The 144,179-nt window shown below is 34.7% G+C and overlaps 9 protein-coding genes and 2 non-coding genes across 19 annotated transcripts; 8 read left to right on the top strand and 3 right to left on the bottom strand.

Annotated features, from left to right (window-relative positions):
- The first annotated feature begins 7,618 nt into the window (after positions 1 to 7,618).
- LOC132163054 (G-type lectin S-receptor-like serine/threonine-protein kinase At1g11410) lies at positions 7,619 to 20,776 on the top strand. 8 transcript variants are annotated; one of them, XM_088518922.1, is made up of 8 exons: positions 7,619 to 7,649; positions 15,504 to 16,754; positions 17,566 to 17,713; positions 17,949 to 18,144; positions 19,482 to 19,692; positions 19,827 to 20,064; positions 20,160 to 20,310; positions 20,392 to 20,776. In XM_088518922.1, the coding sequence occupies exons 1-8, from the start codon at positions 7,619 to 7,621 to the stop codon at positions 20,695 to 20,697; spliced, it is 2,532 nt and encodes an 843-aa protein (XP_088375048.1). In that variant the 3' UTR covers positions 20,698 to 20,776. The 8 variants fall into 8 exon arrangements, with proteins under 8 accessions (XP_088375048.1, XP_088375046.1, XP_088375042.1 ...); XM_088518920.1 differs by lacking the exon at positions 7,619 to 7,649 and having other exon boundaries at positions 15,449 to 16,754; positions 17,581 to 17,703; positions 17,945 to 18,144; XM_088518916.1 differs by lacking the exon at positions 7,619 to 7,649 and having other exon boundaries at positions 15,449 to 16,754; positions 17,581 to 17,709; positions 17,894 to 18,144.
- Positions 20,777 to 23,406: 2,630 nt separating this feature from the next.
- On the bottom strand, positions 23,407 to 23,802 carry LOC148584230 (uncharacterized). The gene has a single exon (XM_088518810.1). It carries the CDS (start codon positions 23,800 to 23,802, stop codon positions 23,407 to 23,409), a length of 396 nt encoding a protein of 131 aa, XP_088374936.1.
- A 331-nt stretch (positions 23,803 to 24,133) lies between these two features.
- On the bottom strand, positions 24,134 to 24,207 carry TRNAR-UCG (transfer RNA arginine (anticodon UCG)). Its single transcript has one exon. It is a non-coding gene; the product is annotated as a tRNA-Arg (tRNA).
- A 23,672-nt stretch (positions 24,208 to 47,879) lies between these two features.
- Positions 47,880 to 49,974, top strand: EXO70H6 (exocyst subunit exo70 family protein H6). The gene has a single exon (XM_059574207.2). It carries the CDS (start codon positions 47,929 to 47,931, stop codon positions 49,804 to 49,806), a length of 1,878 nt encoding a protein of 625 aa, XP_059430190.1. The 5' UTR covers positions 47,880 to 47,928; the 3' UTR covers positions 49,807 to 49,974.
- An 18,165-nt stretch (positions 49,975 to 68,139) lies between these two features.
- On the top strand, positions 68,140 to 69,894 carry LOC132163897 (3-ketoacyl-CoA synthase 12-like). The gene has a single exon (XM_059574274.2). It carries the CDS (start codon positions 68,300 to 68,302, stop codon positions 69,689 to 69,691), a length of 1,392 nt encoding a protein of 463 aa, XP_059430257.2. The 5' UTR covers positions 68,140 to 68,299; the 3' UTR covers positions 69,692 to 69,894.
- An 8,636-nt stretch (positions 69,895 to 78,530) lies between these two features.
- On the top strand, positions 78,531 to 79,394 carry LOC132163053 (uncharacterized). The gene has a single exon (XM_059573253.2). The coding sequence runs from the start codon at positions 78,531 to 78,533 to the stop codon at positions 79,392 to 79,394; it is 864 nt and encodes a 287-aa protein (XP_059429236.2).
- A 5,691-nt stretch (positions 79,395 to 85,085) lies between these two features.
- NUDT9 (nudix hydrolase homolog 9) lies at positions 85,086 to 91,631 on the top strand. The gene is made up of 9 exons (XM_059574405.2): positions 85,086 to 85,328; positions 85,445 to 85,519; positions 85,890 to 85,946; positions 86,512 to 86,576; positions 88,202 to 88,260; positions 89,791 to 89,939; positions 90,338 to 90,481; positions 90,658 to 90,816; positions 91,282 to 91,631. The coding sequence occupies exons 1-9, from the start codon at positions 85,230 to 85,232 to the stop codon at positions 91,375 to 91,377; spliced, it is 903 nt and encodes a 300-aa protein (XP_059430388.2). The 5' UTR covers positions 85,086 to 85,229; the 3' UTR covers positions 91,378 to 91,631.
- Positions 91,632 to 102,978: 11,347 nt separating this feature from the next.
- LOC132164274 (ankyrin repeat-containing protein At5g02620) lies at positions 102,979 to 106,297 on the top strand. Its single transcript, XM_059574758.2, has 4 exons — positions 102,979 to 103,377; positions 103,525 to 104,101; positions 104,178 to 104,587; positions 105,066 to 106,297. The coding sequence occupies exons 2-4, from the start codon at positions 103,750 to 103,752 to the stop codon at positions 105,948 to 105,950; spliced, it is 1,647 nt and encodes a 548-aa protein (XP_059430741.1). The 5' UTR covers positions 102,979 to 103,377; positions 103,525 to 103,749; the 3' UTR covers positions 105,951 to 106,297.
- Positions 106,298 to 108,175: 1,878 nt separating this feature from the next.
- On the top strand, positions 108,176 to 118,207 carry LOC132163523 (E3 UFM1-protein ligase-like protein). The gene is made up of 20 exons (XM_059573839.2): positions 108,176 to 108,391; positions 108,808 to 109,119; positions 109,201 to 109,467; positions 110,354 to 110,401; positions 110,778 to 110,843; positions 110,969 to 111,072; positions 111,678 to 111,771; positions 111,859 to 111,915; positions 112,424 to 112,871; positions 113,013 to 113,167; positions 113,391 to 113,456; positions 113,543 to 113,611; positions 113,729 to 113,821; positions 113,967 to 114,032; positions 114,391 to 114,437; positions 114,545 to 114,608; positions 115,067 to 115,144; positions 115,216 to 115,278; positions 116,932 to 117,024; positions 117,375 to 118,207. Exons 1-20 carry the CDS (start codon positions 108,218 to 108,220, stop codon positions 117,474 to 117,476), a joined length of 2,466 nt encoding a protein of 821 aa, XP_059429822.2. The 5' UTR covers positions 108,176 to 108,217; the 3' UTR covers positions 117,477 to 118,207.
- An 838-nt stretch (positions 118,208 to 119,045) lies between these two features.
- On the bottom strand, positions 119,046 to 129,327 carry LOC132163646 (putative NOT transcription complex subunit VIP2). Of its 2 annotated transcripts, none has more exons than XM_059574013.2 (14): positions 129,198 to 129,327; positions 127,925 to 128,068; positions 125,227 to 125,335; positions 124,973 to 125,151; positions 124,441 to 124,813; positions 123,861 to 124,067; positions 123,677 to 123,775; positions 121,578 to 121,666; positions 121,288 to 121,473; positions 120,579 to 120,998; positions 120,437 to 120,489; positions 120,307 to 120,348; positions 119,373 to 119,517; positions 119,046 to 119,263 (listed from the first exon to the last, which is right to left on the bottom strand). In XM_059574013.2, the coding sequence occupies exons 2-14, from the start codon at positions 127,940 to 127,942 to the stop codon at positions 119,204 to 119,206; spliced, it is 1,980 nt and encodes a 659-aa protein (XP_059429996.1). In that variant the 5' UTR covers positions 127,943 to 128,068; positions 129,198 to 129,327; the 3' UTR covers positions 119,046 to 119,203. The 2 variants fall into 2 exon arrangements, with proteins under 2 accessions (XP_059429996.1, XP_059429997.1); XM_059574014.2 differs by having other exon boundaries at positions 125,266 to 125,335.
- Positions 125,227 to 125,307, top strand: LOC132164838 (small nucleolar RNA snoR35). The gene has a single exon (XR_009438440.2). It is a non-coding gene; the product is annotated as a small nucleolar RNA snoR35 (small nucleolar RNA).
- Positions 129,328 to 144,179: the final 14,852 nt, after the last annotated feature.

The raw sequence follows: 144,179 nt of genomic DNA, 5'->3' as shown, positions 1-144,179 counted from the left end.
TTCTCCCCTTGTCTCTGTGATAGAGAGACAGAGAGAAGGGGAGAAAGAGATAGGAGGAACGAAAGGAAAGAAAGAAGGGGGAGATAGGAGATAGAAGGGCTTAGCCTATGTGCATTTTTAAAACAAAAGAGATAAGATATCTCCAATAGCCAATGACAACCTGACACGTGGCATGGGATATGTAACATCCCCAGCCCGTTAAGGCTGAGTTTGCCACTTTTCTTCTTTTTCAACAATAGTTCTTGCAAAGATCTATAAGGTCTATCAGAGTACTTGATTTTAAAGGATACAAAAAACGTATAAAACATTATTCAAGAGATTTTATTACAAGCGAAATTAGAAAACATTAAACTTTAGTTGCGGAATATCATATTATTATAATCACTGATATGAAAAGACTTTGAAAATTAATAATTATTCCCGTCCCCATTCCGGCCTCCTATTCCAGCATCCTTTCTACCTAAAAACAAGAAATAAAACTGAATGAGCCCAAAGGGGGCCCAGCAAGTAAAATCCACAACCATAAATAGTTTTACTCCTTGTTCTCAGTTTTGAAAATCGTTTTCGCAAATAAATATAATTCTAGCCATAATAATATCTGTACGTACGGTTGCATCTCCCGTAACATATACATACTATTACATCTAGTAATAGATCATCGTTGTAAATCATCTTTATAAATCATCATCATAATGCATCATTATAAATAATCTTTGTAAATCATCATAGCATATCATCGTTGAAAATATAGTATCATTTTCTCATAATAGGGCCCATGTACACTATTACCCCTGTGCACGAGGGTTGCGGGTCCTTGTGACCATGGCACTGAACTGTGGCCACAGCCAAGCCCGACCGTCAATTAACTCTTTCTTGGTGCACTCAACGGTCTAGTTGATGGAATACCACCTTCTGGCATAGCCTCCTTCAGTGGTTTCGCCTCCATCCGAGTATCGGTACCGAACTCTCATCTTTACTTATCTTGGGGCCAAAAATACTCTCCTCCATACATGTGCCCTCATTTCATAAACATTTATCTCATCTCTTGTACTTTTCTTTGTACTTCTTTTGATGCATCTTAGGGCAACATGTAGGAGGGTTTATCATCATTTTTCTTTCTTATAATCATCATCATTTCTCAACTTTCTTTTCTCAAATTGAAAACCTTTTCAAATATAAACTTGTTGTACTTAGAAAGCGTTTAAATAAATAGAAACTTTCTAGATAATTCTTTTAGAAATCCTTCATGCATGCAACATAACTTCATAATACATAAATAAAATAATCATTTACAATTTACTAAAGAATGAATAAATAGCATGACATGAAGTAATTTTAGAAGGGGTAGTGAATTTACTTACCTCTAGACTGAAGCTATGAGCAGTCTTTAAACTGCTAATTAATCATCTTGAAAAATATCTTGTTATTCCACTCTGTTTATTCACAACTAAATTAATAACAATTCATGAAAATCAATTAACTCCAGTCTACTCATTTAGGGAAGTTAACCCATTAAAATAGAGAATCAACTCCCAACACTAATTCAAAATTCTCAAGAGTGAAACCACCCAATATCATCATGATTAAATCAAAAGGTTCTCATCTAAGGCCTATTACTCAACTTAAAATCAAATACCCATAGCTAAAGGACGAAGAAATTTACCTTTGAAGAACCCATTTTTATTATTCTGCAAATTTCTCTTTTGGCCATCCTCTAAATGTCTGTTTCTCCCCCTCAGCATCTCACCCGCTTTCTCTTTCTCATGCTTCTCTGTCCATCTCTCACTCTATTGCAACATTCTCTCTCCCTCTGTCTTCTCTTTCTTACATCCGTAAAGCTCCCTCTCTCTATCTTCTTGTTTCTTCCTCTCCGTTAAGTAATAAAGCAATGAGAGTAGGTGAAGTCAAAGAAAAATTAAAAGAAAAGTTCAAAAGCCGTGTGGTAAAAGAAGGAAGGAAGAAAAAATGGAAGGAGTAATGAGTGGTAGTAAGTGGCATTGTGGAAAGTGGGGGAAGAGAGGGGTTGGTGTGCTGGTAGTAAAATAAGAAAGGAAGAAAGAAGGAAGAAAAGAAAGTGGGTAGGGCCTCATGAAAAGAGAGAGAAAGTATAGTACACAATAATTCAAAGTGGAGAATGAGTGGGTGTGGGGCTGCTGTGAAGAAAAATGGGGAAATGAGAAGAATAAAAAAACAAGAATTAGGTGGGTTGGTCGGCAAAGACGTGGGGAAAAATAGTAAACAAATAATAATAAAAGAAAAGAGAAAGATAAGGTGGTTATGAGCAATTATTGCAGGTTAACTCGCATTTTAAAAATAATTAGTCTATTGTCCTCATTTAATCAATCACCAACTATTAAAATCATACTCCAAATTCTATAAATCGATCATCAATTATCATTTCTCTTAAATCACCCAATAAAATAATAGATATAATCTCGAATCAATATCATATAATCTAATAAATTCCTCAAGAATAAATGTCATTACCTAATCATCATCAAATAAATATATCTAAAATAAGACTTTTAAAATCTGGGGCACTACAGGATAAGATTCCCTATTAAATAAAACCCTATCTATTTAGAATTGCAAGATTACCCCCACCTCATATTAATTCATTCTTTCTTAATTTCATATTTCACCACTACTATTTATTTCAACTACAACTTACCCTTACATATAATTATTTACTACACTAGGACTTATTATTACACTTTGTTATTCTAATGCTATTAACCTATTTTATTTATTAACCAATTGCCATTCTAACGTTATTATTAGTTAATCTCCTTATCGCTTCAAACTTATATTACATAAATATATCATCATTAAATGATATTGTTATTATATTATTATCACACAAATATTATCATTATTATTAACCAATCTTGTTTATATATCAATTATGAAAAAGTCATTATTATTATTATTAATATATCTATTATTCTAAATCAGTCAAAGCATAATTTGTTTCATTAATTAATTCATATTACTATGAGGTTACTAATAATAAACTTAATTATTTTCTCTATTTTTACAGTTAAAGGGTGTGAGATCAGAACCTAAATCTTTATTTTTCGCTTGATTAAAGCTGAATTGGTGAAAGCAAATAAAGCACACAAGAAACCACAAAATTGCTTAACGGTGTGAAGTGAGAAAACTAAAAGATATCTCAAGAGATCTTTAAAAGAAGCTACAAAATAAGAAAGAGCATGGCTTGATTGGTTTCCTAGTTAAAAATGGGATGAGATTTCCTTAAGCTAAGCTTTCTATTTATAGAAAAATGAATCCATGTATGCAAGAAGGGTGGATAGTCCAAAGAATTGTAGTTTTTTTTTAAAAAATGAATCAATCTATTATTCAATATCTATAAGTGCCCTTTGAATATGATTCTTTGTTGCAACTGACAAGGACATATTCATGCAATTAACAATGACATGTTGTTGGAGTAGCCAACCCTATCTACCATTTTACAAAATTTTAGTATTTTTTGACAGTTGGAAAACTTAAGACACCGCTTTTTAGACCAAAAACTGCAAAAGCTCCAATTTAATTTCTGACTTTACTGATAACTAGTATTAGTCTCTTATTTACCGAATTGAGTTTACTTATGCTCAAAAACATACTGTGAAGATCACATTTAGAAATAAAGTGATATACTAAAAACATTATTTTTGTGCTAAATAGTGATTTTTGTATAGATTAGGAATTTTTTTTCGGAAATGAAATTCATTGAAATTTAAACAATCAGTAAAAGACACCGAGAAAAACAAAATGGGCTATTGTTTGACTCGATTCAAGTCCGTATAACCCAGTTCTCATATGGTCAAAGTTTAAATGTCAAAGAATCAACATAAGCTAACATTTATTTAAATTTTGTAATAAAATACTTCTATCTCTTTCTCCCCTTCTCTCTGTCACGTATGCAGTGTGTGTGCGTGTGTGACAGAGAAAAGGGGAGAACAAGATATGAGGAAAGAAAGAAGGGGGGAAGAGGGGGCATGCATGGGAGAGTAGAATAGAAGAGCTTAGCCTATGTGCATTTTTAAAACCAAAGAGATAAGATATCTCCAATGGCCAATGACAACCTGACACGTGGCATGGGATAAGCTTCCCTTTTAAATAAAACAACTATCTACTTAGAATTGCAAGATTACCCCCACCTCATATTAATTTATTCTTTCTTAATTTCATATTATACCCCTACTATTTATTTCAACTACAACATACTCATACATATAATTATTTATTACACTAGGACTTATTATTATACTTTGTTATTCTAATGCCATTAAGCTATTTGATTTATTAAAAAATTGTCATATTAACATTATTATTAGTTAATCTCTTTATCACTAAAAACTTATATTACATAAATATATCATCATTAAATGATATTGTTATTATATTATTATCACACAAATATTATTATTATTATTAACCAATCTTGTTTATATATCAATTATGATAAAGTCATTATTATTATTATTATATCTATTATTCTAAATCATTCCATGCATAATTTTTTTCATTAATTAATCCATATTACTATGAGGTTACTAATAATAAATTTAATTATTTTCTTCGGTTTTACAGTTAGAGGGTGTGAGATCAAAACCTAAATCTTCATTTTTCACTTGATTAAGGCTAATTTGGTGAAAGGAAACAAAGCACAAAAGAACCTCCAAAATTGCTTAATGGTGTGATGTGAGAAAACTAAAAGATATCTTAAGAGAACTTTGAAAGAAACTACAAAATAAGAAAGAACATTGCTTGATTGGTTTCCTAGTTAAAAATGGGATGAGATTTCCTTAAGCTAAGCCTTCTATTTACAGAAAAATGAATCCATGTATGCAGGGACGGAGCTAGGAAATTTTGTGGGAGGGGGCCAACCAAAATTTTTTTCGGTTCTTTAGAATTTTTTTTATTAAAAAAAATTATTTTGGTTGTTTTTTATGAACTAAAGACTACTGTAAGGGCAAAAAAATGGACATTTGAAAGTAAGGACAAAAAATTAAAAAAAAAAACTAAAAAAAAAAAAAAAAAAAAAACTTAATGGGCATGGCCCAAAAAAATTAAGAATAGAGCCAAAAGTTTTTATTGGATATGGCCAAAAAATCTAAAAAACAGGGCCAAATTTTTTTTGAGAGGAGGACCAAATGACTAAAATTAAAACATTACTTTACCTTTCTTTTTTTCTCATTATTTTGTAGGGGGGGGGAGGGGGGGGAGACTATGGCCTACCCCGATCCCCCCCTCCCTCTGTCTCTGCAAGTATGCAAGAAGGGTGGATAGGCCAAAGAATTGTAGTTTTTTAAAAAATAAATCAATCTATTATTCAATATCTATAAGTACCCTTTGAATATGATTCTTTGCTGCAACTGACAAGGACATATTTATGCAATTAACAATGACATGTTGCTAGAGTAGCCAACCCTTTCTACCATTTTACAAAATTTTAGTTTTTTTTGACAGTTGGAAAGGTTAAGACACCGCTTTTTAGACCAAAAACTGCAAAAGCTCCAAATTAATTTATGACTTTACTGATAACTAGTATTTGTCTCTTATTTACCAAATTGAGTTTACTTATGCTAAAAAACATACTGTGAAGAGTACATTTAGAAATAAAGTGATATACTAAAAACGGTATTTTTGTGCTAAATAGTGATTTTCGTATAGGTTAGGAATTTTTTTTCGGAAACGACATTTCTTGAAATTTTAATAGTCAGTAAAAGACATCGAGAAAAACAAAATGGGCTTTCCTTTGACTCGATTCAAGTCCGTATAACCCAGTTTTCATACGGTCAAAGTTTAAATGTCAAAAAATCAACATAAGCTAACATTTATTTAAACTTTGTAATAAAATACTCCTAATTCTTTCTCCCCTTCTCTCTGTCACGTACGCAGTGTGTGTGTGTGTGTGACAGAGAAAAGGGGAGAACAAGATAGGAGGAAAGAAAGATGGGGGGGAAGAGGGGGCATGCGTGGGAGAGGGGGATAGAAGAGCTTAGCCTATGTGCATTTTTAAAACCAAGGAGATAAGATATCTCCAATGGCCAATGACAACCTGACACGTGGCATGGGATAAGATTCCCTTTTAAATAAAACTCCTATCTATTTAGAATTGCAAGATTACCCCCACCTTATATTAATTAATTCTTTCTTAATTTCATATTATACCCCTACTATTTATTTCAACTACAACGTACTCATGTCAATTATATGGGGTTTTCTATATAGGGTTTTCTTACTTTCTCTCTAGCGCCGCAGCCTCAGGTATGCCCCCACCCCCATGGTGAGGGGAGGAGGGATGGCCGTTTGTTGCCTCTCTCCTCCCCCTCGCCTGCCCTTGCACCGGGTGCCAGAAGTTTACTTGATGTCTCTGGCCCAGGTTGCCTCCTGCCTACCCTTTCTCTGCCGCCCCTTCCTCTTTGTTCCGCTTTTGTCCTTGGCGGGGCTCTCTGGTTGTTTTCTTCTCCTTTCCTTTCTGTTTTTTTGCTGTGTTTTTGGCGTGATGTTCTTGTAGCCTTGCTTGTGTGCCACTCGGTGTGGGTGTTGATTTTGGGGGTTTCTTTCAAACTCCCCCCAGTTTTGTTTTGTGTTCGCCGCCGATCTCCTCCGCCCGCTCTGCTACCCACCTTCCGATGCTGCGTCTTTCCTCGTGCCCCTCCAACAATGAGCTTCAACGTCCCCTGCTACGATGGTTTTTTGGCCAGCTGGCAATCGGTTTCGCCACCCTCCGTCAACTGTTTTGGGCTTTTCTGCGTCCCCACCGCGTCGAGCTTCCATCGTTCCCTTCTGGTGTCGGTTTCCGGCAAGTGCACAATCGGCATCCACCCTGCGTGTGCCTGTTCCCGTTTGTTTTATTTTCCTCGTATTGTCTTTGTTTATGTTTTTTCCCTGTATGCATTTCATTATCGCTATTTGCTTGTAATAAGGCCCTGCCTCTTTGGTTTGCCCACGTTTTATTTAGGTTTTCTTGCTTCTGTTTTGTAATAAGGCCTGGCCACTCGATCTGCCTGCTTTGATGTAAACTGAACTTTGGGCCAGATCTTTTAGGTCGTGGATGTGAATTTTAGTCCAAACCTTCGAGTTGTGGACATGAACTTCATCCTGGCTTTTGGGTCGAGGAGGAATTTGCGCTACTTATGCATTGGATTGCGTCTGTCTTATGCAGATCTGTTATTTCAACTAAAAACTAGTCATAGTTTAGCGGAGGTTTTAGGTGATGTTGTATCCTTATAGCTTCGGCTATAATTTGCATTTTCAGAGTTTTGTGCTCCTGCGATGTAAAAGCTTTATGCTCGTGATTATTATTAATGAAATTGGAATGTATTTCTTTTTTTAAAAAAAAAAAAAAAAAAAAAAAAAAAAACTACAACGTACTCATACATATAATTATTTATTACACTAGGACTTATTATTACACTTTGTTATTCTAATGCCATTAAACTATTTGATTTATTAAAAAATTGTCATATTAACATTATTATTAGTTAATCTCTTTATCACTAAAAACTATATTACATAAATATATCATCATTAAATGATATTATTATTATATTATTATCACACAAATATTATCATTATTATTAACCAATCTTGTTATATATCAATTATGATAAAGTCATTATTATTATTATTATTATTATATCTATTATTATAAATCATTTCATGCATAATTTTTTCATTAATTAATCCATATTACTATGAGGTTACTAATAACAAATTTAATTATTTTCTTGGGTCTTACAGTTAAAGGGTGTGAGATCAAAACCTAAATCTTCATTTTTCACTTGATTAAGGCTGATTTGGTGAAAGGAAACAAAGCACAGAAGAACCCCCAAAATTGCTTAATGGTGTGATGAAAACTAAAAGATATCTTAAGAGAACTTTGAAAGAAACTACAAAATAAGAAAGAACATTCCTTGATTGGTTTCCTAGGTTGAAAATGGGATGAATCCATGTATGCAAGCAGGGTGGATTGGCCAAAAAATTGCAGTTTAATAAAAAAGGAATCAATCTATTAGTCAATACCTATAAGTGCCATTTGAATATGATTATTTGTTGCAACTAACAAGGACATACTGATGCAATTAACAATGACATGTTGCTGGAGCAGCCAACCCTATCTACCATTTTACAAAATTTTAGTCTTTTTCGACAGTTGGAAAAGTTAAGACACCGCTTTTTAGACCAAAAACTGCAAAAGCTCCAAATTAATTTTTGACTTTTCTGAACACTAGTATTAATCACTTATTTTCTAAATTGAGTTTACTTATGCTCAAAAACATATTGTGAAGATCACATTTAGAAATAAAGTGATATACTAAAAACGTCATTTTTGTGCTAAATAGTGATTTTCGTATAGGTTAGGATTTTTTTAGGAAATGAAACTCTTTGAAATTTTAACAGTCAGTAAAAGACACCGAGAAAAACAAAATGGGCTTTCATTTGACTCGATTCAAGTCCGTATGATTATGCCCTTTTTACCATTAGTTAAGCATGATTACCATGGAAGTAATAATTTTGCCCCATGCCAACTCTCATCTGTAAAACCTACAGATTGGCGTCAAATCATGACATGGCTATACGTGCGCACGTTTTCGTCATCTTATCTGAACGCATCATTTATCATATACTTTCTTACCGATTGTATATTAGGGATGACTTCATTTCGCTATCTCTCAAACGAACGGCATCAATTCTCCATGGTTGGGAGTATAGTCCACACCTATTCCATAATTAACGACTTCAGTCGTACACAAAACCATGTGTCGACCTACGCTAAATTTTTGATCAAGTACTTCCTTTAAAGCCATTATTCCTATGGTTTTTCTTGATACACCTTATTAGCGTCTTTTTACACCTTCTGAGCATAGATACTACTGAATCTCAACATAATACCTTTCAGTGGACTTGACATTTATGTGAGATGTAATATCTGTACCTCATTAGTGTCATCTGCCCTTAACTGACCAATTATTTCCCCATTAGGTAGAAGTGCATAAATCGTTCTTCTAGGCGTCCCCGGATCCTTCCGACCATGCATCAACCCATGTAGCTCTCACCTAGGTGTATTTCAATCCCATTGTTGCTACATGCCCTCTGAATTCATCCAGAGGCAACCCCTTGGCCATAGGATCGGCTACCATCTCTATTGATGAAATAAATTCAACATTTATTTGACATTTCTCCACTATATCTTGAATATAGTGATAACTTCTATAAATGTTTTTGTCATTGGAGCTATGTGCTCCACTTTTTATTAAAGAGATATCAAACTTATTATAACAAAACACATTTATTGGTCTATTAGGTATACCTAAATTAAACTGTCGACAAAAAATTAAATCCAGACCAAATTACTTACCTTTATGCTGCACGCAGTATACTAAGCTCCATTGTAAACTCCGCAACATAACCTTGTTTCTTTCTCAAACCAAGAAACAACCATTCCACCAAACAGAAATATGCATTCACTTGTAAATTTGTATCATCTAGATAACTTGCAAAACCTGCATCGCTAATACTTGTCATAACATACACGAGAATGCCCATAGCCTGGGCATATGGGACATTTTCTGTAACATCCGCAGCCCGTTAAGGCTGAGTTTGCCACTTTTCTTCTTTTACAACAAAAATTCTTGCAAAGATCTATAAGGTCTATCAGAGTACTTGATTTTAAAGGATACGATAAATGTATAAAACATTATTCAAGAGATTTTATTACAAGCGAAATTAGAAAACATTAAACTTTAGTTGCAGAATATCATATTATTACAATAACTTATATGAAAAGACTTTGAAAATTAATAATTATTCCCGTCCCCATTCCGGCCTCCTATTCCAGCATCCTTTCTACCTGAAAACAAGAAATAAAACTGAATGAGCCCAAAGGGGGCCCAGCAAGTAAAATCCACAACCATAAATAGTTTTACTCCTTGTTCTCAGTTTTGAAAATCATTTTCGCAAATAAATATAATTCTAGCCATAATAATATCTGTATGTACGGTTGCATCTCCCGTAACATATACATACTATTACATCTAGTAATAGATCATCGTTGTAAATCATCTTTATAAATCATCATCATAATGCATCATTATAAATAATCTCTGTAAATCATCATAGCATATCATCGTTGAAAATATAGTATCATTTTCTCATAATAAGGCCCATGTACACTATTACCCCTGTGCACGAGGGTTGCGGGTCCTGTGACCATGGCACTGAACTGTGGCCACAGCCATGCCCGACCGTCAATTAACTCTTTCTTGGTGCACTCAACGGTCTAGTTGATGGAATACCACCTTCTGGCATAGCCTCCTTCAGTGGTTTCGCCTCCATCCGAGTATCGGTACCGAACTCTCATCTTTACTTATCTTGGGGCCAAAAATACTCTCCTCCATACATGTGCCCTTGTTTCATAAACATTTATCTCATCTCTTGTACTTTTCTTTGTACTTCTTTTGATGCATCTTAGGGCAACATGTAGGAGGGTTTATCATCATTTTTCTTTCTTATAATCATCATCATTTCTCAACTTTCTTTTCTCAAAATGGAAACCTTTTCAAATATAAACTTGTTGTACTTAGAAAGCGTTTAAAGAAATAGAAACTTTCTAGATAATTCATTTAGAAATCCTTCATGCATGCAACATAACTTCATAATACGTAAATAAAATAATCATTTACAATTTACTAAAGAATGAATAAATAGCATGACATGAAGTAACTTTAGAAGGGGTAGTGAATTTACTTACCTCTAGACTGAAGCTAGAAGTGGTATGAAGGAATCTAGTTGCTCCAATATGACTAACACCACTAGTATAACTTTTGAAACTAATTTCTAAAGTCCGCTATCTCTTGTGTTCTTTCTTTCTTGTAGCGCTTGGTCTCGCCCTTTCTCTCTCTGTTCTGAGTAAACACTCTTAGAAAGAAGAAAGACCGAGTAAAAAGCGGAAGAAGGAAGAATATATGCAAGAGATGGGAGAGGAGATGAGTGGTGAAAATTGTGAAGGAGAAGAGCTCTATTTATAGGAGAAAATCAAATACTATTCTACCTTCAATTTACAATTATACCCTCCTTTTACTATTTCACCTACCACTTACTATTTCACTTACCACTTACTATTCTACCTACCCTATACTATTCTACCTACTAATCTCCAAATACCATTCATACAATATCATAAATCCCTCAAGAATTAACATCATTGCCTAATATGAATATTAATATAATCATAGCATCAAATTAATATCTCTAAAATAAGACTTTCAAAATCTGAGGTGCTACATATTTACTATCCTATTATTTCACCAATTACCATTCTCTAATTACCACTCTCATAAATTTCCCAAGAATTAAAATCCTTAGCTACAATGGATATTAAAATAACATCATTATCAGAATAATCTATTTAAATAGCTTTGAAAATTCTGGGGCACTACATTTTCATTTCGTTGTTATTTACTCCTCATTTCTAGAGCACATAGTCTCTTTGCCCTTCGCAGACAAGTGTGCTCAAAACTTTACAATTCTCCAAATTGTACATTTTGAACACTTTATCCAGATAATCTTCGATCCAAAAACAATAATCCAGAATTTCTATATCCATAAATTCTTGTACCAAGAACATGAGTGTTATTACCCATGTCTTTCATTACAAATTCGGATCTTCAGAATGCCTTTTATTTCATTCATCATATCTGGACAATTATCAGCTAACAATATACCATTAACATATAATGGCTATGTTGTTAACTTATCTTGGCACCCATATGTGTAAACACAGTGATTTAACGAACTCATCTCATATCCTATTTCCAGTATAACTTGGTGGAACTTCAAATACCACTGTGTCATTATCACTCAAAACATAATGATCTCTGAGTATACTTGACGGTTGCCTTTATCTCTTACTTCCACTGTTTTGAACATATGTGTCTTGTTCATCTTGTAATGGAGTATTTTGTAGTTCTTGACATTGAGGATTTTCTATCAATCTTCTCTCAGAATAGTACATTTTGTACCCGCTACATAAACTAGTAGAGCTGGAGCCCTTCGAATCAGCTTTCCAACGGTTTTTGAACGGATCAAATCGGAGTTAAAACGAGCCCGAACGAGCAAAATTACCAAAACACTCTTGAATCGGCCGATTTAGGTGAACCGGGCGGTTTTCTGGTGCTGGACCGGGTCTGATGAATCTGGATCTCTTGAACTGCGGGTTGAATCCTGGGCCAATAATCAGATACAGACAAAATTGCGGGTCGAGCTTCAACAGTTCAGATTGTGGTGCTACGGGTCAGACTTCATCATTGACTTCAGTCTGGGCTTTTTTTTTTTTTTTTTTTTTTTTAATTTTAATTTTATCTAGGGTTGGGCTTTCAGGGTTGACTTACGGGCTGTTTGCTTCCACTTTGGACCCGATTGGAAGAGTTGTTGGGCCGGTTTGTAGCGGGGCTCCTGGATCCATAGACCGGTATCGCTTCGCACCAAAACGGTGTCGTTTGGATCAAGCTTGGACTGGACCCGCTTCAGCATTGAAACGACGTCGTCTCCTTTGACTGGGACAGCATCGTTTCCAGCAGTGCTGGAACGTTCTTTGGCAGTTGCGCTTGAAACGGTGTTGTTTGGGTATGTTAGGGATTTTTCTCCAAAAATCTCTTCCTGCAGTCTGTCATCTTTCTCCGGATCTTCTTCTTCATTTGACATCATTTAATAATGGTGCAAGTGACAATATCTCAAGAATATTTCATGGGCTATTGGTTCAGGCACTGCCTCCTTAACCCGGAGGGTACAAGTTCGAGCTGTGCCGTTGCTTTTTCATCAACAAAATTTTTGTTAAGAAAATCACATGACAACTGACGCTGTAAGGGATCGAACCCATGCCTCCATCTTCTAAATTCTACTCTGCAAAGCCTACCATCAGGCCAGGCGCTTTCATTGATTGATTTTTAACGAAATCAATTAATAAACCATTATCCTATTTGCGCTGTAAAGCGCCTATCTAGTGCCGCCTTCCTCGCAATCCACATCTTCCTCTAGCCCAGTTAGATCCTGGGGCAGGAGCGCCGCCATCCCTCGCAATCGCTAGAATTTTCCAGCCCATACTTTTCCCAGAATCCAAACAAGAAACAAGGACAAAAACACACAATAAATTGAAGAATATAGAGGGTTTCAGTTATCTCCGCTGAAATCCACAGATCTCTTCGCCGATTCCTTCATTCGCAAAAACCAAAACGCAAAACAATGAGAGAACGAGAGAGAGAGAGAACAACGCACTCAAAACCCTTTCTCTTACAGTCGTTTTCAGCGATTCTTTTCCCCTCCTTTCCTCTCCCTCTTTGGAATCCAAAACCTTGTGCGCTTCTTCGCGATCTTTCCTCTGCCATTTCCTTCCACACAATATCTTCCTTTTCCCAAACCGGTGCCTTCTCCAGTTCTCCTTCGCAGAATCTTAACCATTAGACCAGACGCATCTAATGTTTGATTTTAACCAAATCAAATTTTAAACCGTGATTGAATCTGTTCGAATCTGTTTGCACAGATTACTTGCGATGGCATCCATTGATTTTAACCAAATCAAATTATAAAACCATATTCAAATATGTTCGAATCTGTTTCTTATCACCGGTGATGGAGCCAGATAATTCATATTAGGGTGCCGCTAAAGTTTTTTTTGGGTAACTAAAATTTTTCTCTACTCTAAAAATTTAAAAATTCACACAATATATGTATCACAAAAAAATATCTATAAAAGTTCATAAATATGTAGTTAAATTGATATATTAGAAATATAACATGTGCGCTAAATCGAAACTCCCAAACAATTTCTCTTTCAATATTTAATAACCATAATATCAAAATTACAATACCACTTTGATTACAAATTAAACTTAGAAAACTAACCTCAAAAGTGCAACTTGCCTTAAGCGATTTTGCACTGCTTCTAAATGGTTCTCTGTCAACGAGCTGTTGTTCTGTGTTAAGAAATATAAAAACAAATTAAATTGTAGTTGACATGATTTTGAGCTAGTAAATATAATCAACTATTCAACCAAATTTCAATAATTAATGTAGTTACAAAACTTAGAGCACTTTTATGAAAAAATCAAAAAATAAATAAAAAATCACCCACGGCCACAGGGCACTTGTCACTCACCTCCATAGTCCCACTGCCCACCTAACTTTTTTCCCATGGCCCCCCATGTGCTCACTTTCCTGTATTACATAAAAAAAAAATAAAAAAAAAAATAAAAATCCTGATCCCTCTTTGGAGTCTTTTCCTCAGTTTCTCTTTGTTTCTTTTTTAGTTTCTCTCTCCGTCTCTCGACGGTGCCTCTCTTGCCTCTTTTTTTGTTTTTTTTTTTTTTCATTTTCAGTTATTCTATCTAAGTGAGTCAGTGACGGCGGAGGAGGAGCCTTTTTTTCCAAGATATGGGGGTGCGGTGGGTTAGGGTGGATAGGAAAAAAGAAAGAATTTTTTTTTAAATTGCGACACCCCAAAGGCCAACATGGCTCTGCCACTGCTAGCGAGTCACCGCTTGTTTCTTTATTTTGCAAGTACCCTAGACCAAGTCGAGGGCCAGATAGCAATCACTGTATCAACTGCGGCTAAATTTAACATCAAAATCTCCTTGAAAGAAAATTTAAGGTATCCCACAAGAATCAAAAAGCCATTTTCTTGGCTACAACAAATTGCATTAATAGAAGTCCCAATCACCTATAGTTATGATAGTGATGGGAGCTGTTCAAATAATGTGGCCAATATTAGAAAGTCAAGAAAACACTCTTTTGCAGCAAGAAATTGATACATCAATACATCATATCATATACAGAGCAATTAATATCCAGCTCGATCCAATTTGTGGCTAAAGCTGCTCCTGCGTCACCAATCAATCAATTCTAGACAACCAATAAGCAACTTTCTAGTTTTCCCATGATCATATTCCTTGCCAGTGTAATAAAATAAAGTACTTCCCTTTCTTTTCTTTTTTTTCTTTTCTTTTACATGCCGGCTAATAGAAAGAAACAAAAAATGAGATTCGAATCAATAACCTTCACTTGATGAAACATGGTTCCCAGCCGACTAAGCTACCCCTTTAAGGACTTCTTAGTTTCATTTACACACGTCACTTGCTTTGTGGTCATTTGTCACATTTCCTCTTTTAGGAGATTTGGGCCACCAATATTTAGTTGCCACCACCTAGATTTCAATGCTTTCCGCAATCTCATATGATTAGCCAGGACCTATATATCTAATCTTCATTAGGAAAACCATGTTTCTTGCTAAAGGGGTATTGATTATTGAATTAAAGGATCTTACAAGTAATCGGGGTAGGGCAATGTTCATTAATTGGTTCACGACGAAACCTAGTGCATATATAGATATATAGTAGTAGATATGACTCAAAATATCATACACTTGCATCCATCACTCCACATGATCATGTACTTTGCAAAGAGGTTTCTCTTTTTACAAACGTTACTTCATTTCCTCCTCCGGTTTGGCACATCACTGGACGCCATTACTACCAGCCAAAACATCAGAGATGGTGGTGATCACCAGCCAAAACTTCGTGAGGTTCTAGTCTCTACCGGAAAAACCTTCGCGTTTGGTTTCTTTACTCCCGGTGAGTCCACCTACCGCTATATTGGGATTTGGTATTACAGCGCTCCAGGAAATACGGTGGTGTGGGTTGCAAACAGAGACACTCCTCTTAAAGAAAGGACTGGAGTTCTCTCAATTGATGTTCATGGAAACCTCGTACTCCACGCCAACAATCGGAGCACCACACCCATCTGGTCCACAAATCATGTTTCGAAACCAAGCCTCAACAACGACAATACTCTCGCTCAGCTCAAGGATTCAGGAAATCTTGTCTTGATCAGTGACAATGGAACAGGGGAGGTACTATGGGAGAGCTTTGACTATCCAACACACATCCAACTTCCAAAAATGAAAATTGGGATTGACCGAAAGACGGGCCTGAACCGGTTCCTAACATCTTGGAAGTCCAAAGATGACCCGGCAACCGGGAATTGGTCGTACAAGATCCACACCAATGGCTCCCCTCAGTTGTTCTTGTACAACGGCGACGTTCTGCGGTGGCGCTCCGGTCACTGGACTGGCGTTGGATGGAGCGGCGTTCCCAACTTGCAAAGTTCTGGACTCTTCAATTCTAGTTTGGTGGACAACCAGAACGAGACTACCACAACCTGGACTTTCAATGCGCGCTATCAAGTTGTGTTAACAACGTTAGTCTTAAACGAGTCTGGGCCGATCCAGCGGTATGTGTTTGTGCAGGGAGAGAATAAATGGACTATTCTTGGCTCAGTACCTTATGCGGATGGGTGCGACACATACGGCGAGTGCGGTACGTTTGGCAATTGTGATATCAACGCTGCTAATGATTCCAAGTGCTCATGTCTACCGGGGTTCCTAAGAAATGCGTCAGGCGGGTGCGCGAGGAAGCAGGGAGAGGCATCTCTTTGCCGGAGCGGTGAAGGTTTCAAGAAGGTGGTCGGGGTGAAGGTTCCAGATACTTCAGTGGCAAGAGTAAACGCGAGTGTAAGTTTTGGAGAGTGTGGAGAATTGTGCTTGCAAAATTGTTCTTGCTTGGCTTATGCAAGCATGGATGTGAAAGAGGACGGCGGGTGCATTACGTGGCACAGTGATTTGGTAGATACACACACATTTAAGGATGGAGGCCAAGACTTGTATGTTCGTGTGGCTGCGCTCGAGTTAGGTACAAGAGCAATAATTTTCTTAATATTTTTTTTAGGGGTAACTTCGCTTTACATCCCTGAATTATCACGCAATTTGACAAACTCCAAAACTTCAAAACATCTCAATTTGAACTCTTAAACATTCAATTGCAGTCAATTTACCCCATCCGTCAATTTTTGCCGTTCAAACCCTAAAAAGACAAAATTACCCTTTAATTTTCTTTTTATTAAAAAAAATTGAAAAAATTGAAGAAAAAAAAAAAAAAAAAGGTCACAAGGTGGCCCAACCGTGGGTCATCACCTTGTGATTTTTTTTTTTTTTTTTAAATAATAATAATTTGAAAATAAAGGTAAATTTGTAATTTTATTAAAAAAAAAAAAAAGGGTTCAAATTTAGAGGTTTTGAAGTTTGAGGACTTATCAAATCGCGTGGTAATTCAGGGGTTTAAAGTGAAGTTAACTTTTTTTTTATTATATAGTAAAATATGTCTTATAATATAACTTATAAAATCAATCCAATTATAGAATAAAATAAACCAAAAAGATTAAGAGTCTGTTTGAGATTGTATTTGAAAAATAGAGCTTTTTAGCAAAAGCTTCATTTTTCAGCTTTTGGCAAAAGTACTTTTTAACTATTTTTAGGCTTTTTGGACCATTAAAAGCGCTTTTAATATTTTTACCAAATAAGTATTTTTTTTAAACGGAATTTTTTAGTGTTAAAAATACTTTTAAGCCATTCAAACACAATTCCAAGCAGGACCTAAGTAATATTGCATGATTATTTGTATAGTTTACGTGCGTCTATATATTGTTGCATGACAGGGGAAGTAGTTTCCGCCTCTAAAGTAAAGAAATCAGAGAGGTTCTTTGCAAATAAGAGGAGGCTGGCAGGTGTGGTGGTGGCCATACTTTTTACTTCATTTCTTCTTCTCCTATTTGCAAGCTGGTTGATAAAGAGGAAGAGAAAAGGTAAGCAAATTTTTATAATTATTTTTCTTTTATTTTTTATTTATTTAAGAGAAGGAATATCTTCCTTATCCTTCTCCTATAGCCTATAGGTGGTGGCAGCCATACTTATAGATAACTTTTAAAATTACCACATAAAAATTACAAATTAAATGATAATTTTAAAAGTCATTACTCTTGTATTTAATTACTTAAAATTTTGTACAACGATCATTTGTAACGATGTGCTTGCATGATTGGACAGGGAGCAGAAGACAAGTCGCATTGTTTAATGACGGTACAAATGGTGCACAATCCTTTCTTCGAGATTCTGCGAAGCTTGATGAAATTAGAAGAAAACGGCCAGATGTGCAATTTTTCGATATGAGCACCATAGTTGCTGCCACAGACAATTTCTCCCCGTCTAAAAGGCTTGGACAAGGTGGTTTTGGTCCGGTCTATAAGGTTAGTTTCTTGCACGTACACATTAAATGTAAATATTAACCAATATTACTATTCCTATTTCAGTACAAGTTGAGAAGTGGTAGAGCGTCTATCCCATCCTTCTTTTATTTTATTTTTTTTCATACATTTAAAAAAAAAAAATCAATCATTAGATTTGTAAGATATATGAGATATTTATGGGTACACATAGAATTACAAAGGGATTAAGGCTTACACGTTTACGTGGCAAGAGCTATGTCAATTAAAAAGAATTCACGCTCATATTCGATTAAGAAATAATAAAAATTTATTCTTTCGATCATCTTCATATAGTAAATTGATGAATTTACAATTTAATTTGTGTGAGACCCACATAATAAGTTCACAAATCCAGTTATTAATTTATTGGATTTGCAAAAAGAAATGGTTGAAAGATGATTGTGTAGCATGCCTCTATTAAACTCGTCCTTGTAATGTCTGCGGAACGTGACAAGCACCCGTTTGAAGAAAGTGATTGACGGGTGCTTGAACGTCTAAAAAATTTATAAGAAAAATGATTTTCCCCTCTTTTGAATTCGAGAATTAAAAAGCAAAACTGATCAGAGACGATTTCAAAGAGCCAAGAGAAGAACCCGAAGAAAACAGAGTCAAAGAGGGACGAAGCTCCAAGGAGGAACAAAGAAAATTGAGCCAAAGAGACAAATGCTCAATGACAATGACTTTTCTACAAAAATGATTTCTTGTTCAGACCCACGAAGGATGGATATCTGTGTTGACAATGAATCCTAAAGTTTTAATGACAATTTTTTTGTTCAGACCCACAAATTTCAATGCTTGAACCACAATTAAAGCAGACATTTTTTTAAAGAAATTTGTCGAATCATCATTTCAAGTAGGGCGGTTTTCAATCAAACCAGCCTTATAAAAAAATCATATCTGAGTTTCTAACATGGGATGCAGGCATGCTTGGTAGTGTTAAAAAGCTAATTCAAATGATGATTATTGGGTCAAAACGAGATCTAAAGAGAAGATTAAAACTCTGGAGAGTGTTTCTCATTTGAAGTTAGGTTTGAACGAGTTACTTGTTTGGAAGCCGGTTCGAACAAGTGTTTGGTAGGTTTGAACAAGGATTTTATAGAAGTACTCCGTTGAAGTCTCGTCTGAAGTTAGGTTCGAATGAGCCACTACTTGAATTTAAATAATACTTTAACATGCACGTAGAGCAATATTTGATGGAGGGATTCACATGGTGGTTTACATGCATGGCTACATCATACGTGCATGCTATATATAATGTAAAAAAAAAAAACAGATAATATATGTTAATTAATTGGTGTAAGTCCCTATTATAATTGCAGGGTCAACTAGCCAATGGACAAGAAATAGCGGTGAAAACACTCTCAAAAAGTTCAAAACAGGGCATTGAAGAATTTAAGAACGAAGTTAAGCTGATAGCAAAACTCCAACATAGGAATCTTGTGAGGCTTTTTGGTTGTTGCATTCACAATGGAGAGAAGATGTTGATCTATGAATACATGCCAAACAAAAGTCTTGACTTTTTCATCTTCGGTATGCATTCTCTTCAATCACCACTCATTTTCAATTATATAAATGTGAGAGTAAAATTTTATATTTTTTGGGCATGTAAGTATTGTTTTCACTATGTATTATTGGTGGAATCTTAATTTCATGTTTTGTGTCAGACGAAATAAGAAGGAAATTGTTAGATTGGAGAAAGCGATTTGACATTATTTCCGGAATTGCTCGAGGAGTCTTATATCTTCATCAAGATTCAAGGCTAAAAATCATTCACAGAGACCTAAAAGCAAGTAACGTTCTACTGGATGCGGCAATGAATCCAAAAATTTCAGATTTTGGGTTAGCTAGAATGTTTGGTGATGATCAAGATGAAGCAAATACAAGAAAAGTTGTTGGCACATAGTATGTCTCTCTCTCTCTCACACACATGCACCTACAATGCTACTAAAAGCAAAACTTAGACGACCATCATTTTTTGTTTTTTGGTGCAATTGCAGTGGATACATGTCTCCAGAGTATGCAATGGAAGGGTTATATTCTATAAAATCAGATGTCTTTAGCTATGGTGTCTTGACACTAGAGATAATCAGTGGCAAGAGAAACAATTATTATCACATCGGAAATCCTTCCCTAAATTTGATTGGATATGTAAGCAAAAGCCTAAATTTGATTGAATTTCACCCTAAGTGACAATTACTCTAAAGATAAAAACTCTTAAATTTATTGCAGGTATGGGACCTATGGATGGATGGCAAAGCCTTGGATGTAGTCGATCCATCATTGGGTCAGGAATATCCCACTCATGAAGTTCTGAGAAGCATTCAAATTGGGCTCTTATGTGTGCAAGAACAAGCCACAGATCGGCCAACCATGCTTGAAATTGTCTTCATGCTTGGAAATGAAGGAACTGTTCCATCTCCTAACAAGCCAGCATTTATCAACAGAACCATAAATTCTGGTCTGGATTCCTCAGGCTCTAAAGGACCACCTACTTCCTTAAATGAGCTGACCATCACCATGCCTGAAGGTCGTTAAACTTCTGTACAACTATTTGATCTCTACATTTGTAAAAGTTGGTCTGTAAAACTATGAATGTTGAGTAACAAGATGCTTCTGAGTTTTATCCTTCTAGTCAAACTTATTTATTTTGTTGGTTTAATGACCGACATGGGCAGTCGATAACGAGTCAACTATTCAGTTTCCTTAATAGCTCATAATTTATTTTCAGATAGTTTTATATTCAGTAAATGTAGAAACAATAAAAATGATTCACACTCATTAATACCATCGATCCCATGTACTTAAATAGCTTTATCCCTTGTACAAAAGGAGGATACAAATGCATCGTCATGAAAGGATATAGCGGATATTTTTTCAGGAAGAAAATTAAAGGATACGGAAATTGGGTGGTGATGTAGACTGGGAGAGAACTACAACCCTACTGACCCCATAATTATAAAAATCTCTACAAAAATTTTAGGGGAAACTTTACTTTAGTCCCCTGAACTTCCACTCGATTTTACAAACCCCCTGAACTTTCAAATCTCTCATTTTGGACCTCTAAACTTTCAATTATTCTCAATGTAGACCCCTCCGTCAGATTTTAAACGTTACATGACGTTTATACCCCTGACTTTTGTATAAAATTCCAACTTCCAAAATGTTTTTTTATTTTTTAAAAAATAAAAATCAAGGACATTTTGGTCTCTTTTTTTTGTATTTTTAACGGCTAAAATTAATGGAAGGGTTCTAATTAAAAGTTCAAGGGTCCAAAATGAGAGATTTGAAAGTTCAGAGGGGATTTATAAAATCATGTAGAAGCTCAGGGGGCCAAAGTGAAGTTTTCCCAAAATTTTAAGTTCTTATCAAATAAATCCTCTAATTTTTTATTTTTAACCCTTAAAAAAAGTTTTTGCGTTAGTTTTGCCCACCTAATTATTAATATTCAATTTTCACTCCTAAATGTAGACGAAATTGCCCACAGCTTTATAGACGGCATGGCCTCCCAATAAGAATGGACCTCCCAATAGGTGTTATTTATCAATTTTATCAATAAGAAACATTCTTGAGAGAATTTATTCCCCATAATTCTTTAAAAAAAAAATTAGGATTTAGAGAAAAGTAAGTTATTTGCAAGTTTTTGTTCTCACCACACCACATTTTAGCAAATGGGATTTATTTTTTTTTTTTGTTAATGTAAATTAGTCCAAATTGACCTGCACCCTTAAATCACTATGATCAAGTCCAAAGAAACTCATACTTTTAGCATCAGCAATGATGGGTAATACATCGACTTTCTAAAAGTGACGGTCACGGGCAGATCCAAGGGTGGTCGAGGGTGGGCATCAACTCCTAAAAATCCACCTTTACCATGGTAAAAAAATTTTTATGTCATTATTATGCCCTCCCTCAGCCATGATTTTGCCTTCCATCTTCATGCTTCAACACCATGGATGCTGATTATTAAGTTGAAATTTAAAAAAGTTTAGAAACTTGCATGTTTCAGAAGAATGAAAGGTAGAAGATGATGAATAGTTCAAAACCATTTGTGTCGTGCAGCCTCGAGTATTTGGAGATGGACAGCCTTCAACTGAATCAACTCTATAAGACAAAATAGAAAAAGAAATAATAATAATAATAATAATAATAAAAGGCTTTGAAAACAAAGAAAGAAAGGGACCAGCCGACCAACGTGCATAGGTAGAAGAGAAATAGAAAAAAAAAATTAAAAAAAAAAAAAAAAAAGGCTTCGAACAAATAAAAGGGGACCAGCCGTGCAAATGGTGCAATGAACTGTACAAGACAAATAGAAAAAAATAATAAGAAGAAAAAGTTTTTTTTTTAAAAAAAAAAAAAAAAAAAAGACCAGCCAAGCAAGTGTGCAACTGTACAAGACACAATATAATTGTTTTTATATTTAATTAAATTTATATAGTTTTTGTTTCATATTTTAATTGTAAATTTGTATAAATATATAATTGTATTTATTTGAGATTGTGGAGAAAAACATCGATTTTATTGAGCTTCAATCAAGTTCTAAACAACCTCGTAGATCTTTGCTTAAGAAATAAAAAGTGCAATTATCATCCTAGTGATAGAGACCAAATCTGAAAAGCATATCTACAAATAGGAGCTTGTCATTTTTTATATTTAATTATTTTTTTAATATTTTTAATTAATTTTATTTTTTTATTCATAAAAAAATGCCCCCCATGGGAGAAAATCCTGAATCTGCCACTGGTCAGGGTTGATCGTTTGAGAAAGTGAAAGAAGAAAAAGGCAAAGAATGGGAGAAACTCATCAAGGTTTTTGTAGTGTTATTATTGTGTTGGAAGATTATGTTTGGTGTTGGATTTATTTTTGATAAGGTTGAGTTTGCTTGAAATGGTTTTTTGTAGCAAAGAAGTGTATTCTTGAGTTTTGTTAATTTGATTTTTGTATTTTTACTATTGTTGTGGAAGATTATGTTTGGTATTGGGTTTATTTTTGATAAGGTTTAATTTGTTTAAGATAGTTTTTGGTTGCTAAAAAGAAGTGTATGCTTGATTTTTCTTAATTTTGATTTTGGTTGAGTATTTCGACTATGTTTTTGGTATTTCTTGTTTTGATTAGATTTTAGTAGTGGCATTATTGCTGTGGAAGATTATGTTTGGTGTTGGTTTTACTTTTGATAAGGTTAAAGTTTACTTTTGATAAGGTTAAACATATGGTTTTACCCTAAACCCATATGTTTCTTTTTCCACTTTAAAGCCCCACTCTACAACTGTCAAGCTTCCCCTTTAAGTCCATCCACTTGTCTCCATAGTGGTATTTCCTGCGCCAAACTTGCTTTACTACCTCCATACAATTTTCTTCCACAGCCCACTGGTTCTCATACTTAAACATCCACTTCCGGCGCCCACCATATGTACGGCCCTTCAAGTTCATCAGTATTGGATTATAGTCCGAGCTCAGTGAAGCCTCCGTATAAATACTCACATCAGGATACAAAGCACACCACTCCGGGTATGCTACAACACAGTCGAGTCTCTCTTGAATAAAATCATTTCCCTCTTGTCCATTATGCCAAGTATACTTGGGTCCACATGAACCTACGTCTGATAATGCACAATAAGACAGCGTTGTTTGGAAAGCTTCCATCTGTCCACTTGGACGTGTATTACCCCCTTCAGGTATTATTAGAGTATATAATGATGTTGTCTTCAGGTCTCAAGTTGACTAAAAGATAAAAAAAAAATTCTGGATTAAATGTGAAACGGTTCGACTTGCTAACAATCAAATTGCGATGAACTGTTTTTGCATTAATGGCCCAAAAAAAAAGGGGACAAAAACAAACAAAATGTTGGGCTTTCTTCGGGCTGTGGAGGAACCATGTACATGGGCTAGGCCGTAGTTTATTAACCGAAAAAGAGTTTCTTTTGTTCGAAATGGAATTTACCAAAAAACCTAATTGACTGATTTTGAAAACAAACGACCACAGTGGGAGTCGAACCCACGACCTTTTGATCCGAAGTCAAACGCGCTAATCCACTGCGCTATGCGGTCTGCTGATGAATACAGTTGATCACTCTCATTTATTTAACCTAATATATTTTCATTCAGGTTCTTGAGGTTTCTCTTCTCTTCTTTGCCTTTGTTTTTATAAATTTTTCTCAAAACTCCCAACAGCAGGATTTGATACCACGATATACCTCGGACTAACAAATATTTAGTGAGGCTTTTTAAATTTCACGTACCACACTTATTTATATATATTTTCTAAATGATATAAACATTTTTATTCCTACATTTTTTCCTTCACAAACCATAGGGTTATTTGTAATATCTCCTTAAAAATTTAAAAAAAGGGTTAAATACTAAATTAGTCCCTAGGGTTTCACAACTTTATTTTTTTCCCCCTAGGGTTTCATTTTTATCACAGGAGGTCCCTGTGGTTTTGATAAGTGACCAAATTAGTCCATCCGTTAGTTGACCGTTAGTTGACTGTACGGACTGACACGTGGACCAATCAGACGTCGACACGTGGCACATATATTAATTTTTTTTTAATTAAAAAAATGTTTTTTTAAAAAAAATATATTAAAAAATATATATTAAAAAAAAAAAAAAATCGGAAGAAACTGGGGGTGGCCGAGCCACCCCCTTGGCAATTTGGGGGTGGCTCGGCCACCCCCTTTGGCCATGGGGGTGGCCAGGCCACCCCCATCTGGCCGGATGGGGGTGGCCGAGCCACCCCCTGGGCACCAGGGGGTGGCTCGGCCACCCCCATCCGGCCAAGCCACCCCCATCCGGCCAAATGGGGGTGGCTCGGCCACCCCCATCCGGCCAAATGGGGGTGGCCTGGCCACCCCCATGGCCAAAGGGGGTCTTGGGACCATGGGGGTGGTTTCGGCCACCCCCAGTGGGTACTGGGGGTGGTTTCGGCCACCCCCTTGGGGCCCAAGGGGGTGGCCGAGCCACCCCCAAATTGCCAAGGGGGTGGCTCGGCCACCCCCAGTTTCTTCCGATTTTTCTTTCTTTTTTTTTTTTTTAATATATTTTTTTTAATTTTTTTTTGAAAAAAAAACATTTTTTTTAATTAAAAAAAAATTAAAAAAAATTAATATATATGCCACGTGTCGACGTCTGATTGGTCCACGTGTCAGTTTAACGGTCAACTAACGGATGGACTAATTTGGTCACTTATCAAAACCACAGGGACCTCCTGTGATAAAAATGAAACCCCAGGGGGGAAAAAATAAAGTTGTGAAACCCTAGGGACTAATTTAGTATTTAACCCTTAAAAAAATTTATTTCTTTAGTTGCAATGTCCCTTCATTTGCTAAATGTTTTCTCAAATTTCGACATATTTAATTTTCATTCCACATACATGGGCTAAAGGTATAAAAGAAAAATAAACCCATGATCATGAGATAATAGGACAAGTACGAGAATTTTAATGTTAAGTATCATGAAAATTAGACAAAAAAAAGTGACCCCTTGTTTAAGGTGTGATTGTTTATTAGGGGGTGTTGCAATCGACCTCATGGTTGGGGGTGAGATTTTCTAATCTTTATATACTTATGACGTGATTATTAAGAAAATAAAAATAAAAATAAATATGTAAATATATGATAATGTGAAAAACTCGTAAATTTTAAGATTATAAATTAGAGAAACTTGAACCACATTGCAAGTTGCAACTAATCTCTCAGTTTAAGAGTTAATTGTTCAAATTCAAAATTTAGGATATATATATATATATATATATATAAACCTAAAAAAATTTTCAAATAGAAAAATTTTCAAACTGACGTGGTAAGAGTTTTTAAATTAAAAAAATGTAATTCTCTCTTCTTTTTCTGCTACTCACGGTCTGTCACGTCAGTTTGAAAAAAAAAAAAAAAAAATTCATTAATAGTTTAATTTTTTTTAAAAAAAATAATAATGGATGAACGTTGCCATATGAATCATGATAATATGAAAGTACGTAGAATTTTGCAGCCCTAGGACTCCTGTACGTACGTGAATTTTTGAAGTGAAGTCAAACTACTTTTGACTTTAAGCCCAATGTGAATCTTTAAAGTGAAATCGACTCTTTTTTTTTTCTTAATTGACATATTTGAAAGAGACGTAGAAAGATTTCCACCACCCATCCTCCTTTTCTTCTCTTCTAATGGGAAAAGGGCAGGCAAGGGCCTCAAATATCAACTAAAAATGAATTTTTCATTTTTTCGTAAGAGAAAAAAAAAAAATTGTTTGTTGATTTGAAGAAATGAAGTTAAATTTAGAGGGCCATGACTTGTGTTGTACGCTAGCTATACTGCTGTTGTTGATTTATATTTACTTCTTGTAAGTAATGAACCTCTAAGTTTGATGTTTAACATAATAATTCAATAATGTTGTGGATTTCAAAACTTGGGTCCCGTCCCATGGTGTGAATCTTTGATGTGAAGTCAACCTAGTTTTGACAATATTGGATCCGTGAGCATATTGTACTAGACAGAAAGATTATAACCACCCATTTCACTCTCAGGGATCATCCTCTTTTTCGTCTCTTTCAATAGAAAAATACACAACGTGAAAGAGGGAATCAGAAGGGGCTCAAAATGTGTTAAATTTTTTAACTTATAGTTGAGAACATGTACACACCACTTGCGAGAATAGGTTTCCTTCGTAGATAAATTTATTACAAACCAGTTAAATAAAATGACAGAAACGGGAAACGTTGTTTTTTAGCATGTGAGAAGAATCAATGTTAGCAGCGCACCCTATTAGTAGATTAAAATAATGTGTCCATCGACTGTGATTTTTAATACCAACTGCAGGCAGAACTTACTTTTAAAAATCCACTCACAAGAGAATCAAGAGTGTTCAAAAACTTATATGCGCATACTTAAAATTGCACTTAAGTCATATGAAAGTGGAACACTTGAATCGTAACAAATATCTAAAATTTTCTAATCCGAATCCTTTACGAGCAAAGAGTGAGAGAAGCCGCTAGAAAGGATCATAATTCCCGAAACGCGCAGACATGTGAGCTCCCCATTTGTGTTACTTGGAGAGTCTTCTCTCTCTCTTTCTCCGACCGAATTTCTTATAAAAAATCATACGAAATTCAGTCTTGTGTCCATACTCACCATAATTCCATTGTGTTTATTTCCTGAGTAATACAAAGAAAATGGGAATTGAAGTTGGAGGATTCTTTCCAGTCCTAGTGGGAAAGGAAGAGATGAAGGAGTGGAGTGGGATTCTTGTTCTATTTCTTTCCAATAATTAATTGATTTGATTAATTGACACTTGGCGTACGTAGCCCTACACATGACTTCATTTTCCACAGTTTGAAACCATGAAAACACTTGACAGAACAGTGAATGGCCCCCCAGTACGTTAATGAACTCAGAATCTGCACATTCAGTTGAAATGGTTGGCTGTTTAATTCTTTCTTTGTTTTTTTTTTTTTTTTTTTTTTCCTTCACTTTTTCAGTTGAAATGCCTGTTGTTTCTTTTTTCCAGAACATGAGTTCACATTCAAATCTTACGCGGTTATAATAACCGGTGGTCCTTCGTCAGCATACACGCACACAATAAAAATCTATTTGGGATTTTGTCGGTTAAAGCTAGAAAAGATCGAGCATGTTATAAATGGATAATTGCTTTTTCATTTTTTATTTTTTTATCTAAGTTTTAAATAGTTAGGATGCTGCTTGACTTTTGAGAAAAGAACACCTTAGTACGTAGGTCACATTCCGCCACCCAAACTAAAGGAATTTTATGTGTCGTCACATACAAATGCAACATGTCTTCAAACAAACAAAAATAATTTTTTTTAAAAAAAAAACTAAACCCTAAAAAAAGGGAATTATTTTAAATTTAATATAAAATTGTAGAGGGTACTTTTTATTTAAACTTTTTTGCTAATGCTTATTGGCATGGAAAATCAAAACATGAATGAAAGGTTTAATTAAATCCAATTTTAATAGGAATATATACTAACAAAATAGTTTAAAAATCAAGCACCGACCTCTCCTACTCTGTAATTGGGCACTGTATTAAGAGAAATGCTAAGTTTCTCAAGATTTTTTTTCAAAAATCTGATTTCAAATTGACGTGTCACAATCCCATAGGATAACACATAAATTTAGAGAAAAAAAATTATGAGATGGTTTTTAAAGTTTCAAATCCACCGGAATTAGGACAACAAAAATAAAACATTTCTACTGTAGTACTAATGTCAAAAACAACAGCAATTCTATTAAAAGTCAAAGATTACATGTGAAACATCACGGTCCAATGGTCGGTCGTTGCAGTTGTCCGACCACTATTTCCATGGGTTTGATTTGCCACATTACGATCTGACAAAAATTGAAACATGTTTGGCCAATCAGAAGACGCCATTATGGATTTCCATGGGCTTCTAGAGTTTATACCTTCAGAATATCACAACTACGTACGTACTCTGGTGTTTCTAAAAATGTGATCTTTTTCTTTCACTTTTCAATTTCCTTCGAGAAGGTCAATTTGTCTGTGCTTCGTATTTAAAACAATTATCTCATGCGTATATACAAGAGGAGAGAGGAGGAATTTTAAACGCCAGCACAATCGATTAGAGATTATACCTTATGAAATAAAGGTTATAAGTTAAAAAAATCAAAAAAACAAAAAAGATGAGGGATAGGAATTTGAACTAGTAGTGACATTTGCTTCATAAAGCGTGATTTTCAACCAATTAAACTACTACTTGGGAACAAATTTTAATTTTTTTAAAAGAATATATATATATATATATATATATATATATATATATAATCTTCTCCCATCCCCACTCCCCTTATTCTTTATTTTAGATTAAATCGGATTGATTACTAGTTGAGTCTTCAAAATCTATGTCTATATTTGATATTTTGCTTCCACTCTTACCTATTTAGTATTGAAATATTTTAAAAGTAATACTAGATACAATATTTTTATATTTAAAGAGATTGTGTTTCTCATATATTCAATATAGATACATAATAATTTTATAAACTGTGCATAAAAGAAGTTTATTCGATTCTGTTTGAAGGAAACCTAATTGATGGGACGATATGAATAGGATTAATATAAGATGTATAAAAAAAAAAAAAAAAAAATGTATACCTCATATTTACCAAAACAAAAATAAAAATAACATAAATCTCTTTTACGCTCGTTTTAAAAATTTTCTCAAACATAATCTATAAATCGGCTGATGGGATTGTAGATCCCAACAATTTCAATCCGCTTGGAATCAACAAATAAATAATGTGCTTTGAAGTATTTTTCATACAATGATCCACCCATTTTCTTTAGACCAAATGATGAAGTAGGGGTGCAAAGGCGGGCGGTTTTTCGCTAACCGCTATAACCGCCAACCGCTTAACCGCCTAACCGCCTAACCGCATTAACCGCTAACCGCCTAACCGCAATAACCGCCTAGCGGTTAACGGTTAGCGGTTATTGGGTCTACTAACCGTAACCGCTAACCGCTAACCGCCTTTTTATATAATATATTTTTATAATTATAATTATAAAAATATTTATACATATAACATAATCACTTGATCATTAAATCACAATTTTTTTAAAAAATAATTAAATCACAATTTGAATATTAATATATTATCACTATAATTTATATGATTATATCATATAATCACTTGATCATTAAATTACAAATTTTTTTTAAAAAAATAATTAAATCACAATTTGAGTATTAATATATTATCACTATAATCTATATGATTATATCACATGAGATTGATCATTAAATTATTTGATTATATAATAACAAATTATACATATATAATATGACATAACTCATAAGTATATCAATTCATACTAATACAACAATTAAATATTTAGAGACTTATTTCCAATGTATGTTATAAACTTATAAGTCTATATATGTTATAAGTCTATATAAGTCTACATATGTATATGAATAATATAAATGTATAATATCAATACTTAATCATATGATTCAATGACAATTCAAATATTTTATTCAAGACTTCAAGTGAATCATATTATTAATGTACAATGATGATATGATTCGTATAATATCAAATTAAGTAATTGACATTGAATTAAACAATGACCAATGTGTTACTTATAAACACAATTTAAGTATTAATGTATTATCATTATAATTTTAGTAATTTATATATTATCACTATAATTGATATGATTATATCACATGATGACTTGATCATTAAATCATATGATTATATAATAATAAATAATGCATATATAATATGACATAACTCATAAGTCATAAGTCTACAAGTTAATCATATGATTCATGTACAATGATAATCACAATTGATTCAATTGAATTAAACAATATATTATTTATAACTACAAGTCTACAATTTAATTAAAGCATTATTAGATACTTTAGGAATTTAGGATTTAGAAGATATTAAAAATACAAGAAAAAAAAATGAGGGTAAAAAAAAGCCCAAAAAGCCTAAAAAAAAAGCCTAATTTTAAAAAAGCGGTTAGCGGGCGGTTATCTATTTCGCTAACCGCTAACCGGCGGTTAACCGCTAACCGCTAACCGTTAGGCGGTTAGCGGTTGCGGTTAGTGAAATCTACTAACCGCTAAGGCGGTTACGGTTAGCGGTTATTGCCACTAACCGCTAACCGTATCCGCCTTTGCACCCCTACATCACATCACAACGTAAACTTTTATTAAAAGAAAAAGGTAATAATAAATTATTAATGCTTTAAGTCAACATAAAAATTAGATCCTGAATTACGGTCCTTACGGATGGTTGAAAAGTTGTATTGCCATTTCCCGAAGCAATTTACATTGACGCGTGGACGCGTTAAAAAACGAGCGCCTACGATAATGACCTATGAGGATTGGTCGGTTCTTTTTCCTAGGGAGTTAATTTACTCTCTGTTATTGGTCAAAATTGAAAATTGAAATCTGGGTATTAGGTTTTTTAATTTTGAAAAATTGGAACCCATTATATAATAACCGGTCGGTTCTGATTGGTATTCGGTTATCCTAATCGGTTAAAACAAAAAAAAAATTGAGCTTATTTGAGGTATTGAATCTAATTTTAGTGCTTAATTTAACAATTTTTTACCATTTTTTAAAAACACAATTAGCATTTTTGTTCCAATAAGTTAGGCTTTGTTATAGCAAAGCTTAAGGAAGTGCCGCACAGTTGAGGGAGAGGGGTTTCTCCCCCTCCCCCCCTCCTCTCTTTCTTTGATCTGTTCCCCACTCCCTTCCCCATTTTCCTTCCCCTCTCTCTTCCCCGATCTGTGTTTCTTTTCTTTTTTGTGTTTGTTTTTAGATTTTGTTTTCTTTTCCCTGTTATTCTTTGTTTGCTTATTTATTTTTTCTTGCTAAGTGTTTATTTGGGCACACTTTGTGGGTGCCGCTCACGGGGGATTCACTCAAACTTCCCCCCAATTTCTTTGAGTGCACCACCGATCTCCTTCGTGCCAGCTTTACCGTTTACTGTCTTCTGCTTGGTCTTTTCACGCATCCCCACCGCGATGTGCTTCCAAAGCCATCTATGCATTGGTTTCCGGCAAGCACGCGATCGGCTTTTCTTCCGACTGCTATCATTCGCCTAGTGTGCTCCTATTTTTAAATTTTTGATTGTATTGCTTTGATTTTCCCTGTATTTTTCTTGTTTTTCTTACTGCTTGTAATAAGGCCATGTCTTCTTTCTTGATTTCCTCGCTTGTTATTTTGGTCCAGACCCTTGGGGTTGTGGATGTGAACGATATCCTGACTTTCGGGTTCAAGAGGATGTGTGTTGGCATAGGGTCCTTTTGATCCCAGGGTCGAGGAATAAGAGCTATCTATGTATTAGTTTGTGTCTACTTAGCGCAGATCTGTTTTTCCAACTGAAGATTAGTTATAGGTTAGTGGATGTTTGGCATCTTTGATGTGTAATCTTTTAGTTATGACTTTGATCTTTTAGCTTCGGCTAGGATCTTTCAGAACGTTATGTTCTGTGATTGTAAGAGTTTTAATGCTCTTGATTCCTCTATTAATGAGATAATAATGATTTTTCTTAAAAAAAAAAGTTAGGCTTTGTTATGATTGTTCCAAAAACAAAAAAAAAAAAAACAAAACAAACAAACAAACCTAAAAAATCCCAAAAAAATCCTTAAAAAATCATTGTTTTTACCTTTTTGGGCCTAAAAAACTAAAAATCCAATGTTTAAAAATGTCCTAAAACTTTCTTGTTTAATAATGCCCTTAAAATCCAATGTTTACAAATGTCATAAAAATTCACTATTTAAAAATGCCCTAAAATTTTTTAAAATTAAAATAAATATATATATATATACATTATTTTATATATATACTTGGTTACCCAGTTATAATTAAGTGCCAAAAATCAGAATTGGAACCAAGTACCCAATTACCAGTTTTTCTAACCGATCTTCCAATTACTGTTGATACCAGATTTTTTTTTACAACCCTACTTTTTCCCGCTCATGCATGCCCCTTATCGGAAGAAAGATATTTAGGCTTCGTTTGGCAACAGCCTTGTCCTAAATACTGTTCATCTTTTGACTAGTTGACCATCAATATTTTACACATTATCCCCATATTGCCCTTAACTTTCTCTGCAAATTTTTTGAGTTTTTTTCCCCTGAAAATCCCCAAAGCACATATCAGGCATCCCCCACCTCCCCTACGTGAGATCCTCAACTTTTTTGATTTTTTTTTCCTTGAAAATTCCCAAAGCACCGAAACAGTGTCCCTCCCCTGCGTGAGTTTCTTCACTTTTTGATATTTTTTGTGTGACTAAGAAGTGAGGGATTGGTGTGTTGTTGGGCTCTGCCTCTGTGGCTTTAGGCTTTAGCTTCAACAACCAGTCAATATCGTCGGTGGGGATCTGTAGCTCCTTGAGGACAATATCGTCTTCGGTCTCGCCCAGCACCTTGACGGATAAAAGGAAGCCCTTGAGGCCGAGGGCGCAGAAGTGGCGGGAGTCGAAGGGGTCGCGGCGGAGGCAGGAGAGGAACTCGGGCGCGGCGTCGTATTGGAGGAGGCGCTGTAGAGGGAGAGAGTGGAGGGACCGTTGATGGCTGCGAGGAGACAGGATTCGGGCTGGGCCTGGACCCAGCAGAGATCCTGGATGCCGGGTTTCGATGCGGAGTCGGTCTCGAACCAGTGAAGCGGGGATTGGGCGCGAAAATCGAGGATGCAGATGCGTCCCTAGCGGTTGGTGGCGGCGAGGAGGAGATGGGACGATGAGGGCTCCATGGAGAGGAGGTCGTGGCGGAGGGGGAGAGGAGTCCAGCGAACAGAGGTGACGAATGGTGAGAGGGAATTGGAGTTGGAGCTGGAGGGTGAAACAAGAGGTTTTATTTTCGCAAGAGAGAGAAGCTCGCTCACGAAGGAGAAGACAGGAAGAGGAAAAGAGAAGCTGCAGAGATTTTGGGACAAACATATGAAGGGCAAAAGTGTTATTTCACATTAGGAAAAGGACAAAAACAGTGTATAGGCCAGGGTCATCCCTTTTGCCAAACACCCCCTTATAGCTAAAGAAAAAAAGTAATAATAATAAATGGGTACAATTTTTGAGGTGAAGTCAAACTACTTTTGACTTTAAGCCCAATGTGAATCTTTAAAGTGAAATCGACTCTTTTTTTTTCTTAATTGACATATTTGAAAGAGACGTAGAAAGATTTCCACCACCCATCCTCCTTTTCTTCTCTTCTAATGTGAAAAGGGCAGGCAAGGGCCTCAAATATCAACTAAAATTTTTTCATTTTTTCGTAAGAGAAAAAAACCAAAAAAAAAAATTGTTTGTTGATTTGAAGAAATGAAGTTAAATTTAGAGGGCCATGATTTGTGTTGTACGCTAGCTATACTGCTCTTGTTGATTTATATTTACTTCTTGTAAGTAATGAACCTCTAAGTTTGATGTTTAACATAATAATTCAATAATGTTGTGGATTTCAAAACTTGGGTCCCATCCCATGGTGTGAATCTTTGAAGTGAAGTCAACCTAGTTTTGACAATATTGGATCCGTGAGCATATTGTTGTAATAGACAGAAAGATTTTAACCACCGATTTCACTCTCAGGGTCAGGGATCATCCTCTTTTTCGTCTCTTTCAATAGAAAAATACACAACGTGAAAGAGGGAATCAGAAGGGGCTCAAAATGTGTTAAATTTTATAACTTATAGTTGAGAACATGTACACGCCACTTGCGAGAATAGGTTTCCTTCGTACATAAATTTATTATAAACTAGTTAAATAAAATGACAAAAAGGGTAAACGTTGTCTTTTAGCATGTGAGAAGAATCAATGTTAACGGCGCACCCTATTAGTAGATTAAAATAATGTGTCCATCGACTGTGATTTTTAATACCAACTGTAGGCAGAACTTACGTTTAAAAATCCGCTCACAAGAGAATCGAGAGTGTTCAAAAACTTATATGCGCATATTTAAAATTGCACTTAAGTCATATGAAAGTGGAACACTTAGATCAAAATTTCCTAATCCGAATACTTTACGGGCAAAGAATGAGAAAAGCCGCCAGAAGGGATCCTAATTTCCGAAGCACGCAAACAGGTGAGCTCCGCACTTGAGTTACTTGGAGAGTCTTCTCTTTCTTTCTCTGCCCGAATTTCTTATAAAAATTCATACGAAATTTAGTCTAGTGTCCATACTCACCATAATTCCATTGTGTTTATTTCCTGAGTAATACAAAGAAAATGGGAATTGAAGTTGGAGGATTCTTTCCAGTCCTAGTGGGAAAGGAAGAGATGAAGGAGTGGAGGGGAATTCTTGTTCTATTTCTTTCCAATAATTAATTGATGTGATTGGTTGACACTTGGCAGCCTACACGTGACTTCATTTTCCACAGTTTGAAACCATGTAAATACTTGACAGAACAGTGAAATGCCCCCCCCCCCCCCCCCCCCCGGTACGTTAATGAATTCAGAATCTGCACATTCAGTTGAAATGGTTGGCTGTTTAATTCTTTCGTTGTTTTTTTTTTTTTTTTTTCCTTCACTTTTTCAGTTGAAATGCCTGCTGTTTATTTTTTCCAGAACATGAGTTCACATTCAAATCTTACGCGGTTATAATAACCGGTGGTCCTTCGTCAGCATACACGCACACAATAAAAATCTATTTGGGATTTTGTTGGTTAAAGCTAGAAAAGATCGAGCATGTTATAAATGGATAATTGCTTTTTTATTTTTTATTTTTTTATCTAAGTTTTAAATAGTTAGGATGCTACTTGACTTTTGAGAAAAGAACACCTTAGTACGTAGGTCACATTCCGCCCGTCCAAACTAAAGGAATTTCATGTGTCGTTATATATAAATGCAACATGTCTTCAAACAAACAAAAATGATTTTTTAAAAAAAAAACTAAACCCTAAAAAAAGGGAATTATTTTAAATTTAATAAAAAATTGTAGAGGGTACTTTTTTTTTTAACTTTTTTGCTAATGCTTATTGGCATGGAAAATCAAAACATGAATGCAAGGTTTAATTAAATCCAATTTTAATAGGAATATATACTAACAAAATAGTTTAAAAATCAAGCACCGACCTCTCCTACTCTGTAATTGGGCACTGCATTAAGAGAAATGCTAGTTTCTCAAGATTTTTTTTCAAAAATCTGATTTCAAATTGACGTGTCACAATCCCATAGGATAACACATAAATTTAGAGAAAAAAAATTATGAGATGGTTTTTAAAGTTTCAAATCCACCGGAATTAGGACAACAAAAATAAAACATTTCTACTGTAGTACTAATGTCAAAAACAACAGCAATTCTATTAAAAGTCAAAGATTACATGTGAAACATCACGGTCCAATGGTCGGTCGTTGCAGTTGTCCGACCACTATTTCCATGGGTTTGATTTGCCACATTACGATCTGACAAAAATTGAAACATGTTTGGCCAATCAGAAGACGCCATTATGGATTTCCATGGGCTTCTAGAGTTTATACCTTCAGAATATCACAACTACGTACGTACTCTGGTGTTTCTAAAAATGTGATCTTTTTCTTTCACTTTTCAATTTCCTTCGAGAAGGTCAATTTGTCTGTGCTTCGTATTTAAAACAATTATCTCATGTGTATATACAAGAGGAGAGAGGAGGAATTTTAAACGTCAGCCCAATCGATTAGAGATTATACCTTATGAAATAAAGGTTATAAGTTAAAAAAACCAAAAAAACAAAAAAGATGAGGGATAGGGATTTGAACTAGTAGTGACATTTGCTTCATAAAGCGTGATTTTCAACCAATTAAACTACCACTTGCAAATTTTAATTTTTTTTAAAAGAATATATATATATATATAATCTTCTCCCATCCCCACTCCCCTTATTCTTTATTTTAGATTAAATCGGATTGATTACTAGTTGAGTCTTCAAAATCTATGTCTATATTTGATATTTTGCTTCCACTCTTACGTATTTAGTATTGAAATATTTTAAAAGTAATACTAGATACAATATTTTTATATTTAAAGAGATTGTGTTTCTCATATATTCAAAATAGACACATAATAATTTTATAAACTGTGCATAAAAGAAGTTTATTCGATTCTGTTTGAAGGAAACCTAATTGATGGGACGATATGAATAGGATTAATATAAGATGTATAAAAAAAAAAAAAAAATGTATACCTCATATTTACCAAAACAAAAATAAAAATAACATAAATCTCTTTTACGCTCGTTTTAAAAATTTCCTCTAACATAATCTATAAATCGGGTGATGGGATTGTAGATCCCAACAATTTCAATCCGCTTGGAATCAACAAATAAATAATGTGCTTTGAAGTATTTTTCATACAATGATCCACCCATTTTCTTTAGACCAAATGCTATTCATCACATCACAACGTAAACTTTTATTAAAAGAAAAAGGTAATAATAAATTATTAATGCTTTAAGTCAACATAAAAATTAGATCCTGAATTACGGTCGTTACGGATGGTTGAAAAGTTGTATTGCCATTTCCCGAAGCAATTTACATTGACGCGTGGACGCGTTAAAAAACGAGCGCCTACGATAATGACGTATGAGGATTGGTCGGTTCTTTTTCCTAGGGAGTTAATTTACTCTCTGTTACTGGTCAAAATTGAAAATTGAAATCTGGGTACGAGGTTTTTTAATTTTGAAAAATTGGAACCAATTATATAATAACAAGTCGGTTCTTATTGGTATTCGGTTATCCGATCTAGATAATCGGTTAAAAAAAAAAAAATTGAGCTTATTTGAGGTATTGAGTCTAATTTTAGTGCTTAATTTAACAATTTTTACCATTTTTTTAAAAACACAATTAGCATTTTTGTTCCAATAAGTTAAGCTTTGTTGTAATTGTTCCAAAAACAAACGAACCTAAAAAAATCCCAAAAAATCCTTAAAAAATCATTGTTTTGACCTTTTTGGGCCTAAAAAACTAAAAATCCAATGTTTAAAAATGTCCAAAAACTTTTTTGTTTAAAAATGCCCTTAAAATTCAATGTTTACAAATGTCATAAAAATTCAATATTTAAAAATGCCCTAAAAATTTTTAAAATAAAAATAAAAAATATATATTATTTTATATAAATACTCGGTTACCCAGTTATAATCAGGTGCCAAAAATAAGAATTGGAACCGAGTACCTGGTTACTAGTTTTTCTAACCGATCTTCCGATTACTGTTGATACCAGATATTTTTTTCCAACCCTACTTTTTCCCGCTCATGCATGCCCCTTATCGGAAGAAAGATATTTATAGCTAAAGAAAAAAAGTAATAATAATAAATGGGTACAATTTGCGAAGAGAGAGAGAGAACCCATCATGTCATTCATGATGTCACAATTTTATTATTGACGGTCCATTGATACCCACTAAAAGTATGTACACATGAACCTCACGTACGTACCCATGATGGGTGGTGGTCATATTCTAGAACTTGAGCAATTGCAATCACTTGAGAATTTTGGCAATGGCTAGGAAAACCACCATTTCCAAACTCAAAATTTCATATAATCTATGGGTCCACGGGTTCACATTTTAATTTTGAATTGAACTTTAAAATCAGAATGAGCGCGCTTTTTTTTTTTTTTTTTAATATATATAGAAAAGCTTCATTTTTATGTTTTTCACGTGTGGATTTTGACTATTTTATAGTAAAAAAGTAAAAATACTACTTTCAAAAGTTTTTTACCGAACATACTATGTGCCATGCTTTTTTAGGTATTAAGAATACTTTTGAAGCTTCCTAATGCAATCCTAAACAAGCTTTGAGTCGATTACGATGATGTGGTTGATTAAGCTGAATGCCTCACCAAGAAATTTGACTAGTGTAATTGAAATTGGATCGGTTGAAATTGAGACATTTTATAACATGATAAAATGAAGGTATTTCAATCTTAATGAATTCAATTCTGAAACTGAATCCAAGCCGAATCCACCTTCTAAAATGCCATTGCCTCATGGCATTGCAACAACAAATGACTTGTTTGACAACATTTTTTAAGATAACTTAACAAACAACTACAAATATGAAACACTAAAAATTATTTTTACTTTTATATTATATATTACAATTAAAAACAAAAGGCACATTTTAAAAAGCATTACCAAACAAGCCTAATTTATCAAAAGGCAATGAAGTGGCAGCTCTTAAAAAGTGTCACTATTGTTTGACAAATTGACATGTAAAGTCAAGTTGCATGCATCATTATTATAAACATACGAGAAGATAAAGGAATCTCTCCGAAACTTGCTGATTGATGAAATATATGTAGGGAAAGTTATGTTAGGTACCATTTTTTTATTTTCCTAAAATCTTCATAAAACTGATATAGCTTTTAAAATTATCATTAAATTTTAGATGAGTCATACTTGAATTTTGATCCAATTGTGATTTTGAAAGACACATAAGCTTTAAGAGAATTTTAGGAAGATAAAAAGATGGTACCTAACATTACTCATGTAAGGGTGCTATGCTAAGGTCTTTCATTAGCTTGAAAAAAGCCACCTTTTTCAAGGCCAAGTTATAAAGGGAGAGGAAGAGAAGAGAAGGGGGAAAGAAGAAAAATTTTGGTTCATAATTTCTACGTTTTATTTGCGTTTAGGGAAAAGTCAGCTAGACACTAGACACTAGACAGGTTGAAGCCATGGCTTATCAGGATAATTAGAGGGGCAAGGAGAGAGCCATTGAATCTACCATTCAATTCGTGAATTTATGTGAGTCTCACAAAAATTTAATAGTAGAGTTATATATTGCACTTAAGCTATGTGAGACACTTAGAATAGTTATGAACAACCACACTCTATAACCGGCATCTACGTTAACCCACTTTATTGACACTGACCCGATAATAGTTTTTTCTCCTTTAGTAGCTAGCTCCACTCACTTATTAATAGTCAATGATTAACGGTCCCATACTCGACGTGAAATATATCTGATACTAAATAATACAAACTTTAGGTATAACTCAACATTGAAAGCTGGTTTACAAGGTGTTAAAATATAAATTAAATGATTAAATTCATCCATTCCTATGAGTATATTATTTTTGGATAAGTGGTCATTTCACATGTCTAAATACACAAGAAACTGCTGTTGGCTTCATTACAGTGGCGGATCTTGAAATTAATGTAAAAGGTTTATTACATTCTAGGCAACAAATTAAAACGATATGACACAAACAATCCCTTTTTGGAAGATGTCTTCAACTGTGTATTTGCCCTACAAACATAACTTTCTCAAGTCAAAGATGATACACAATTACACATCAAAGATTAGGGAATGTTTGGCAGATAGAAGCCATGACGTATATATCAGGATCAAAACTACATGGCCAAGAAGCAATGTTCAAATGTTGGTTATGCATAATTAAGGCACGTCCTTTTCAACTTATTAGACGCCATAATGGATTTCCTTTAGGCGTCTTAGTGGCCACATGCCACTAAGCCATGACGTATATATCAGGATCAAAACTACATGGCCAAGAAGCAATGTTCAAATGTTGGTTATGCATATTAATGCATGTCCTTTTCAACTTATTAGACGCCATAATGGATTTCCTTTAGGCGTCTTAGTGGCCACATGCAGACTTTGAATTCTCTGATTTCTTGGAAAATGACTGATTAGGTTCCATCTTTGCTTTCTAATTACAAGGTTAAATTTTATGGCTTGTTTGATAATGTCTGACTTTTAAAGGGTGTTTTTTACTTTTTGGATTGGGATGTAATATTATAAAGATTTTTTTTTTTTTTTTTTTTTTTAACTTTGATTGTTTTGCGATTGGAGTAGTTTAATTGATAATGCTTTTGTTTTTTTTGGCTATTGAACTATAGACATTTTACAATTATATCTCCAAACTTTAAAAAGTGACATTCATACTTCACATATTACCATTGCGTATCAAATTAGATTTTTTATTTTTCATTTTTCATTTTTCATTTTTCTTCCCAAATACCCTTAAAATTTATTAAAAAATAACCATTTGAAAAAATTAAAATTACTAAAAAAAAAAAAAAAAAACTCCAAAAAGGGGTGGCTGGCCCTTTTCGTATTAACCTCCTTAATTTTGGGGATAAAAATGCAAAAGCGTCTAATTTGACACGTAGTGATAATATGGGAAGCACTAATGTTACTTTTCATTTGGAGGTGTAAATGCAAAATGTGTGATAGTTATCAAACATTTTTTTTTTTGAGATAGTTATCAAACGTTCAAGGAGCTAAAATGTATTTTCTTCAAAGAAAAACACAAATCTAAAAAACATTATCAAACAATCTCTTGATGAGGGTTTAACACGACTCTCACTAAATTCCTCTTTTATTAAAGGACAAAGCTTTTTTTTTTTTTTTTTTAACTATTTCTATAATGAATTGATGAATCAATACAAGTATACAAAATTTAAAGAAATTTAAAGATTGATTCATTATATATATATATATATAATTTACTGCGTAACATATATACGGCCTCCTTGCGTAATCTATTAAAAATGTTCTTTTAGGGTCCACCACGCACGGAGTCCACTACATGATTAGAGAAACATATATAAGACCGTCACTCATGACATGAATTGGTATGCTTTTGACATAATCAACTCATATGATTATGTTCAACCAATCTATTTAGACGGCAAATCATTTGGAAAAAATAAAAAGAAAGCGACAAAACTTCTGATTGAGATATGTTAATTAACACGACATCACCCATGATCTCTATAATATGCTTCTGACACAATCAACTCATAATTATGTTCATCCTATTTATTTGGACTGCAAATCATTTCAAATAAAAAAAAGAGGGGACAAAACTTTTGATCGATTGACTAAATGTTACTAACAAACGAAGTCAATTAATTAATCATTGATTGCTCTTGAGCTGACTGTTTACTTTTTCCATTACAGTAAATATCACTCAATTAATTTAAACTTCACTTTAACTTAAACAGCTAAGATGACAATAAAACAACTCTCCCTAGCCATAGGCATTAATGGAGACCGACTCTAAAGCTAAATGAAGGTTTACGTTTGTTAATACTTTTTGAAGGGTGTGGCTTTTTTTTTAAAAGTGTTTTAATATGACATAAAGGTAAAAATAGTTTTTAGTATTTTGTGTTTTAGATTGTAAGTTAACGTCTTTGTTTTGAAAAGAAAAGAAAAAATTATCGAAAATAATGATTTAAGAAACAGAGCCCTTATTCCAGGTCATGGCGGCCTTATGGACCAAAAATAACTGTTAGAAGATTATCCTCTTCACTTAAAATTGAGATGAATTATTTTATGATTCAAAATAGATTTTATAGATTTAATGATGTGTACGTTGTCACGTTATTTGAAATTTTCAAATAAAATAACACTATGTATATATGATTATATGCAACAAAATAAAATTTAGACCATAAAATAATTATTTTTCATTTCATTTAAAAATAGAGATCATCATACTATTCTCAAAGGAAATAAATGTGTACCATTTAACTTATAGTCTTTTTCTTTCTTTAAGGGATGGAGATCTTTATTGCTTTTCCCATTTGGGGGTGGAAAAAACAAAAGAATATGATGCATGAAAGATTTTCAATCTCCAGAAAGTTTCTTTATATATTGTTTAAATTATCGAAATTCATTTATCTCCACAACATAATGCAAAAGTGTATATATATATACATATATATAAAATATAATATAACTTTCTGACGTATTTCTTACTGAGGATATTTTCAATGAAATAAAACAATCTTTTGGGCGTGCATTAATCAACAAAACAACAAAATTAAATTGCTAGTAATCAATATTTTGAGCTCAAACAGGATGAAATATAAAATAATGTGATATTATATGGTTTTGAGGGAACATTCCCATGACGTCTACGCTACTCCAAAATATCTTCTTCTTTTTTAATTATTTTTGTAGGTACATTACTCCAAGATATCAGTCGTTATAATAAATGTCTCTTTAAACAGCAAGTTGCTTGAGAAGGGGAAGGGCTATGGAGCCAAGAAAACTTCAAAATGTAGACTGGCAGGGGGCCACCACTTCAGTGGGGGAAACATATAAGAACATAAATAAATAAAATAAAATAAAATTGAGAGATTAGCCTAAGATGTCACGCACTTATGATCTGATATTAAATGATTTCTCACATAATCAATTAACATATATTTATACAATTAAATGGCCGTGGTTCAATAGCCTTAATACAATTCTCATACATGCGATTACGAGCATGTTTGAGATTGTGTTTGAGAACTGAAGTTTTTAAGTCAAAAATCGTTTTTTTGGCAAAAACTTTATTTTTAGGCTTTTGCCAAAATTACGTTTTGGCAATTTTTGGGCTTTTTGAACCCTTAAAAGCACTTTCAATTTTTTTTTTTTTTTTTATCAAACGAGTACTTTTTTTTTTTTTTTAAATTGACTTTTTTAGTGTTAAACGTAACGCACTTTTAGGTCTCTCAAATGCACACCCAAACAGACCTTAAGTAAGGACATAATGAGTCGTTTGACTCTCGTTATGAAAATTCTTAACGCTGCATATATTTATGACCATTTATTTTGGTCTTCAAACCTTTTTAAACGGAATAGGATCCTCTCTCCATTTATTTGAAATGAAATGGAGAAAAAAAAAAAAATTTCTTCCTAACAAATAAATGTTAACAAATTATTATGATTGGTCAAGAGACGACCTTCTCCACTGCGCGCAGTTGATGACTTGAATAGTTTAATAAATCTCATTAAATCTGGAACTAGATATAACTCTAAGCCAAATAGTATAGGGTATAGACGTATAGTCGATAAGACAACCTCAACAAACCTAAGACACAAGATTTCAACACCTCATTTGCTATTAATTCATGAACGTGAAATGAATACTATTTATTTCTAAGCTAGTCTATCTAACCGTGTATATATGAAGTCAATGTTAACATCTCTTTTAAAAAATTAAATAATCTAAAATCATGTAATTTAAAATGAAAAATATCATAATCCTTTTCTGAGATGTACACAAATACACTCATTATAACTTATTTGAATATACAAAAATATGATAGATATTATACCAATAACTTTGTATTTTCTTTCTTTCATTTTTTTTTTCTTTTTTTTTTTTTTTTTTTTCAAGTCAGAGATATGCTCGATCGGTGAAATATATATTGAAATACATTTTCTTGCCGACAATATTTATGGGTGCGGTCAACACAATGACTAAACTTAATTGTTATATTAAATATATAGTCGACTTTCATCACAGAGAGGTTGGGAATTAAATCCCCATGACTTCTCTACTAAGGAAAAGGAAACCATTTTAAGTTGTTCCAAAATGGATTAAAAATAAATAAATTATTAAGTCTTACCACATTTTCTTTGGTAGGGGCCGTAGGGCTACTAATATAATAGAACTTTAAATTTGAGGGAAAAATACAAAATTAATCCTTGTAATTTACCTAATTTGTAATTAGCGTCGTATCAAAATGAACTTAAGGTATTGAGGTATGCTAAAAAAATTTATTTTTTACAGTCAATTTTATTCACTGACTTTACAGATCGATTCCATTAATTAATGAGATATTGACTTAAATATAACACATGTTACAATTTTATTGATTTTGACATGTTGTAGGGACCTCTGAATTTCTTTTGATTCCACAACGAGCCAATTACAAATTAGATTAACCACAAAGACTAATTTCGCATTTTTTTATTTCCTAAATTTCAAGAGCAATATATGGACCCCAACCCAAAATATATTTTAACCTAAAAAATATATGTTCCAGCCAAACTGGAACGCGGGTCTGGAAGATAACTTGACTTGGTCAATCCGAAACCTCCAACCACAAACTGACAAGTGGAATCTTCTAATCATCTCTTTCTGTTTTCGAGGAGGAAGACTCGGTAGATAAAGTGATATGGGTAAAGATATAGAGCACGCTCGGCGTGCTTCAACAGTGAAGCACGCCGGCCGTGATTTTTTTTTTATTATTATTTTATTATTTTAATTTTTTTGAAAAAAAAAAAAAAAAAAAATTTAGCCTGGCATGCTTCACTGTTGAAGCACGCCGGGCGTGCTCTGAATCATGACCCAAGTGATATAGAGCACGCCCGGCATGCTTCAACAGTGAAGCACGCCGGCCATTATTTTTTATTTTATTATTATTTTAATTTTTTTAATTTTTTTGAAAAAAAAAAAATTTAGCCTGGCGTGCTTCACTGTTGAAGCACGCCGGCGTGCTCTGAATCATAACTCGACGGTCCAACGTGAGTTTGTCTACATGTAGTAAACCTTAAATACAGCTAAGAATCAGTTAATCCAATGATTAATATTATATAATATTGATGTTTACAAAGCTCTGCGCGCATGCGATGCTTTGTTTGGGACAACTCCATAGGACGAGGAACACAACATAAGACCAGCACAAGACAGAGAAGATGAACTCAGAAAATAAAAAAGTGTGAGACAATTTGCACAAGTTAATAAATAACAACAACAGAGAGATTAATGATACATTAAACATGCATGTATATATGAGTTTGATTAGGCACTTGTTGAAAATAATTTCATCTTATCATCTTAAAACATATATGTATGTTATATAACATTGACATAAAATGAAATCCTCCATCTAAGCTGCGTCCAGTTTCTTACTGCGTTTTATCTTAACCTGAAAACATGAAAACAAAACGAAGGAGCAAAAAATCTCTGTAGGAGATATTCCCGACTAATTGTTTACAACCAATCTGTTAAAAACATTTTGAAAATGATTCATTTACTTTAAATAAACATTATTTTTGTCCAAATAATTTTATATTGAACTTTCTAAATTTATAAAACATTTTCTTCTAGAAAAATGCTTATTAGCCTATTTCATCTAGAGACCAAATTAGTTTAGACCAAAATTAGTAAGTCTAATTAGTTTAGCTTTGACATTTCGTGTATAACATCCCAACATTAATTATTTTGGTCTACCAAGTTTTAGTCTAACAAGTTTTAAGTTTTAATGAAGAAAATTAATAACCGCGTGATCTATTTATTAGGTTAGTCTAACTAATAAGGTTGGGATATCTTTGACTAGAAAAGAGAGAACGTAAATGCTAGCTTCTTCCTTTTCTTTTTCTTTTTCTTTTTCTTTTCTTTTTTTTTTTTTTTTTTTTCACTTGCTTGTTAGGAAAGGTATTAGAATAAATCAAATAAATAATTTCTTAGAATTAATACATAATATTTTTTTTTTTTTGTCATATCCATCTCGTACCGAAATGTTATTTGTAGTACGTAGTTATATTGCCAAGGGTGCCGGTCCACACAGGATGTTCTTTAAGAAAAAGTAAAATACAAAATTAACTCTATATAAAGTATTTTAATTAGGAGTATATATTCTTATTGTAGAAGTCAAAAAAATATAAGAATATTGTGAGAAACTTAAATATTAGACCAAACAAAACATAATAAATAAATAAATAAATGAAGGTATATATGGGTACGTATAATAAGTATATATCATGAGTCATGACCAAGTAATATTCGATCGTATTATTATTGCTTAGACTTTCTCAATGGTCGTATATATACTTGTACTAGTCTACGCGGATCTGTCTGCATAACTTTTCAAGTCAAGAAAATCATGTTCCCTCTGCCCTTCTCTTTTGTATTGCTTTGACAAAAAAGAAAAAAGTCAAGGAAAAGATCAAGTTAAATGAAATTACTGGCTGTACAGGAACAAAAACAACTGTTCACGCTAAGCAAAAAAAACATGCGAATTTGTGCATTTTTATTGAAGTAATAATAAATAAAATAAAATAAAAGTGGGGATTATGTGTAAGAATTGGACCCAAAAAAAGAAAAAAAGGAATTTTGAATTTTGTTAAATTAGCAGATAAATTAAAAGAAATTGGATTGAGAATCTGTTCGTAGCAGAGTAATGTTACAAGTCTTTCTTATTTTCCTCTTGAGTCCCTCTAAGAATGATGTGACTATTAAAATCAACATTAGGCTTGTGATTGATCATTATTAAATTTTGATCAAATGGTAATTTTAATAATCACATCGTTCTTGAAGGGATACAAGAGAGACCTATAGAATTACTCTTTAATAGCATGCTCAATCATATTAGTTGGTATATTCAAAGGAAATCAAAATATTAGGTGTGGCCAAGTCATTGAGTGTTGACATCTTTAATTAGTTTATTCTCATTCCGGATTTTTTTTTAAAAAAAGTAATTAAGACCGATCGATTAGCTAACATACTTTGCCAAATTCTATGAAGGGTTCAATGCCGTGCCGTTGTTTTTGAGGAATTATATAATAATCAGGGATTAATAAGATGAAAATGAACTTCCATCCTCTAATCTCACCAGCAATATAATATACCCTTCCAAAGCAAAGTTAGTAATTAAGAAATTTCACTGCCCATCTCCTTCATCCTTTACCTGAAAAATAAAAATAAATAAATAAAATAAAAAATAACATTTTCAAGAGCCAAACCACTTATGAACAATTATACTAGACTAATGTAGCATTGTCTATCAGCTCTTGAATTAATTTTTTATTAAAAAACGAAAGAATTTAAAAGCTGTTGAATCACATCAACCTAATAAAATCAAAATAAAATTTAAGTTGAATATTTAGAATTACTCAATTTCGAGCATTAAACTCGGGTTTCAAAATTTAGTTATTTAGGGCCTGTTTTGGTATGTGTTTGATGGGCTTAAAAGTGCGTTTAACACTTAAAAAATTTGCTTGAAAAAAAAAAATACCTATTTGATAAAAAAAAAATTAAAAACACTTTAAATGGTCCAAAAAATCGAAAAATGACCAAAACACATTTTTGACAAAAACTTTATTTAATTTTTAAGCTTTTGTCAAATAAACATTTTTTTACTTAAAAATTTTATTTTTTAAACGCAATTTCAAACATGGTCTTACGTAGTTTAAGACCTTACAAATAATAAAGTAATATTAATGATGAAAATAGAAAAGCAAGCCGCAATTACCTTCCGAACTTTCGTTTGACTTAAAACGTCATTAATCAAGCTCCATGCCGCAACACAGAAGAGCAAAACAACGGCCAATCCCAAACGCGTCTTCTCTCACGCACAGATAGAGACTGTCAACCATTTCACATATGAACCGGCCCCAGTTGACATTTTCCCTCCGCGCTCCCTCCACTATCAACTCCACGTCACCCCATCCTCCCTCTATAAATACCCCCCTCACCCCCAAGTAAATCCCAAACTCCCTCACATCCCACAACACACAAACAAACAAACAAAGCTCTCAAGCTCTCAAGCTCTCTAGCTTTATGCCAAGAAAAGGAATGAGGAATATTTTCTTCAAGAGCTCATCTCCATCGCCAACTTCTTCGCCTTCTAGATCTATCCCACCATCTTCACCAAGTAGAACTTTCTCTGAATCTCTAATGGACGAGAATTTCGAAATCGCCGAGTCGCTTATTACCAAGTGGGATTCCGACACCTCCTCCTACGCCAAAATCACCTCTCTCTTCCACGAAGACCGCCACGAGGCCAAACAGTACCTCAACTCTGTCAGAGACTTGCAATCCGCCATGCACCATTTGATTACGCAAAGCGCCGCCTCCGACAAGCTCGTCAGAGGCCAGAACTTGCTGCAAATGGCTATGCATAGGTTGGAGAAGGAGTTCTACCAGCTTTTGTCGATCAATAGGGCGTATTTGGATCCCGAATCGGTTTCTGTCAGCTCGTCCAGATCGTCGGTGGCGAGGTCGAGTGTTTCCGACTTGGAGGACGACGAGTCGGAGGACGAATTTGGAGTCGCCGGAAATTCTATCTCTGAGGTGGAGCGTGTGTCGGCGACTGCGGTGGCGGATTTGAAAGCCATTGCGGATTGTATGATATCTTCCGGTTATGGAAAAGAGTGCGTGAAGATCTACAAGATTATACGGAAATCGATTATCGATGAGGCGCTGTATAATCTCGGGCACGAGAGATTGAGCCTCTCGCAGGCGCAGAAGATGGATTGGGAGGTGATGGAGCTGAAGATCAAGAACTGGTTGAACGCTGTGAAAGTCGCCGTGAAAACTCTGTTTTACGGCGAGAGGATCCTCTGCGACCGCGTGTTCTCGGCTTCGGCGTCGATCAGGGAGTCGTGCTTCGACGAGATCTCGAAAGAGGCAGCGATTAGACTCTTTGGGTTCCCGGAAATCGTAGCAAAGTGCAAGAAATCCCCCGAGAAAATGTTCCGAACGCTAGACATGTACGAAGCTATCTCCAGTCTCTGGCCCGAGATCGAAACCATATTCTCGGACGAATCAACCTTGGCCGTCCGATCGCAGGCCGTCACTTCTCTGATCAAGCTCGGCGAGGCGGTGCGCACGACGCTCACGGACTTCGAAACGGCAATCCAGAAGGAGTCGTCGAAAACCGCCAGCCCAGGCGGTGGGGTCCACCCGCTCACGCGTTACGTGATGAACTACATCTCTTTCCTCTCCGATTACAGTGGCGTACTCGCCGATATAGTCGCCGACTGGCCGTTAACAGTGCAAGCTCCGTTACCGGAATCCTACTTCGGGAGCCCCGAGTCAGACGATAGTCCGATTACCGTACGGATGGCGTGGCTGATCCTCGTCCTCCTCTGCAAACTCGACGGCAAAGCAGAGCACCACAAGGACGTGGCGCTCTCGTACTTGTTCTTGGCCAACAACCTCCAATACGTCGTCGTTAAGGTCCGCACGTCGAACCTGAAGCTCCTCCTCGGCGACGATTGGGTGCCGAAGCACGAGGCAAAGGTAAAACAGTACGCAGCGAACTACGAGCGGATGGGCTGGAGCAAGGTTTTCGCGTCGTTGCCAGAAGATCCGACGGCCGAGATTTCCCCTGAGCAGGCGAGGGACTGTTTTAAGAAATTCAATGCGGCGTTCGACGAGGCGTACAGGAAACAAAGCACATGGGTCGTTTCCGACCCGAAACTCCGAGACGAGATCAAAATTTCGGTGGCGAAGAAGCTTGGTCCGGCGTACCAGGACTTTTATGAGAAGAATCGGGCCGGGTTAAGGAAGTTGGTGGGGTCGGAGGTGTTTGTCAGATTTGCCCCTGATGATTTGGGGAATTACTTGTCTGATCTGTTCTTTGGAACCGGGGTTGCTGGGAGTGTTTCGTCATCTTCTTCCGCGTCCCATTCGCGCGGTCGGCACCGCGGTTAATATTTTGGCCGTCGCTATCGCCGGCCTTGGCTGTTTCAGGCGCGGATTTTTTTTGTTTTTTGTTTTTTTTGTGAATAAGAAACGTGAATGTTTGAATAGAAGACAAAAGAGCGCGTAGATAATATATATGACACTGTATAGAGAGCATGTACAACAACAATTCTTTGATTTTCAGATATTTATTTGTTTTGGATATTTATTCTGAAGTGTCTGGAAGCGTCCGCGATCCGTGCACATATTCCAGGAGCAATGTTTAAAGACAAGACAAGATCCTTGTTTGTACCGACAGACAAGGAAATTAAAATTAAAAAAAAAAAAAAAGAATATTACAGGAATAAGAGCTTATTACAGTCTTAACACTCTATTCTAAGTTATAAACGAACCACGAAATTTTTTGTATAATCTTATTATTTCAGCTTTATTATTTTTGCATTATTAGTTTCTCATGTTAATCAAAGACGTTTGAAAAATGCAGCTCAACAAAAATATAGGAGAAATGAAGGTGATAATGTAAATAAATATTTCTGTATGTATTGCTTTGGAAGGGTGCTTATTCTTGTTGTATTCGTCTTATAGTTCCAAAGTTGATCCTGCCAGTGCCAGGAGAGGTAGTGATATACTGCACGCTCCGCGTACATATGTGCACCGGCCCCCGGGTGTAAATTTTTTTATTATTATTATTTTATTATTTCAACTTTTGAAAAAAAAAATAATAATAATCCGGTGTGCAGTATCACTACCCGTGCAGAGTCATATATTATTAAATCTGACACAAAAAGCTTTTACACGCCCAAGTGGCCTAATAATGTGTTGGCATTGACGACGTCGTGCTTGAGAATTGGAATTCTTATGCAGACCGCTAACATAATTCATTGGTTACACAAGTGACCAACCAAATTAACAATACGTTTTTCATCCAAATTAGTAGTTGGTGTGGACTAAGATTAATGACAAATTAAGAGAAGTTTTGTAATCTGATAATTGATGTTTTAAAGTCAAAGAGACTGACTTTAAAACATCAGAGAGAGTAACCCACTCCAGTTGGCGCTTGAGCCAAACGAATTTTTTTTTAGTTTGGTCCTAGGGGCTGGCCGGACTACGCCCAATGGCCATAGGACGGTCCGGCCACTCCTGACCGGCCATTGGTCTCAACTAAAATGGGGTGGTTTGGCCACCTCTTATGGTCTAGATGGAGTGGCCAACAACTCATTATTATTTTTATTTTATATTTTTTTAATATGAAATAATATTTCATTATTGTTTTTTTGCTAGCAGGACATGTGTTTCATTTGTGGTTCTAAAATTTTTAAAAAGAAATCATATCCATGAACTAAATATTTTTCAATTCATTTTGGACTGAAAATGGTCATATTCCTTTGCTTAAATTTTTGACGCGGCATTAATTTTAGAGAAAGACGAACTTAATGCTAGCTTTTCATAGACCAAGTCACTCAGCTATTAAATGTAGTTTTTATTATTGTTGGTGTCATGGTGATAAAGTAATTGGACATCAACAAAGAAGATGTAAAAGGTGGCATGCAGTTGCATAACAGAAGGGAGCAACACAGACTGCCACTTCCTGTTTTTTAAATAAAAAATAAAAAATTTATGTGATAGTGAAATTTTTATTGAATTTAAAATTTAATGTTAATTTATCCAAAATTTAAGAATATATTTATTGTCGTGTCTTAGAGTGTATATATTATTTCTCTAAATGTTAGTACCTTAATGGATGGAAACTGTGCAATGCTTCTCAGTTTTAATTCCGGATTCTTTTTTATAAACAACTATTCACCCCATCTAGATGTGTTTTGGTATATTTTCAGGCACTATCATTCTTTAATTATACTTACTATCAAACGTCAAACGATGTTGCTTTTAGTTGGTTGTTGTGAAAAGTTTCGACTGTCATTTATTTTAGTACACAACTAAGTGAGCAATGATCTGCACCACACTGGCGTGTATGATTGTTCATGCACGCCAGTGTTATTTAATTATAAAATATAATTAAATAATTATTTAAAATGCACGCCAGTGTATTACGTATCACTAACCCAACTAATTAAATCTAACCTTCCAGTTTTTTTTATCTTACTAGAAAGATAAAGTAGATTAGGCATATTATCTTTTGAAAATAATATATTAACAAAACTTGAACATGAAAATTTGATTAATTTTATATCTAAAAAAGCTAGAAGAATGGTTTTTAAATTAATTTTTTAAGAGTAATGCTATTTTGGTAGACTTTCATATTATTGTTATAGAACTTGATAATATGACAGTGAAAATTAGCTCTTAAATATGTACTATAAACAATTTTTTTTTTTTTTTTTTTTTAAAAAAAGAGCTGATTCTATTTTTAGGACACAAATTTCCTAAATAAATGGCAATAAATCATGTTTAGATTCGTAGGTTAGCAGAATGGCAATAAATGACTCTTAAAAATATTTTTTTAAAAAATATGTGACAAATTAAGTTAAAGGAAATTTTCTCCAAATTAGTTTGAAGGAAATTTATGTTCCTATTTTTACTGACACGTCATTTTAATTATATAACAGTCATATAAAAATCTACTAAATAGCTTTTGCTTATCCTTTTTAATATTTAATATTTAATATCTCCACAATTTCCATCCACACTACCAATATTCCTCGATGGTGTTGTTTCAATGCTTGTGGTTTGATGGGCCGGGTCTCTCTAATTGTGCCTTTACGCACATATTGGTAAAATATGCAAGCTTTTTTATTTTATTTTATTTTTTTAATTTTTATGTTAAGCAAGCAAGGGAAAGGATACATGATTAAAACAAACACAAAAGGGAAGGGCACCTCAATAACAGAGCTCAAATGGTAAATTAAATACAGTAACAAAGTCTGAATCCAGTCTAAAAAGACCAAACAGCAAGCAATGGTGATTACCAATGAATTCAGAAGGACCATAAGCAAGCATGGTCTATTCTAAGGCTGCACAGAACAGTACGCAAGCTTTCTATCTATAGGCTAAAGTCAAGGAGCCTCAATGAAAATTTTATCCTATTTATTTCTATAATCAAGAAATAAGAAATCAAAATAAAAGTCATTTCTAATTTTAATTTCACAAATAATATTTTATTGGGAATAAATTACCATAACACTTTAAATTTGTAATTAGTTAAATCACACTAAATATCTTGTAGCATGTGGGTGCACTTTATTAGAAAATTTCTTACAAACGTTTTGGGCTAAATTCCTTTGTACCCAACCATGGTTTATACATAGGCCAGAAGTTGTTTCTCAATAGGTTAACACTATAAATTACTCGTGTCTTTTTTGTGTTATTTTAAGAATGTTGTGATTTTTAAAATAATAATTAAGCTTATAATTGATCATTATTAAATTTTAATTAAATTATAATTTTAGATCCCATCAACTAAAACAAAAAACACAATACGAATTACTCTTCTCAATTGTCTGTTGCCCTTAGTTCCCCCACAATCATAAGCGTGCTTCGATTTCATCCCTTTTATTGTTTTCTTTCTTAGTTCTATATGTTGCCTTTTCTTTACTTTCTCGTACCGTCACCGACTCACTGCCGGTGAAATTTATTAAAAAAAACATTTAAATATATATTTTAATTCTTTGGATGCAAATGTCGTGGGGGCTTGGCAGGCCTAGCAGCTTACCAAAAGAAATACAAAATTTTTGTATTTCGAGTTCCAGTCGTGTTATAATTAGAGGTGGCACAACGGATTGGTGGGTCGACCAATTTTTAACACGTAATGATCAGTAACTCGTTTAGCTAACGGGTCGACCCTATCAAACCCAAACACGACACTATAATTTTGTGGGTCACCCGACACGAGACTCTCAACCTGTTTAGCTTTTTTGAAAATGAAAGTGATGAGTCGGGTCATAAACGGGCTAATTGACCGGTTTATCAAAGTAAACGGGTCAATTGGATTCATTTATGACCCAAACCCATTAGGGGTAGACAAAAAACAAAAAATTTAATCATGTTTGGCGGGTCACCCTTGTGACACGGCCCATTAAGAGCGAAATAAACAGGTCGACCCGTTTATGACCAAAACCTGGTAATTTTATGTCATGTTCGTGTCTGATTGTCGGGTCGTGTCAAAATTGTCAGCCCTAGTTAAAATATGGGTGTTAAATTATATAGGTTAACTTTAATTCGACTCATTTAATTAAACGGATCAAATTTCTCAATTTTAACTCGTTAATTTTGTGTCGAGTTTAAATTACAAACCCTACCTGGAATTCACATGTGGATCTGCTGGCCCATACATGGGCCCAGCTAAATGGGCTGAAAATATAGTTTCAATGCTCTATTGTTGATGCATAAGACGAAAGAGTCTACTGCGTGGTGGACCTCTTGAAGCTCATGGAGCAGCTATAGAGTCACTCAAACTTACAGGATTGGTTTAGAATGCACCTGTCTTTCTAGTTAATCTATTAAAGGCCCCTAGGAATGATTGAAGTACTCTTTCTCTTCTTTCTTTTTTTTCTTTAAAGAGTAATGATATCTAATAGAGTACTATATAAGTGGCATACAATTTGATAATTTGGTGATACGAGAATGAACATTAGCCCTTATGATACGGAAAAAATCTAAACGTCCTTCTCTCAAACAATTTTGTTTTGTTTTTTTTTTTTTTTTAAAAAAAAATAGCCATTAAATTTGTAGGATCCACATAAGTCCTACAGATTCAATGACAATTGTTTCTTTTAGAAAAATAAAAAAATTAAAATTATGAAAGGACATAAGGACAAATAGCAGTTCACAATGATATGTGGTAGATTTAAGTGGTTTATTTATTCATTTAGAGTAATGTTAAATATTACATTTTCATCTCACCACTATTTTACTGGATTGATATAGCAATGCTAATAACTAATTTAAGAGTTGATGAACATTCTCACACCAGTCCAATAAAAATGAGCATAACAGATGCTCTAAGACTTTGATTCAAATTGATAAGAAGAAGAAACTTATGTATGTATTTTAATTTGTCAACTTTCTTATCAAATGTACTTTCTAATTTCTTATCAAGTCATGTCTTTAAGTATATATATATATATATATATATATATATATATATATATATATATATATCCAGCCTTTAATTTTGTTCTCCTTGAGTCCGATTTGCTATTAATCTAAGGATTAATTACTTTTTTTAGTACCTACTTAGGTTTTTATTTTTTTTCCACATAAGTTTTAAATCGTATCACAAATAGTACCTGACATATGAGTAAAGACGAAAAATGAGTGGCAGTTCTCTCTCTCTAACTCTCTTCCCTCTTTGCTAGGGTTTCATCTCTAGCAGCTGTCGAAGGGGGAGAACAAATGTTCTCCCCCTCCGGCCCTCCTCCCCTCTCCCTCTTCTACCTCCCCCCTCCCCTCCCATCGCCCTTTTTCGTTTAGCGAGCTAGCCTATTTACCTGATGTCCCTAACTCTTTGAGTAATTTTTTTTATTTCCCTTCCTCTCCGCCTATTCCCCCTCCTTTGGTCCCTAGTAGTTTTTTTTTTTTTTTTTTTTTTTTTTGAGGTACACTTTGTGGGTGATGCTCTTGGGGTTTCACTCAAACTTCCCCCTCCATTTGAGTGCGCCGTTGATCTCCTCTGCGTGCTCCGCCTCCCACCGTCCTCTGCTAGGCCTTTTCTCGTACCCCCACCGCAATGAGCTTCCAACGCCCCTTCCGTTTTCAGTTTTCGGCGAGCTCGCGATTGGCTCTTCTTTCCGGCTGCTGTCATCCTCTTGGCGTGCTTTTTATGTTGTTTATTTCCCTATAATCGTTTTTGTTTTTGCTTGTAATAATGATCGGTCCTCTTTCTCGATCAGCCCGCCTGATGCCCTTCGGGTTTATTGCGTTGGTCCAGACGTTTGGGTTGTGGATATGAACGTATCCTGACTTTCGGGTTAATGAGGATGAGCTTTAGCTTGGGGTTCTCTACCCTTAGTACCGAGCAATAAGAGCTACCTATGCATTGGTTTGAGTCTTTTTTAGGCAGATTTGCTATTTAATTTGAAAATTAATCATAGGTTAGCGGATTTTGTTTGAGTCTAAAATGTAATACGTCATCTTTGACGCTTGTAACCTCGTAGCTTCGGCTATGGATGCTTCAAAGTTTTTGTTCTGTTTTATTTGAGCTTTATGCTTGTTTATCAATGAATGAGACTAAACTGATTCATTTCAAAAAAAAAAAAAAAAAGAGGACATATGAGTAAAGACCAATTTAATACTTTTGTCACATTCCCTCAATGCAAACTAACTGGCTGCCACGTGTCCATCGTGTCGTAACATAAACATGCCACATGTCCTAAAAAAAAGAAAAAATTTTAAAAAACTAAACCCTTAAAAAAAAAAAAATGTTTGTGAGTGGAATTATCCTTCTTCGAATGGATGAGATTAGGGGTCAAGTACAACGATGAGGAATGTAATACCCCAACCTTAATTAGGCTTAAGAAATCCTTAATTAGGACGTAAGGGTTAATAAAAAGCAAGGTTTGACATAAAAAATAGGAGAAAATGGCCCGATTTGAAACTTGAGCTTTTTTTTGGGCCTAAGTAATCGATCACCTCGCTTTCAACACCCTTAGGGCTTGAGACTTGCAAACTTGGTGGTTAGGCCAACCCTATCAACACCCTTTGGGCCTAACCCTATCAACCCTAGCAACCATTTTGTCAGCTAGGGCTTAAAATAGAGTGGAGAGAGAGAGAGAGGTTGTGGTGATTTTTGAGAGATCAATTGAGAATCCTTGCTCTGGCCTTATTTATTGTTTTTTTTTTTTTTTTTTGTAGTTGGCATGTGTGTGTTAAGTTCATTTTAGGTGATTTTATCTTCCCCTTACCTAATTTCCTGTTTTCCCATATATGAATTTAAGTTTTTTAAAGAAAAACCTTAGCTTTAGGTTGTTGGTTGTAATAAGTTTTAATCCGAGTGTAGACTCTATGAGAAGTGGATAATAAGGACGGTCTACCAAAAGCTTTTGAGTGGATGTTAATGGTGGGTTTATAAAGTTGATAACCTGGTGGTTTTGATGTGTTCAGTTTGGGTCTTTATGCTAATTAAGAGAGTACTTAAAGTGGCGATCTCTTAAAGTCTTAAGGTCTCTAGAAACTTCACTCAAGTACTTAAAAATGAGTTTTTTCATAGGTTAAAGCTGACGAGCAGTGTTCCGATCAATCACTATTCGATCAAGGATGGAGTACTATTCAGGATGAAACAATGCCAACAATGATCGAGCGGAAACCGATTCTCGCCGGATAGTTGTAGGATGAGAGGTAAACACGTAATTTTACTTCTTTTTTTAAAATTTTTAAACAAATTTACCCCTAATCCTACAAATAACAGGCTCCTCTCCTATAATATCCTGATCGAGCAGCCTTGCAAGACACTACAACTTCAATTAATCTGGCCCCGGACTCTCCAACAATTAGAGGGTTGTCATGTCAATTGTCATTGTTTCTTAAAAGTTGGTCTTATCTTGTTAACTGTCCATGCAAGTAATGAACATTAATGCTCCCCATAGTCTATATAGAATGCTTAATACTGGCTCTACTTCCTATTTTCTAGTTTTGGAAAATAGAAATATAGAATGTTCTCCTTTGTCTCCAGATCAATGTGTCCTACAACCTATGCTGCCATGTTGCCATGTTAGAACAAAACCACCTTCTTCTTTTCTTTTCTTTTTTGTCCCCCCAAAAAATAAAAAGATTTTGAAAAAAAAAAAGGAAGAAGAAGAAGAAGAAATTAGGTGCCAAGATTTTTGAAAAGAACAGATTTAAAAGAAAGTTATGTAAGCTTTGGTTCTAAATGCTTGGTTGCTTGGTAACATTTTTATTATTTTCTAAGAGTAGAGAATCTATTTAAACTTAACCATATATTTTTCCTCGAATCTTAAAATGAAAAATATTCTTCTATAGTTTCCGAGCAACCAAACATAAAAACTTTGATTTTCACTAGGCTTCCCTGCTGCTCTTAATTACTTCTTTTTTCCATGGTGATTCATTTATCTCGTCTGTACTATATATGTATCTACATTTTTTTTTAGTACTTCCAAAACTATAGTGCTTTTAAGTTCATTATATATATATATGGGTTTCATCATTGAATAATATAGCTAAAGCTATACTTCTGGGATTCAGCACCATTAGAGTATATCATGTTAAAATATCAGTTATTTCAAAAGTGCGTTTAACATTCAAAAAATTTGTTTGAATAAAAAAATACTCGTTTGGTAAAAAAATTGAAAGCGCTTTTAAGAGTCCAAAAAGCCTAAAAAGGGCCAAAACGTACTTTTGACAAAAGCTTAAAAATAAAGCTTTTACCAAAAAAAAAATTTTTGACTTAAAAATTCTATTTAACAAATACAATCTCAAATAGACTCACATGGTATCAGAGTCTATATTGTAAACTAGCACTATCGGATGATGGTTGAAACAATTGTATAAGGGATAAATTTTGGAAGTGCTAATTTCTAGTGTGTGTGTGTGTCTATATATATATATATATATATATATATATATATATATATATATATCAGTTTGTTTGTTTGGAAACTATAGAAGTATATTTTCATTTTAAGATTCGAGGAAAAAAAAATGAGATTGGAAAAAATATATGGTTAAGTTTAAATAGATTCTCTACTTTTAGAAAAGGGAAAATGTTGATATCAACTTATTCTTTTTGAATAATTAGTAATTAGGGTGAAATGCAAAATCAGTTCCTCTAATTTACTTGATTTACAATTAACTTTTTGTGGTATTAAAATAAACTCTGAAATTCCTGGGGTTTGCCGAAAAAGTAGCTGATACCAAATTTGAAAAATGTTTTTGAATATTGGTTCAAGTGATCCAATATTTCATGATGTACAATCGCAGAGTTTGTTTCCAAAAGTCAACCTAGATGTGGAAGTAATTGGCTTTATAAACTAATTGGATTAATTTAATTTATTTTCAATCGATAAAATGGAGCATGATAATTACACAGATTCAAAAAAATTACAAAAGATGACAATTAGAAAATGCAATTAATATAACATGATCTTCAATCTTTCAAATACTGCAAATCTCATATTAATAATTTCCTTATCTTCTGAAAAAGAGAGGTTTGAGCTTTATCAGCTGCATCGACCTAGCTGCTGATGTGGCTATACCCTACATTATCCTTCATATATTCTTGCTCCTAACATACATGGCATGGCGCTAGTTGATATATAGAAAAGTACTATATATCCCAAATTTTATTCTCAAAAGTTGGTTATCAAATGATGTGTCATCATCTCATGAGATTTATTATCTCATAAAATGTGTTACAAACTCATGAGATTGTAACACATTATTTATGAGCCAACTTTCATAACAAAAATTTAGAATGTTTAACATTTTTTTGATATATAATGAAGTTAAAATTTTGGTTAGACGCCGCGGGACCGAGTAAGAAGTTTGCCATTTTAGATATTCAAAGATTTGATGGATTTCTCAATTAAAGCTTGCTGACTTATCCTGATTGCAACAAGGGTTCTTGTGGCCAAGGTCAGTTCATTTGTTAATTGTTACCCGGCCAAGTCAACTCATTAATAATTAGTAGCCAAATTTGACTTGGAATTTAAATGACATATATATATATATATATATAGTGAGTAATATCTTTTTATGCAGAAGAAGTATCGTGCATATATCTGTAAGCAATCTAGCTAGCTATTCGATTAATGGATAAGGTTAATCCAATGGCATAATTGACTTAATTAATACTTTAAGCATCTCTCTTCCATATTTGCACTTTCTTTTTCGTTTTTCTTGGGAGAGTGGGGAGGGAATAAGTAGCAGGATCATGGGGGATGAGAAAGCCAAACAAATCAAGGGAATTAATTAAATTCAATATTTCTTTAACAGTTTGTTGCCTAATGACATAATTTATCATATAAATATACATATCAGTCATTTCTAGCATGGATATTAATCATTTTTGCTTGAGTTTCACGTCTTAATATCATCATTTCCTTTGGACAAAAGAAAGGCAGGTGATCAAGTGGGACTTGAGATTTATGAGCCATGCATGCATGCACAATATAATGGATCAGGGACAAGTGAGACTCTGAATTCTAATACTTATCACAAACTGGTTTACAGGATGACATATCCACATCCTTCTAATTAATTCTTTCAATTAACTTAAGTTTTAGTCTTCCCAGCCTCTTTAATGCCCAACTAATAATAATAATAATCAGGCAGCTAATTAATGGGGTTTTGGCATTAGAATTATTCTTGCAAAAAAAGACTAATTGTTTATTTATTATTGACATGCATGGGTTTACTATTGAGACGATTGAGACGATTGAGATTGGACTATTTCTCAATGGGCGATAAAGGCTTGACAAGCAATTGGTTGGGTCCAATTTGCTTGACTGATTGGAAAGGAAATTAATTGTGGAAAAAATGACATAAATGCCTAGTAGGACCATGGAAATAACTCTGCAGAAGTCCAACCCAACTCTTTAATTGGGTGAAAAGTTGTGTCGTGTTGGATGTGTTTGTTCTTAGAGCACTAGGTCCACGATATATATATGCTTTTGAGGCCAATAATATAACTTAAAGTAATAGCCTCCCTGAAACTCAAGGTGGAGTGCGAGATAACAATTTGCGTTTAGAGACAAGATCGTAAAATTGCCATGGAAGATATATCAGCACTGTTAGAGTATATCATGTTACATTACCAATTATTTCAAAAACTTAGCATGGTATTAGAGTCAATATTGTAAACTATCACTATCGGATGATGGTTGAAACAATTGTATAAGAGATAAATTTTGGAAGTGTTAATTTGTAGGATATAAAAAAATAAATAAAAAATAAAAATAAATAAAAAAATCTGTATGTTTGTTTGGAAACTATAGAAGTATATTTTCATTTTAAGATTCAAGGAAATTAAAATGAGATTGGAAAAAATATATGGTTAAGTTTAAATAGATTCTCTACTTTTAGAAAAAAGAAAATCTTCATATCAACTTATTCTTTTTGAATAATTAGTAATTAAGGAGAAATGGAAATTAATTCCTCTGATTTACATAATTTACGATTAGCTCATTGTGGTATCAAAATAAAATTCAAAATTCTTGGGGTTTGCCGAAAAAGCCTCTTATACCAAATTTGAAAAATGTTTTTGAATATTGGTTCAAGTGATCCAATATTTCTTGATATACAATTGCTGAGTTTGTTTCCAAAAGACAAACTATAAAATGGAGCATGATAATTACACAGATTCAAAAAAATTACAAAAGATGACAATTAAAAAATGCAATTAATATAACATGATCTTCAATCTTTCAAATACTGCAAATCTCATATTAATAATTTCCTTATCTTCTGAAAAGAGAGGTTTGATGTGGCTATACCATACATTATCCTTCTTATATTCTTGCTCCTAACATACATGGGCATGGCGCTAGCTTGATATATAGAGAAGTACTACACATTTTAAATTTTCTTCTCAAAAGTTGCTTCTCAAATGATGTGTCACAATCTCATAAGATTTATTATTTTAGAAAATGTACGTGTCACAAACTCATGAGATGGTGACACATCATTTGAGAACCAACTTTTGAAACAAAAATTTAAAATGTTATTTTTCTGATATATAATGCAGTTAAAATTTCAGAAGCTTGCCATTTTAGATATTCAAAGATTTGATGGATTTCTCAATTAAAGCTAGCGCGTGTGTGTGTGAGTCAAATTTGGCTACTAATTATTAATGAGCTGACGTTGGCAACTAGCTAGTCAAATTTGGCTACAAATTAGTAGTCAAATTTGGCTACTAATTAGTAATTAATAATTACTAATTATTAATATCTTTTTATGCAGCATATATTTGTAAGCAATCTAGCTAGCTATTCGATTAATGGATAAGCTTAATCTAATGGCACAATTGACTTAATTAATACTTTAAGCATCACTCTTCCATATTTGGGGAGAGTAGGGAGGGGATCATAAGTAGCAGGATCATGGGGGTTGAGAAAGCCAAACAAATCAAGGGGATTAATTAAATTCAATATTTCTTTAACATTTTGTTGCCTAATGACATAATTTATCATATAAATATACATATATCAGTCATTTCTAGCGTGGATATTAATCATTTTTGCTTGAGTTTCACGTCTTAATATCATCATTTCCTTTGGACAAAAGAAAGGCAGGTGATCAAGTGGGACTTGAGATTTATGAGCCATGCATGCATGCACAATATAATGGATCAGGGACAAGTGGGACTCTGAATTCTAATACTTATCACAAACTGGGGTTTACTGGATGACATATCCACATCCTTCTAATTAATTCTTTCAACTAACTTAAGTTTTAGTCTTCCCAGCCCCTTTAATGCCCAAATAATAATAATCAGGCAGCTAATTAATGGGGTTTTGGCATTAGAATTATTCTTGCAAAAAAAGACTAATTGTTTACTTGTTATTGACATGCATGGGTTGACTATTGAGACGATTGATTGGACTAATATTTCTCAACGAGCGATAAAGGCTAAACCCTAGTAGGACCATGGAAATAACTCTGCAGAAGTCCAACCTAACTTCTTAATTGGGTGAAAAGTTGTGTCGTGTTGGATGTGTTTGTTCTTAGAGCTCTAGGTCCACGATCTATATATATATTTATATACATTCTGGTCATTCTTTCATCGCCAGAATGTTGCTTTTGAGGCCAATAATATAACTTAAAGGAATAACCCCATGGAAGATGTGATTCAGTGAAGAGGACTATACCTGATCATGAGAAGAAGATGATGACAAACAAATTAATCAGCTAATGACAATCAATCTCAATATGTCTGGTATGTTCATGAAAAACATCATTATGGTCGATCTGAATAGCACTCATATTGCCACTGTATAGAGGAGTACAAGAGGAGATAGATACACATATATCATGTAATAGCCATCACAACCAAAGAAGCTTCAAGGTGGTTTAGTTAGAGCATGATATTATACCTCAGTGCTAGATCAAGCAACAACAGTTTGTTTCTTATTTCTCCAAGAAATAAAACATGTGTCAAGTAGCAAACAGTAATCAGAAGTTGAACAACGAGATGTTGGATCACCTTCCCAAATGAAATCAATATAAACACATAATTGAAGAGGGGACTAAAAGGAGAAATGTAGACCATGAAATAATGTCCTCTTGAGGTAGCAAATAATGCAAATCACTACAAAAAACAATGAGTGAAGTGTGAAGCAGCCATGCATGAATTAGCTCACCTCACAGACTACATATGAGATATTAGGCCGATTGACAATAAAATACAACATTATATTATATTTTGTATATAAAAAGTATAGTATTTTTATACATGAATTAGCATACATAAAATGTATTTAAAAAGGCAATAGTATACTTTTATGCTTAAACTGGTGATTTGTAAAAGATTTAATTGCCACATGTTTGAATGAAGTGTTACAGTCAATGCGAATGCTGATCTCATAAAAATTGCATGCGAGCAAAGAAATCATTGATAGTCTATCTTGACTCCTACTTCAAATGATAAAAATCAAGCATAAGCTGGTATCTAGAAAACCAATAGTAGATAAATAGAGAGAGGCAAGCATATCTTAAGCACCCTTAAAATCCTCCTAACTGCCAAATAGCGCTGAAAAAGATGGAATTATGGTGTTACATAACCACGTAATAATCTGATAATGATTGTTATCCTAATCAATGAAGTGAGTGCAAAAAGAGTCCTTTGTCTCAATAGATTTTTTAGTGGGCTTTTTGAGATCTCCAATCACATAAAACTAGAGCTTGCGACCATTGAGAAAACCTCACATTGATCGAACCAAAATGTGTAATTTGTGCCATCCAATGTAACCTGAATATGACGAGAAGCTCATTTTGCGCCATTTAGAGATGTCAAATGCAAAAACATACCCAAAAATATGAAATCATAATAAAAATTTGAGTAGAAAACACATAGTCAAGGTTCAATGGTCAAACCTGACATACTATGTTAAGGCTGGCGTGGCAGTTTTTTAGAATGACATGTGGCAATGGCTTGAGTAGGAGGTGTGATGGCGCATGGAATTCATGGCGAATAACAACAGTGACGCATGAAATGTGTGAGACCTTCAATGGTTGGCGGCGCTAGAATCATCGTTGTGGGATTTGCCGATTGGTGCGATTGCCTCCTTGATGTGTTGGTCATGGCGGCCTGGATTTGCATGATCAAATCCTTCGAGTTGCACACGTGGGCATGTGACAATTCTGATGGGACTGATCTCGGCAACTTTGGATAGATCGTCTTCTAAGGTTCCAATTGAGGAAAATGTTACACTTACCAAATCTTCTTCTCAAAAATTGGTTCTCAAATGATGTGTCTTTATTCCATGATATTTATTATTTTGGGAAATGTGTCACTATCTTCTCATAAGATGGTTACATATAACTTGAGAACCAACTTTTGAGGAGAAAAATTGATAAGTGTAGCATTGCTCTTCAATTGGTGTAATCACTTGCTTGAAACGATGCTTGGAAGAGGGAGAACTAAAGAAGGCAAAGCTACATGATTTGTTGGAAAGATAGAGAGGAGGCGGGAAATAAAGAGGAGAAATGTGAAAAGGTTATTCAAACATATACTCTGATATCATGTAGAAAAAAGTACTAAATATTTAATCATACATAATATTGTATAGAGAGGTTTATATATCAAAGCCAAAATACAAATACATGCATTAATAACCACTAATAGAACTAAGATTTTTTTTTTGGGGGGGGAGGGGGTAGGGTCCGAATTTACGTAAATAAACAAATCCATTGATACATATAATCCGTCTATATATGTGCGCACACGTGTTTAAGTAAAATAAAACCAAACAAGTCTTAAACTTAATTTCATATTAAGTTATAAGGCATAACCGTATAGAAATGTTTATGTCTATATATTTAAAAATTACTACCTTTTTTAATAAATTTTTTTTTTTTTTTTGGCTACATACATGTACAAAAAAAAAAAATTAAAAAAAAAAAAAAGAAGTTGGCATCTCTTTTGAATGGGTAAAGATATTGAGCACGCCCGGTGTGCTTCAACAGTGAAGCACGCCGGCCGTGATTTTTTTTTATTATTTTAATTTTTTTGAAAAAAAAAAAAAAAAAAATTTAGCCTGGCGTGCTTCACTGTTGAAGCACGCCAGGCGTGCCCTGAATCATGACTCCTTTTGAATTATTCATTCACTCATTATCATCTCTTTAATGAAATATTTTGCATTCTTTTTTTCTCAATGTAAATTACCAATCAGGTGAGGTGGGCCTAACCTTTTCCTCAGTACCCTTTCAAGAAAGCTCTTCTCTTTACAAAATTGTTGGCCACATTAACTTTAACCCGAAAGATGAATTATAAAGTTTGATTTAAATTTGGTGCAAAATATTTAGATGTCAACCTAACAGCAACAAGAGCTAGCCCATTTAATTTGCTGCAAAAAGGTAGATAAATTAAATGTTATTCTGCCCAAATATCTTATTCCGTCCCAGCACATGTACCCATGGTTTTTCTTTTTCTTAACCCAATGGCCCTTTTGCCTGTATTCATGGATCAATAATTGCCTTGTTTGGCAAAAGACCTCACAAATTCCAATTGTTTTTTAAAAAATGTAACTTCTTAATATTTTTACTTTTTATTATTATTTAAACAAAACAAAAATTACTATAAAACAAATATTTTTTACTTTTTTATACAAAAAATTTAAAACTCATATCTATTTTATATCATATCATTCACTTCAAACTAAAAACTCACTATACATGCTTGTTACCAAACAAAGCTAAAGGTTGAAGTCATGGAACCTTGTCCCAAAATTGACACGTGACAAAGAAATTCAAAATAAGAAAAAAAAAATGAAGAAATGTTAGGCTTACAAAAAAACTTTTACAACATGATGCGGCATAATATGATGAGAAATAGGATAAATTTAACTTTTAAGAAATTATCTAAACATCTTGGGTAAACACACCAAAATTTTTTTGTCCCTAAGTTTTTTTTTTCGACAATTTACTCTCTGGGTCAATCGAAATGCCAAAAAAATTCTTACCGTCAATTTTTTTTTAACTGTCGTTAAATTAGTTGAAATGCACCATTTTGCCACGTCAACATAATAATTTTTTATTAATTTTTAAAAAATTAATAAAAAATTAAAATAAATAAATAGAAGGGGTGGCTTTCGGCCACCCCTGGCCACCCCAAACCACGCTTGGGGTGGCCGAAAACCACCCTAGGGGTGGGCAAACCACCACTAGGGTGGCTTCCGGCCACCCCCAGGGGCTGGGAGTGGCCCGCAGGCCACCCTAAACCCTAGGGGTGGATCGCGGCAACCCCATGAGGGTCACCCTTTGGGTGGTTAGGGGTGGCTTGCGGGCCACCCGTAACCACCCAAGGGGTGGCTTGCAGCCACCCTTAGGGTTTAGGTTGGCCTGCAGGCCACCCCCAGCCGGAAGCCACCCCAAGGGTGGTTTGGGGTGGCCAGGGGTGGCTTTCGGTGACCCCTTCTATTTTTTTTCTTTAAAAAAAAATTAAATAAAAAATTATTATGCTGACATGGTAAAACGGTGCGTTTTAACCAATCTAACGGCAGTTTAAAAAAAATGACGACATGGATTTTATTATAATTTCGATTGGCCAATTGAGTAAATTGTCGAAAAAGAAAAAAAAAAAAAAAACTTAGGGACAAAAATTTTTTGGCATGTTTAAATATAATTTCCCAAACAAAAAATTAATGGTTGATATTTACTACCACATTATATAATAATAGTATAAAAAGTATATTTAGTATCATTTAGGGTAAAGTCCACTTAATTTCTTCAAACTACCGCCCAAATGATAATCTACCCTACAAACTATTAATTGTGACAATTTACCCCATAAACTATCAAAACAATGACAATATACCCCCCTCCCCAATCCTAGCAAAATAACGAAATTACCCCTATAAAATTTTTAATAAGAAAAAAATACTCTTAAAATTTTGAAAAAAAAAAAATATTATTATTTTTATTTTTATTTTAGTAAGAATAATTTTGTCATTTTGTTAAAATTGAGGGTACATTATTATTATATTAATAATTTAGAAGGTAAATTGTCATTGAAGTAATAATTTGAAAGAGTTAAGTCCACTTTACCCGATATTTTTTATAAATTTAAGGGGTAAATGTCATAATGTTGCACCGAATCCATGACCCAAGACGTCATTGATAACGTAATGTCTAGCGAGCAGGTACTCGCGCTGACTATGAGAATCAGATTGAACAATTTCTCAACGGGGCATTGAAAGCTCGAAAAATTAGTTGGGTCCCAAGCTTGACTGATTTGAAAGCAAAGTAAAAATAAATAAATAAAAACATATAAAGTATAAACCATAAATGCCTTGATGGAAAATTCCAACCCCAACTCTCTAATTACCTGAAAGCTCTCGTGTAATTTGCTGTCTTTGTTCTTAAAGCACTCGGCCCACCAACTTAACTGACTTTTTTATATCAATTTATTTATTTTTTATTATTATTTAAATAAAAAAATTACTACAATATAATTTTTTTCATTTTTTTTATACCAATAATTATTATTTTTTTAGTTTTTTTTATTATTATTATTATAAACAGTGCGGTGTAACACCATCTTGGTTGCCAAACGGCACCAATATATCCAACTCCAAGCATATATATATCACGGGTCAATGAGTTGTAATTTTGTGCTTTCTTTCACTGTGATTTGGGGAAACTTAGGTAAAGAACTATACAAAATTGTACTATATGGTAACAAATGAACTTGTTTAATTTCTCCCTTAGCTAGCTCTCTAGAAGAGATTAGGACATTCAACTATAGCAGCTCATAGACCATAGTGCACTGCATTATTGTCATCAAATCACTTTATATACGAGCAACATACGTAGCTACTAGCTAGCTAGGTGATTTGTTATAGCATTGGGGGGCATAATTGTAGATATATCATCAATCAACAATTTTTATTTTATTTTATTTCTTAAATAATTGAGTGGTATAATTAATTCTATACATCTACCACCTATATCCTACTTAAATGTTGGTAACCACATTGGGTAAGCAAGTAAATGAAACGACGACATCTTCGCTTTAAAAATACGAAATAAAATAGCATTATTGGAATTAATTAAATTATATTAAATTAAGTTGACGTCTGCCGATCGGGCTTTGAGAAAATGGAAATGTTCGTCGCACTCGCACGCCTAAGGTGTGACCCCCCCACCGGGGCGTTTGATTTGTAATAAAGATTTATACGCAAATCAGTTCGTTGGGAGTTGAGTGATGGAATTGGGCATTAAGGATTTTCACATGTCCAACTCACGCGCTTTGTTTATATAAGAAAACCATTTGAATTCCTTTCTAACCAAAACTAAATCCTCTCTCTCTCTCTCTCTCTCTGTCTCTGTCTCTCTCTCTCTCTATCTCTCTCTCTCTCTCTGTGTCTCTCACATGGAGATTCTCACTTTACTGTTTGCTGTGCCGGTTTTCTATTTGGTGTTCATGATCTGGAAGTGGGTCGATGAGAAAAGAGATAAAGAATGCTACATTTTGGAGTATGAATGCCACAAGCCGGCGGAGGAGAGGATGCTGGGGACGGAGTTCTGCGGGGAGCTAATGAAGAGGGCGACGAATCTTGGTCTGTCGGAGTACAAGTTCCTCCTGAAAGCCATTGTCAACTCCGGCATTGGCGAGAACACGTACGGGCCAAGAATCGTCTTTTCCGGCAGGGAAAACAATCCCACCTTGCGGGATTCGCTGTCGGAGATGGAGGAGTTTTACGAGGACAGCGTGGCAAGGCTGTTGTCCAAGTCGGGGATTTCTCCTTTGGAAATCGATGTTCTCGTCGTTAACGTCTCCATGCTCTCCACCGTTCCTTCCTTAGCCGCAAGAATAATCAACCATTACAAATTGAGGGAGGATATTAAGGTCTTTAACCTCACCGGAATGGGGTGCAGCGCCAGCCTTATCTCCGTCGATCTCGTCAGAAATCTGTTCAAGTCGTACAAGAATTTGTACGCTCTCGTCGTGACTTCCGAGTCCCTGAGCCCCAACTGGTATTGCGGGAACGACAGATCGATGATTCTCTCAAACTGTTTGTTCCGGTCCGGTGGCTGCGCGTTGCTTTTGACCAACAAACGCGCGTTGAAACACAAATCGTTGCTCAAACTGAAGTACCTCATACGAACACACCACGGCGCTAGAGATGACTCGTACGGCTGCTGTATGCAGATGGAAGATCCGCAAGGGAAGCTCGGGTTTCATCTCGGCAAGAGTCTTCCGAAAGCCGCTACACGCGCTTTCGTCGACAACCTACGGGAGATGTCGCCGAAGATTCTTCCGATGAGGGAGCTTCTGAGGTTTCTGGTTTTGTCTCTTGTCAGGAAAATGAGACGAACCGGGTCCAACAAAACCGGGGGAACAAAAACAGCTGTGAACTTCAAAACCGGGGTCGAACATTTCTGCCTCCATACCGGCGGGAAGGCGGTGATCGACGGCATCGGAATGAACCTCGACCTTAGCGAGCACGATCTGGAGCCGGCGAGGATGACACTGCACCGGTTCGGAAACACGTCGGCGAGTAGCCTCTGGTATGTTTTGGGGTACATGGAGGCGAAGAAGCGGCTGAAGAAGGGTGACAGGGTGTTGATGATAAGCTTCGGTGCCGGCTTTAAATGCAACAGCTGTTTGTGGGAGGTGGTGAGGGATTTGACCGGCGAAGGAAATGTTTGGAAGGATTGCATTGATGGCTACCCACCAGAGCGCTTGGAAAACCCTTTCATGGCCAAGTTCGGTTGGATCAACCAGGAGGATGAAAGCACCTTCAAACTCCACGACTCTTAAAAAAAAAAAAAACACTTTTACTTATGGTTTATTAAAAGTACTGGCTTTAATTTCTTTCTTACCCTATTTTGAATTATTTCTCTGTACACTATAAGAACAGCTTCTTGAATATTATTGTTGAAATTTCATCTGAATAATGTTATACGTCACCTTCTTATTGCTCTGGTCTCGATCCTAAAAACTTATACAGGAACGTGAGGTGGAAAACTACTCTCCGCGAACAGAAACAATAATGGGTACTTGCTTTTTCTTTTTTTCTTTTTTTCTGAAAGAAATAGATAGAAGAAGGTTATTAATTAGTTTTTGATTACCACTAATCAAGTGTGATGGATATGTGTTTATTCCTGTTTTCGATCGTACAAGAAATTGCATGTGAATTATATATCACGCGGTTTTGTACTTGTTTGAGGGTGTTAAGAGCATTCATGCATGTACGAATCCTGGAAACTTTGTTAACATATTAATTAATTCGCCCAGAAAAACAGAGTTTATGTTGTTAGGAGCATTCATTGCATGCACGACTCCTCAAAACTTTTTGTTAACGTTTACGTACATATTAACTTGCTCAGGTAATTAATTAAGTTGAGAGAATTTTTTTTTTTTTTTTTTAAATATTAGCCTCTAAAATTGTTTTAGTTTTTTTTTTTTTTGACATGTTATAGTTTTTTTTAAAATATGTGAGAAATACTTTTTTTTTTAATAATATTAATATAAATTTATTTTTTTAATTTAGTTTCTAAAATTTTCTTCCTCGTAATACGTGAGGAAATAGGAATTATAGGATCACTAGATTATGAGAGTACAACAATGGTCCATCTTTTTAAGTAAGTTTTTTTTCTAATAATTAAGTAACCCATTTAATAGGTAAAACATTGAAGTGCATACATAAATGAGAAGCACGCAAAATATTTACCATACAACCATTCCATTAATATTATTTACAAAGTTAATATAATAAGGTCTAATGGTTTTTAGATTAGCTTTTATTAAAAATAAAAAATAAATAAATGGATTCATTTTAAGTGAATGGCAAAATTATCATTTCTCTTCACTTAAAAGGGACATGCTCCTCTTCCCGTTCATCTGTTTCCTTAGTTTTGTGGAATATTTGTGTAATATGTAGCATTATAAGATAATTAAGTCCTAGTTAACCAAAATGCTTGGCAAGTCCGGGACACGGCATATAGCAAAAAACAAATATATGGTTAAATACAACCACCCGATATAGTAACCATAAAACAAATATATGGTTGTCCGACCAGCATGGTCCACCACATGAACCCCGGTTGTGTCATAAATAACATATAAATTGGGCAATTGCCCTACCTTTCAATCCACATCTGGGCTCAACGAGTTCATGCATGGGCCCCATTTGCCACGTGCACAATTAAGATGAAGTGGAATTATACAAAAATAAATCTCCACCGAAAAACTAGGAATTATCAAAATAAATCCAACTTTTTTCTCAACTCTAATTTTTGCCTTATTTTTTAATTTTTTTTTTTAAAGTGAAATCAAAAATGGAGAAAATGTCTGAAGCAACCCTATCTATTTTTTGTCTTTCTTTTATTTTGTATTTTTTTTTTAAATGAAAATTTGTATTTTTCTTCATAATACCATTTTTCAAAATAATGTCATTCTTCATAATAATGTCAAAATACTATTTTTATTTTTTATTAAAAAAAAAATACCAAATAAAACAAAGACAAAAAATAGATAGGGTTGCTTCAAACATTTTTTCCATTTTTTATTTTATTTAAATAAAAAAAATAAAAAAATAAAAAAATAAGGCAAAAGTTGGACTTATGTTAGACAAAAAAGTTGAACCTTTAGCATTTTCCTTATCAAAATGACAGGAATGAGCGCATTAAATTTTGCAATACCTTAATCTTAAAGAAGATTTATATTCAACTAACATAAAAAAAAATGGACAATTTTGCCCTTCTAACTGCACCAACCGAAAGAAATTGAGGAAATTTGAAATGGAGATGATCATTTTCCTTGTCGTTGAAGTTGCATCCATGAAATTATGTTCAACTTAATTGCATATGTTATAACTTTCTTTAAGGTGACAATTTTAATTAATTAAAATTGTCACCTTAATATAATTAAAACTTGTCTCCAATGTGTGCAGCATCATGCTCACTTCAAGAAGGAAGCCCTGAGCCTATAGTAACAGAGGCAATGGGAGCCCTTAGAGCAGTGGAGTTCTGCCGTGAATTGGGCTTTCAAAACATTGTGCTGGAAGGAGATTCAAAAGCAGTCATTCAAGCGGTAAAAGGAGGAGCAAACTAGAGTATTTTTGGTCAGATCATTGAAGACATACATACTATTCTGCCGGGTTTTAGGAGCTAGAGGGTGGAGCATGTAAGACGCGAAGCAAATGGGGCAGCTCATGGATTAGTAAGGGCAGTTGGAATCAATGGTGAACATAGAGTTTGGATGAAAGAAGTCCTGAATTTTATTTACGATGTAGTTACCTTAGAGAGTTCTGCTCCTGCTCCTGTTGTTTAGAGTTCCTTGGTATTTAGAGTCGGTTTGTGGCTCTAGATGTTTTGTTTTCACTCCAAAATTTTTTTGAATAAGATCAGTCATTTATTCAAAAAAAAAAAAAAAAAAACTTGTCTCCAATGTGCTCCGACCTCAATTTAGATTGAATGACGAGAAAAATAAGAAAAGTCTTCAAAATGTATTAATAAAAAGAAAATAATGATTTTAAATAAAAATACAATATTAAGATTAAAATAAATATTATTTATTCAATATTTATATATAAGAAAAACTTCTCACTTAAACTTGTTGCCCTGCTGATTTTAGAAAATATCTTTTTTAGTTTTAAAGAATGTGACATGATGCTTTGTTTATATATTAATGTGTTTTTGGTAGTATTTTTTGCTTTTATTTTAAAAAAGTGTTTTATATTTAATTGTTTGTTAATGTTATTATTTTATAAAGAAAAAGAAATTCTACAATCATAGCCATAGTTCTTGACACTTGTTTAATATTTGTAATTATTAAAATAAAATAAAAAAAATAAAAAAAAATAAAAAAAGTGATTACAATTTGGGTTGTTGTTTTGTGGTGTAAAAAAAAAGGGTTAATTTTGGAAATAGATAAATAAAAATAAAAATTAGTAGAAAAAGTAGAGTTTTGGTTTTGTGATTTTGTCCACCTAACCATTGGACAAAAAGGCTTGTATCATCTGTCTTGCCTTTCGGTGAATAACTTCGTGTGATCTGTCAAAAGCGAGAAAAAGGGGATGATGAGTGAGCGCAATCAATTCTGCGTTACAAGACCCACCAACACCGCCATTAATGCTCCCCTTGAGCTCTCCTTGTTCGCCAGCTTTTCTGCTTGCCCCCCTCACCTGCGTTATTCACCCAATATTTCGGCATCGGAGCTCTTTTAAGCCAACGGTACACAGGAACCACAGAATGCTTCCAAATAACAAAAAATAAATAAAAAATCAAATACCCAATTGATGCTTGTTGTTTATCTTCTCATTTAATAAAGGATTTATTAAATATAAAATTTAAGAAAAATATAATGAGACGTGGACTTAGGGCGGTTACCTTGTTATTGATATACCTAAGCGTTTAGTGAATGATGGATTATGGATGATTGATAGAGATGGAAAAGGGAAATTGATATTGATAGTGAACTCCAATTAGGGCAGGAGACAAACCACAAGTGAATTTAATTAGGGTTGGATACAAACCACAAAGACATACGTCTAAATCATTCTCTACTTTCTTCATTAATAAAATGGTCTATAAATAGACTACAATTGATAACATGATAACAACTAAAAGATAACATATCAAATATTCAAATAAAGCTAATCCTAAATAATTGAAATCCTATTTTAACTCAACTATTAATCTAGTATAATCTAATCCTAACATTCTAATCCTAATGAGTTGGAATGTAATTCCAACTCAACCTTATCTTATCCGTATCATTCCTACCCCCTTAAAATGACCTTGTCCTCAAGGTCCGACTAATATCACTTAATTAAAAGAATTATAAAAAAAATTAAAAAGAAAATTATCCTTCCAATTTTATTTTATTTTTTGGATAAATTTCTTTGACTTTTTCTCTACCACAATTCTTTTTCTTTTTCTTTTTCCTAGACCAAACAAAGAATTCAAAACGTCTTCTTCTTCTTCTTCTTCTTCTTTTATTGTTCTGAATAAAGTTCGTGAATAGGCCGTTCTTTTTCGAGATGCTTATTCGTTTAGGGTGAAGATGGGTTTTGCGTTTGCGTAGGCAACAATCATATTCGAGGAACTAAATTGTGGCGACATGGGGTTGTGGCCTGTGGGTTGGCGTTGTCGGAGCTTATGGGTCTGGTGCTTGTTGGATTTGCAGTCGGGATGAGCGGTGATAAGGCGTGCGGCTATCGGTGGTGGCTGAAAGGAACAACGGCGCTTGTGGTGATGGCGTCGTGGGACGCGGGCTCCGATAATTGTTGGTGTGGCACGGGTTGTGCAGCTTGCTGCTAATTTTTGGTGGTTGGGGCTGTTTGTAGGTCTTAGGTTGGGCGAGTGGGACGGCAGGTGCTGAAATGTTGTCAAGTCGGAATTGCTTGAAACACTCACTCACTTGCTCGATCATCCGCTCAATAAGTGCTTCCCGAATTGCTTATAGTTGATATGCACTCAAGGGGACTTTGACAGACATTGTTGGCTTTGAGGTGGAAGGCTGGTGGTGGTTTTGGGTGATTTTGAATGGGGAATTCAACTGCTCTGATACCAATTGATAGAATCGTACGTGAATGATGGATTATGGATGATTGATAGAGATGGAAAAGGGAAATTGATATTGATAGTGAACTCCAATTAGGGCTGGAGACAAACCACATGTGAATCCAATTAGGGCTGGATACAAACCACAAAGACATACGTCTAAATCATTCTTTACTTTCTTCATTAATAAAATAGTCTATAAATAGACTACAATTGATAACATGATAACAACTAAAAGATAACATATCAAATATTCAAATATAGCTAATCCTAAATAATTGAAATCCTATTTTAACTCAACTATTAGGCATTATTTGGTTCGCGGAATGTCTAGTCCATTGAAAAATGATTAGCTACTACTGGGAATAGAAGAGTGTGTAATAGGTTAGCTATTCATATTCCTTTGTTTGGTTATAACGCTGGAATAGACTAGCTAATCATATTCATTCGTTTGGTACAATGCAATAGGTTGGTGAATGGAATCATATTGTGATAAAATTTCCTAAAATACCCTTATAATACAAATATAATTTATATTATTAAGGACTTTCATTCATTTAAAAAAAAAAAAACATAAACAACTTTACGATAATTTCTTTTTCTTTTTTTGTTTTTAATTATGTCAGGTATGTGGCCTTTTTTTTTTTTTTTTTTTTTTGCAATTATGCTACAAAATTATTTATATAAAAAAAAAATATAGTTGGAAAATCAATCTTGAAATCAAAAAAATATAGTTGGAGAATGTACAGAGAATTAAAAGAAATAAAAAAATAATAATAAAAAAAAAAAAAACAGATTATATATTTGTATTTTATAAAAACCTTGCAGATTGTGTTTTTCCGTCAAAGAAAAAAAAAACTGAGAAAAAAGAGATTCAGAGAAACATAATAATAATAATAAAAAAAGGTACATAAATAAAAAAACAGAGAAACAGAGAGAATAAAATCAGAGAGAAACGGTACAGAGAATCAAAAGAAAAAAAAAATCAGAATTTAAAAAAAAAAAAAAAAAAAAAAAAAAAAAAAAAAAGAAGAAGAAGAAGAAAAGAAAAGAGAAACAGTACAAAGAAGGGAGACGGCATAGAGAAAAAAAAAATCGTTTGCATTTGCAGAAAAATTGTACCAGAAGAATCATAGAGAAAATAGAAAGAGAGAGAGAACGATATAAAGAGACGTAGAAAAGAGAAACGGATATATATATATATATAGAGAGAGAGAAATATAGAAGAATCAGAGAGAGAACGAAATTTCATCCCACAAGTGGGGTTTTTTGTGGCAATTTACACAATTAATTTAATTCCACAGAAAATGATTAGTTAAGCCACTCATTTTTTAATAGCTTAGCTAACACTGTGTGTATGGGATTAGTAGTCCCATGGGAATAAACTATTCCCAGGAATAGAGTGTTACCAAACAAAGGACTAGCTATACCTAATGTTAGCTAGTCTAATCCAAGGGTCTATTCCGCAAACCAAACGGGGCCTTAATCTAATCTAATCTAATCTAATCCTAACATTCTAATCCTAATGTAATTCCAACTCAACCTTATCTTATCCCTATCAATATTTCACATGTTGAGCATCACCTATTAAAAATGAGTTTAAACTTATACGTGAGGGAGAGTGCTTCCTATCAACTTAAGTTTTTGTGATAACTGGTAATTTAACAGTTAATATTTCGCGAAGAGTTTCGGATTTCTAATTGGGAATAGATTATAATGAGCAATCGTAATGTAATATAAATGAATTAGATGAGGTACAAATCAAAAGCACTTAAGGAAATTTAACAAAAAGTTAGTAAAATATCTTACTAAGAGCACTATTATGCATTTTACATTCAAAGTGTTTAACATGTTTAGGTAAGTAAAGCTTCCCACCAAAGTTTTACTTCAGAACTTTTCAAAATAGGATTGTATTCTAGCCGAGTCAAATTTAGAGTTGCCGAACTCGGGTTGAATGCAAAACTTGGAAGCTTGAACTTGGCTCAAACTCGAGTTGAGTTATGAAATTAAGTTCGAATTCGGCTTGATAAAAGCCTAATCAAGTTCAAGCTTAGTTCAAACTCGGCTAGATTAACGAGCCAAGCCTCCAATCGATCTCAATTGGAGTTTTGTAGTATTTTTTACTAAATAAATATTATTAATTAAAACATCAGAAAAGTTGCTTTTCAATGTTTTCACGGATAGCATGGCGTTTAATAAACGAGCTAGTTCTCTCTCTTTGTTTTAAAGCATGCGTTGGCATCCATTTTTATAGAGCATCCACCATTTCCTTCCCATGTGGGACTTAAATGAAAAAAAGGGCATCTTCACCTTTTATGGGTTTTGAGTTTTGAGGTTAGTCAGTGGCAGATTTCGTCCATCTCAGCAGGTACTGAGTACTGTTCATCCATTTCGTCCTTCCACCGCTCAGATTAATTAATGCTGGGCATTTATATATATATATAAAAGTTAGCTAACCATTCAAGCCAAGTGACAAGCCAGTGTTTTCACTGTCATTTAATATTTTTGAATTTTTAAAAAATTAATGTTTAGATTTTTAAGTTAGTAAAATGATATTAAATAACTCTTAAAATATTAAAGAAAATATATGAGATATGACACTTGGCTTAATGGAGGTTCTTGGAGGCTGTTACGAGGAGGATGGGGTTCAATGAACGGTGGATTTCTCTAATTATGATGTGTGTCAAATCGGTTAGGTATTCAATAATTGTAAATGGATCGCCTTACGGGTTGATTACCCCTTATAGGGGTCTTTGCCAAGGAGATCCCATTTCACCTTACCTTTTTATCATATGTGCAGAGGCTTTGAGTTGTATGTTATACCAAGCCCGTAGGGAGGGGCTTTTAACGAGAGTTCCAACATCAAAACGGGGCCCGAAGATCAGTCATCTTTTTTTTGCAAATGACAGCCTTCTTTTTTGCAGGACCTCTCTCCCCCAATGGAATCAACTATATCTCATTTTGCATCAATATGAGTTGGCATCGGGACAAAAAATGAACACAAACAAAACTGTGATCTTTTTTAGCCGCAATACCTCTGTTGAGGTTAAGGAGTTGATTCAGGGTGTTGCAGGAATACCCACTACACAGCGCTATGATACATACTTGGGTTTACTAGCCTTAGTAGGTCGTTCTCGAATGATAGCTTTCAAGAGCCTTAGAGAGAGAGTATGGAAACGGCTTCACGACTGGAAGCTTAAATTTCTCTCTCAAGCAGGAAAGGAGATTTTGTTGAAGGCGGTGATCCAAGCTCTCCCAACATATTGTATGAGCATTTTTAAGCTCCCAAAATCTTTATGCTCGGAGATCAATTCATTGATGATGAGGTTTTTTTGGGGACATAAAGAGAAGGAGAAATGGATCCAATGGATGAGCTGGAACAAAATGGGGTTATCAAAGGCTTCTGGAGGGCAGGGTTTTCGAGACTAACAAGGCTCTTTTGGCCAAGCAAATCTGGAGAATGTGGAAGACGCCTGATAGTTTACTCTCACGAATTATAGCAGCTAAATATCATCCTGGGTGTTCGATTCTAGATGCTCCCCTTGGGCGCAATCCGTCTTTTGCATGGCGGAGTATCCAAAGTTCATGTGATTTAGTCCGGGAGGGGCTGATTTGGAGGATTGGGAATGGGCAATTAGTGCGTATTTGGGAAGATAGATGGATCCCCACTCCATCCACTTTCAAGGTGCAATCAACCCCAAGGGTGCTTGATCATTCAGCTACTGTTAGCAGTCTAATAGATGGGGAGATGCGATGGTGGAAACAATCTCTCCTGGAGGAGCTCTTTTCACGAGAGGAAATTGCCACAATCCTTTCAACTCCTATAAGCCACACAAATCAGGAGGATAAACTGATCTGGCGTAGAACGGCTACAGGGGTGTTTTCGGTGAGGAGCGCCTATCATCTTCAAAAAGAGCGTGATATGAATTATAGGGTCGGAAGGGTCCTCTCAGGGAAGAACAAGAGAATTATGGCGTTCTTTGTGGAAGCTTAACGTCCCAAGCGCTGCGAAGAATTTCTTGTGGCGGGCATGTCATGAGATTCTCCCAACCCGGGACAATCTATGTCGACGTAAGATCATTTCCTCACCGATGTGCCCCATATGCGGAATAGAGCCTGAGACTACATTCCATATTATGTGGAACTGTCCGTCGGCGAGGGATGTTTGGAGTGTAGGGAATGCAAAATTTCAAAAGAATGTTTATGCTGGGCTAGATTTTCTCCAGGTCGTTGATGGCATGCTTCGGAAATGTAGTGGAGTGGAATTCCAGCAATTTGTGGGAGTAGCTCGTAGAATATGGCATAGGCGGAATGAGTTTGTGCATGGAGGGTCTTTTATCCACCCAAGCTATGTTCTAAAGCAAGCACTTCAGCTCTCTGAAGACTTCAACAATCTGCTCATGACGTCTCAGGAGAGCTCCACTCCTGTTTGTAGTGGTATGCTCAAATGGCAGCCTCCCCCCTCTGGATGGTATAAATTGAATTGGGATGCAGGAATTGACAGGAGGCACGGAAGACTGGGACTGGGGGCACTCATTCGCGACTCTCAGGGGAACTTGGTGGCCGCAAAAAGCTTGTCCCACCCGGGTCTTTTGGATCCCACCTCAGCAGAGGCTTTGGCTGCGTTAATGGCCATTAAACTGTGCAAAGCTTGGGGGTTCCACAACCTGAAAATGGAAAGTGATGCCAAGGTGCTGGTGGACGCGGTGAATTCCACGGAAGTAGATGACAGTAGTAGAGGTCACTTAGTGGCTGACATCAAGCTTTGTTTAGTGGGACTGCAGGCCTGGGAGCTTGTTTATATCCCATGTAAGATCAATTGGGCTGCTCATGCTTTAGCTAGTCTGGCGATGACCGAAAATCTTGATAGTGAATGGGGATATGTTCCCCCTGATTGTATTCGCGGAATTCTTGAAGCAGACCGCATTGGATCTGTCTCCTCTGATTTGTTTTAATGAGAATTCAAGATTTTTTTCAACCAAAAAAAAAAAAAAAAAATGTGACACTTGACATTTATTAAAATAGGTTGAAGAAAATTTTAATTTCTGTCCATATATAAGAATAAAATGTATAAAAAGATAACAAGAGAAGAGTTAAGATCAAATTAAAGGAGCTATGATATGAATAAATGAGTACACGCGCGAATGTGATTTGGTATATATCTTAAGGAAATGACTAAAAAGTCTGTCGTTTTAAATTTACAAAGGTATTTGCCTATATATAAACATTACCTTATCTTTGAAGAAAAACAGAATTGCATTTAGTATTTTCAACAAACATAGAGAGACAAGTTTTTTTTTTTTTTTTTTTTTTTTTTAAAAAAAAAAAGGATAAATGCAAAATTGGTCCATGTGGTTGGCCTAATTTACAAATTACTCCCTATGATTTAAAAAAATAATTTATAGGTTCCTAGGGTAGGCCAAAATAACATTTTACTCCCTGAACTCATTTTCTGTTAAATGACTTAACAGAAACCGTTACATTGCTACATCACACCCAATAAAACTAAGACATGTGTTCCTTTTTATTTATGCTTTTAAAAAATGACAAATAAGTTTTTTCACGTCATTTTAATGCTCCAACACACACTCCATGTCAAATTAAATAAACATAATTCCTCTATATCCCATGTGTCACTGTCGTCTTTATTTTCCCCAATGATTCTTGTCGTCGTCTTCATCTTCCGATGGGTGTGATCTTCGATCTGTAAGTTACTCTGAGATTTTCGGGCATCTGCGTTTTTGGATAGTGCATTTTTTGGTAGTCTTTCTATGGAAATTCTGATTTGTTTTTGGGCATTGAAGTATCTTCAAAAATTGTTTCCTAGCATCGGAAACAATCTATTCCTCTCTCTCGCTGTGTCTTTTTTTTTTTGAGAAGATGAAGACAACGACATGAAGAAGAAGATGAATACGACGGCAATAATCATTGGGGAAAATGAAGACGACGGCGGCACATGAGATATAGAGGGATTAGGTTTATTTAATTTGACGTAGAGTGTGTGTTGAAGCTTTAAATGACGTGAAAAATCTTATTTGTCATTTTTTAAAAGCATAAATAAAAAAGAACACGTGTTTTATTTTTATTGGGTGTAATGTGGCAATGTAATGACTTAACGGAAAATAAGTTCAGGGAGTAAAATGTTATTTTGGCCTACCCTAGGGACTTTTAAATTATTTTTTAAACTACAGGGAGTGATTTGTAAATTAGACCAACCACATGGACCAATTTTGCATTTATCAAAAAAAAAAAAAAAAAAAAAAAAAAAGTTTACGTTACACAGACTGTTCGAAGCTTTTACTTGCTGAGTCGTTGACTCATAAGTAGTCGTTGACTCATAAATAAAATTGCGTCCAAAGCTGACAAATTTAAAGGGTGTGTCCACTATGACTCTTAGAGGCTAGAGCTATGGAGTCATAACTTTTGGAAGCGCTCAAAATGAGGGCTTTCTTTTTTCTTTTCCTTTTTTTTTAAGTAGTACTTATTTGCTATATATATATATATATATATATATATATATATATTAAATATATGGTTAAATTAGTGGGAAATCCTAGGTTCTCTTCTAGTATTTTTCTGATGTGATTTTTAAAATTACAGTTGAATTTGAGATTATCATTATTGACTTTTAATCTATTTGTGATTTTAAAAGTCATATCATAATTCAAAAGACGCAAGAAGAACACTAAAAAAACACCTAGCATTTTTCTTAATTAGTACTCAAGTATTTTATGAGTAATAATATAAAGAGGATTTGAATCCTCCTAGAGTCCTCTCAAATGTGACATAACTTTTAAAATTAGGGAATTGCTAGGAAGCCAAACAAATAGATTCAAAAAAATTTCCAAACTGACATGGCAGACTGTGAGTGACAGACAAGAAAGAGGGAATTACATTTTTTTTAATTTAAAAACCATTGCCACATCAGTTTGAAAATTTTTCTGGGTTCATTTGTTTGGCTCCCTAGCACTTCTCTTAAAATTACCATTGAATTTGAAATGATTATTATTGAATTTTGATCTATTGGTGATTTTAAATGCCACATCATATTTGTCTAAGGGGTAGCTTAATTGGATGTGTACTACGCCTCATGAAGCGGAGGTCACTAGTTCGAATATCCCTCCCCCTTTCCTTGTGTGGACATATCAAAAAAAAAAAAAAATACCACGTCACATTTGAGAGGAATCTAAGAGGACTAGAGTCCTTATATCATTACTATGAGTAGCCTCCAAAAAAATTAATTTTTAAAAAAATATAATTTCTTTTGTATAAAATAAACCTTTAAAATTTAATTTTTGTCCCACAAATAACTTTTTTTTAAAGTTTTGCCTCATAAACTTAAAATTCTAGTCACCATGCTTTCTCCCTCAACAATTCATCTCTTTTTTCTCTCTCGAACACAATCTGAAAATTTGTCATTGTAGATGGGAAGTGACGGAGCCATTGCAGTCGAATCAAATGTAAATGATGAAAATGTCAGTGTTGCAAAGAGCATAACCAAGCTACAACATAAAACAACATATCGGTGAGTCAAATAACACAACCAAAATAGTATATAAAAGGCATAATGTTGGTTGTTTTTATTGTAAAGACTATCGGCAAATGTTAGTACCAACAAAATTGCTCGGGCAAGTGGGCTCTATCGCAATTGTCAACTCAAATTGCAAACAATATGAGTAAGCATGCAATTGCACTAAATCTCTATTCTACCCTCGAATGCCTTCTATTCTCACACACTTTATTCATCTGCAGCTCCTCTTTGTCTTCTCTCTCTTTCTCATAACTGCTCAAATTATATAAAAAAATTTTAAGAAATCTTTTGCGATTTTTTCATGCGGGCCAAAACTCTAGAAAATGTTTTTTGAACTATTTCCAGGATTGCGAACAAACAACAAAAAATAACCACATTTTTTGAAAAATGTTTTTAGTTGAAAACATCTTCCGACATGAAATATTTAAGATGAAATAAGCAGAACATTAGAGTATGTGATTTTTCATATACATCTTTAAAAATGTATGTGAAACTCACATTATCTAAAGACACAAGTGAGTTTAATATACTGAAAAACTTTATCTAAAATGAAAATATATGCAAGTCACAATCAATTTTGGAATGGGGAGCCCACAACCCCCACTAGCCCAAGCACAGCCTCAAGGCCACAGGCCCTCTAGGGAGCAAGCTTGCCTAACGATCAAGAGAACATCTAACATTTTCTATTTATATCTATCCCACTCTTTTGTCTTTTTTATTTTAATTATTCCTAAGAAATTGGGAAAAGTACACTTTATCCCCTCAAAGTTTAGGACGATTCTCAATTTGACCTCTAATGTTTCAATTTTTGCAATGCACCCTTCAAACTTCTAAATTTTTGCAATTCGACCAATTTTATTTTAAAATTCTCATATTATCCCTAATTTTTTAATTTTTTAATTTTTATAAATAAAAAAAATCGGGGTAGTTATGGCCATCTAGCCATTTTTTTGCACTTTCCAAATTTAAAAAATAAAAAAATAAAAAAATAGGGAAAATATGAGAATTTTGGGATAAAATTGGTCAAATTGCAAAAAAAATTGAAAGTTTAGAGGAGTGCATTGCAAAAATTGAAATATTGGAGGTCGAATTGAAAATCGCTCCAAACTTTAAGGGAGTAAAGTGTAATTTTTCCTAAGAAATTTCTTCTAGTTACTAACTTTAGCATCGAAAGTGATACTGTAGCCTTCAAGTTCCAACAACCACTAATCTTTGCCTGTCTTGCAAGATTCTGATGTCGTGAATTATAGGCAAATGTTTTTTGGCATTCTCCCGCCCATCTCCCCACCATCTCCACTCTCTTTGATTATTATTATTATTTTTTTAAATCAAGATGTTAAATATAGAAGATGGCGGGGAGATGGGTAGGAGAATGCATTGTAGCAAACCTCACATGCGTAGTCAGTCACTTTATTAACAATTTTTAATATTTTTCACTCATTGGCATGCAGGCCTCATTTGCCATAATGGCATGTCATGTTGTTTTACTTCACCTAACAACATCAAGTCACAAAACTATAGCATTACTCAATTATAAAATAGAAATGAAAAAGCTTATTCAAGTCTTCATAGGTTTGATCAATTAAGACCAATTTCTTTTTAAAAATAAACAAATAGTATAAAAAATGTACTGTCAGTGAGATTTTAAATATTGTTTTTCAAAGAATTATTCTTAAAGATTCACATATTTTTAAGAGAACATCAAAACTATATGGGTTAAATATACTTTAACCTCCTAAACTAACAACAATTTTTTATAAAGCCTCACCAACTAATAATTATGACACTTAAATAAATTAAATTACCATTTTATTGTAATTAAACTCCTATATTAGTGTTGACAGTTTGTTTGGATAGAAAAATCATATTTGATTAAAGTCTTGTGAAATACCCTTTATTTTTATACTTAAAAACCAAATTTACCCCTTATAATTATTAATCAATAAAAAAAATTAAAACATGAAAAAAAAAAAGAAAAAAAAAAAAAAAAAGGAAATGGGTGTCTTGTGGACACCCTTTGCATTTTATATAATTTTCTTATTTTATTATTTTGGTTTTACAAAAATGAAGTGTATTATAGGAAGGCCGATAGAAAAGTTGTCTATTGTCACATTTTCATCCAAACAGATGACAGCTTCTAATGGATTGGCTTAAATGCAACAAATTGATGGTTTGATGTACATTTTTTTTTTTATTCGATAGTTTGATGTACTTAAGTGTCACAGTTGTTGGTTCGTGAAGCTTTATAAGAAATGACAGTTAGTTGAGGGATTAAAGTATATTTAACCCAAATTATAAATATCCTAAAACTATTTTGGGTTTGATTTCACCTAATGACATCCAATAGACGACAAAAAGTGATAGATCTAATAGTTCTGTTTGGTAATCAAACCAAGTTTTCTTTAAAAAGTCAACTTCAAAACATTCTTACTTTTTATATCATATAAATCATTTTTTATTTATATTAAAAAAAAAAATAAGGTCACTTCAAAACATACAAATTCTTTTCACTTTTTCTTATAAAAAATTAAAATTTGCTTTTCTACTTTATTTCCTATTACTATTAAAAAAAAAAAAAAAGGTGGAAACTACATTTTTTCCCATGAACTACAACGCCTTAGCACTTTACCTCAATGAACTACTAACTGTGACACCCAACCCCATGAACTACCATTTTTTGGCCCAAAACCCCCATTCAATGAGTCAAAGGCGTTAATTCAGACGGTTTACCTGTCACTTTGCCCCATAAACTACAATTCATTATCATTTTGCCCTCTATGAACTACAACGCATTGTCACCTTGCTCTTATGAACTACAACGCATTATCACTTTGACCGTATAAATTAAGGTCTTTGACTGATGAAAGTAGAGTTTTTGATATAAAATGGTAGCTCATAGGGTTAGGTGTCACAGTTGGTAGTTCATAAAGACAAAGTGAAAAATGCGTTTTAATTGACAGGGAAAAGATAGTTTCCTCCCCCCAAACCCCCCCCAAAAAAAAAAAAAAAAAAAAAAAAGGTGCTGCAACGACCCAATTGTATCCATATCACGGTGCACACGTGCCATGGCTTCGATTTTGCCTAACAACATCAGTCAACAACAACTGAATAGATTTCAAAACACGGGGTCAAGTCACATTCATTTTTCAACATTTTGCACCCACTGCCATCTCCGGAAGAAGTCTGTAGAATTTGTACCCATTGCACATTGGCCTCTGTGAGACTTTTCGTCAAACAATTTGCGTGCCGTGCGACTCCAATGGAGAAGGCAGCCGATTCTGCTGGTGCCAATGTCGGTGACCCTTGTCCTCCTTTCAAGCTTCTCCTCTCGTGCCCCGCTGGTCTTTCACAATCACAGGTTCTCAAAACTCTCATCATTTTTTTCTTTCTTTCTTTCTTTCTTTACTTACATCTGTATGTGTAATGATGTTAGAATCAAACATAGTAATGGAAATGTATTGGAATGTGTATAAGGTCTCAGTGGTTTTTAATGAAGCATACGATCGGATTCCCCACCCGGACACCAACCTGGAAAATTCCATTTCTGAGGTGACACTCAATTTCTTGAATTCGCATTTATATATTTTAATATAAAGCTCAATATTTTTTCAATCGCTTCACTGGATAAGGTTGTTGATTCCGCAAAATTTGTCAATTTTGGGAAGCTGAATTAGTCGGTGTTCTACGGTTGATTTTACACCTGTCCATTTGATTCGGATAGCACCTAAATGGAGCTATTTGGTTTCTATTACAACCAGCTTGGTTGCGTAATGTCTGTTACTTGTGGAGAACGGGCGTTATTTTTTAGGCTATTCAATCAAAATGGACTTATTGGGTTTCCATGGAAATCAAACCACTTCCTAAATTGTATTGCTGATTTTTTGTACCGTTATTCATTTGTTCATTGGTTTTCATTTAGATATGGGATCAGAGGTTTCAGAAAAACAATTCATTGTTCAATGGGCAAAAATTTCGGGTACAGTATCTCCTTTTGTAAGCAATAGTTGAAGTGTTTTTTTATGCTATATATTGTCATTTACTTTGTATAAATTAACATAAATTTATCATTATACCCTTATCAGTATGTTGTTTGATTTCCTGATTAACATTATTACTGTGCTAAGCATGATGCAAACAACTAAGATGACTTAGATAAGCATTGGACCACAGTTAATGAAGGAATTAGGTAGTAGCGAAATAGGAATGCTACTACCTAAAAAAATACGTCTCTTGTGGGAGTGACACATTCAGAGATCATAGCCTTTTTTTTTTTTTTTTTTTTTTTTTTGTCTTTTGGGTACAAACTTCTAACATTATTTTCTTTTTTAGTACCCACATAATGGGAAAGTGACCATATTTCATTGTCATTTTTCTATAATGCTGTGAAATCTTTGTACGTAGTGCTTTATTTTCTGAACTAGGCATGGAAAAAAAAAAACTGATTCCATAGTTCTTCATTTAGGCTTTGATGCCACAACCACAATGCTGAGGCCTTATAGAATTTTATTGTCTAAAATGTTACCCGATATTTAATTCTACAGTACGGAGGATGCTTCTTGCATGGAGGTGGAGCAGTTTGCCTTCAACTTGGTTTGACAGATTATCGGTCTCTCTCTCTCTCTCTCTCTCTCTCTCTCTCTCTATTGTTGTGTGTGGGTGGCAGCTGTGCATGCAAGCACATCTCCTGAAAAGATAGTAAACTTTCTTTTTTTTTTTTTTTTTTCATTGACTAATTTTAGATGTAATATTCTTTATATTTGCTTTTTCTTCACAGTAATTAGTATTTGAAATAAAATATTTAGTTTTTAGTTTTTCCCTTTTTTAACTAATCATTGCCTGTGGCCTTAATGGCCGTTTTTGTAGTTTCCATATTTTTGATGCCTTGGTAATTGATATTAGATCTACCTGCCATACCTAGTCATCTAGTGTATATGCAGTGTGAAGCTTAATAATATTTTGAGCTTTAAACAAGGAGAGCAAATGTTCTGCTCATCTGGAGCATCCCTTTGTTTGTGCTTTAGGGCTGCTTTCGTCTTAATTATGGTATTGTTAACCTATCTTACAATAAGAACTAAGAAAATCCACTTTATCTACTGCATATTTAAAATGTCGAAGGCTGCAATTTTGCATGCAAGAATGCAATGCCAGCTCTTAATAACCCTTGATTAGGGGTTGATCGGCATACAATAGGAGTTTGTAGTATGAAACATGTATGTCAACTAATGGGGGGCTTTTGGAGGACCCATGAAGTGCTTAATTTAAATTTAGGGAAAAGTATACATACCCCACTAAAACTACCACTAAATTTGTAATGTCCCCCAAAGTAAAGATTGCATCAATGTCCCCTTCAAACTACCAAAAATGTGCAACGTACTCCCCTAAATTACAGAAAATACCCTTAATAAATTATACAAAATTCAAAAAATTCTTAAAAAAAATAAAAATAAAAACTAAAATTAGAAATAAAAAAATAAAAATAAAAGAGGGGGGGGGGGGGGGGGGGGGGTTGATTTTGGACAAATGGGGGGTAACCGAACTACCCACAAGGCCATGGGGGTAGTTTGGCCAAGAGGGTAGCTCGGCCACCCCCATAATGGCCATAGGGGTGGCCGAAACCACTCCCAAATGGCTAGGAGGTGGTTCGGCCTCCCCCTTCAGCCATATTTGGGGTGGCCAAACCACCCTATGGCCATTGGGGGTGGCCTCAAACTTCTTTGTTTTTGGTCATTTGGGGTTGGTTTAGCCAACCCCCTTCCCAACTTTCTAGTGTTTTTTTTTTTTTTTTTTTTTTTTTTTTTCGAATTTATAGGAGCATGTTTGTCTTATCGAAAAACTTTTAGGGTTAGTTTTGTCTTTTCACAGGACATGGGGGGTACATTGCAAATTTTTTGTAGTTTGAGGGGGATATTAAATCTTCAGTTTGAAGGGGGTGGGGTATATGTACTTTTTCCCTTAGATTTAATAATGGAAGCATCGTTTGCAGGAGAGCTGAAACACTATTCTTTGATGAGAAAGAGAGAAGTGAACCACCAAATAGGACAATTCGTTATACTATTCTTTCATGTGCAGTTACCTTTATGTTATTTAGTCTCTGAATTGGTACTAAATGAGTAAAGTATTGGTTTTACAACATAGTAGTGAGTTTCTGCAACATTTTGATTGACTTCTCTTGATCTTATCAGCTCACTCTTCTCCCAAAGTAATGATTCTGTTTCATCTACTTGTTACCAGGATATTTGTAGGGACAAACTTAAATCCTTTGTGGGAAAAGTTCTTGGTCGAATCAGAAGGTATATCTACCTGAAGTTGAAATTTTATGTGCTGACTGTTTTATTTTTAGCATTTCAAGTTTGATGTTACTACTGAATTCATACTGCACAGTAACTAACCAATTTGCTGTTATTATTCATCTTGCATCCTTCATCTCCTCGGAACTTCAATCCACTTATGAGGTGTTCACCTGGTGTTTTTATATAAAAATAAGGGTTGAATACATATTTGGTCCTTATGATTTACCCTTTTTATCAAAAAGCTCCCTTGATTTCCAAAAGTGACAAATTTGATCCACGTGGTTTTCAAGTTTATTAAAATGCTCATTCTGCCCATCTCTTTGTATGAAAAACTTACAGAATTTTCGTCACATGTATAAAAAGTCACATATGACACATAAAATGTTGCCACACATACACATAAAATGTTGCCACACATAATTGTATACAAAATTTACATGTTTGTAAAATCATCTTATTGTACTTGTGTTTTTTATAAGCTATAATCCTATGATTGCTTCCTTGTTTTGTTCGAGTATTGGTAGAAAGTTGAAACTAGTTTGGGGGTGAAAAGATAACATTGACGGGCCATGCTATAGAAAATAGTATTTTTATAGGGATGGTAAAAAAAATTGGGATTGCCAAATACCCCCCATCAATCCACCTAGGTTCATCCTAGCTGTAGGCAAAAGTCCCATCTGAGAGTGGTGATGGGTTTTCCCTACAATCCATCCCCACCCTTTTGGGGAGGCAGTTCGCGAGGGACCCCCCACCCCGTAGAAGTGGTGAGTTCCCCTGTGATCCACCCCGAGGGCAGGAGAGGGTGGGTTGTGAGGAACTACCCAACCCTCACAATCTCCTCCACATGGCAGGAGGAGGTGGTCGTATGGATGGGGGGTCCTGTGTGACCACTTGCAGAGGTGGGCAGCCCCCTCGTGATCTACCCGCGGGTTGGGGGGTCCAGGACCTGCCCTCTGTAGTGGACCGTAGAGGATCCCACCACCTTAGCAGGGTGGGGTTCCCCCACAAACCACCTCTGTGAGGGTGGGGTGGGTCTTCAGTTAACCCCCACCCACCACCCGCAGAGGAGATTTTCCCTCGCTGCTACCCCTCCTTTTTTCTTTTCTCTTTTTTTTAGTAGTTTTTAGTTTTAAAATTTTTAAGTAATATACTAATTTGGTAAGAATATAGGTGTGGCAACATTATACATTCGTTTTTTAGAGAAAAAGCATGTGAACTAAAATTTTCACTTTTGAAAATCAAGGGAGCTTTTTGATAAAATGATAAACTACAAAGACCAAATACGTATTTAATCCTAAAAATAAAGCATGAAATTATAAATTCTGTGGTAATGATGCAATAAATTACATGTGAATATACCCATGTTATCTTGAGGTATTGTAACTTCTAACGTTAAGCTCAAGTTCATTTAGATTATGATATGAGGCAGCTAAATCAACTTGGATGGCTTAGTAGAAATAGTTATGTTTCTTAGTGCTTATTAATGTGATTTAAATCTTTTGAGCATCTGTAGCTTTGCTTTTCCTGCAGATGACCCTATCTGTTGTCAACACACCTCAAGTCCACTGGGCAATGGTGCAATAGTGGAGACATCTGATCAGAAAATAATTGTGTTGCAAAGGAGTAGTAATGTCGGGGAATTTCCAGGATCCTTTGTCTTCCCAGGGGGTCATCCAGAGGTATTGAGACTGGAACTTTTTTGATAAGTTTCTATTTTTAGACCCCATGGGGAGAAGGAAGAGGAGATTCGAACTAGTAACCTCTACTTCATAAAATGCAGTCCCTAGCCGATTGAGCTACTCTACGAGGTCATTGAGTCTTGAATTTGATAATTTGCTCCTCTGTTTTTCGTAGATGGGGGCAGCTAGTCTGGCAATGCATGGTTCATTGCAATTTGGCCTTTTGCTTCCACTGCTGTATATTTACATTATGTCATCCAATCATTTATAAGCAGTATCTTGTGGTCTGTAATCAAATTTAATGATTCTAGGCTGAATATTGTTCTTCTTTATCCTTTTGGAGACAAACATCACCTGGATAATCTGGACGTAACAGTAGAATGTTTTATGGTTGACAGCCCCAAGAAGTTGGAATAACATCCCATCAGTATGACAAGGACTTGACAGGCTCTGAGCTTATTAACCAAAAAGTTTCTCAGGAGATGTTTGACAGCATAATTCGTGAAGTAGTTGAAGAAATCGGTGTACCTGTGGCATCCCTTGTAAGCTTCAGTATTGTAATAACCCTGTGAAAACTGCTTGAGCATTTCCCCTTTTCGTAAGTGAATTGTTAGCGTTCACGTAGGGGCTTGTTGGGTTAGAACATGCTTTCTGTCTGATTGTTATTTTGTGTCCGTTTATGCTAGTATCTGATGTTAATCTTTTGATTTGCATGCAGTGCAGTCCAGTTTTCATTGGTATATCTCGTAGGGAGTTGAATGTCAGACCAGCTGCATTTTTCTTCATCAAGTGCAGTCTGGAGTCAAAGGAAATTCAACAATTGTATTTGAGTGCACAAGATGGCTATGAGTCAACTCAACTCTATGCAGTTTCCATGGTTAGTTTAAAATCCATTTTCTGGACAACTTATGGTTTATTTTGTAAATGATCAAGCACATAAACAGTATAATGGTTATGGCAAAGTGAGAGATGTATTGGTTGTATATGTCAGTGAAGTGGTTTATCGGGTTAGGATACTGCGGTAGCAATTTTCATTGTGATGGGAGCTTGGGATGCAGCACTTCTGCAATGGCTGTTGGGACTTGTGAGGGGACATTAGTGTGGTAGCTATATACCATATTACCATTGGAGAAATTAATTTTTACTAAATTATAACTGGTCATCAAGTTGTTTCTTATATTATATAAGAAGAAAGGCTACTTCTTTTAGTCCAGAGGTATATAAGAAAGTACCTTAACCTAGAATAAAAATTTCTTTCTTTGTATGATATTGTAGACAGATTAAATAATTTCATTACTTTGTCTCTCTTAAGATGCAAGTACTCATCAGTTTTCCTTGTCAGATTGATTTGGAGAACATGACATCAAATATGCCTGGCTGCCATCAAGGTGGATTTGCCCTCTACAAGTTGATGGTAGAAGCTCTGAAGATTACTTGATGAAAGTTCATGACTACTGATCATTTAAAGCCCTCAGTATCTGGTGGCTCAGTAGCTTTTCAGCTGCATTTCTGTGTCTTGGATCTCAAAACCCTATTATACCCTGTCCAACCAAGGGTTTAGAAACTTGGTGGTTGGCAAATAGATAAAATTGCATAATGATTTGTTGTTGTATATGCACGTATGGTTTTGTTTTTGTATCAATTGCATGATTAACACTCCCTCCCTCCCACAATAGATGAAAGTTTGTAGAATGGCATTGATTTTAATAGAAGAAAAACACATGAATTATCAATGATTAAATTGGTCGCTAAATTGGCCAATTAAGTTGGATGAAAAAACGAGTAAAATGACTAAATTGTCATTGACAAGCATACTCATGTTACATTTTATTTTTTTGTATACAAAATTTTTTATGTTGAAATCAACGTAAGTGGTTGTTTAAGAATGAGGATGAGGCTTCTTTTTTTTTCTTTCTTTTTTTTGTTTTTTAATATAATAAAGTTTTGTAGGCAGTAGCTTGCTGTGAAGATATTTAATGAGAAGTTTGATTAGTGAAGAAAGGATTGTTGATTGGTTAGTTAGTTGGTTCATCAAGAAGATTTTTTGGATTAGTAGTTAATTAACCACCAAAAATTTGAAGATTATGAGGACATCTCTTTTCTTATAATATTATTTCTTAAAATCGAGTAATGCAAAAAATAATGAAGTCCAACTCTATCTGCACGGTCAAAGTTAAATGTCGTTTCATCAAGAGCTGCATCATCAAACAATCTTCTTCCTTAGAATTCTGGAAAATAGAAGCTTACAGTCAATCTTCTTTATGAATGTTGACAATCACAGAATGGCACACGTGCGGTATTACACATGAGAAACCCCATATATATATATATATATATATATATATATAGAGAGAGAGAGAGAGAGAGAGACTTTCTTGCTCTCCTTTAAAGTATATTCTTTCTCTCTACTACCAAACATGCTTTGGGGGCGGTTTGACCATCTCTATCACTCTTTTTAGGGGTGACCGACCACTCCAAAAACTGTTTGGAAATTGTCCGATAACACCTATTAGTTTTTAGGCTTGATCGACCACTTTAAAACTATTTTGAACCACCCCTAAAACAGACAATAAGAGTGGCCAACCATCCTCAAACATGTTTTGTGGGTGGTCAGTGACCAATTTTTAAGTGGCCAACCGCTCCAAAAGAAACCAATGGAATGGTGGTCACTCCTTTATTTTTATCATTTTTCAAAGAATTGATAATATGGTACATTTCTAGTTGTTCATTGTAAATGAACAGTTGAGATAGGAGGAATCCCAAGCCCCTGCAATATAGTGAGGGGATCTTTTAAATACAAGTAGTGTCGCATCAAGGGCTCTTTCTTGAGGCATTGAATCCTCTGTTTTCTGCCATTTCTATTTGCAAATTACACAGCATTTGTTTTCCCCATTGAAGTCTCTGTCACACCTAGTATTGTTGTCTTTAGTCACCACTATAAATACTCTTTAGCTCACATGTAGAGTAAACAAAGATATTTCCACTTGTTCATGGAAGTAAAGCTTGACCAACTGGAGATGCCAGTCAAAGTTTTTCGCTTTCTATAGAGTTGGTGGAGAGACAATAAGGAGAAAGTTGAGGAAAAATAAAGCACAAGTTAAGACCATTTTCCACTTTACGACAGCCTTGTCTTGAATTATATTATGTTGGTCTTGTTTCTTTAATTTTTTACATTTTGCATCCTAGAGACTCCTCATTACTTTTATGGGTGAGGTGATAAGCTATAAAATGTATAGCCATGACATCTTTATTTATGTTCTGGCGTTCATATCGCATATATTTTTACTGAGTTGGTATATTTCATCTGCTATTAATTTTATATATATATATATATATATATAAACGGCACATGACAACTTGACGAAATAGACGTTAGAATGCCAAAAAATATTTTTCAAATAAGGACAGGGAAATTTTACCTTCTTGTTGTTAGAAGAAACTCTTGACCTTTTCTTTTGTTTTTTGTTTTTTGGGGGGGGTCGGATTTTTTTTTTTTTTTTGACATGTTCACATAATAGGGAGAGGGAGAATTCGAACTAATGACTTCCGCTTTATAAGGCGTGGTCTCCAGCCGATTGAACTACCCCTTAAGAACTAGGGGGTCGAATTTGTTGTCCTTAATATGATGTCTTGTTGGGTAGAGTAAACGTTTTAGGGGTGTTAGAGCATCCACGCTGGATCTTTAAATAGGCATTTAACTAAAATGGGTTGATAAATCATGCTGCTAATGAAAGCAACCTTGATTTGTTGAGTCAATGGTCAACTTTTATTAAGTCCCACATTTCACTTTCAATTAAAGCAAATTTTGAATGTCCTATTCTTTGTTATATATATATATATCTTTCTTGGAATGCCATCAACATCAAATGGCATTCTATGTGCATTTTCTCAAAGACAAATGAGGGATATGCTTTGCTCTGTCCAAAACATCACGTGCCCTGTTTTGTGTCCTTACCGTTCAAATAAATTTTAAGATGTTCGGTCACTTGTTTAAAAATATAGGTTTTATATAAGGTCTCTTATATTACATGTTTAAATTACTAACAATTCAAACTAAATTTTTTAATTTGTCTGCTACAGAACATACCTTCGATATTGGCTCAATTTTTTAAACAACTATAAAATTAGCACGAGGCATGTTTGGATTTCATTTTGGATCCTCCCACAGTTGCACTCCATGTGAGTTAAAGAACATTGTGAATAAAATACGTGTATTATGCCAATTTTGACTGGAATTTAAATAATCTTAGTGGCATTATATATAATTATTTAATAAAATGATCAAAATCAATACTTCATATAAATAAATAAATGATCTTTTACATACACAATCTTTCTCTTACATTTAAAAATTTTCAATCATATCTCTAATTTAATATCAGTTCTTCTGCTTTAAAATTAAAATGACAATTTTACCCCGGATCTTATTCCATGTGTGATGGGTTAGAATTTGGTGTATTGCACTAACACTGTGTCTGTGTGTGATGAAGATCTAGAGCGTAAAAGGTTGTTGCTGAAAGTAGTATTAACATAATCTGACGCGCGAAAAGTTTGAAGATAAACAATCATGTAACACTTTTTGATTGATTACCAATTAATTAATTAGAGCTGCCTTTAACGCTTCCTTCGTCTCCAAGTTGTTGCTTTTAAGTTGTCTTGAGAATCTACTGCTCATGCGAAACATTATTATTGGATACCATATTCATGTGATTATGATTGCCTCCCCTTTTAATATTTTTATTATATTGTAATTATGGAATAAAAATATAATTCTTTTGCATTATTTTTAATAAATATATATAGATTTTAAAGTAATATTATATACTATATTTTTTTTCTATAAAGTTAATGTAATAGTTTCAACTATTTCTTAAATTTTTTGGTAAAGTACACTTATACCCCTCAAACTACCACATCAACGATAATCTATCCCTCAAACTATCAATTGCGATAATTTACTCCCAAACTACCAAAACAATGACAATGTACCCTTAATACTAGCAAAGTGACGAAATTACCCCCTCAATATTAATACTTTTATTTTTATTTTAGTAAAGGTAATTTTGTTATTTTGTTAAAAGTATGGGTACATTGTCATTGTTTTAGTAGTTTGAAGGGTAAATTGTTATTAGGGTGATAATTTGAGGGAGTTAAGTAGACTTTATCAAAAAAAAAAATTATATTTTAATAAATATCAATTAAAATTATCACATTAACATTATTCGATAATTATAAAATAAAAATATAATTTTTATTATTAATCAATTAAGGCCTTTCACTTTTGACTGCTCGTGTGAAAAGGAAACTATCTTGTCTCCTTTACCGGCTTCCACCGTTAAAATTTGTGGATACTATTAAATCACAAGTCAAAGACCCTGTAAGAAGTCAAAGTATCCAATTTTATTTATTTATTTTTTTTGAAATACAAAGGGTCCTGTTAAAAAAAATAAATATAAAAAAAAAAAGTCCAAAGGGTCCAATAATTGATATAGGGAAAGATATTTTTCTTTTGTTTTTACGGCTTCATCAAGTTGCTGTTGCTGTTGTTGTTTTGAATTTTGGGTTGAAGTGTCATGTACATACATGGTAGACTTAATAAATAAATAATTTAAATATATGTATGCGATTGGCACACCTTTGCGGTTAAATAAAAATTGAAATGTTACTCAAGTAAAATAATTTGGATCAGCTGGCGACAAGATTATTGATTAACATAATTTGGGATTTTGATGCACTCTATTTTAATTTTGCCCTCATTAAAACCTATGAAATTAAGTAATTACCCTCAATTTCATAAGTTTTAATGAGGGTAATTACGTAATTTCATAGGTTTTTAATAAAGGCAAAATTAAAAAAGAGGGCATCAAAATCTCACATGAGACGCACGTGGGATGATTTCTGTCCAATTAGACGGAAATTAGTAACGGAGAGTCTAAATTGAAAATTTTTGAAACATTAGGAGGTACATTACTAATTTTTAAACATTGAGGTTCAAATTAAAAAACTCCTGAAACTTCAAAAGGTAAAGTGAATATAACCCAAAATTTTAAATAAAACAGATTAGCCGGGATGTAATGTTTATTAATGCTCTTAGTTAGGAGAATGCTTTTGTTTTTTTTATTTGAAAAGGTACTATTTTTTATGTAAGATAAATGTAAAAATAATTTTAGGCATTTTCTGTTTTAAATTGTTTCTTAATGTTTTTGTTTTAAAAGGAAAAAAAAAAAAAAAAAAAAAAAAAAAAGAGAAAGAAAAAGATTTAATAAACAAAGCCACCTAATGTTTAATGGTTCGCCTTGTAATGACCAGGAAAAAACGTTAGCCATATTTATACTATCATCTTAAAAAGATTAGTCAATTTGAAGCTTTCTTTAAATTCTTTATATAGCACAATTTCATCATAATAACTAGGTAATAAGACTTAGCACTCATAACTATTTTTATAAACCACACACTTTATGTGAGACCAAACTCCTGACGTCCTCATCAGGGTGACATCATGCAGTGTTTTAGTACCACATAGACTAACATTACTAGGTAGCTCTGATATCATTTATAATGGCCCGGAAAAAAGCGTTAATCACATCTGCTCTATTACCCCAAAATAACTAGTTAATTTGAAGCTTCACTGGAATTCATTATAAAACTCAATTTCACTTAATAACTAGGCAATAGGACTTAACATTCATGACTATTATTATAAACCGTTCATTATAGGACCGAAATATTACATGCCCTTCCAATTAAATTTCATTTGCAAAGTCAATGATCAGAACCTTCGAATTATGTCTAAATGATTTCATAATGTACTATCTAGTGACTCAGAGATATAACCTCAACTATACACCAACGTTTCTGATTTAATGCTAAACAAAAATAATAAGATTCAATCATTCATGTAACGATAAAACAGTTGAGCACATGCACGTTAATCTCATATATATATATATATATATATATATATATATAGCAGGATTGTTATTGCTACAACTTTTACTATAATTTTTTGAAAAAAATGTAAATTAAGTCATTGTGGTTTACTTGATTTGCAATTAACTCCTTGTGGTATCAAAATTGACTCAAAGGTCCCTGAGGTATGCTAAAAAAATAATTTAATCCCTACAGTTAACTTTCGTTCACTAACTTAACAGATTTTAATAGCGTAAAATATTAGAGCCAATATAATTGTAATACTTGTCCTATTTAAGTCAGTATCATACTAAAAGAATTTGTTAAATTAGTGGACGGAATTTGATTGTAGAGACTAAATTATATTTTTGACATACCTCAGGGACCTTTGAGTTCATTTTACTACTATAGGGAGTTAATTGTAAATCAGGTAAATCACAATGACTAATTTTACATTTTTTCCTAATTTTTTTACAAACTGATATATGATAGTTTACAAATTATTTACCATGGCAGCAATTAAATAATTAAATTTAATTGTAAATTTAACACATTTAAATAACGAAATGATGCCACGTAGATTGCCACGTAGATATATATACTTATCTAAAATTAAGGAATATTCTCTGCTCAGGAGAAAGAAAAGAAAAAAAATAAAAAATAGAAGCAATATTCTGTTAGCGGAAATTAAGGCAATCTTGTTAGTTTTGGTCGTTAGGTTTTGATATAAACCTGTATCCTATACTATAGTTGGGATATCTCTCGTTATTTTGGATAAAACCACGTACGTGTCTCAGTGATTGTCGGGTCTTTGCATATTCGGATCGTGATAGCAATTCGCGTGAACGCACGCTCCGACGGGGAATATATTGGAAGCGAGAGCGCCTCCTATGGCGCGGGGTCCAGCGGTAGCCAAAAAAGCTAAACGGGGTTTTTGTCTGGACTGAGTGGGTAACGTGGTTTCATGAACCTGCAGAGGGGGTCCGTCCAAAAAAGAGTCGTGGTCTAACCGCGTGGGCCACAAACATGAAGCCGCCGGGACCTACCGCCTACGTATCTTTCCCCTTCGTCAGCTGTTCGTCCTTTAGCTCCTTACATTCTACAATAGTTGCACGCTGGAAGATAATAGACTCAACATCAAAGGAATTTCCACCAAAAAATATAATAATTAGAGCACTTAAAAAAAAAAAAAAAAAAAAAAAAAGCACGATAGAAGAAGAGAGGAAAAGAGTACATAAAATAAAATAAATAAAAAATAAAAAATAAAATAAAAAACACACAAAAGTCTTTAAAAATAAAAAATAAAAACTTTATTAGTACTTGGGTTTGTATATTCTTTTTTTTTTTTTTTTTTTTTTTCTCACATGAGGTTCAAATATTATCATAAATGGTACCTGACTTACAGAAAAAGACCAACTTAATACCTCTGTTAGGTTCCGTTACATGTTTCATCACATAGAAATGTCATGTGTCTTGAAAAATTAAAAATTATGGGGTGGTTCAGGCCTTGGAGTGGTTGAGCCACCCCTAATGGCCAAAATGGGGGTGGTCGGATTGGCCAAAAGGGGGTGGTCCGGCCACCCGATAAGTTTTCAATTTTTTTTTAAATAATAATAATAATTTTTTTTTGGACACGTGGCATTCCGTTAGTTTTGGCTAACGAAACTTAATAGATGTACTAAGTTGGTATTTTTGTTAAGTCAGGTACCATTTTTTAAGACACATGACATTTGTAAATGACCCCAGGTATTAATAAAATATTTAACCCAAAAAAAAATGAAAAAGATGGATGGGTCATGATCCTGACAAAGATCTCAATACAACTAAAACAGTACAGAAAAAACCTAAATTTTATTGAGAATGAACTAAATGAATTATAACACTCCAATTCCACCATAAATAAATGTGATATTTTGCATTATCTACCTGGCGTTACTACTATTATTTCATGAATAAAGCAGCCAAAATATTGTATTTTTTTTTTTTATTAAATTACAAACTCATAATTAAAATACCAAAGTACCCACTAACAACATAATTCATTCACAACTTATACACATTCTATTTAATATATACATATCATCGGTACATTGCATTGTTCATGCATTATACACAAATTTACTTTCTTTTCTTAAAACTGTTCTTTTAAACCATTTCCTTCAATTCTTTTCTCAATAGTCATGTAAGTCACATTGCAACATATATAGACAAATAAAATTATTTAAATTGCAGGGTGAGGACATATTGTTTCATTTGAACGGACCACTTACCTATCTGAATCTGCATTTCCCAAAGATCAATACGCATCCATATTTTCTCACGTACATGACCCTTTGCCACGTGGAGATTCTCCGTGTTTGAACGCACGCCAAACTCGTGGATTTCTAGCATGAACGAAAAAGAAGCGGTGAAGGTAGAGGCACGTGCATCACACACGTGCTAGGGTTGTAACACCTAAGAAATATAAACTTTAGAGAAAATAGAAAATTGGCAAAAATAAAATAAGCATATGTAAACTATGTGGAATCGATGTTCTAAGTCTCTGATTAGACATGAGATAGTAAGTCAGAACTTAAAAGTTAATAATGAAAAGAGACTCAAAATTAGAAGGATAGTCAACATGGCCTTACCACGCCAACTACTAAAATGTAGATTGTAACATAGCAGTCTACATAGCATACAAATGAATGAATAATAAAACATGATCTGGTCAATGAAGAACAAGTAGTTGATAGTGCAACGTGATTGTTTGAAATCGGGACTTTAGGATAAAGTTTCAAGTTTCATGTCTTATTTTTCTTATGGATGTAAAAGCTTTTAGGTGTAGAGTGTTATTCGTCAATCGCCCATCATTTACTAGGTACCTACAGCTGGAAATAATTAAGAAGTTGACATCAAATTAAGTGGGAGGAAAAGGATCGATCCTATATAGTCCAAGAAGAAAAGTTTATATAATAGGTTTAATTTTTAAAAATAAAATAAAATAAAATAAAAAAATCTACAGATTTTATTTGGAAGTCCCAATGAAAAAAAATTTAGCGAAAAATGCCATGTCACTTTGAAGAGAAAATAATAGCGAACCTGAATTAATCGCACTTCTCTCATTAAACCAATTTGAACATCACATGCTCTCTAAAACTATCACTTAATTAACAATATTTCTTTCAAACTTTTAATTGTGACAATATTTTCCTTAAACTACAAAAAAATTGACTATTTTCCCTCAAGACCGGCAAAATGACAAAAATAATCATGAATTTTTTTCAATAAAACAAAAATACTCCAATAAATTCAAAAAACTTAAAAAATAATTTTTTTTTTAAGAAACAATGAAAGTTTTTAAATTTCCACACATTGATTTTTTTTTTTTTTAAATAGTTTAGTTTTTTTTATTATTATTATTTTGTTAAGGGTATTTTCGTCATTGGGGGGAGACTTACAAGTTTTGGTTGTTTAGAGGGACATTATCTTGTCTCAATTAAAAGTTTGTCCCCAAGAGGTAGTTCAATCGGCTACGACCACACCTAATGAAGCGGAGGTCACTAGTTCAAATCCCTCTTCCCCTCTTGTATGGACATGTCAAGAAAAAAAATTAAAAGTTTGGAAGGAACATTGTCAATTAGGTAGTAATTTGAAAGGAAATTTTGGACTATTCCATTGATTCTTTTATCAAACCATGTTGGCCAAAATTTTCTAACCCATGGCTAGGATTAAGTGTCTTACGTGGACCACAATCTTACAAGTCCGTTCAATGAACCTAGAATAAGGTTCTTTTCGTTTAACAATGTACATAATGTCATTGTATAAATATGTTGCTACATTATTTAAATAGCATAACATCATTTGCTTATTAACAACCTCACCAACTTTTACTCACCAAAATAATCAAAAGTATAATTTTCTCTATTTTAAATTACTCATATTTCATTTAAATATTATTTAAAAAAAAATTATTTTTTTCTCTAACTATTAAATGATGAGAGAAAAATAAAAAATAAAAAACAAAAAGAGAGAGAGAGAGAGAAATTACTTTTTTATTCAGTCACAATTTTTTTTTTCTCATTAAAATTGTGAGGTTGAAAATGAGAGTTTTTAGTCATTTTTACCAACTTGCCTCACTAAAATAACCAAAAAATAATTTTGGTAAGGCTATAAATAGTGCTCTTATACAGTTAAATATTATCAAATATGAAATAAAAATTTTCATAATTTTGGGTGATTCACGACCTACGTATGATTTTATAAAAGTTCTCTCACATTATCGAATTCCAAATATTTAATGAATATATTCTAATATCATCTAATTTTTTTTTTTAAAAAAAAAAATATCATGATATTATTTGTACGGATAAATATAACAAAATAAAAATCTTAAGCTTTGGAATTGAGAGGGTCTTGGTCCACTGTGAATTGTGATTGTTTTTTTTTTTTTTTTTTTGTAAGAGTGAATTGTGATTGTTAAGATGATGATTACTTGCTTTGTTTGTAGCTGTGACCCACTGAAAATTGATGGTGGCTAGTCCCTACAATATTTATGGGGCAGAAAAGCAACCTTCCCATGTTGCATGTTGTATGTGGAGTGCAAAATCCTCCACACGTATATTAAAGCGCGTGTTGTACACTCCATAACTATCCTTTCTTATTAGTTGACTATTTGAGTATTTTGAACAGGTGGCCTTCCTACGTCTGCACTTCAACTTGTTTGAACACGTGTTCGCGTAAATGCTAAATAGGCTCTATTAGAAGCTTCTCTTATTTATGATTTGGGCAGGCTACAATACGACCAATCCCCATCGTCTTGATAATAATGTACGGATATGAGTCTTCTTTCTAGTATTATTGCACCAGTAACGTTGAAAGGGGTTGTTGTGACCAAAATTTGGCAAACGTGATCATAGAAAGTTGAGGCCAATTTGACACTAACGACAGAAGTGACATTTTCGGATTAGAATTTCCTACAATTTTTTATTTTCAAATTACGAAAATTAAGGTCATTTTTTAAAAATGTGGGAAGTTATTAAGGTAGTAAGAAAAAATTTTCCTCCAAAAATCTTTTTTTCTTCATTTGTGTAGAGATAATTATTATTTAGAAAACCAAGAAACGGTTTTTTGTTCAAAACTTTTTTACAACGTAGAGAGTAAGAACCGATTGAAAATATATTCGATTCTCAAATATAACATGCCACCATTTTAATATGTGATATTTTTTAAGTGTTTTGATGCGTAAAAATGTCCTAAATTTCGTAATTTGAGAATCTCCAACATTTTGATACCTAAGTTTTGCAAGTTTTTTAAACAAATAATTTTTTTAACGGACGAATGGAGGTATTGAAAAAAAATAATAATAATTGCAGAACATAAGTATAAAGACTTCATATGGATCCACCTGCCTGGATAAATGATAAGACAATCCAAAATTTATATGGACAAATGAGTCTCATATAAAATCTTGCATATTACATGTCCTTCCTAAAATGAAAATGTCAATCGTAGGGTTTGTTGTTGTTGTTGGTTTTTTTTTTTTTTTTTTTTTTTTTTTCAATTTTAAGTACTTGTCATTTGATATTAATCCAAAATTAATTTGCCAAATTTTCTCACTTCTTCTTCTTTTTTTTTTAAAAAAAAAATTCTCAAGAAAAGATAGAAATACATATTGTAAAAATAGGTAAACTTTACAAAATAGAGACAAAAATGGTCAGAATTTTTCTCTAAAGTAGATTAGAGACAATTTTTCTTTCAATTTAATTTATTAAATTAATATGTGTACAATAAAATACATGTAAAAATCACATGCTCTACTACAATATCATGAGCTAAATCGAGTATTTTCACTTATATTTGCTCCCAAAATTGTTAAAAGCTTTATTTACTAAATAATGAGATACCATGTACTTAACCATACAAAATAGGTATACTATACAAAATAGGGGCAGAAATCTTATCGTAAGAGTTGGTGAAGGGCACACAATGACACAATCAAGTATTGAAAAATAAATAAATAAATAAAAGAGAGAGAGAGAGAGAGAGAGAGAGAGCGGCGAAGGCATGACACTCGCGGCTTCAGAAATCCAAAAGCGCGTGATTCTGTTATTTCCGTTGTTTTCCAATAGCCAACACCACTGGTTTTGCCTCTCTTGTGCCTGTTTTTTTCTTCCTCATCTTTGATTCCCACATTTCCTCAGCCAACGTTGTCATCATCACCACCTTTACAAAAGGCCCTCCTTTTATATTGGTTCGTGTATCATCTGTGGCTTCTCTGTGTGATTTAGATTCACTGTTAAAAAGTGTTTATATACATGTGCGTTTCATGTTTCTAATCAGCCTCTATATACACTTATACCATCCTATTCCTTTCTTGTTCTTTCTTCCTTCCTCCAAAATAAAAAAAAAAGTTTTCTAATCTTGATATTAATCCAAAAATATCCATCACAGCCTGTTTTAATGATTCCATGATGGTTGTCCAGAGATTTGATGTGTTGTTTTGTGTTTGATGGAGCATAGCAAAGGGAACTCCATTCCTCAAACCCAGGTAAAAATATGATCCTGTTTGTCTTTTTCTTTTTTCAATCTTGCTGTAGAAAGCATAGAACAAGAGGTTTTATGGTTTGATAGTAACGAAAATGCAATTTGGTTGTCGGTGAGAAAGCTTAAACCCAAAGAGTTGTTTTGTGCACAGGCAACTGATCTGGGACGCAGGGCTGTCAGAGCTGGACATGGGAGATAGGAATGTAATGGTTTTTTGTTGAATTCCAGAATAAATCTATGTTATTATGGATGAAGAATGTGGTTTTTGATCTGGGTTTTTTTTTTTTTTTTTAATCTGGGAAGAGGAATATGGAATAAAATATATATATTGATAACAAACTAGCTGAGGAGAGGAATTTTCATCTCATTTAATCCCATGGAGGCGCCAGCTGAGCAGCAGCCACAGGCAGGGCAGCCAAGCGCGCCGAGGAAAAAGATGACGAAACAGTTAACTGGCAAACGCGAAGATACGATCTTGCATACTGCGGCAAGAGAAGGCAATCTTCCTACTGTGATAGAAATCCTTGGTGGCACCGGAGAGGCTGAATTGAAGGAGTTGTTGGCAAAGCAAAATCAAGCCGGCGAGACAGCTCTTTATGTTGCGGCAGAATATGGTTATGTTGATTTGGTTAGAGAGATGATCAAATGTTATGGTCTTGCTGATGCTGGCATCAAAGCAAGAAATGGGTTTGATGCATTACACATTGCTGCAAAACAAGGAGACATGGGTATGTATTGATTAATAGATTTTGTTGTTGTTTGTCTGTTTTTGCACAAATGAAATTGAGCTCTGTTTTGTTGCAGAGGTGTTGAAGGTTCTAATGGAGGCTCATCCGGAATTGTCTATGACCGTGGATATATCAAACACGACGGCTTTGCACACAGCTGCAACGCAAGGGCACATAGAGATAGTGAACTTTTTGTTGGAGGCAGGAAGCGGCCTGGCAACCATTGCTAGAAGTAATGGGAAAACAGCCTTGCATTCTGCGGCAAGAAATGGGCATTTGGAGGTCCTGAAAGCCCTTCTGGAAAAGGAGCCTGAGATTACAAAAAGGATTGATAGGAAAGGGCAGACGGCACTTCACATGGCGGTGAAGGGACAGAGTAGTGAGGTGGTGGAGGTGTTGATTATGGCAGATCCTTCGTCTGTAAACATGGTTGATAATAAAAGCAACACCCCGTTGCATATAGCAACCAGAAAGGGTAGAGATCAGGTAATCATCCTCTCCCTCCCTTTTAGTTGGTTTCTGCAATAAATCTGAGTTAACCTTACATTGAGCTATCTAAATGTAAGAACAAAACAAAAACAAAAAATTAATAAAGAAAATTTTGTTTGAACTGCATTATTTTGATATCCTCATCCTCTGACAGATAAGGTGGGGATAAAGTCTAAATTTCCTAGAATTGTCCTGGCTTGGCTTAGCTGAAATGTTATAGATCATAGTATTTGAATCTGTTGGATATGAATTATAATTTGTGCACATGCTTTGAATGTTGATTTTGGAATTGAATTGCTAATTTACATCCACAAAAATATTCTAATTAGAATGTGAATTGGCTCATAATATATCAAAATATGTATTACTTCAGAGGGAGAAAAACTTGGTGAAGTTTGTATTATTGAATTTCCTTTGGAAACTGCAGAAATGCAATTGTACTTAACTTGACATAATTCAAGTACTGGTTGTGCAGATTGTGAGGATGCTTCTCGAGCAGAAAGAGACAGACACAAGAGCAGTCAACAGGACTGGTGAAACTGCAATTGACACTGCAGAGAAAACTGGCCACCCTGGCATTGCAGCCATTCTTCAGGAGAATGGGGTTCTGAGCGCCAAAAACATCAAGGCTCAAGCACCAACAAGCACAGCCCGGGAGCTGAAGCAAACAGTGAGCGACATAAAGCATGAAGTGCATTACCAGCTAGAGCACACGCGGCAAACCAGAAAACGAGTTCAAGGCATTGCAAAACGCCTCAACAAAATGCACACAGAAGGCCTTAACAACGCAATCAACTCCACAACTGTGGTGGCTGTGCTCATTGCCACGGTGGCGTTCGCTGCCATATTCACCGTCCCTGGCCAATATGTGGACGACCCAGAAAGCATTTCCCCTGGAGTCTCACTTGGGGAAGCAAATATTGCCCCACAAGTGCCGTTTATAATCTTCTTCATCTTCGATTCCATTGCCCTCTTCATTTCTCTGGCGGTTGTGGTGGTGCAGACCTCAGTGGTTGTCATAGAAAGCAAGGCAAAGAAGCAGATGATGGCAGTCATCAACAAACTGATGTGGTTAGCTTGTGTGCTTGTTTCTGTGGCATTTTTAGCTCTGTCTTTTGTTGTCGTGGGTGAGCGTGAAAGGTGGCTGGCAATTGGCGTTACAATCATAGGAACAACCATAATGGCTACCACTTTGGGAACTATGTGTTATTGGGTAATTAGGCATCGGATTGAGGCCTCCAATATGAGAAGCATTCGAAGATCATCAATGGGCAGCAGATCAAGTTCCTGGACACTGCCGCCAGCGATGTCAGACTCTGAGATCTTCAACAATGAGTACAAGAAAATGTATGCAATTTGAAGTCTCTCCCTACGCCAGATAAGTTTTAGCATTCGGCGTTAGAGATCGATCACCATGGTTCTATAACTTGACATCTATAATGCACATTTTTCCTGAGGAGCTGATCATACTTTTTTCTCTTCAGAGAATTTTGATGATTACTACTATAGTCTATTCTACAACTTTGGTTCTCATGAAACTAATGACATGGTTAAATCTAGTTTGATTGTAATCAAACTGCTCTGTTACGATCTTACTATCCCACATGGCTCAAGTCTAATATTAACCATGTGTATATAATAAGCTCTTAGACATCATTCTCTTGTAAGCCGGTTTTCAATGGTGAGTTCCACCCAAGGTTTGTATCATTTGGTATCAAAGCTAACCACTATGTCGAGAGGTTCGAGTCACGAAGGGGGCGAACCATGGGCTAGATTAAAATACTGATAAGTGAGTGGAGCTGCTAAAAGAGAAATGGCCTACCATCGGTCAGTGTCGATAAAGTGGGCCGCCGTGGACGTCGGCCACAGGAGCTCAGTGGTATGTTACGATCTTAGTATCCCACATGGCTTAAGTCTAATCGTAACCATGTGTATATAAGCTCTTGTACACTCTTCCCTTGTAAGCTGGTTTTCAAGAGTGAGTTCTACCCAAAATAAAATCCAATCTCACAATATCATATAAAAGGAAATTCCGACCAGGTAAAATGAGATTTTTTGGCTCATAGTTCAAAACTCATTTATTTATTGCTTTGAGTTTGCTATTTTAAATATTAAACTAATTTAAGCATCGAAGCTATTTTTCACCCAGCAGCTCTCATTTTCTCTCTTATTGAGGAGGAAGGAAAGACGTGGGTGACAACTGACAAGCAGAGCAAAAGTAAATTGCTGCTTCCAACTGATACATAGGATAGAAATAAATACATGGCAGTGGAGCAAATTAAGGCCAAAAGCACCACACGATTTGATATTGGTAACAAGTTAGGTAAACCTATAGAGGTGACAACTAAAGATGTGTTCTGTATTGCTTTTTTACTTTCCTTTCGAAAGTCAAGGAAATGGGGACAGGTTCAATGTTTGAGAAGTAAAGGTCCAATTATTGCTTCATTTTCTTTTTTCCCTTTGTTCTTTTTGTTTCTTCAAAAGCCAATAGTTGACAGCAAAATAGGATTGGTGAAGAGCCATCTCTTTCATGAATTGAACCCATAATCTCCCTTTACCCCCACAAAAAAAGAAAAAGAAGAAACAAGGGTACCAATTGGGTTACAGAAGTCACTAATCAATTATAAATTTGAGGATTTGTAGTTCATAAATGAGAAACTCCAAGCATCCCATGCCAGCTCCAAATCCAAAACATCTAGACTCACAAAGGCCAGTTAAAGTGAGGTTTGACAACTAATAGAGCTGACACAAAAGCATGGGAGCTGGATAATTATTGGAAATCTTATGGGACTGATGTAGGCTGGACCTCAAACCAAACAAGGAAAAAAAAAAAACAAGAAATGATAGTTAGAGGGATGCATGTGACAAAGAGTAGTAAAGAACTTTCAAGCTAAACTAGAGTTTCATTGGCCAATAATTGCGTGTAGCAAAACCTCACCACTAAAAAGAGGAGTCCCATCTTAGACGAATTTGAGCAAGGTGTGTTTATTGATTAAATCTGCCTCCATTGAACTACAAATCTTGCTTAAATAGACTTATAGGGCAACGCCCGTTTATTGGCTTACCCAAAATAATCTAAGACAAAACCCATTTTATTGAATCACAAAAATACCCTTTAACATAAAATTAAATAATAATAATAATAGCGACATTAGTTAATAGGACCTAAATAAAACTACGTGGACCAATATTTGGTGCTTCAACCCCTTGCATCAGGGACTGCCTATCTTGATTCACTTTGTACATGAAGATAACCTTTTAAGACATAATTAACGAGACCAAGTTAACACCAAACATTATTTAATTCCAACCCTAAAGTTTGAATTCATGCTGAGGGCCTACTTTAAAGGACTCACAAGGAAAAGCACACACAAGAGTGATTTTATTGGGCTGGGCTAATTTTGCAATCAAGCCCAAAATATAACAATGAGGCCCATTAGAGTTGGACCTGCCGGCTACCTTCGGGCTACGAACCAAAAATCAATTTCGTTGACCATTCCGGTCGAAACGTCCAAACTGCAATTTTTGAAAAAAAAAAATATATATATATATATATATATATATAAAAGAAAAAAGAAAAAGCACTCTCGCTTCTATTGCGTCGTTGGGCGGGTGATCGGAGCGAAGATGGATGAGGAATTGCTGGAATTGCAGAGACAGTTCGAGTTCGCGCAGCAAGCGAAATCGAGCGTTCGCTTATCGGAGCGAAACGTCGTCGAATTGGTGCAGAAGCTTCAGGAGCTCCACATCATCGATTTCAATCTTCTCCACACCGTCTCCGGCAAAGAATACATCACCCCTGTACCTCTCTCTCGCTCTCGCAATTTTATCTTAGCATCTGTTTGTTTCCCAAGAAAATGACTGAATTGAGAATTGAAGGAGAAAATAACTTATTTTTGTGTTTTACGTATATATATATATATATATGTATATATATGCGTACTTCTTTAAGCAACAAAGGAAAACTATACTCAATCTATTTGAAGTAGGTGAGACCGGTTTAGTTAATAGTAGCATTAGTTTCTCAGTCTCGGATAATGGACTCTACGAGATTCGATATTTAACTTTCTTTTCTTTTACACATGTTCTTAGTTACCAAACGACCGTTAGGGCTTGAATTTCTGTTTTGTCGGAAAATTAGTTGATTTCAATTTTTTTATGAGGTTGTGATTGTTGGTTGAAATGATTGCAATTTTGATGATGGAATGGTATAACAGGATCAACTGAGGCATGAAATAGTGGCGGAGATCAATAAATTAGGGCGTGTTTCTTTGATTGATATTGCGGACAGTACAGGGGTTGATTTGTACCATATTGAGAACCAAGCTCAACATGTTCTTGCCAATGATCCGGGGCTAATGTTAAATCAAGGGGAAATAATATCACAATCCTATTGGGACTCTGTAGCTGAAGAAATCAACGATAGGCTTCAAGAATGTAGCCAAATTGCTTTGGCAGAGCTCGCCGCACAACTACAAGTTGGTTCGGAGTTGGTCACCTCTGTGTTGGAGCCCCGCCTCGGGACTATGGTAACTTGTTTTCCCAATTTTATGTGATTTTGGAACAACCAGAAGAGAAATAATTGTGATGTGGGTTGTCTTTGGATTTAGGTGAAAGGTAGGCTTGAAGGTGGGCAACTATATACCCCTGCATATGTTGCTCGTGTTAGCGCCATGGTTCGTGGTTCTGCGAGGGGTATTACAGTCCCAACAAATTTATCGGCGTTGTGGAGTTCATTACAGCAACTACTGCATGAAATGGATGGAGCCAGTGGTGTGGCCATTGAAGTTTCATTTTTCCAATCCCTGTTTAATGGGCTCCTGAAGGAAGGCGAGGTTTTGGGATCACTGCGTGCAGGAGTTCATTGGACGCCAAATGTACATGAGATACTCTTGACTTCATTTGGTTTAGGATATGCTAGATTTATCTTTTTGGAATAATGAGTGCTGCTGGCCCTGAAAATTATTTTTGGTTGCCTAGTCAATTTGGGACTCCAAAAATCCTCCCATGCTACCTCACTTTGAAAGCAGGTGTTAGCTGCTTCTTACAAAGTCACATAAACACTTGGATTGGTTGAATTATATTTTTCTATGGATAAAAAATAAATATTTAATTAAAGAAAAATAGGAGAATAAGTCTAGCATACCAGGGGTATAGCTTCTCTTAGTTGTCACAATCTTAATGTTAAGAGAACGGAATCTTTAAATATAAAAATTACAATGAAGACTACCCAGAAGATTAGTCCAATCATACAAGGATCTTATAATAATGATTTTAGCGAATTTGGTTATGCTCAAAATTATCATCTGATTGTTCAAGGAAAACTTCTTATAGAACCATGAAATCTGTCTCCATATGCTTTTACTATTAGAGTATAACTAGAAGTATCAAGTCTCTCTTCTTTCGAAATGTGTGTCACATGGCCATTACTTTCCAATTTTGTATTATTATTATTATATATTCACTATTTGATATTACTAGTGGCTGGCAGCCATGGTTCGGATTTAAGATATAATCCTCAATATATATGCAGCTAATTTTGTGCTTATTATTTTGATTGCTAAAATCAAAAGGTTATATGAGAGAGAGAGAGAGGGAGAGACTATGGGAAGAGGGGAAGTAGGGGTGACATTTATATGTTTCCTTGAACCTGCCCCACTTTTGTTTTCAATACTCAGGGTTTTTTTTTTTTTTTTTTGCTTTTGTTGCTGTTGTAATTATCAAAACAATTGTTGTTTCACATTATGTAGAAATTTGGAACAGGTCTTTGCCAATGCTCAAAAGGAATGTGTAGATTCTCTCTTTTCACAGGTATGGACTCCTCTTCTTCCACCTATTTGTAACTTTGTTCAGATATTTATTTATCACTTGTTCCGAAAATGATTTGTAAATGATATGCTAGTGTTCCCTTTCAAATCTGATATTAGTCATTCTTTTTTTCTTTTCTTTTTTTTTTGTTGAAACCTCTATTTTCTGAGTAGGTGGAGTATAGCACTCATTTATTAAGCCTGAGCTGATTACAAATTCAATGTTGATTAATTCTGTGAATTTATGAAATGCGAAGTTTATATTGATTATTAGTCAATTCAAATCTATAGGACCTTTTCTAATCCTTGTTTTTGTTTTTGGAATTAATTTATGGAAAACTTCAAGTTCTCTCTTCTTTGCTGCTCCCATATTGCTGCAGAATTCTTTTATCAGCTATGAAACTCTGCAGAAACTTGGAATTTCCCAGCCTGTTCAGTTCTTGCAGGTATTTACTGGATTTTGTCAATAGTATGTTTGCGGAGGTCATGGTATTTCTGTGAAGTAAAAAATTTGTGTTTTTGTCTTCTCTGATTTTATCTAATCAAACCATGGCTATGCACTCCAATGTAGTCCAGATATCCTGAAGGTATACCTTTAGTCACTGCCTTTGTTCACCCCTCAATGATTGAGATGTTGGATGCTGCTACTGAGGATGCTCTTGAAAGCAGTAGTTGGTAAGGGAATCACTTCAAATGTCTCTCCCTTATCTTTTTCTTTTTCTTTTTCTTTTTCCATTTTAGCTTTTTAAGCAATGAATAGAAATGTATTTAAGCACTATGACTCATACCCTGTACTTGCCTGAAGATGCTAGTGGATCATGCATGGGGTGGCATTATATTCCAAGCTATCACCTAATTATTTATTATGCATAGATTAGATTCCTCTTAGTTTATTTATTTACTTATTTATTTCTCTAATTATTTGAGTCAATAATATATGCTCTACGAATTTTATTTATATGATATGCATTGAATATGATTTTACTATGAAAATTTTCTCTTGATCCCAACCTTCATCTACTCTTTCTTCCTATGTGCTTCCAAGAGAAAGATTCTTGTTGTATTAGTATCAAGAAAAGGAAAAAAAGAACAAGAAAGATTGTTGTTGTGGGTGACAAAAATTGCCACCCTGCTTCTTTTTTCTTTTCTTATTTTGGGTTATGGCTTATTAAGAGATCCCTTTATATGTTTCTAGTGGGTTCTCATGCATGAAATTTTTTGTTTAAATTCAATGAGACACTTGTGAATTATAATTCACATGTCTGGATGGACCTATACAGGATTGATTCTCTTTCTGTATTACCTGCATCCTTTGGGCCCCAGGACGCTTATAAAATTGTGTCCCTCTGTCCATCTGTTCAACTGGCTCTCAAGGTGACTTCCTGATAGCATGTAAGCATATTGATTACACACTTGATTTGTCAATTCATATATAAATATTTGTCTCTTGTTTATTTGCAGTCTAATAAAGTACTCATTTTTGGGGAGTCCTATGTATTTAGCAATGGCTTTATCAAGGTATGGTCTATCAAATATATTATACTGAATTTTTTTAATTTAGGAACCACATTCAGTTATGTCTATATACGTAGTTATCACTTTTACTACTTGTTTAGCAGTGTAAACCTGCTAAGGATGCTAGTTGGATCGGTTAATAGGACTAGCATACTAGATCAGTTTAATCACATGGTTGTCAACTGCTGATGTTTGTTAAAAAATTAAAAAGAAAAAACTAGAAATAAGAAGAGATGTGTTTAATAGGGTTATCTGCATTCTTCTTGTATTGTAAATTAACATGGTATCTGAGGTTTTGGCATGAAACATAATCCACTTGCTTGCCACATCATCCATATTCTTATTGAACCCTGTCATTTGATACACTTGATTGAAAATTATTTTGCATAGCTTTCTTTTCTTCTTTGCTTGTAACAGCCAACCTAGAGTTGAAGAAAGTTTACATTTATTGATGTTAATCTTGTCTGTCATAAAATCCTGATGCTTGCAGTTTTATCTTTTTGTTGGTTAGGATGTGTATGATCGAATGGAGAAAGAGATGGAATCCTTCAGTGTTTCAAGGTCTTCTGGTGTTATGCTGTCTGATGAGTCACACTCAGTCAATGTAGCTAAAGTTGGACATGATTCAAGCAGGTTAACTGAGTCAAATGATGCTGGCAGTGAGACTGCTAGGAACAAACAGGCTATTGAGAAAGGACAAAAAAGGAAAAAGGGTAAGTCTGCTGGGAATGCAATATCAGGGGCAGCTGAAAGTGGTCCTGATAACCAGGAGCATGTCCCTACAAAATCCAAGAAACACCAGAGGAAAGGCAAGGATACGGCTTCCTTACTAGTGTCAGATTCAAAAATAGGTGCTAAGAAAGAATCAGTTAAAACAAAAGAGGACAATCTCAGCATTCCTTCAGAAGAATGGCTAATGCAGAAGATTATGACACTGGTTCCTGATTTTGAAGAACAAGGTCTGTTGATTCTAACTTCAGTTCTGTTAATCACTTATCAAAAAAAAAAAAAAAACTTCAGTTCTGTTAATTATAATTATTGAGGTAATTTGAATCCATTTCATACCCAATTTTGACAGATGCATTGGCCTGATTTGGTAGGTATAGACGATACCCAAACAGTTCTTAGACCTCTTGCAAACCATTTGAGACCTATGTTAATCAATTCTTGGAAGGAAAGAAGGAAGGCATTATTTACAGAAAGCGCAGAAAGAATTAAACGCTTACTTGATAATTTACAAAGGAAACTTGATGAGGTTAGTGCAGTACAATGGCTGGTCGGAATGGTATTCGCTATGTCAGCTGTCTGGTATTTTAATTTTTGTACTGGGTACTTTTCCAAATTAGAGCTTTTTTAGTTTATTGTATTATGTAACCTCTTGGAATGTAATTATTTGTTTAATAAGTTACTTCAAAACCTATGAATTTTGAACAATTCTGTATGATAAACGGTCTTTTGATATTTGTTGTTTCTGGCAGTCTTTCTTAAACATGCAGCTGTATGAAAAAGCTCTAGATTTGTTTGAAGATGATCAATCAACTTCAGTAAGTTTTTCCTTAATGATCAACATGTTTAAGATGTTACTTTGGTGATATAATGGGTATTAAGAAGACTAATCTACAATATACAGGTTATTTTGCACCGGCATTTGTTAAGAGCAATAGCTGCTCCCATTGTGGATACTCTCTTACATGACTTGGTATAGCTTATTGAAATTTTTGTCCTTAGTTTGTAGTTTGCGTTTGTTATGGTCTAATGGAGCAACGTATTTGGTGAATAAACAGACAGTTTAATGTGATGATTTTTTCCGATGTAGGACATCCACAACAAATTGAGGAATGGTGTTGAAGTTGAGGAATCTCAAAATTCAGAATCTGTTTCACTTAGTCCTGGAGAAAGAACTGCTCTTGTATGAAATAATCCACTACCTGATAAATATGCCCATAATTAATATTTTAAGTTCTGTCATGATGGTGTCTTTGCTCAAATTCTTCATTCAGAAAGAATACCTATATGGTGGTCAGAACTCTAAAATTCTCCTTTTGGCTTTGCAGGCAAAGAGTTTTCCAGGATCACTGTTGAATAAGGCTCTTGCAGTGGTTGATGTTTTAGAAGGAAAGGTCCATTTTTTTCTCTTTCGTTACACATTGTTTTCATTCTTGGAATCTATTACATACAAACAAATGTTTGGCAGCATTTAGATTATTATTTTATTTTAGACGGTTAGGGTCCCTTTCTCAACACGTATTTTGATTGCAGTATATATATATATATATATAGGAAGGTTTACTGTCAAAGAAAGAAATAGTTGGAAATTATAACTGTTTTGCTTTTAGAGGAACTGTTGTTTGTTTACTTGCAATTCCTCGAGTGATGGATAATTGATGATCTGGAAAATTTCCAATTTTGCATGCTACTTTATTTGTTTATTTTTAAAATATAGCAATGACTTTAAAATGGGAATGTTTGATGTGACAGCGGGTAGAAACGTTCATGGATGCATTTAGAGCTCTATCAGAAGAGAGGTAGTTATATGTCTTTTATAGCAGTGTAATTATTGTTTCCTTTTGGACTATGGAGAATCTATGTTGCATTGGACTTATCATTTACATTTTGAGTCTCATCTTTCCAGTGGGTTACCCTTGAAAAAGCTTGACAAGAAATTGGAAAGAACACTTCTGCATTCATATCGCAAGGTAATCCTGCTTTCATTTATAAGGAAATGTCAAAAAATCTATGTTAATAAATGGGTTAGTTTTTCATTTGGGTCCATTCTTGGCACTTTTGTGAAAAGTGATAATGGGTCCCAAGAAGTGATTTTGGAATGAGTTTCAAATTGTCTTTTTTTTCCTACTAGAAGTGCTTTGGTCAAATAAATGGGCCCACTCATTTTCAGTAAAAGTGGACAGGCCCCCGCCTCAAAATCACTTTATGTGGGTCAAAAAGTGCAAAAAAATGCCTACTTATTTAATATCATCTGGCTTTAGTAATATGAAGAGGCTGGTTTTGAATTACGAGTAGCCACATCAAGTGATGTTCTTTTCTTGATTTTATAGTTAGCAATGACTCAGCATTTTTTATAAATCTAAAAAAATGGATCGATGGTCTTTGGAGCTTCTTTCTCATGTTCTCCTTATCATTATGCCATGTTCAGGATTTAACATCTCAAGTTTCTGCTGAAACTGACCCAGTTTCACTTCTGCCAAAAATCGTCTCCTTGCTATATATACAGGTCAGTTTATTTAGGTTGCTATGTTTTTGTTGATTGTCCTTTGTTATCAACGTGAATTGTCTTGTGAATAGGTTCACCATAAAGCTCTTCAAGCCCCTGGAAGGGCCATTTCTGTTGCTGTTTCTCGACTGAAGGTATGTTTATATTTATCACATGAAGATGTTTTACAAAGTATGTACTGCAAGATTTTTGAGTATGACTGCATACTTTTCATATACATAGTAATAACTAACCTTGTGCTGTGTTGAAGAGAAACAACATTTTAACAATTTAGTAGACAAACTAAGATAATAGGCTAAGTTAAAATGTTCAAGATGGTGCAAATATGTGTCAAGAAGATTAATGTATAGGGTTACAGGTAGTTACTAAGTCGAAAGCATAATAAGGAGAAAAAGATAGAATGTACTGGTAGAGTGAGCTTCAGAGGGCACTTTTTCTGTCAATACAGACATGGATGCCAACTAAATTCTTGACTTTTGAATCCACACAGGAATGTTTATGCATTTTTTTTCAGGTGTGGATTCAGTTGGCATACCTTTTTCAGGAATGTAGTCTCAGTACTCGGGTCTCCTGGATTGTTCTTTGTAACATTTTCTTTGGATATGGAATGCGGATACATTAATAACAGGAGTTGTTGGGTCATTCAGCTTATCATGTGCCATACTGCTTAAATATGTGTTTTTATAGAAATGTTTTGTTTTAATATCATAGTCATATATTTATGCCAATGGTTTGGACCAAATGACATTTCTTTCCTGCATAAACAATGAGGTGGGGTATGAAGGTCAATGATCTGCATTTTTGCATGAGCTGCACATGTACCTGCTGTTGGAACTTGGTTCAGTTTAACTGTCTGAGGATCAGGCCCTCATCTGGGTTTGATAGAGATATAAACTTTTAAATTTTGAAAATGGACCACTTATTTAGAATCTGTTGGATTAGGAGTCAAACTTGTAATTATGTAGGTTATCAAATTAGGAATTGAATATGTTATTTGATGTAGCATGGGTGTAGTAGGTCGCAGAATCAACAATCACACAACACATAACTCTTCCACAAACCAAGAAAATTCAAGGATTTGTAGGGAAATTGAAGGGAAATCACTCCTAGAGTGTTTCTTATTGAAAACTGATGAAAAAGTACATAAACTTAAATAGAAAAGAGGAACGCATCCCTGTGAAAACAAAAGGCTAACTATCATGCCGCATCTCGGTCGATCGAGTAGCGGGTTAATATGACAAAACCCTAACTAACCACGCCTGGTCATTACCTCAGGTTTTTGTATGGAGACTCAATGCAACATTCTTGGTCGATCGAGCATCTACCAAGATGTCTTTTGAGCTTACCAAACCAGATTGTTGAGCTTCTATTGATGGGCAGTTTTGACCTAGTAAACATTGGAATTAGGAAATGTTCATGAAATATAAATATGTAGCCTTTTGAATAGGCTTTCCAATGCTACCAAGATTGTCTTCATGCAATAGTGGAATCATGAGATATGACCATTTTAGTGGAACCGGTATGATCTTAAACTGGTTTGCATAATTAATTAATTATCACATGCCAAAACAAAAAAAATATAAGAATTCGAATCCTGTGAGATCTGCATCGAATTTGACCCACCAACAGCCCTAGTTTGTCCATTTAGTGAACTTGATTGCACGTATTAATTGTACCTAAGGGTTATAATACTATTTGTCTGTCTTTGAGTTGTATTTTTGGGTTATTTCATTCTATAAATGTCTTTCCCCATAATTTTGTATTCTATAATTATGTGTAATTTTCAGGATAAACTGGATGATTCAGCACACAAGATCTTAGCAGATTACCAAACTGCAACAGTGACACTTTTAGCATTAATGTCTGCTGCAACTGGCGATGTGAGTAAATTTGCATTTCACTCATTGGATGCTTGATTTGGCTGATCTGTCATTGTTACAACTAACCCATACAAGCTCAGGCTTGAGCGAAAACTGAATAATTTCTTGGTCGTGCTTTATAATTTATCTCCTCTGTAAGGGGGCCTAAAAGAGTTGTTGATAAGTAGATTTGTTGCAAGAATAAGTTGGCCGCCACATTGTAAACTAGGTTCAAGTCATGATAATATATTACACTTTTGACGACCTTTTCTTGTTTGGGAGACTAGGTGATATCCTCAAGTATTAGTTTTAGGTTTTGGTCTCGTGCTAATTATTGATTTATTTTGTACTTCTTTTTCTGTGTTTGTTAGGAAGAAGACTGTTCATCTGACAGAATTTTGACTAAAAGGGAGCTGTTGGAGACCCAAATGCCAGCATTGAAGGGCCTGGTTTTGAGTGCTTCACAATCTTGACTCTTCGTGAAGTCAAAAAGTGAATCTTCGAAAGAAATGGATAACTGATTAGTGCCTGGAAGTCCTCTCTTCTTTTTTTAGGGGGGCAGTAATAGTTTTCCTCAAAATTAAAAATATTAATTTAATTACTTATTCTTTTTTTTTTTTTTTTTTTTTTGAGTCTGCATCAGTGCATCCTATATATTGCCATATGTGGTCCAATGGCTAACAATTGGTGACATCAATGCCATCCTTTTCCAGCAGAAGAAACTGAGTGGAAAGCCTTTTGCAAGCTCGATCTTCAACTGAACACTTCTCTCACCATGTTCCCTAATTCCATCGTAAACCACCGCCTAGCATCCTCTTCGGACCATAATTCACTACTACTCTCGCTCGAAGGTCATTTTGACCATCTACCTAAACCTTTTAAATTTGAAACCTTCTAGATTAGAGATCCATCTAGCCACGCAATAGAAAGAAGTTGTGGGTTCCCCATCTTCATCCTCAACCGCAAGTGGAAAGCCACTGACCCAGGGCTCAAACACTTTGGCCATGTATCTTAAACCAACTTTAAAGCCCTCATGGTCGCTCTAGACGAAGTCAAAAAATTTGGCCCCTTCAAGATCAACTTTCGGGGGTAAGAACAACTATGTAAACATAAGTCTTAGGAGTCGGGAGATGTGGATCATTTGTAAGAATCTGAACACCAAGTTCTTTCATGCATCAACAGTAATAAGAAGGCGGTATAATGCTATCATTTTTTTTAAATCGGTTGAAGGGACTTTCTGACTTGATCCCAATTATTTCCAAAGCTCGGTGGCGTTGGAGCTAAAGGGTTACGACTTTGTATTTTGTGAAAATTATCCACGTCAAAACTGCCCATCAATAGAAGTCTGAACAATCTGGTTGGTGGTTGCAATCCGGTTGAGAAAGGTGTTCGAACAGGATTTGCAAAGAACACTCCATTTGCAATCCAGTTGAAAGGTGTTCAAACAGGATTCGTACACAACAAAACACTCCCTTTGCAAGCCCGTTGTAAAGGCATATTAGAAGAGTGTTATTTTAACCTAGTTGACTTGGACTTAAAACTTCAGTTCGCTTCCAACCTATATAAACCTCATTAGCCACGATTTCCATAAGATATGAGAGGCTATTTCATTCTTTTTACTAAACGATTTTTGCAGCTATCTTAGCTTTGATTGGTTCTAAAATCTCTCAATCCAAGCTAATTCCAAAACTACTTCTAGTGATGGATGATAACTGTCATTTAGTTTACAACATCCAAGAAAATATTTAACTTGATGAGCTTCTCATTTTAGAATTTTATTTGGTAATCAAGATGATAAGAATGCCTACTGTTATGTTAGTGCATACCAGAACCTGGTTTCCCTCAAAGACCCACCACCCTTCTCCAAATCCCAACCAGCAACTTCATCGTTGCCTAGGCTGATTGCATACATTACTTTTGCGTGTATATATATATAAAAGCTACTTAGGAAACTTCCCTGATCAACAACTGCTTGAGTATAGAAAAATATGAAGGACGTGGCCGTAAATAAAGCAAATAAGTGTGAAAGAAGAAAGCATATATTTAAAGGAAAAAGATAAGACTAAAGATCACTGCAACAAGATTGATAGGACAATTGCTTACAATTGCCAGATACAAGAAACATTAATGCTGTAAACTAACTGGGTTTATAATGAAAAAAAATCCGCACTGAAACTTTACATTGTAAGTAGGATATTTGTTAGTGTTGAGGTAGAGTCGGTCTCTTCTCCAACATCTCATAATGGACAACAAAATTATCCTGCAACCAAAATTATATGTTGGACTAAAGGAACTAGAATTGACTCAAAATTGTAGAAATCAAAATAATTAGAAAACAATTGATGGAACTTGAATTGATTAGTCCAAACCTTTCGGATCGTTTCAAATGTGTTCGGATCAAAACAGTGATAAGATCCTCTCTCGTACGTGTTCGTCTTTACAAGCGGCTCCATATTGGGGACTCTTATGAACCATAGTCTGTGCTCTTTGTGATAAAACCAGCCTCTGTTGTAACTGCCAACAGACAATGCTTTTAGCCGAATACACAAACCTTTTTTGCATATATTGGAGAATGTAAAAATTCAAGTCACCCATAGCAGGTGCAGTGCAATTGGAATGGAAGCGATAAAATAAAAAAATCTTTTCACATCTGGAACTTCCGTATTTGCATAAATGATGATTATATATAAACATAATACAGGGATATAAGTCTAATAATCTATGCATGTATTGGCAATCTTGTGAATATGAAAAGAATAGCGAAAAAATAGTTGAAAAAATAGTTGTAACAAACGAGATTCTTAAAAATCAAAGAATTTCTCTGGAACTCTAGAGATCAGTATATTGACTTTCTAATATGACGTGTTTCCGCTGTCTACAGTGCACTCACAACAAGCACAACTTTTTCATTCACATAGAAGAAGAATAAGACAAAGAATCGTTGTCAGACCTTATAATTTACAGATTTGAAATAATGGATCTGCGAATGGAGGCACATATGCTCTCAATGCTATTGCATGAGAACTGTAGCAGCACCCTTTGCGATGAAATGTGTGACTTGGGGCAAAATATGCTAAACATTCACTAGCTTTGACAATAAACAAAGTGTGTGTAAAGATGTGGAGAGAACTTTTTTTTTTTAATACAAGTAATCAAAATATATCATTAAAAGCATGAGACGTCCTCAGGGATACAGGAAGTATATAAGAGGAAACACCTAGCATAAAAAGAGCAGAGAAAAAAAAAAATAAAGAAAGAAAATTATGTTAACTAATCGTCAAGGAAGATGTTGAGAGAACTTACAGTTCATTTGCAGCATATAATTGGGCTTCATCTTTCGGCATGCTGCAAAAGAGAAGATAATGATTGCATTAAATTTAATATCTTAAATGTCATTCTATAAGAGCAACTGAGATCCAGTAAAGAGAAGCACCTGTAAAATATATAAAATAATGTTTCCACTGTGAACTTCGAAAAATAACTTTGCTGCAACCATCCAGAGGAGATTAAGAGCAGGAAGGGTAATAAAATAGCACTCTCAATGATCTCAGAAAAATATGATAAAAGCAGCTCACATGTAGTGCAGGTGGATGTTTAGCATAATAGCATTGTGGCACAGTAAACTCTGGATCGCCCTTGGCAGGCTCATCAGACCATGGAGAACCAAAAGTTTTATGAAGATTCTCTGTTGAATTCAAATTTAACCCAAGTGTTGTCAGGTCAATTCCAAGTGCAAGGGATGTTAGATCAGGATCACTCATCCTTATCACACTTAACAAGCCTAGCAAACCAAATGGGTCTGGAGCAGATTGCGCAGCCTGCATGGGTTTAATGCCCTGATCCCTAAATGACTGATTGACAGCCGACATTTGTTGCAGCCGAAACTGAGACTGGTTCTGGTGTTGTTGATACTGCTGTATAAGCTGGTCATACGATCCCATACCAGTATTTGGAGAATTTAGAGGTCTTAGTCCAATGCCAGGAGGCCCACTGGTCTGAACCAGATACAAAATTTAACAATTAGGATGTTACTATACTTTCATATGTTGATGCAGAAGATCAACTTTTTTGATAAATTTGATGCAGAAGATAAATGCCAACAAATGAATCCTATTTTGACCAACGGAACATTTCAAATAGTCTGCCTTCCAAAATATCTTTAAAAACAAATTCTACAATGCACACCATCAACTCTACATGATCTTTATGATAATGGCTTCATTTTAAATAGTTTATTTGTCATTCAAATCCCACAACAGAGTGGGAAAGAAATTCATTTATCACCTGGGAATGATAGGCAGAATGTGAAGATGGGAATATATCAGAACCGTGTAAATGAAGAAGATCCTGATTGTTTACAGATGAAAAAGAGACGCCACTACTACTAACTGATGGAGCATGTTGCTGTTGCTGCTGAGGACGATGGGATGAATATGTTCCACCCAAGTTAAATCCAGCAGACCTCCCCATCTGCAATTACAGGAATTGAAGTATTAGTGAAAACTCGATGCACATAGCATATAACACACACACACACACACATACTCTCTCAATTTTTACAACTTAGGACTCACAGAAAAGTGCTGTGATTGCATCATAGACACGGCGTTGTCATGAATCTGTTCTTTCTGGTGCATATCCATTGCATAATCTGCATTACCACCTGTACAGGATCTAATAATACGGTCAAAAACAAAACTTGAGCAACTGACCAAATTTTATCACAAGAAAAAGCTTCCAAGCATCATGCCTACGTGACTGACAAAGAGGAATAATAAAAGGAGAAAATGAAAGTTAATAGATCAATTGAGCATGTGCAAAGATATATTACATCAAATGGCAAAAATTTCATCAAACACAGCAAGGAAGTTGATGAAACTGAAACAACATTTTTTTTTTTTTTTTGATAAATAATAATGATATAAAGCAAAGCGCAAAGGGGCACAACCACATACACAGGAAGTATAAAGAGAGCACCTAAGAGGGAGAGAAATGAAACAACATATATACTTATCAAAAAAAAAATGTTGCAGTGATGCAGAACTTGGGTAAGTCTTTCAATTCCATAAGCCACACAAAATTATAAAGATGCCTGATATAACACTGCCAGATGAATTTTCATGCTAACATCCTCTATTTTTAAGGCGGCCAACATCAATGGGTATCAGCAGGGGCTGGGGATGCAGGGCTGGGGAATGCTGATGCATGGCTATTGTTGTAGTTTGTCATAATAACTCTTCTAACAGCTATCAAGGACTACTATAGCATAGAATGACAAGATGTTGCATTTCAGTGTCATTAGCCATACAAAATAAATATGGCTTCATAGAACAATGGCATACTAAATTTTACACCCCCCACAAATTATTTTAAATGTGGCAATACATCCTCAATACACAAATAAAATTGCAGAATAAATGGGACACTAGATCCTTGAGAATCAGTAATAACAGTTACAAAGTGACTTCATCAAGAAATCACTATTAGATAGAAAATTCATAACTAAGCAAAATGACTATCAATTTAAAAGAAACTCAAGTAACCCTTGCAGAAGAAAATTATAATTCTCAGCAAGCAGGAACACTATGTTTTTTTTTTTTTTTTTTTTTTTATAAGTAGGAACACTAGGGGCCCCATTTGGTTTGTAGAATAAACCCCTAGAATAGAATGGCTATTCTTTTGTTTGGTAGGAATCTATTCCTAGGAATAGTTATTCCCATGAAAATAACTAATTCTTTACATTAAGGAAGAGGCTGCATTTTCCAAAAAACATACCCATATTTTGGGGTGGCCAACCACCCACTTTGTTTTTCAGTTTTCTTTTTTTTTTGGCCACCCACAAAAGAGGCGAGGGGTGGTCGCACCACCCCCGTGGTGGTTCCCTGAGGCAGTCCGGGGGTGGTTGCACCACCCCCATGGCCTTTTGGGGTGGCCTAGATTTGGCTTCAGGGGTGGTCGCGGCCACCCCCCACAAGTCGCTGAGCATGGCCACTTGGTGGGTGGCCAACCACCATGGGTTGGTGGTCGGCCACCCATGTTATTTTATATTTTTTTTATTTTTAAAAATTAAGTTTAAAAAAAGAAAAAAATATATATATAGTGAGGGGTTCTTTAGTACTTTTGATTTCATTCCACTTATTAGAGCATGTGTGTTACCAAACTAAGGAATAAGAACAACTATTCCATTCCACTTAATTCTATTCCTAGTCATAACTATTCTCTTTCCTAATGGAATCCCCATTCCGCAAACCAAACGAGTAGGTTTATTTTTCAATCCTATACTCTGAGAGATCATACTTCAATGTCACCACTTAAATCCTTAGGTACAAGAAAATAGGCCCAAACCCATTATTCTTACAACAACACGCAAAAAAAAGCTTTGCATTAGCAATTATCTGCTATTCTGCAACCAAGATTTTTCTTTTCCCACTTGCTAACAAAGGTTTTACCCAATTAGCAGCATAAACCAATGTAGCAATCAAAATATAAAGCTGATCTCAGGTATTACAGTTCCATAAATGCATGGCAAGTACTACTGGTGAGGTAACTGGGTTTAAAAAAAGCATCAATCTTTTTTGATAAGTGAAAAAAAAAAAAAAAAAAAAAAAAAAAAAAAAGCATCAATCTTTAAAAAGAAATAACAGCCAAGATTTATAGTCCAGGTTAACAGCACCTTTAAATCCTGGTAAAGCTGGAAAATCTTCATTTTGAATGCTAAACTCTTGGTTTTGTTGAACAATAGGACTAACACCAAGACCTTGTTTTCGTAGACCTGAAATTTTTTACTTTATATCATATTTTCAATTTGACAAAGTGGATAATTGAAACATAGAATTGCAAAAAATTTCTTCGCTTACCCAATTGTCCTTGGGGCCCTCCAGCAGAACTAGGACGACTTGTCAGCTGAGGGAAATCATTGAGGTCAAAAGGTGTGTCATTAGAGTTCACATCATTTAACATACCCATAGAGCTTAAATTATTTACTGCTTGGACATGGCCTTGAGAAAGTGGACCTCCACCAGCAGGATAAGAATTTCCTAGCATAGAAATTACCTGCGGAGAACCTGAATCCAAAAAATGTCATCTCCACAGAAATAAAGCTCATTTTAGCATATCAACACAATGAGTATTAATCAAACAATAAGTACAACTATGATGCCCAGTCAAATGAATGGATTTACTTCCAAATGTAGCATTTCCAAAGAATTGGGCAACAATAAGCACGTGAGCATACAATGATCAAAAATACATCTCATTATAGAGATATTAGCACAAAGCCTCTGATAGAAGTATAGTTCAATATAGTCCAGGAAAAAAAACAGACAGTCAAGTATCCTCAAACGCATGCAGAAGACAATAGTTCCAAAGGTACTAGTATAAATCATCTTTCTCTTAAGCCGCTTCTGTACAAATATATTAACCAGTTGAAGCTAATACCTTGAGCAAGTACATTCCCCATCAATCGATTTTGTCCTTGCACATTCAAACTTCCAGATCCACTGTTTGCATTTAAATTTAGCCGAGAACCAAGACCAGGAACAGATAATCCTCCACCAGAGCCTATACTCCTACCAATGTTGCCCATGTTTCCCATAGAACTCGTAATCCGAGGGCCTGCATTTGCCAAAATTGGGGATACTCCCAGTCCTGGAACAGCATTCCGGTTACCAATTGCACCAGAGGTTGGGAGAATTCCAGGAATAGAACCGCCAACTCCATTTGTGCTACTACTAAATCCAGGGTTTCCTACAACACTTATTCCTCCTCTATTTGTCACTCCTGAATGTCCATGGGAGCTGCCATGAGATAACTGCAAAGAAATTTTGAAAGGAAAAAAAAAAGTAGTCCAAATTATAACAATGTAGATGTGCATGCACACACACAGATAAGAGGAAAAAGAACTCGAGCTGAAGTCAATAATCTAGAATTGCTTTTAGCAGCTAGCATATAGCATGGACAGTAAAAACACCTGAGAGAGAGCAACAGGAAGATTATTTGACGCAAATCGTCCACTAGAAAGGCTGCCAGTAGGTTGTTGAACACCCCCAGAAGGAACATTATTTATTGCTGAGTTTCTTGATGTTAGTGTACCAGGAATGTTGGGAACGTTAAAGCTACCATGAATGTTATGCAGCCCCTGAATTGTTCCTGCAAAAAGAAATCTTGGAATTTCACAAATTCTGAAGAATACATACAAGTGAAACTCAAGCAATTTCTACCCACCCGAGTGATGAAAAACAGGGGAGGCTGCACCAGACTGACCAGAGAAAGACGTAGCAAAAGATCGCCCAGAACTGTCTGGAAGATTTGAAGCGGAACTGTTGAGAGAAGACTGCAACAAGAAAACATGAGAACTCTAACATTAAATAAATAAAACATCTTGAATCCAAATCACATAAACACAAAAGAATATAAATGAAGACAACTAAACATTGATCACAAGTAATGCTGGATGCACATAGAATGTAATATTTTATAGGGGAAATCATATTTAGCCCCTAGCTTTTCGTCTGATTTCAAATTTCAACAATCAGATCCTTTTGACAACTAGGTCCTTTAATTTTTCCTAGGTATCAAATAGGTGCCCCCTGTCACTTTATTGTCAAAGTTACCAATTTTCTGTCTGCCACATATGCCACATCTAATACAAGTGTATATGTGATTTGGATTCTATTTGTTGTTGGAGAAGGCCACGCAGCAACCCCTTTGTTGTGAGAGGGGGTGGCCATGAGCCACCACTTCGCTGTCCAAGGGGGTGACCACACAGCAACCCCATTTGTTGTGCGAAGGGATGGCCACACGGCTAGCCTCTCCCCACAAATTTGGCTTCTTTTTTTCACTCATTGTGGGGGGGGGGGGGGGGGGGGGATGGGGAATTTGATGTAGCAAATTTGTCGTTGACAACATGAGCATGAAATGTCAACTGAGGCAGATGGAAAATTGTTAGCTTTAACAACAGAGGGACCTATTTGAAACCTAGCAAAACCTAAGAACTTGATTGTCGAAATTGGAAACCCAGGGAATAAATTGAAATCAGGAGAAAAGCTAGGGCTAAATATGATATTATTTTTTTTTCCTATTTTATAGGGCTCTATATAAGCTAAATTATCCTTAAACATTTGCACATCTCAAATAGTATGTAGACTGCAAGGCACACAGAAACTGAGTACTAATATTACCCTCCTTCTATATAATCACAATTTAAACTAGACACCTAATCATCCCTGTAGCTGTGTCATTCTAAAATTCCAAACATATCATAATCTTTACCTCAAATTCCTACTTTTTTTTTATAAGTAAAACCTCAAATTCCTACTAAGAACATCTCAGCACCATTATGTATTATAGCTAGCCAAAAAATATCATTCCATTCTTAAACCACCGTTCAACCACTTTAGCTACCATTTTTTCAATACAAACCCCAATAGATTTTCTATTCCATTCTCTATGTTCTTTAAATAAATATTTTTTTAGTTTTTATATCACTTTCTTAAACCATCGTTCAACCACCTTTTTATTGTTTCTCGACTTCTCATTTCTCCACCACTCGGCATCCATCCTATGATCTCTCATAATCATTTCCTTGAGCATCTAGCAGAACTGCCAATCGCCTTGATCCCTTCATAGCTTCCCTCACAACCGCACAGATTAAAAAATTGGATTCATAAGGAACTGTTGTCCAAATATGAAGACGCACTGTAGCTAAATGTGTGTTTTAGAAAATTTGGAGATAATCTATTGGAGGGAATTTTGAGGCTTTATTAGCTAAATTTTACAGAATTTTGGTATTTTAGCTTTGCTGCCGGAGATGCTCTAACGATATGTACTCCATAATGCAAACCCAATTATGCTAAACAAAGCCACATGCAAGATACACCAAAGATATGATTAGCAAATTACACAATTATGGACCAAAAAGATTAATGAATGTACCTCAAATTATTCACAGAAATGAAAAGAGAAAAATCAATGAGTCAATAATTGAGCAAACACAAAGGCCCTAAATCTAGAATAAACAAAGATCCCATAGCCAAAAAAAAAAAAAAAAAAAAAAAAAAAAAAAAAAAAAACCTCACACCTAGTTCCTAAAACACTACATTTTATTAATAGGAGAAATTTCACTAAAACCCCCTTTACTTTCAGCACTATCATCCCCCTAAACTTCAAAAACTCTCAATTTAGAGCATCCAACTTTAGAAAGTTTGCAATGTCACCCCTACCGTTAGTAGATTTTGGTTTAAATCAGATGGAATACAAGTAAAATGTCCATTATACCCTTATATTTAAAAATTATTTAAAAATTAAATAATTAAAAATTCTAAAAAAAAAATGGAACCCACGGCTTGGCCATGAGTCCAATTTTGTTTTCTTTTTTTCTTTTCTTTTAATTTTTAAACAAGGGTATGAGGTGAAAGCTCTTGAGTGACCTGGTAACTGGTTCTGACAGGTGGGGTCAGTTACCCATAGGAGTTTGATTAACAGTGAGGATTGTTGTACAATATGCGTTTGCGACGTGTAATTAATTTGAGTAAAGTTCTACGTGATCAAAAAAAAAAATTAAACGGGTATTTTGGCATCCTCTGTTAGGATTTAACTGAAAATCCTAACGAATGAGTAACATTGCAAGTTTTTTAAAGTTTGATACACTAAATTGCGAGTTTTTTAAGTTTAGGGAGACGATTGCAAAAGCGTTGAAAGTTCATAGAGGTTAAATGGGTTTCCTCTAACTAATATAAACCATATATTTCTTACAGGCAAAAGACAACCTAAATTTCAGCAAGTCATTGTTCCATAATTGTTGCATGTTAGAAAAAGATATTTGCAGACATAAGACAATATACTGAGTAACCAAGGCATGCAGCAGCAGGCCAAAGGCCGCAAATCCACAAGTTAAAGAAATTATGTAGAAAAGAGACAATACATTAAGTAACCCCGACATTGCATGAGCATCAATATGTCATGCGAAAAACCATTCCTTGCTGAGAAAAAGCACTCCCAAGTCTTCAGAGTCAAAGCAAATATGGACAAATTGAATAGCTTCACTTCATGATACTCAAATTTTAGCCTGAAAAAGGAGAACAAAGTTGTAAGAGGGAACTCCAAATGCTAAAAGAGAATCAGGAGTGAGCAACCAGTAGAAAATGAACTGAACACCAATGCCACAAGTAAAACACACACATCAAAATGAACTGAACACCAATGCCACAAGTAAAACACACACATCAAAATGAACTGAACAACAATGCCACAAGTAAAACACACACATCAAGATACGTATTTCTGTTTTCTATGCAAAGACCAAGAATAAATCTCACGAGATAAACTCTTCCCTCTTTAAAATTCCAAAACCTAACATACACTCGGGTTATGCCAACTTCTTAATAAGCAGTAAAAATATTGTTTAAATAAAAATATGGGTTTTCTTACTTTCTTTAACTACCACAAGTAATATTTTAAGTTTCAAGAACTCAAATATCAGAAAAGTTACTGAAAGACGCAAAAATAACGAAAATGCAATTGAGTAAACAGACTGTGCCTAGAAGAAATTACATTGAGAAACCAAGAGCGACACCACAAAGACAGAGTTCCAAACATTTTACTCTCACTATACGTGATGCTAAAAACTTGGAAACCGTCCTAACAATTCAACGCAATGCAGCTATCTAGTGCTATCATGCCATACGCTACAATAACTGATCTTAAATCACCACACAAAAAAAAAAAAAAAGACTTCCAAGAATCAGTCTCCCATTTGGTTAATGAGATACTGAAAGAAATACAAAGAAACTAAAGATTCTAAAATGTACATTTCCCATCATCTGGAACTGCTCAACTACCGTTTCGCTAGATTGAAGTACGCTTTTCGTTTTCCTCAAATCACTTAAAGAGCATGGAAAAACATGTTTCACAGTTTGCGACATCATTTTCCTTTCCCGCAATTTCGCAGTAGCCAAAATAAAGAATATAAATGCATAATTTCCGCCAATCCTACACCAAAATCCTAAAAAAAGGAATGATCACTATCCGAACAAACTCCCTCCAGAAACCCTAATTACAAGATCAACAACAAGAAACCGTTTCACCGCGACGGGATGAACTCAGAGCGATCCGAGATCGAACTCGGAACGTGTCCGAATCGACTCGGGCTCGATTGGCGAGGAGCAGTGGTGCAGAGAGAGAGAGTGAAAGAGTACCTGAGAGGCAGATCGGCGAGAGCGAGAAGTGATGGGATTTGGTTCCGAGTCAATAAGCGAGTTTTGGTTTTGTGTGCCCTAAATCGAGAGAGGGGAAGGAGAAGAGAGAGAAAGAGTGCCACGGGGAAATAAATAGAGAGGGAAAAGTTCGTGTGCGGCGGAGACTTGGTTGTAGCCTTGTATGTAATGATTTGCGGTGGCAAAGGATCACGTCCCTTTCGAATTGAAATGAAATGGATAGAGTGGTTACAACTTATTAATATTAAAAATATTATTGCTTTTTTTATATACATTTTAACATATTCTCTTTTATATATTATTTTTTATTATATTTTTGCAAACGCTATTACTATTAGCTTCGTATGCAACAAGAAACCTCAAAACACCATTATTTTGAGATCTTTTTCCATTCATGACAATTCACAATCCACTACGAGCTTTTTTTTTTTTTTTTTTTTTTTGAGATGTCCGCACAAGAGGGGGGAGGGAGATTCGAACTAGTGACCTCCGCTTCATTAGGCGTGATCCCAGCCGATTAATCTACCTCTTGGGGACTAATCCACTACGAGCTTTCTCATCACCATCTCCATCTCTCAAAACCCTTGGAATATGATAGTTATTTTAAGGTTTAGTACGTTTTTTAGTCCCATAAATATTTATTCCTTAAAAATGAGGGATAATTAAAATAGAGGAATAACCATACATTTTCGGTTGGAATAGCACTTCATCTCACATTGACGTAAAAGTCATCTATGTCTCTATAAATTATAATACCCTAATCCTAACTCTAGTTAAGAGACAAAATAATTTAAACTTTGGAATCGAGTTGGGCTCAAGCAGAATGAGTTTCATACATAGAAGGCCTATAAGCCAATTTTTGGTCTAGAGGATCCATCCTCTTCAAGGGAGGATTGATCTTAGGGGTTAAAAAAACCTTAAGGATCAATTCTTTCATTTTATGGATTGATCTTCTCACGACAAAATGTGTTTTTAGGGTTTTATGAATCCCTAGCATCGCCGTGAAGTCTATTTATTCATCATCAATCTTCTCTCAAGATATTTGCATGAATTTCAAGGTTTCCAGAGGCTGCAGAGTGTCAGGATGAAAAAAGAAGCCTTATTTCATCAATTCAATAATGTGTTCGGGAGTTTTTAAGCCCCACATGGTTAGTGTGATGATAAGCTATTATGTTTGTTCTCATCAGGGCCAGCCCAATGTATTTGGGAGTCTTAAGCAAAACTTTAAAATTGAGCTTTATTTTTTTAATATTTAAATAATATTTATTTTAATATGGCAAAAGATCTTTACTTAATAAGCATCGATTTCGCACTTAGTGATTTTTTGTTTGAGACTAAAATTACCATTTTGCCCTTACTATTTGTTCTTTATACTTAAATTAAACAGGCTTATTTTTATCTTTCAGCATTTTCATAGATTGCAAAATAACCATTTTAACTTTTTTGAGAGGGATTTGATTTCTGCAAAATAACCATAATAGACAAGTCTGTGGGATTCTCAGATTTTTTTTTTTTGTTATTATTTTATAGAGGGCATCGATATTATAAACAAATAATAATATTTTTTTTAAAAAAAAAAAAAAAAAACATGTTGACTGTTGAAGGCCTCGTGGCCATTGTGCAGAAGGCCTCCATATTATAAAAAAAATGTAATATTATTTTTTTTAAAGCATGTTGAAGGCCTCAAGAAAGCATGTTGGGGCCTTAATATTATAAACAAATAATAATATTTTTCTTAAAGCACGTTGAGGGCTTCAAGAAAACATGTTAAGGGCCTTTGCAAATTTTTTTTGGCCTTATTAAAAAAAAATTTGGGCCTTAAAAAAAAGTTTTGGGCCTTAGAAATCTTGAGCTCTAGGCGTCGGCCTAACTCGCCTAACGATTGGGCCGGCCCTGGTTTTCGTTGTATTGTTTTCCCCCATAAGTCAGTACCACATTAGATGTATTATTTGATGTTTGATCGTCGTTTATTTGTTGTTGATGTTATTCATGATGTTTAGAGACCGTAACATGATTAAAAAAGTTTTTATTTTTATTTTTTAGAACTATACTCCTATAATTTTCAAAGACCTTTGGAGTCATCCTAAAGCTTAGTTGAGTTGTTTTAGGATTTGGGATAGTTCTGGACGTGTTAGAAAGCGTTTCAGTTTAGGAGTTCTGGACGTGTCAGAAAGCATTTCAATTTAGGATCAGTCATCTTCAGATCAAGATCGATCTCAAGCTGTTCCATAACCATGTTTAGTTAGTTTTTAGGTCCTAAGTTAGGGTTTTTGGTTTGGGGAGAATTGTTTAACACTATAATTTTTGCAAATCAGTGTAACCACACGAATTGATTTTACAATTTTTTTATCAAATTATTCTTGAAAAACTAAGGTAGGTATAAGCAATTGAAGGAAAAGGGGCTTGAGTAGTTTCGAAGGAAAATGTGAAATTAAAAAAACGTGTTTGCATGGGCTACATGTTGATCGTCTATTGGCCCATATAGTGCATTGCTGAGACACATAAATGCCCGCAGTTCGTCAATCTGGCCCAAGCTATTCTCCCTTCTCGTTTAAAGAATTTGGACTTTTGAGTCATATTTGCCTTTTGATATATTTATATAAAATTACAATTACAGGTTTTCACACCTTGCAAAATGCGGTTGGTTTGGGGCCTTGGGCTGCTTGTACGTTCTCAGCCTTTATATTTGGGCCATGAAAGATGGTCTAAATTGGTACTTTCAAAAACTAACCGAAAACAAAGAGTGTACTTATTGACACTACAATTTAGATTAAGGGTCTATGTGGGATTATGGTTTTAATAAGTACGATTTTAAAAATTATGTTTTTTTTATTGCTACTTTTTAAAATCGTAAACCCGTTTGGTAAAACATGTTAAAAAATTTTTTTTTATCAAATATTTGTTATGCGAAATCGTGATTTTGGTTTAAATGTGTGCCTTTTCAAATAAGAACCCCTAGCCTACTTATAGAAATTGCCAACGCCTTATGTTTTGTAATATCTTTTAAAAACACAAATTATTCTTGCGAAATTACAATCTTAAATGCACCCTAAGTGAAAAACAATCCCTTATAAAGCACTAAAAATTCTTTTAGCTTTTCAATTTGAAAGATACAAATAGATGGAAAGTTGAAATTTTCAAATACGAGGGAAAACTTATTTTCATGAAATTATTTCAACAAAATGTTGACTACACGTGGCACTCATTCCAATAAAATGTACATTACTACATGACTTTGTAAAGAATTAAAATAAAAGAGTAATGCTACACAAATTTCTACTTTTACACTCCGTTATATGATTTTTAAAATTATCATTGAATCTAAATTCAATAATATTTCATCACAAATTTAATAATAATTTTAAAAATCAAGTCATGGTGTATGAGAGTAAAAGCGGAGATAATGAAAATATGTATAGCATTGCTCATAATAAAAACTGTAGGCCAAGTATGTTTTGAAAAGAAAATTAAAAGAATAATAATAAATAAGAAAGAAAGTGAATTGCCCTAATCTTGGCTCAAGATTTGGGCCCCGGAAGATGGCTTGCTTGTCTACTTGCTACTCCAATCTCACTACAGGAAAATGGGTCTTTAGCGACGACCCAAGGTCGTTGCTAAAGACCCATATGTCGTCGTTGATGGTCATTAGCGACGACCACGGTCGTCGCGCCCAGTCGTTGCAAGTAATCCATCGTTAAAGACTAAACAGCGACGACCTTCCATGTCGTCGCTGTTAATAATGATCAGCGACGACAAATGTCGTCGCTAAATCAAAGTTTGTCGCTGAAAATGCCTTTTTAAAGTCGATGTCGTCGCTGATGACGCACACATCAGCGACGACATTGCTGTCGTTGATGATGCACATATCAGCGACGACATTTGTCGTCGCTGATGAAGCACAGATCAGCGACAACAAATGCATTCGCTGATGACTCACATATCAGCGACGACATTTTTCGTCGCTGATGAAGCATACATCAGCGACGACATTTGTTGTCGCTGATGACGCACACATTAGCGACGACAAAATGTCGTCGCTGATGACCCACACATCAGTGTTGCTGATGATCGTCGTCGTCAACATCAAATGCTTTTCTTTTTTACCGATTAGTGTTTTAAATTGTTTAGTATGAATGATCTAAACATAACAATATGTTAGAGCTTACTTAAGAACTCATTTTCTAATTAAATATGTTAAAAGGTCTGAGAGTTAATTACAAATGAAGAAGTCTAAACAATGGCCTAAGAAAACTACATAATTGTCAAGTTTTTAAGCAAGTGCCAAAGAAGGCATACATCAACAACAATGGTCCTTGAGAAATTAAACTTCATATGTAGCTAAGCAACAAAAAAAGGATTACAAAGAAGGCTTCCCAGATGTAAGAACTGATAACTTGTACGACTCATCAAGACCATATGTAACTGCACGGAGAAAAAGAGCATATATTAGACAAGAAAACTCACTTAAAAACTACTAGCGTGTCTAATATAATAACCACATAGTTGAACAAACAGTTGCTACTTAAACATGAAAAAACGCAATAGAAAAAGAACGTTGTCTTCATGTATCACAGCATAGAGAAATTTCAGACCATAATTGATACAACAAGTCATGGCAAGGCAAAACAACAGGTTCCCAACCAAACAATACTTCACAAATAGCATTGAAGACACTTTTCAATTTTCAATTTTCATTTTATTTATAAAAAAAAAAAAAAAAAAAAAAAAGTAAAGAATAACTCAACAATTTTGATTTTATTAGCTCCAGGAAGAACGCGCCATTATATTCCTAGGCTGTTATCATGAAATGTTACAACTGATTTAGCTCCAAAATTATCATCCATTCTCACAAGCAGCCCCTTCACTCCATCCAAACCAAACACCACTGAACACATTAGTCCTCTGCCCCTCTCCATAGCCCTCAAAACAAAAAACAACAACCATATATGAATTTGAAATAGTACGGAACATCAACCATTTACCGTCATGATTTAAAATAGTACGGAACATCAACCATATAAAAAATCTTGTAACAACCAACTAGCCCAATACCAAAATCAATCAAAATTAACATCAACTCAGAAGAGGGAGGGTGGGGGAGCTTAAAATTTCTGATGATCCCGACAAAAATCCAATGCCAAAATCAAGCATTGGATTCAAGTATGAGATAATAGAGTTCAAGCATTGAATATAATAGAGTTTGAGCATGAGATGAGATAGACACATGTGATTGGATTCAAGTATCGAAGAAAATGTGTGGCCGGATCGGAGAGTTGCCCAATCTGTCTTTAGGAATTTTGTCTATTTGAAGACTTGTTGTCTCTGCTATTTTCGATCTTTTGGGGCTTTCTGTGACCCTTCCACAGCGTACAAAGGAAATCATAACATTACTACAAAAAAAAAAAAAGCAACCAAAATTAACAATACAACACCAAAGCAACCAGAATTTCTTCCTCAGAGTTTCTCTTTCTTTCGCAATTTTTGAGTGAGTCTGCCGTAAAGGTAGAAGGAGTAAAATATTATCAAGAGAGGAGATACTTGGCCAAGATGCATTCTGCAGCTTTATCATTGAACTTAAATAGAAAAGAGTTACACTTGTATTTGATCACATCAAGCTAACAAGATAAGCTTTGATGTGATAAGAAGATTTAAACAAAGAATAAAAGATAAAGAGATAATATAAAAGATTACAAACAATCAAAAGAGAAGTGATATAAATAAATAACTCTTACAAGAGATAAGTAAGAGTCCTAAAGTGATACAAATAAATAACTCTTACAAGAGATAAATAAGAGTCCTAGCGCACTTCTCCTGAGTAGCAGCAGACTCCTTAACAGGCCCCCTCAAACTCATTGGAGGAGGAAGAATCATGAGTTTGTCACACAATTCCAGAAACCGAGAAGAAGTTAATCCCTTAGTAAAGATGTCAGCACATTGATCAATGGTGGAGATAAACTGAATCACAATATCCTTGTGTATAACATTTTCTCTAATAAAGTGATAGTCTATAGCTATATGCTTTGTCCGAGCATGATAGATAGGATTAGATGCCAATGCAACGGCTCCAAGATTGTCACACCAGAGCTTTGGTGGAGAGAAAAGGGAGATCCTCAACTCCTTTAGAAGCATGCGTAACCAATATAGCTCAGCAGTGGCAATGGCCATAGATCTATACTCCACCTCTGTGCTTGAACGCGATACAGTTGGTTGCTTTTTGGATTGCCAAGAGATTAAGCAATTGCCAAGAAAGACACCATAACCACTTGTGGATCTTCGGTCAATTGGATCACCAGCCCAATCAGAGTCACACAATGCTTCTAGATGAAGAGGTCCCTTAGTAAAAGACAAGCCATAATCTGGAGTTTCCTTGAGATACCTTAATACTCTCTTAGCTGCAGTAAAATGAGTTGTAGTAGGACAGTGTCAAAACTGACAAAGATGATTCACTAAGAAGGATATATATGGTCTTGTGAGAGTGCAATATTGAAGTGCACCAACAATATGCCTATACATGAACTGATCTTCCAATGGTTCACCATCAAATTTAGTCAATCTTTTGCCCGAAGTACATGGAGCAGAATAAGGTTTAGCTCCTATCATGTGAACTCGATGTAGAAGATCAATAATATATTTGGATTGATTAAGATACAAACCAACAGAAGTACGATGTACATGTATGCCCAAGAAATATGACAAATTACCCAAATCCTTCAACTTGAATTCAATTTGCAGTTTTGAGATGAGATCATTAATGCTGGATAGATTATTTCCAGTTATGATGATATCATCTACATATCTAAGCACAAAGATGGTAAGAGAATCTCTATGAAGCAAAAATAAGGAAGTATCCATCAATGATCTTGTGAAACTGAGTTCAAGTAGAGTTTGAGTAAGTTTATGGAACCAGGCTCTTGGTGCCTGTTTTAAGCCATACAAGGCTTTGTGAAGCTTACAAATTGAATCAGGATATTGAGGATCAACAAATCCTCTTGGTTGTTCCATAAAAACTTCTTCATCAAGTTGTCCATGGAGAAAAGCATTTGATATATCAATTTGTTTCAAAGACCAATTATAATGAACAGCTAATGCTAGAATCAATCTCACAGTTGCAGGTTTTATCACAGGACTAAATGTTTCTGTGTAATCTATACCATCTTTTTGTTCAAACCCTTTGGCCATTAGCCGTGCTTTATACTTCTCAATGGTTCCATCTGGTTTTTGTTTGAGTTTATACACTCATTTGTTTCTGATGACATTTATGTTGTGTGGTCTTGGACAAAGAGACCAAGTGTGATTTTCCTGCAAAGCTTGGAACTCACTTTCCATGGCAGCCAACCAATGGGGATTTAAGGCTGCTTGAGTAAAGGTACTCGGCTCACGAAAGGTAGAGATAGACGTATGCATGGCTTTTAGGGGATGTTTGGTAGAATAGTATAGCTTGAAATCAGTAAATGTTTTAGGTTTTAGGCTGCCTGTTTGGGATCTAGTAATAATATGAGGTGAGCTTGGTGGATTAATCAAGGTAGGTAGTGAAGAGATAGAAGGAATATAATCTTCTAAGATTAGAAGAGATATGTCACAGGTAGGTGTTGATTCTGCAGGAGAATCAATGGTTGTAGGTGAGGTTGGTGTGGTTGTAGGTGAAATAGGTGGAGAAGGTGTAACAGAATCTGTTATCACAATTGGATTGGATTCTGTAGGTAAAGAGCTTGAAGTTGGTATTATTGCAATGGGAACAATTGGAGGGGATAATGGTTCAACATAAATTGGTTCATTTGTGATCAAATCAGGTGAAATATTGTTAACTTCAATGAACTGAGAGAGTAAGGGAACAATACCTTGATTCAAAGAAGAGTCACTTGCTGAAGCCATGTGGGAGGCAGTACCTTGTGCCGGAAACAACTTCTCATCAAAAATCACATGCCTTGAGATAAAGATTCATTTGGTGGAGGTATCTAGGCACATATATCCCTTTTGATTTAAACAATATCCTAGAAAGATGCATTGCCTACTTCTGAATTCAAGTTTGTGTCTATTATAAGGACGAAGAAGAGGATAACAAGCACAACCAAATACCTTTAAATTACTATAATCTGGTTCCTTATTGTGAAGTTTAAAATAAGGAGTAGACCATTTTATAGTTTGAGTAGGCAATCGGTTAATCAAATAGACAGCAGTATGGCAAGCCTCAATCCAAAATTTAGAAGATAAATGAGATTGAGCAAGAAGTGTAAGGCTAGTTTCTATGATATGTCTGTGTTTTCTTTCTGCTATCCTATTTTGTTGAGAAGTGTGAGGACATGTTATTCTATGAAAAATACCATGAGAAAAAAGAAAATTTTTGAATTGATGAGATGTATATTCACCCCCACCATCAGTTTGGAGTTGTTTGATCTTTGTTGAGAGAAGATTTTCAAGTAAACTCTTAAATTTGACAAAACAATCAAATACTTCAAACTTTAATTTTAAAGGAAAAATCCATGTATATCTTGAAAAATCATCTACAAATATAACATAGATTTTATAACCACTAACAGACACAACTGGAGATGTCCAGACATCACTATGAACTAATTCTAATGGAGAATTGGTAACATGAGTTGAATCCTAAAAAGGTAGTTGTTTGCTTTTGGCTAATTGACATGGCTCACATAAAGAAAAACTAGACTCTAAATGACTGACAGGTAGATGTTGAGACTTGAGAAGACGCTTGAGAACTTGAGAATTTGGATGTCCAAGTCTATTGTGCCAAGTGACTTCACCAGCTTTGACTCCAGGAAAGGCAGCATGATTGTTGTGTTTATTGACTCCAAGAAAGGCAGCAGGCTTGTTGTGTTTATTGATGAGAAATTGTTTCAGCTGAATTGGGTATAGACCATCCTCACTTGGCCCTTCAATATTATCTCCCCCGAGAGGTTGTCCTTTACAAGAAAATAAGAATCTGTAAGTTTGAAGTGGCAATTATTATCATGACAGAAACGATTTATTGAAAGGAGATTAGCTAAAACATCAGGACAATGTAAGATATGTTTTAAATGAACAATAGTGTTTTGGAGTTTGAAAGAAGAAGAACCCGTATGAGTGATGAGAAGAGAGCTACCATTGCCTACAGCAACCTGTTCTTCCCCATTGTATGGCTGTTAGATTGTGAGATTTTCCAAGTCAGCAATGATATGGTTATTAGCCCCACTGTCAGCTAACCAATCATCATCTTCACGGAGAGCATTAGATTGAGCAGTCATGGCTGCAAGCTCACTTGGAGGGTGTCTTCCTTGGTAGGCATAGTCCATGCGATGATAGCAGTCAAGTGCTTGATGGCTTGTCTTACCACAAATTTGACAAAGAACCCGATTAGTGCTATTAGAAAAGGTAGAATTTGTTCTATCTGAAATTGAAGCACAATTTGTTTGCTGAGGAGAATAGCGCTAACTAGCACTATTTGTTTGCTGAGAAGAATAGAGCTGACCACCAGGAGACTTATGTGGTTGATTGCGTGCATTGTTCTTGCTGAATTTGGGCCTGTGAGTATTTGGCTTTTGAGAATAAAGCGCAAATGAGGTGGTCTTATACTGTTTATTTTGCTGCAGTAGAAGACGTTCATGGTTGAGCAGGGCATACTGAAACTGATCTAGAGGCATAGCATTGTTATTTGTAACAAGAGAGAAGGTAGTGATAAAGGCATTAAACTGAGGATTCAGGCCTCCAACAAGGTAAGAGATAAGGTCTTTTCCTCTTCAACTTTCTTTCCAACAAGAGCTAGTTCATCGACAAGAGACTTGGCTTCTTGTAGATACTCAGAGCAAGTCTTAGTTCCTTGATGAAGAGTTTGTAATTGGTGCCGTAATTGACTGATGTGTGTCCTAGAAGGGCATACAAAACGAGTAGCCAATGCAATCCACACCTCATAGGAGGTATTCAAGCCGTAGACTGTTAGAACCACTTTTTCAGAGAGACAAGTGATAAGCCAGCTAAGAACATACTGGTCTTTTCTTTCCCATATAGCAGCTTCAGGATTGATAACATCATCCTCTCCAACAGTTTTGGGAAGGAATTTAGGTGGGCATGGTTCTAAGCCATCAACAATGTTCATAAGACCATGAGTACGAAGGATGGGACGAATCTGAAGGCTCCAGGCTAGGTAATTACGTTCACCGAATTTGCTAGGTGTAAAGCTAGTAAGATTGGGTATGGAGATAGTGTTTGCGGAAGAAGCCATTAGGTTGGAGGTGTTAACCTACAAATGGCTCTGATACCAAGTAAAATATTATCAAGAGAGGAGATATTTGGCCAAGATACATTCTGCAGCTTTATCATTGAACTTAAATAGAAAAGAGTTACACTTGTATTTAATCACATCAAGCTAACAAGATAAGCTTTGATGTGATATGAAGATTTAAACAAAGAATAAAAGATAAAGAGATAATATAAAAGATTACAAACAATCAAAAGAGAAGTGATACAAATAAATAACTCTTACAAGAGATAAGTAAGAGTCCTAGCACACTTCTCCTAAGTAGCAGCAGACTCCTTAACAGAAGGAAGAAAATCAAAGAGGGAGAGAAAAAAATCTTTCTGGAAGAACAGCACAACCATCAACGAGAGAGAAAAAAATCTTTCGCAAAAGCACCACTACAAAAAAAAAAAATAAATAAATAAAACAAAAGCACAACCATCAACAAGAGAGAGAAATTACCAAGAAAGGGGATTTTCCATCTGAGAACCTTCAACTGTGAGAAAGGGGATTTTCCATCTGAGACGGCCGTTCAAAATGGTTTCCAACAAAACTATGAAATTTAGGGTAAAAAGTTGGAGGAAGAAATTTTGGGTAAAAATGGTTGCGCGCCCTTCTGAAATTAATACTCCCACTACAAATTTCATTAAAATTAATTAGTGACAACATTTGTCGTCGCTAATAGGGATTCTAATTTTTTTTCTTTAACTTATTAGAGACAACAATGTCGCCGCAAGTGACTTGGACCCCGTCACAATTTTTTTGGCGTGGCTTTTCGCGCTAGGTAAAAGCTATTATTCCAACATTAGCAACTACCTATCAGCGACAACATCTAGTCATTGCTGATATTGATCAATAGCGACGACTTTTGAGTCGTCGCTAAATAATATGGTCGCTAAAGACCAATTTTCTTGTAGTGTCTATGGGTGAAAAGACAAACCGTTATAAACCGCCTGCTAATCGTACTAACTATTAACCGCATTAATTGCTAACTATTTTTAAAAGCGGTTAGAAAAAATTGATAACTGCCTAATTATAGTTAGCAGTTTTAAGTTTTGAAAAAAACTGCTAACTGCCCCTCTCTCTCTCTCTCTCTCTATATATATATATATATGGAAATTATATATAAACTCCTTAGGTCAACGCGCTCTTATTAAAAACTCCCTGGGTATTTTTTTTCTCGAAAATTTAGTCCTTGAGTCACTCGAAACTACTACAAAACTCTCTACCGTCAATTTTTGTAAACTGTCGTTAGTCCACTCAAAACTCCCCGTTTTATCTGATTAAAATATTAATTTTTTATTAATTTAATTAAAAAAATTAAATCTTAAAAAAAAAAAAAATTGAAGGGTGGCCAGGGGTGGCGGTGCCACCCATGGCCACCCCCCCAACCCCTATGGGGTGCTTTGCCCACCCCTGGGGTGGCTCGCGGCCACCCTATTGGGGGTTTGCGGGCCACCCCTCCACCGATGGGGTGGCTCACGGCCACCCCCTTGGGGGTTTGGGGTGGCCGCGAGCCACCTCATGGGTGGAAAGGGGTGGCCGCGAGCCACCCCATGGGTGGTTGGGGGGGTGGCCAGGGGTGGCACCCTTCAATTTTTTTATTTTTTATTTTTTAAGATTTAATTTTTTAAATTAAATTAATAAAAAATTAATATTTTAATCAGATAAAACGGGGAGTTTTGAGTGGACTAACGGCAGTTATCAAAAATTGACGGTATGGTGTTTTATAGTACTTCCGAGTGACCCAAAGACTAAATTTTCAAAAAAAAATACCCAAAGAGTTTTTAATAAAAGCGCATTGACCTAAGGAGTTTATATATAATTTCTCATATATATATATATATATATATATGTGTGTGTGTGTGTGTGTGTGTGTGTGTGTGTGTGTCCCACTCTTGACCATTTCTTTGCGTAATTTGTAATTGTAAAGGGACAGCTGTCTCGTTTCATGGATTGGTTGGATTTTGGATCCGTTGATCACCTATCAAACCGCGTTTGGTCAACTTTTTAATTATAGTATGCCGACTTGAAAACTTGTTTGCTTGTCAAATGCCATGCACGTACAACCACTTACCTAATATATATATATAGAGTTTTCCTCCAAATTGTGTTGGAGAAATTTCTTCTAATTCAATCTATAATAATAACACGTGTTTTGTAACCCTAGCCATCTCTTTTCTCTCTAGCCGCCAGAGAGAAAAGCGAAACCCTTCAGCCACATAAGGGAGGAGGGTTGGCCGTTTGGCAGCCTCCCTCCTCCCCTCGTCCTCTTCACTCCGGTGCTAGCTATTTACCTGATGCCCTAACCCCGGTGCCTCCTCTCTTCCCCTTCCTTGCTGCTCATTTCCCCCTCCGTTTTTCTCCGTTTTTGCCCTTTCCTTGCCGCTCTTCTTCCCCCGCCTTCATTTTCTGCAGCGGGCTCCTTGGCCATGTTTTGACTCTTCGTAGGTTCGGATTTTGTCTGTGGTCGCCGCCGACCAATGTCGCCGCTTCGCTGCCCGCTATTAGGGTTTTCTTTCATACATCCCCATTGCGTCGAGCTCCCACGCCCCTTACGCGGCAGTTTTCGACCTGCACAGGTTCGGCTCCCTTCCGGCTACCGTCTTCCCACTTTGTGCTCTTTTTCCCTGTTTTGGTGGCTCCTTGTTGTTTTTTCTTTTTTTCTTGTTTGTAGTTGTTTTCAGGTCCTGTTTTGCTGGTCTTCTCTGAGCCTGTTCGCCGCCCACCATCCACTGTTGGGCCTTTCGACGCGTCCCCACCGCGATGAGTTTCCAACGCCCCTTCGGTTTTCGATTCCCGGCGTGTGCGTGATCGGAGTGTGCTGTTTTTTTCTTGTTTTATTTCCCTATTCTGTTGCTTCTTTAATATGTATTTGTTGTTTTGGCGTGTGTGTTTTCCCTGTATTGTTTAATTTACATGTTTTGTTTAGTTTGTAATAAGGTTCTTTCCCCTCTCACTCGATCTATGTCGCCTTCGGATTAATTAGTTTTGGTCCAAGCCCTTGGGTTGTGGATGTGATCATTATCCTGGTCTTCGGGTCGAGAAAGAAGAGTTTCGGCATAAAAGTATTTCCGCTCTCAGGGTTGAGGAATAATTGCTATCCATGCATTTGATTGAGTCTGTCTGTCACAGATCTAGTATTAAATCTGATTTTAGTCATGGGTTAGCAGATTGGTCTCGAATCTTGTACTAAATCTGGTAATCTTATAGCTTTATGCTATAGTTACTTCAGAACTTTGCTCTGTGATGTAAGAGTTTTATGATCGTGGTATTATTGAATGAAATGTTATGTTTTTCTCAAAAATAAATAAATAAATAAGGACAATCTTAGAAGAAATTTTATTAAAATAACATGTGCATTTCACATGTTATTAAAAATTCATGTGTTTCTCACATGTTAAGAGACACGTGTCATTATTATGAATTAGGTTTGAGGAATTTGAGAAAAACACTATCATAAAAATAAAAATAAAAACAAAACACAGAAGGCAATCACATTTGGGAAGACACAATAAAAAATTTAGTCCTTCTTCTAACATTATTAGTATGTATATATATGTGTGTGTTTGTGTGTAATAAATGTATCTGCATATATATTATTATAAGATAAACATAAACTTTTTGAAATTCGAGTTAATTTATCTAATTACTCTAATAATATATCGTAATAATAATCGAATAATTAATAATTAGTATGAATTTACAAAAAAAAGTAAAAAAAAAAAAGAAGTAAAAAAACACAACATTTACTTTATATATGAAATGAATAAGTTAATTGAGTAACTTTGAATAAGCTCGAGTTTGTTAAAAAAAAAAAAAAAAAAAATGAACAGATTATCTAGCTAGATGATAAGTTAAAATTCGACTCATATTAAAAAAATATGATTAAACAAATCAAACTTAAACTTTCAGTAATCGATTCAACTCGACAATTTTTTTTTTTTTTTTTTTTTGACATGTCTATACAAAGAAACATACAGGAAATAGGGAAATTCGAATCAGTGGCTCCTGCTTCACGAGACGTGATTTTCAAGCGATTGAACTATTCATGAAAGAAAACTCGGCTCTATTATTGTCACAAGAGAATCGTTTCTATGTCATGGTATAAAGCTAACAAATGTCATTGTCCCAACAAATTTTTGTACTTTCTTTTTTATGTTTCAATCACGAACAAGGCTGAATTATTTAGACTTTATCACAAACTTGATTGTTAGGTTTTTTGATATAAAGATTAGATTAGGCTTCAATTTGCCAACTAACCAGCGCCACCAATTGAGGCTGTCAATTTTTTTAGGACTTGATACCAACTGCATGCCCCACACGCACTTCCTTTCTTTTTTCTTTTCTTACTTTTCTTTTTATCTGGCCTTATATATTTGGACTCTTATATATAGTATATATGTTTTCCAAAAATCAATGTTAGTAAAATTTGATCACATGATTTACTTTTTCTTTTTCTTTTTTTTTTTTTTTTTTTTTTTTTAATTTTTTAAAATTTATCATCAACCACTTGATATGATTTCAATATATACCAGCTAAAAGAAATCAGACAACATATATATATATATATATATATATATATATATATATATATGAGTTAAATTCACTTTATCCCCTAAGTTTTAGGGGTTTTTCAATTCGAACCACAATGTTTAAAAATTGGCAATGTACTCCCTTAATGTTTCAAAAATTTTCAATTCAGACCTTCCGTTTCTAATTTCTGTCTAATT

Source organism: Corylus avellana, chromosome 8 (assembly GCF_965113065.1).
Source record: "Corylus avellana chromosome 8, dhCorAvel1.hap1.2, whole genome shotgun sequence".
Classification (NCBI taxonomy): Eukaryota; Viridiplantae; Streptophyta; class Magnoliopsida; order Fagales; family Betulaceae; genus Corylus; species Corylus avellana.
The sequence above is the reverse complement of the archived record's forward strand: the minus strand, read 5'-3'. Positions and strand labels throughout refer to the sequence as shown.

Coding starts and splice junctions, on each gene's coding strand:
- LOC132163054 (XM_088518916.1), top strand. CDS start 15,449: ATGATCATGTACTTTGCAAAGAGGTTTCTCTTTTTACAAACGTTACTT. Junction 20,065..20,159: donor AGAAAAGTTGTTGGCACATA/GTATGTCTCTCT, acceptor GTGCAATTGCAG/TGGATACATGTCTCCAGAGT. Junction 20,311..20,391: donor CCCTAAATTTGATTGGATAT/GTAAGCAAAAGC, acceptor AATTTATTGCAG/GTATGGGACCTATGGATGGA.
- LOC148584230 (XM_088518810.1), bottom strand. CDS start 23,802: ATGGAAGCTTTCCAAACAACGCTGTCTTATTGTGCATTATCAGACGTA.
- EXO70H6 (XM_059574207.2), top strand. CDS start 47,929: ATGCCAAGAAAAGGAATGAGGAATATTTTCTTCAAGAGCTCATCTCCA.
- LOC132163897 (XM_059574274.2), top strand. CDS start 68,300: ATGGAGATTCTCACTTTACTGTTTGCTGTGCCGGTTTTCTATTTGGTG.
- LOC132163053 (XM_059573253.2), top strand. CDS start 78,531: ATGTGCCCCATATGCGGAATAGAGCCTGAGACTACATTCCATATTATG.
- NUDT9 (XM_059574405.2), top strand. CDS start 85,230: ATGGAGAAGGCAGCCGATTCTGCTGGTGCCAATGTCGGTGACCCTTGT. Junction 85,520..85,889: donor TGGAAAATTCCATTTCTGAG/GTGACACTCAAT, acceptor GTTTTCATTTAG/ATATGGGATCAGAGGTTTCA. Junction 86,577..88,201: donor CTTGGTTTGACAGATTATCG/GTCTCTCTCTCT, acceptor ACTTGTTACCAG/GATATTTGTAGGGACAAACT.
- LOC132164274 (XM_059574758.2), top strand. CDS start 103,750: ATGGAGGCGCCAGCTGAGCAGCAGCCACAGGCAGGGCAGCCAAGCGCG. Junction 104,102..104,177: donor TGCAAAACAAGGAGACATGG/GTATGTATTGAT, acceptor GTTTTGTTGCAG/AGGTGTTGAAGGTTCTAATG. Junction 104,588..105,065: donor CCAGAAAGGGTAGAGATCAG/GTAATCATCCTC, acceptor CTGGTTGTGCAG/ATTGTGAGGATGCTTCTCGA.
- LOC132163523 (XM_059573839.2), top strand. CDS start 108,218: ATGGATGAGGAATTGCTGGAATTGCAGAGACAGTTCGAGTTCGCGCAG. Junction 114,438..114,544: donor AGAGCTCTATCAGAAGAGAG/GTAGTTATATGT, acceptor TCATCTTTCCAG/TGGGTTACCCTTGAAAAAGC. Junction 115,145..115,215: donor TCTCCTTGCTATATATACAG/GTCAGTTTATTT, acceptor TCTTGTGAATAG/GTTCACCATAAAGCTCTTCA.
- LOC132163646 (XM_059574013.2), bottom strand. Junction 124,814..124,972: donor TTCCTGTTGCTCTCTCTCAG/GTGTTTTTACTG, acceptor ATTTCTTTGCAG/TTATCTCATGGCAGCTCCCA. Junction 123,776..123,860: donor AGGGCCCCAAGGACAATTGG/GTAAGCGAAGAA, acceptor AAAAAATTTCAG/GTCTACGAAAACAAGGTCTT.